Consider the following 142,309-nt stretch of genomic DNA (forward strand, 5'->3'; position numbering starts at 1 on the left):
GCTGGCAAGTTGACTACGCCAAAGAAATCAGACTGTTGACTCCAAATAAAAGATCCCATCGTCCATGCTCGGACTAATTTTTTATTATTATTTATTATTTTTTTATTTTTTTAATATTATTTATAAAATATTTAAAATCACTATATTATCCAAATCGTAACCTTAACCACGTCTAAACACCTTTAGGCTTAGTTTAGATTTTTAACTCTTTTTAATTTATCTCAACTCATCATTATAATTTTTTTAAATTTTAATATAAAATATAATAAATAATTCAACTTTTTCAAATTAAAAAATAATAATAATATTAAAAAATAATATTTTATTAATATTTTATTAACTCAATTCAACTCACTTTAATATCTAAACGTACTAAGAATACAGGAATTACTTTTGAGATAAGAATGAGAAGAGGGACAATCCAAATCACATACACTACAAAGGTTGTCACGGGACCACTACCGGTTGGCATTGGCAATTCCTTATCAAAAATGGCAAATTGATTCAATTCACCAACTTTAATGATTTGCATAGAAGAAACCCAACTCGCTTAGTTAAATGAATGTTAAGATGAAATCACGACATTAATCGTAATTTTTGTCGCAACTCGTGAATTTAATATAAACACGATACGAAATTAACGGATTAAAATTAAAAGAACATGATTCATTTAATTAAATTGATAAGATATAAATGACGGACACCACTTCAATCTATCACCATATGAATGGCCAGCCAGCCATAATAATAGTTTAAAAAATCAAATAACCTTTTTTTTAAAAGTCATTATACTCCTCATTTCTATATCGCACATCACACTTTTTTTTTTTTTTAATCATTACTGAACTAAAGAATTTTTTTTACTCATTATCTATACATTACACATTTGATAAAGAAAAAAAAATTATATATAATATATGATGTAGAAATGATGTTTTACTTTTTAAAATGAAAAGTACTTGGAAGAAGGAAAGAATAAAAGGCTTTTTTAGCATGCAATACGAAGTGAAGAAATACAATATATTTTTACAATACATTTCACAACAATATTATAAGATAAGAGCATTATTGTAAAATAATATTATTTTTATAAAATATTTTATAAAATTAATCATTATTTAACACATTATTGTAAAATATATTATAAAAAATATTACATATAAATCATTTTCCAATGTTTATTGTTTTGCATCATGACCAATTGGTGAGATTCCTGGGCCCGCATCCATCAACCCTGATAGTTCCATTTAGTATTAAAAATTGCCTCTAATTATATTCTGATATAAACTGTGCAAACATAGTGTATTTTATGTAAAAAAAATAGTTTATTATGAAAAAAATAATTTTTTTATATAAATTTCATATTTATCTACTTTTTTCAACGAAAATATACGACATTTTCATTCTATGACTATATTTAACATTTTTCTTTAAATCAAATAACTCTCCACCATCGTGACACTCTACCTTGCACAAGGAACTTTTTCAATGCTTCTTTCTTTGTTGCATCTGTATTTTTATAGGGCAAAGGATCGAGCACAAAGCACCTAACTTCTTGAATTTTGATACAGTTTTAGGCTTCGTTTGGAAAGTAAACCCATCTCAATTCATCATTACAATTTTTTTAAATCACAATACAAAATATAATAAACAATTTAACTTTTTCAAATCCTAAAATAATAATAATAAAAAAAATATTCTAACAATATTTTATCATCTCAATTCAACTCAACTCAATTTAGCATCCAAATTAGGATCCTAATTCACTTAATATTATTTCGAAAAATTTATTACAAAAGTTATACGGAAATAATTTTTGAATGATGACAATACTGAATGGAATATAAATAATTAAAAAAAAAAGATCCAAACCCCGAGGCGAACATATATGTATGTATACAGTATATATCTGCATACATAAAACATGGAAAAAAATAATAATGATATGAATACAACTATTTTATAATCCATTCTACATCCAGCCAACCCAATAATGCCACTTTATAAATATATAAATATATATATATATCCTCCATTTCTAAGAAAGTTGTAAAAATGATTGTGTATGGAAAAAGAAGGCATAAAAAGAGAGATGTGGAGATGAGTCACTAAAGTGGATGAAAGGAACCCAGTTATTTAAAAATGCCATTCTAAACAATTGCAGCTACAACCCACTAGATACAACGATTATGTGTGATAAAATCCAATAAGCAGGTGCTGGGGATTGCTAGTGATAACCAGCTAACTTGGATGATTTAAGTAAGCACTAGCTTGTATGATTGGGAATCACCTATACCAGTTGTTAGCTGTAGTGTAACATTCAGATTAGAAAAGGCAGGCTGTGTGTCCTGTTTCGGAAGGCTATAGAGTTCTTTGTATATCTTCTGCAACAGTGAGGAATTTCTTGCAGTCTTGAAATCCACCAGATCAAACTTTTTCGGCCCTCTTCTGATGACCTTAAGCTGATACATTAGCTTCTTCCATGTGCCTGCTAAACCCTCCACTAGCAGGCCTAAAACATTTTCACACAATCTATGGTTAGAAGAAAGAACACAATATACTGGGATCAGTAAAAGCCAGCAATCTTCAACTCTAATGAACTTTAAAGGTCTCAGATGTTTGAAGTTCCTCGTCCCGGACCCAACACATTCGGATCAGCAATCAAATTAAAATGAACCAAAAATACAGAACCAAGTTATGTTCATTTTTCTGATATAAACTCTAGGAAATAAATAAATAATTGCACTTACAGTCCACTAAGCACTTTAATGGTGTCATAGAAGAACCACTGTAAAGTCACAACAGGGCCAACGAGTGTAATCCGAACAGGAAGACTTCTAGTAAAAAGATTAACAAGCCCAATTTTCTTCACTGCCTGAAGTACAAATATAGAAAGTTATACAACAAGTCCTTTTAAGTCAACATACAAATAAACCAAAAGAAGCTTAGTTCACAGATGCGACCTGCATCACATTTTCAGCCTGTTTGTTGTAAAGAGAGGCAACAATGTTGTCAGCTGGGTTCGAGATGACAGTACCAACTGCTCCAGCTGCGTAGCCAGCTAAACATGTAACACCAAGTTGTTGGGCTCTTGAGCAATCTTCCTTTCTCCTCTGGATAATATCGTGATATATAAATTCCACGGAATGCTCAAATGTTGAGAACATTATCATGGAGACTGCAAAAGACAAAATGCACATTTAAAGGAGTTAATTGTGTGTCAGAAGTTACAACACATACACACAGGTTTATGCTTAATATATGCTTGATAAGAACAGCTAAGAGATATCGGTAACTTTTGTCAAGCCAATAAGCAAAGTCAAACATGTAGTTAAATTGCTTATGAACCGTGCTTTGTGGTTTGAGGCAGTACCACAATGGAAAGGTTTATATTATATTCTAGAGGGTTAAGCCCTAAAAACCTGGTATGTCCTCTTTCACACAACTGCAAAAACTACCTCTTCTTTCAAATTTCCACACTTAAGATTTAAGATGGATTGTCCTGGTTGGAAATTCTCATTAACAGTATAACATTACACAATATTGTAGAAGAGATTTTTTATTTTTTTTTGGATCGGTAAACAAGATTTTATTGATCAAAAGAAGTAAGAAGATAAATTAAAGAAATCAACTTCTACCAATGTCGTACATCAAAGTGGCAGTCTGTTCAGTTTCCTATGTTATTAAGTATCTATCAGCGAAGAATATTGAGTTAAAATTGTAATTGTTCCCTTGTTTAAACACCTCTAAAGATCCAACAAAATGACACTGCATGGAAGAAAACAAAATCACAATTTTTTTTAATGCCACCGAGTGTCCGAGAACAAAGTCCCGATTAATCCTGGGGGTGCATAGACCCTCGGCAAGGAGTTTCTTACAAATGCAACTTGAGTAATTCAAGGGCAAGTTCCTCCAGTCTGATGGCCCCTAGAAATTGTTTGCGCCCAAGAGGAATCGAACCTTAGATCTGCACGGAGCATACCACCAAGACCAAGGCCTTTACCACTTGAGCCAATCCCTAGGGGTTAACAAAATCACAAATTAATGGAAACAAACTTATTATTATTTTTTTTTGGCACTAGGTGTCTTGAACAAAATTTGCACTAATCCCGGAAGTGCACACGCTCTCAACAAGAAGTTTCCCACAAGTGCATCTTAGGTAATTCAATAGAAAATTCCCCAGTCCGATGACCGCAGAAATTGTTTGCACCCAAGAGTTCAAACCTTAGACTTAGAGAGAGCACACCACCAATACCAAGACTCTTATCACTCGAACCAACTTATAAATTAGACAGCAAAACACGAGTGAACCAGTTAAATTAGCATAAGCAAACACCACACTGTCCATAACAGCATTATTAACCAAGCAGTATCGTCTTTCAAAGTGGTATCTAAAGGGCAACATAAACCGGGTTCTGCGGTCACCAACTGGCTCTGGCTAAAAATGGGCTGAACCATTATTTAAATGATGAGACGACTTAGAATTCAAAAATGAACACGAGATTAGTGAATAAATCAAAGATTAATACCATTCTTCCAAACTAATGCCATTCCTTGGAGAAAAATCTACTAAATTTAAAAGTTAGATTCTAGCCAAGCAAGATCATAGAGCTATTACATTTTAAGAATGCAGTGAAGTAGAAGTATTACATGGAAGATTTCGACCCCAAAGTGGAAAGAGTCCTTTGTAAAAGCTGCAGTCAACATAAATTTATGATTATAATTACCAAAGGGCAAGAAAAAAAGATTATAAAGTGTTGGGGAAACTTACCCAGTGAGTCCTTCGGTTCTATATAATTTTGGAACCCCATCAAGCAGGCCCTTTGCAAAATTGGGCTGAGTTTGAACACGAACTTTCACAGCTTCGAAAGGACAGAGAGCCACATCAGCAAAAACTTGAGCAGATGCACTGCTGAGAAAGAATATGAAACTCCTGCTACGATCTACCAATGCATCAGAGTAAAGCTTCTTAAAGTATTCATAGAGACCAAATTTGCAGCCGCCTTGAATGCCATATCCAAATAGCTTTCCTGACCAACCTCTCCAAAGTGAAGAAGGACCTTGTTCTCTCCAAAGGGTTGAAAACCCGGAAGAAATGCCATTATATTTGATCGGATTCACCTAAAGAAAAAATTAAGAAGTTAGGCAAGCAGCCTATCAAAGAGAAGCTAAGATCACACAGTAAAAACCATAAAACACATCAAAGATTACATAAGCAGTAGAATTACTTCCTCCCAATTTATCAAGACACAGTGATGTCACCATATGCAGGAATCAGTACAATTTCAATTAACTAACATATTTAGGTTACGTTTGGATGTTGAGAGATAAGTTGAGTTGAGTTATAAATAGTAGTATTTTGTGGGTCTCATTGATATGTGTTTAACTTTTTTTAGATTGAGATGGTTTAACTTTTTAGATTGAAATGTATGAAATAAGTTGAGATAGTTAAATTTTTTATGGAAAGTTAAAAAGGTAGTGGGTCCATCAACAACCAAACACAACCTTAATCTACAGTTTGTCGCATTTGGTTTCTTGCTGGCATACCATCATCAGCTATTATGATTGTCTATAAACCCTACGGCTATGCTTTATGCAAGCCAAGTGGGGGAACTACCATAACCTTAATGAAATATCCAAAATGTAGCCCCCTTCTTTTCGCAACAACTTTTCCTTTTCTTGTTTTTCTCGGAAACTCTCGTTCAAAAAACAGACCCTATGGAAGACCGAAAGTAAAACATGCCGTTTTAAAGGGATAAGAGATTAAAAAAAAAAAAAAAAAACAAGTTGCAGGCACAACGATAATTCATTCCGACTCTTCATGACAGTGTAGCCTATGTGCAAAAAAAATGAATACTCGAACAGCCAGATCGAGATATCTCTTATCAAACTCAAGTCAAGTACACTCGTGCCAAATCATCCAACTTTCGGAAAATTGTTTGCGACCCATGAACATAATTATAAGAACCTAAGACAAAAGGAACAACAAGGAATTGACTATTGAAATAATCATAAAGAACAGAATCACATTTACACGTGCATACAAACAAACATCTCAACGACCAGAAAATATAAGTAAACAAACGTGTCGACCACATTACAAAAATGTAATAGCCACAAAATTTTGCCACGGAGAGGCCCTATATATTTCATGATCACTCATAACTAAGATCATAAAACAACCCCTGAAGTAGAAGCCTCAACTACTTTCAGCCTTCCCCACAGGAAAAAAAAAAGAAAGTAAAACACGCAATCGAGCCAAACATTGATCATTCAGAAGAAAACCCAGAATGAATGAAATAACAACTCACCTGCATATTCACTTTCAAGACATCGAGGGGCGTGATAGCAAGATGGGTAGTCCCAGCACTGAGCATTCCTCCAACAGAGCAAAGCCCGTAATACCCAGGTGAAAATTCCTCACATAGCCTCCTTTCAACTCCTCCACTCATCTCTCTCTGATTCACTCTCTCCAGCCCCCTCGCTATCATACTATTCGATTCAAAAGTCCATCTTTCTCGGAAACCCAAAAATGAGACAAGAAATATAAGAACACCCTTTAACGGACTTTTTTAATATGTGCCGAGTATCTGCGCGGATCTAAGCAGCATACCAGAGAGTCTCTGCAGCCTCCGATGCCTGGTGGGTTGTGCTGCTTTGGACGTTGGACAGGGAAAGAAAGTTATTGCTGTTGTTGTCACGCTTCATTGTGGGTTTTGAACGAGTTGGATGCCATGTCTGACTTCGCTTGCTAGCAATGCGGCCACGTTTTCAGCTGCGAATATATGGCCAAAAACACAGAGGAGACGAATTACTTTTTTTGCAAGTTAGTAGACACCCGGCCGCTTCATAGACCAGAACATAAACAACCTGAACCCGGGAAAGTGGGAAACCTAATTCACCGCTTTTAATTACTAAAATGACCTTCTTTTTTCAGAATTTTTTTGGCCATGTTGGTCCGTTGGATGAGGAATTTTGGCCAGTTGATATCATTAAGGTTTTTCTTTTTTATTTAACTCAGATCAAAACTTGGCAACTTGGTTTAAATAGAATATTTTTATATAAAGTTAAAATGATTTTTAATAAAATGAGACAATTATATTAATAGATTGTAAAATAAGTTATAAATTAATTATAAAAGAATTTTAAGTGTATCGTTATCCAAAAAATATATTCACAAACAATTTATATATTTTATAGAAAAAGAAATTAGAAATAAGAATAACAAAAGTTAGGGAATATTAGTGTCACTGGCCACCCATGGATCGAGGGTGATCTGGCCACCCTAGTCATGAGTACGTACGTACGTACGTAGCCACTCCTAGACTGGTGGTCGAAGTCGAATCAGTACAGCTTTAAAGAGTTGTTGATTTTTTTTTTTTTCCTTTCTCAATTTTAAATTTAATTGCTTTTAATTATTTTCAGGAATGATTTGGTGTATGCAATATGTTACTTTATGTAAATGAGCCGACGACGTCCTACTAATATGTATATAATGGCTTTAATAATGAGCCAAAATCCAAGTTATGACATGACATGCACCTAGTTTATAAAGACATGCCAAACAGATATACTGAGACATTTTATCTAAACGGATCTCTCCATCAAGTTCCCTATTCATGAGAAATTAACTTTGGTGTTGCATGTGTTGATGTCGTGTTTTGCACATCCTTGAGCTAGGTTTCAACAACTTAGATATTCACAACAGGCTCTGTAAAGAGAAGAACATATGCTACTTTAAGAGGGTGGCCTAGGGGCCGGGAGTCTCTGATGCCAAAGTCAATAAGTGTTCTTGAAGTGTAATAAATAAGTAAGAAAGTTTAATGGTCACAGAGGGTTTTCTCATACATGGGATTAGCTATTTATACTAGAAGTTAGGTGAGCAGATCAAGCCTGTCACTATAAGATCTGGAGTCCTCATACTGTTCATTTTATTAAAATCTTTAAATGCGGCGTGGTCCTGTGACGATTCCATTAATGTGGCGTATCGCCCAGGCGGAAGGGGCATTAAATGCGGCATGGTTCTCCAGTCTTCTCCCCTTGGTTTGCTTTTTCTCTAGTTCATTCATGCTTTCCTTGTCAGCAGATCGACAATCCTCCGTATGTCGCGCTTGTTATGTGGGTGGACACTCGATGACTGGACATTATCTGAGGAACCTTAGACCAACGAGTTCCAATGAGTCTCATCCTCTGCTGCACCGTTCCTCCCATAGGTCATGTACAGAGGATCTTCTTAATGGGCCGGATCTATGTCCTTTCGTCCTGGGCCGAACCTGGCTAGGCCTTGGGTAGGGGGGAAATCCCCCCCACAGCATGCATGGAACTTTAATCAATAGGTTAAGACTCGGACAGATTATGACCATTCCTTAACTTTGCCAAATAGTAGTACATCATGTGCTGCAAGATATGTGAGAATATAATTTTCATGTGGAGAATTGCCTACATGCAGAACTCTATACCTTATCCGTTATAAACTATTTTGGCTAAATTCATGCCAGTTTTAGTAGGCGAGCAGTTGCAAATCAATGCCCCTATATGTGAAGCTGGGGATATTATCATTTGACGTGAGTGCTAATCATGTGATATCACGTTTTGAGATAACGAAAGAATGAGGATTAAAAAGATTGATAAATAACATTTTTCTTGTGACTATAAAAGGGTTAATTATATGGTCCAAATATAGATATTCAAAATGGCCATATATATATATATATATATATATGCATTTGATATATGTTTTCTATACTTGATTTGTATAGGGGATCATGGGATTAAAATTGTGTGATGCCCCCATGAATAATATCTCAACAGTACTGAGAATGTTTTGTTGAATTTGAATGGGGGTTGTTTGGCAGTGTACATGTATATTTTTCTAAAGTTTGTGATTGAATTGGCTCTCTAGCTAGCTTCCATATTTCTTCTTTGTATAATAAAAATAAAAATAAAAAATTGGAAAGCTTGAGGAAGCTGGGCCATGCGACTGAAGTAGGATTGGTCATCTCATGAGAGGTAAATGGGACCTAGATAGGCTCGTTCATCTATCATGGGGTTGTCATGAAACATTTTAGGAAGTTAGAAATCGTGTCGAAGGCATTAGAAATTCAAACTAAGTAGCCTAAAAATTGCAAGCTAGAATATACAGGTGCAACACATGAGGGCCATGTGTGTAAGCGGCGGCAAATAGTACCACACAGGGCGGGGGAGATTAAAAAACACAAGGAAGAAAAATAGAGAAAAGGGTATATACGTGTAACTAGCGAGAGTTCGATTAATCGATAGAAAACAAATGCGAGTGTATGGCATCTGCAATGGTGGTGCATTCAAATGATCACATGCCAATTAAAGAGATGGCGACCCAAGACATGATATGAGATCAATAGTAGAGCAAGTAAAGGCCAATGGTGCGTGACCGGATAGAGTTAGTGAGAGTCCGATTAATGGAAAACAAACGGGAGAGTGTGGCACAAGAAAATACATGTGCATGCTTGCAAATTACATATATACTAAGAAGAGCACAAGAAAAAGACATGTAGGATAGTAGAGCGGAGTCATGTATGCATGCCACATGATGAAACGCATGCATGCACACAACAATAGTGCATGCAAATCACATGCCATGCCAGAGTTAGTGGAAATGAAGTTTAGCAGAGCTCTAACTTAGCAAGAGGAAAAGGCAGGATAAGCAGGAATACGCAAGGAGTAAAATATGTTGGTGAATTTCATCAAAATTAGATATCTTCTTTGTATGTTGTACAGTGTGCTATTTATACAAAATAATGGAATATTCTATACAAGAATGGTTATACTAAATTGCCCCTAATTAACCATATACATCACAGACTGCTATTAGAAAGTTTGTTACGAATTCTAGTGCATGCATTATGCTTGATTCTTCTATTTAGCTCCTTGTGCATGAGATGTCGTGGTAGCTGAGTTATCAATCGGTAATATCTTCCACAAGATGGAGAATAGATAAATTCTATTCCCATCTTGGATAGAAGAGATAAAAACTGGGAAGAAGGTAGGACCTTTGTGAAAACATCTGCAAGCTGGAGAGAAGAACGAACGTGGCAGGTGCGGAGAAAATCAGCTTGAATTTTGTCTCGGATGAGGTGGCAGTCCATCTTGACATGTTTCACATTCGTGGAATACCAGATTTGCAGCAATATGCAGAGCGGCTTGGTTGTCGCAGTATAAGTCAACTGGAAGCAAGAGAGAGATGTACAAATCCTTGAGAATGTAAGAAGGCCACTGTAACTCACAAGAAGTTGTCGCCATGGCCCTATACTTGGCCTCAGCAGAGGAGCGAGATACCACAGATTGTTTCTTCAATCACCATGATATGAGTAAAGTGCCGAGGAAGATGCAAAAGCCTATTACTAAGCGTCAAGAATTAGGGTAGGATGCCTAGTCTGAGTTTGACTAAGCACAGAGAAGTGGAGGAAAATAAGAGACCTTGGCCAGGGGCGTTCTTAATGTAGCGAAGAGCCTGCTGGGCTACGTGAAGATGGGAAGAAGAAGGTGTTGTCATAAACTGGCTTAGAGTATGTACAAAGTAGCTGATGTCAGGTTGAGTGATTGTGTGGTAGAGGAGTTGACCAACCATTCGTCGATAAGGAAGTGGTCAGAGAGAGGTTGGCTATCATCCTTGTGGAGCCTCAGATTTTGATCCATTGGCAACTTAAGGGGACAAGTACCAAGGGAACCAGCATCGGCCAAGATGTCTAAAACATATTTCCTTTGGCATATAAAGAAACCCTTGGAGGAACAAGTGACTTCGATGTCGAGGAAGTAGTGGAGGTCTCCAAGACACTTGATGCAGAAGTGGTCATTGAGGAAAGTCTGGAGGACAGCAATGGACTCTAAGTGAGAGTTGGCAACGATTATGTCATCAACGTACACGAGGAGAGTAGTAAAGGAACCATTGTCCAGGCGAGTGAATAGGTTGTAGTTAGCCTTGGACTGTTGAAAACCAAAAGCAAGTAAAGCATTAGAAAACTTCGAATGTCATTGTCTTGAGGCTTGTTTCAAGTCATAGAGACTTTTGTTCAATCGACAAACTTGAGTTGGAGAGCCTTTTAAATAGCCAAGAGGCTTGTGCATGAAAACTTCCTCCTTTAAATTCTCGTAGAGGAAAGCATTTTGAACATCAAATTGTTGTAGGAACCAGCCTTGAATAGAAGCAACAACCAACAAAGTGCGAATGGTGACCAATTTGGCCACATGTGAAAAAGTTTCATTTTAGTCGAGGCCCTCCTGATGTATGAAGCCTTTGGTGACCAACCGCGCCTTGTAGCACTCTATACTACCATCGGAGTGATGCTTAACTTTGAAGACCCACTTGCAGCCGATAATATGTTTACCAGGAGGCAACTCAACTAGAGTTCAAGTATTGTTGAGTTATAGAGTAGATATTTCAGAGGGCATAGCCTTGCACCAAATAGAATTCTTAATAGCTTCACCATAAGAGGTTGGTTCATTTGTGGAAAAAATAACAAATGCAAACGAATGGTAAGATGGGGATAGTTTATGGAAAGAAAGAGTAGAAGCAAGTAGGAATGCTTTACCTGAGGTGCAGGGCATTACTGTAGACAAGGAGGGAGAATAAGTAGATAGATCACGGGTAACCTGCAAGGGGGAAGATTGCATAGTTTGGGAAGGTGGTGGAGTAAGTGGGAAGGGACATATATAATTGTTTAGATAAGTAGGAGGGTGACGGGAACAAGTGGATCGTCGAAGTAGTGGAGGGGAGATGGGTAAAGGTTCTACTATAGGAGTTGAGGAGGCAGAGAGGTCAGATTGTGTTTCGGTGGAAGTGGGAGGACAAATATTTGAGGGGTAGGAAGGAAATTAGGGTTAGGGGAAGATGGAGATAGGACGAGAAGTAGGTTGGGAGTATGAAATGGGAAAATGGACTCATGAAAAATAACGTTTCAAGAAAGAAATATGTTGTAAGTGTCAAGGTCAAGTAATTTATAACCTTTAACGCCAAATGAGTATACGAGAAAAGCACATCTTCTACTGCGAGGATCAAATTTGTGGCAGTGTTGAGAGATTGTAGAGGCAAAATTGAGACACCCAAATACTCGGAGATGAGAGTATGAGGGAGGTTTATAAAAAATTATTTCGTATGGAGTCTTGTTTTGTAAGAGAGGAGTGGGTATTCGATTTATTAAATATGTCGTAGTGAGCACACAATCTGACCAAAATTGTAGTGGTATACTAGATTGGAATCGAAGGGCACGAGCCACCGGAAGAAAGTGCCTATGTTTGCGCTCCACCAGACCGTTCTGCTAGGGGGTCTTTACACAAGATTTTTGGTAGATGATGCCATGGTCAGAACAGAAATCAGTCATATAAAAGTCAAGTCCATTGTCATTAAGCAAAATTTTTACTTGAGTATTAAATTGATTGGTTACTAGGTGACAAAATGACTTGATACAAGTGCATGCATCATATTTCTTTTTCAAAAGCTAGAACCAGGTACAACATGATAAGTCGTCAAAATGGTAAGAAAAATACAAGAGCCGTCGTGAGCTATAATAGAATGTGGCCCCCATAGATCACAATTCACTAACTTAAAACAAGCACTAGTAGCGTAAGCGTGTTTGTTTGGTGAGAAGACAAACTAAGCAAGGCAACATTTTCTTGGTATTCATTTGTGTGATTACATGAGTGTCATGTATAAGTTGCATGCGGGAAAGTGAGGGATGACCTAATCGACAATGTCATAAATCAAAAGTACTGTCAGGGGATCGTACAAAAGCATAAATAAAATTTTGATGATGAAAATTTTGAGATAAGGTATGAACTAAAGCTTGAGGTGAGACAGTGTCTAAGAGTAAATGGTAGAGTCTGTGTGCCATGCTACCCTTCCCAATCGTTGTCTAGGGAGAAAGGTCCTGTATAAAGCACGAGTCAGAAAGAAATTTTTGACAACAATTAAGCTGTTTGGCAAGTTCGCCAACAGATAACAAATGAAAAGTAAATTTAGGTACGCGTATGACAATATGAAGGAGAATAGTTGCTGTCACTTACACTGTACTAATGTGAGTAACATGAGCTAATTCTCCATTTGGAAGTTTGACAGAATAAGAAGTCGTGGCAGTAATGTGAGTGAAGAAGGAGGAGCTACAAATTAAATGATAGGTAGCACCCATGTCAATGATTCAAGGGGAAAATGTGTTAGAAAAAGATGACAAACAATATGAAATACCAAAAGCGGAAGAAGTGTGAGGATGAGAAGATAGAACTGTCTGGAGTTGGTTGGCGGATGGAGAAGCAGTGGAATTCTTGCTATGCAACAAGGTCATAAGCTCTTGGTACTGCTCCTTGGTCAATGACATATTTGGCTCATAATGATCTTCAGAATTAGAGGACCCAAGCGAAACTACATTATCTCAAGATTTGTGGAACATGTGACCGGGAAGATAACCATGGAACTTGTAGCAACGATCGATTGTGTGGCCAGTCATCTTGTAGTGAGTACAAACGGGAGTTTCGACATTTCCAGATTTTAAACAATGAGCCAAGGTGTGGTCTGTAATCTTGCAGTGAGAACAATATGGCTTGTCCTTCTTGCCAGAAGAATTAGAAGATGTAGGAGGAAACTTCCGAGTTGCCAGAGCAACGAAATCAAGATTAGGAGTAGAGGAAGTCATCAGCCGATGGTGCTCTTATTGCTGAATGTAGGAGAACATTTTGTTGACTAGGGGTAAAGGGTCTATGAGCATGATTTGGTCACAAACATTGGTGAATGAGTCATGTAGACCCATGAGGAATTGGATCACACAGTCCCTTTGGTAGCGGTCAGAGAGGATCTTCGTTGAGTCAGAAGAACAAGCAGGTAATGGGTCATAAACAAATAATTCATCCCAAAGAGATTTGAGTTTACCATTGTAGATATTGACGGTATCGTCGTCTTGGGACAGATTGGCAAGTGTTTTTTTTTTTCAGTTCGTATATGCGAGGTCCATTTTGCGGTGAGAAGCGCTCCTGTAATTAAACCCATATTTCATGGGCATCATCAACAAAAACAACAGAAGGGCAGAGAAGGAGGCTGATGGAATTTTGGATCCATGACACAATCATGTCGTTGCATAGTTCCCAGAGGTCAAAAGGAGGGTCATTGGTCAAGGAAGGTTTGTAGAGGGTTCCATTTAGGAATCCCAGCTTGTTTTTGGCTTGAAGAGCACGTTGAATGGAATGGGACCAGGTGGAATAATTATCGGTGGTGAGGAGGTCTTGACAAGCATGATACCTGGGTTGTTTGAGGTTTCAAGTCTGTAGGGATTGGTTAGGTCACTAAGGTTGGTAAAATTGGTGGTGGAAAGATCGATGGTGGCCATTTTCATCTCTCTGATACTATGTTAGAGTTAGTAAAAATGGAGTCTATCAGAGCTCCTACTCAGCGAGAGGAAGAGGTAGGGTAAGTAGGAAGACGCAAGGAGTAAAATATGTTGGTGAATTTCATCAAAAGTATTTATCTTCTTTGTATGCTATACAGTGTGCTATTTATACAAAAGAATGAAATATTCTATACAAGAATGGTTGTACTAAATTGGTCCTAAATAACCATATACATCACAGTCTGCTATTGGAAAGCTTGTTGAGAATTCTAGTGCATGCATTCTTCTTGATTCTTCTATTTAGCTCCTTGTGCATAAGACTTCGTGGCAGCTGAATTATCAATCGGTAATATGCCAAGGAAAAACCATGCAAGTTGGAAGGGAAATATAATGGAACGAATTAAGGCTAATGGAGAGGTTGGACCATCACATGGTGGTGGTCGAAGATGGCCCAAAAGCACAGATCAAGACAACTAGAAGAAGTCAGAGAAAGGCCGGAGGATAAACTTAAAAGAAAACATAAAAGAAGAGAGAAAAGATATCGGAAGGGATAGAAAGAGGAATAGCATCTAGGAGGGTACGTACGTACTAGAGGAAAGGCTCCCCTCACCCTCATAGGCAACGCTTGATTGAGAAAAACTCACAAATTAAGGAGGTGGATCGAGCAACCATTTTTCATGAGGCTCTCGTGGAAGTCCAGTCAAAAAGGGTATCAACTTTGGAACTTTAACTCTAGTCTCTAGATGTGATTTAATAACTAATACTGATTGATGATGAACACCATGAGCATCATGAATCACCACCCACACCACACCACACCACACCCTTTTTCTTCTGTCTCTTTCTTTGTTGTCTTTTCGTGTCCTACTTGGTTGCATTTGCATATCCTTTTTACCTTTGTTTTTTTCACTCGTTGAGTTTTCGTGGCATTCAAAATTAGGGTACGAGATGCGAAAGAGAAAGAGGACGACTCTCTTTTGCAGTCCTTTAGGACGAACAATGGTTGTTTACTCGTTCTTGTCTTCACCTTACTATCAGGTACTAGAATTTTTCTACTTTCTATTAATGTCCGCACAAAACAAATTAATCAGTTTTAACAATGCAATTTTATTATTATTATTATTATTATTTCTTTACAATTTAATCTGGGAAACAGTCATACGGGTCAAAATGCCTTCACCTATTCCCTTCCATATCCTCCTCCTATTTTTTTATTTTTAAATTTTATTTTAGATTACATTTGAATAGTGAGATGATTTCAAATATTCAAATAATAGTAAAAAAAATAATGATATAATATTAAATAATAATGAATAATGGTAAAAAGTAAGTATAAAGTAATAATAAAATAATAAATAGTAATAAAATATTCTAAGTATTAGGTTTGAATAGTGAGATTGAAAATTTTTTTATTTTTGATAAAAGTTTAAAATATTATTTTTTAATATTATTATTGTTTTTAAAATTTAAAAAAATTGAATTGAGATTTGAAAATTTTAAATTATTTATTATATTTTATGTTAAAATTTAAAAAAATTATAATGATAAGATGAAATAAAATAAAAAATTTATATCTTATCCTACTGTTCAAACTAGTGGAAATTTTAATCATTCAACATGACCTCAGAAATTTAAAAAAATTACAAAATTATTTGGTTATGATTCTTCTCCTTTAATTTTTATTTTAATCATAAGAATTCTATAGAGAGAGAGAGAAAAACTGATAGATTAAACTAGCGGGCTGACTTGGTACCTAAAGGTGCAGCAGTCGATTCCTCGTTGGGAGGTTGTCGGGACTACCGTACTATGCTCTTTGTTCGCAACTCGCAAGTGTATATTCAATTCCCTTTTTCTTTTCTTTTTTTCTTTTACCGGTTGCACAGTTCACACTTCACAGAGATTGCATCATTGCGCTGCTGGTGCTGGGTTTCTATAATATTTCTCGTCAGGTTGGTACTAAATATACATCCACGGAACAATCATTTCCCATTACGACAAAAGTTTTGATGTGAGGTGTGCATGCCAAATTCACGCAAAACCCTGCTCATGCAATAGATTGAAAACGCGGAAAAATCTGTCCTTTTTGGCGAATGAATGAAACACATCTAAATGTATAACTGAAAATCCCAGGAGGCAGGAGAGAGCTTACGTGCAGGGCAGGGAGAGATCCATAAAAAGGGCAGGTGTCCCTGTCGTTATTCACCTGGCCTTTTTTTCTCTTTACTTTCCTCTCCGGCGAATTGGATCACACAACCTTTTCTTTTCGTTTTTTGCTATTTACATTTCCTTGTCTCGGTATTAAAAAGTCACTTTGCCCGTTGTCCTTTTCTGCATCCCACGACTCCCGAAGGTGTATATGACCGGCACTTTGTTCTCGTAGTGGATTTGGACGATTGGGTATGATCTATCTGCATCTCGCGTCTCTCTCTCTCTCTCACACACACACTCGGCTTTGTTTATTAGGTGTTAATGACTCGGTGATCCAATGGTCTAATACCAATAACCAGGATACCCTGATCCATACAGGTCTAGAGACTCTTGACACTCAAGGGATCGGTTTGTTTGAACTGGGTTAGTGTGCAAAAGGTTTTATTTTTTTCATCAGCGATCTGGGTTTCTCTCTTTCAGGTTGGTTTATAAGCGAGTGGGAGGATTGCTTTCAAATTTCTGGAAAATATGAGTGGAGCTGTGCTTGTGGCTGTTGCTGCTGCGTTTGGTAACTTATTGCAAGGATGGGATAATGCGACAATCGCAGGTAATTTAAAGTTTCAGGCGCGTTTTGAAGGCGCGAAATGCTTTTTGTAGTTCATATATCAGTAGAAGTCGATTCTTCAGATTGAGAATTCTGCTGTTTTGGCTTCAGGGGCTGTTTTATACATAAAGAGGGAATTCAAATTAGAGAGTGAACCCACTGTTGAAGGGCTAATTGTGGCGATGTCACTTATTGGAGCCACTTTGATTACAACATGCTCTGGAGCCCTAGCAGACTGGCTGGGACGCCGTCCTCTTCTGATAACCTCATCTGTCCTTTATTTTGTTAGTGGTCTTGTAATGTTTTGGTCTCCCAATGTTTATGTCCTATTATTTGCTAGGCTTTTAGATGGATTTGGAATTGGTCTGTCTGTTACTATAGTTCCGGTTTATATATCTGAGACAGCGCCACCGGAAATAAGGGGATCGCTGAATACCCTTCCCCAGTTCGCTGGTTCCGGGGGAATGTTTATGTCGTATTGCATGGTGTTTGGGATGTCGCTGATGAAATCACCGAGCTGGAGGTTGATGCTGGGGATTCTTTCCGTTCCTTCCATTGTTTATATTGTATTGACCGTATTATTCTTGCCCGAGTCTCCACGTTGGCTTGTTAGTAAAGGGCGGATGCTAGAGGCCAAGCAGGTTTTGCAGAGGCTGAGTGGCAGAGAAGATGTCTCTGGTTAGTAGTTCTTGTGCCACATTCCATTGAAATTTTTGGTTGTTGTCCCGAATTACAAACTGATTTTTTTTTTTTTTTTTTTTTAATGTGGAACTTCGATGTTCCAGTGGACTTTATATTGATACATGCTAGGGTATCACGCTTTTTCATTTTGCATCCGGAAAGAATCTGAATAGTCACTTCAGTGCAGCCTGTTCTGCATGTTTCTGACGGCGGAATGAGATAAATAGTGAGAATAGAAGATCCACTAATTTCAAATCAAAAACCATATTCTTCTGTCTTATGATCTCTGACCATTCAGAGTTCTTTTGTTCTTTTCTGGGTGGTTATTTTCAAACGTACTGTTGCTCACAGATATTAGGTATATTAAAGGTTCCGAGACTCTTGGACTCAAGGTCCTCCTTCCCTTTACAGCATCTATTAGTGTCTGCTACTGCCTATAGTGTGTCTCTGAGTGTTCCTGAAGATGTGTGCATTATAATATTCTTGCCAGAATTTATAATGAGATGGTTGCAACCATATTCATTTGAAAGTGCGGAAAAAATCCCAAACAACCATCTACATTGTACTTATAAGAATTTGAGCAATGGACTCGAGAACATAATTGGGTTTTTAATAATTGTCATCTCTTTCCTTCCACATTCTGATTTCTGTTTTTTAACAAGAACAACGCCTAAGCTTGCTTAGTTTAGAGATTTAAGGGATTCATGAAATGACTAGCCATGAAATTCAATTACAATCGACCAATGGAGTAAAGTAAAAATAGATTTCTAAGCTTATCCATTGACCGCACTTGATCTAACTTGTTTTGTTCTTCTCCCTCCAAGTACACCACCATAAACATATTGGAACCATCTTCCAAATTGAGGCAATCTAAGAGTTACCCTAATTGGCTTTCCAAGAAGCTAGGAGGTCCACTATCCATCTTGGCATCACCCAAGCTAATCTCACCTGAGCAAAAACTTCATTCCACAATGTTCTGGCAATCTCATAATGAAGAAGTAGATTGTCAACCGACTCTCCACTCTTTTTGCACATACAATGTCCTGTCTGTTTCTTAACTTTGCTCCTTTGTTTACAAATTCTGATAATGCGTTTTGATGAGTAATGATGAATCATAAATGCACAGGTGATATGGCTTTACTGGTTGAGGGTCTTGGAGTTGGAGGTGAAACATCTTTAGAGGAATACATAATTGGCCCAGACAATGAGCTCACAGATAACCAGGATCCATCTGGTGAAGATCAAATTAAATTATATGCCCCTGAAGATGGTCTCTCCTGGATTGCCAGACCTGTCACTGGGCAGAGTACTCTTGAGCTTGTATCCCGGCATGGAAGCATGGCAAGTCGGAGTGGGCTAGTAGATCCTCTTGTCACCCTCTTTGGCAGTGTCCATGAGAAGCTCCCTGAAACTGGAAGCATGCGAAGCATGCTTTTTCCAAACTTTGGCAGTATGTTCAGTGTGGGAGGAAATCAACATAGACAAGAAGAGTGGGATGAGGAAAGTCTTGCCAGAGAGGGTGAGGAGTATGCATCTGATGCTGATGCCAATGATTCCGACGATAATTTGCAGAGTCCATTGATCTCCCGTCAGACAACGAGCCTGGACAAGGACTTGGGCCCACCCCCCCATGGCAGCCTGTCAAGCATGAGGCATGGCAGTCTCGTGCAAGGAAACACTGGGGAACCAGTCGGTAGCATGGGAATTGGTGGCGGCTGGCAGCTGGCATGGAAATGGTCTGAGAGAGAAGGGAAAGATGGCAAGAAGGAAGGAGGTTTTAAAAGAATTTATTTGCACCAAGAGGGTGTAACTGGATCTCAGCGTGGGTCTCTAGTTTCTATTCCTGGTGGTGAAGCACCAACAGACGGTGAGTTTATCCATGCTGCTGCTTTAGTGAGTCAACCTGCTCTTTATTCCACTGAGCTTATGCATCAGCAGCCAATTGGACCAGCTATGGTTCATCCATCAGAAACTGCTGCAAAAGGACCAAGTTGGAGTGATCTCTTTGAACCAGGAGTGAAACACGCACTGGTTGTTGGCGTGGGAATTCAACTACTTCAGCAGGTGTATATAGTCTCTACAGCGAACATCTATTCATAAATTTCCTCTATATAAACTCTAAACAGAATCTTTCTTTATTTCTTTATTTTTTTTGACTGATAAACAATGTCTTTCAGTTGGTCTTTTGGTAAATGTGCTTGCAGTACGGTGGAGCATCTCCTGCTATCCTCTCCTTGCAGATTTTTATTTTTCTGTTTTCCTGTTATAAGCTGTTTCTATTTTTACCACTAAGTAACAATGACCTCAGTTTATTTCATTCCTCCAAGCTGTGAAAAGAATAATAAGTTGATGAAGTTTAATTACGTGTGGATTCACTGAATTGCATGCTTGGATAAGATATCCTGCATGTGAATTAGGAACCATTACCCATCAAAACTCATCATTTTGATGGATTTAAAATCCTTTTTGTCAAGCTGTTACCAATCCGAATACAGGAAGAATATTGCAAAGGTTTACATGCTAGTAGGAATAAGCTGGAGTTTATCTTGAGGATGATCCAAGGTTGTGTAGGAATGATTCAGGGAAGGGTGAATTGTCTTTTAAATCCAACTATTCGAGTTCTATGTACCATTTGTTCATAATCATTATATTGAAGCCTCTTCTCTTTTTGATTAGTTAGAAAATTCTAAGCAATTGTTTTTCTTTTTTCTTTGTGATAAATTAGGATTTTGCAATTTATTAATAGATTACCCATCCAAGGGGGATTATTTACCTTTTACACTACCAAATTATTCAGATCTTATAGGATGCTACATATTGAAACCTATTAATTGTCTCAATGCACGTTGTAACTTTGTGTAGTTTAGGGTGCACATTTCAGAAGGAATGGTAGTTTAGGAGTGCGATAGGTAATTATCCTAAACCAAAATTTCCTTTTTTTTTCTAATATCGAGTATCCAGGATTCTGTAGGAGTTTGTGATTGACTAACTTGTCAGTGGGGAAAAATCTTGCCTAAATGCTACTTTCAGTTTCATGTTTTCACTACTTGCTGCTTATATTACTTGTTATATATGCAGTTCTCAGGAATAAATGGGGTTCTCTACTACACACCTCAAATTCTTGAGCAGGCAGGCGTTGGAGTTCTTCTTTCCAACGTAGGCATTAGTTCAGCTTCTGCATCTCTGCTTATTAGTGGACTGACCACTTTGTTGATGCTTCCTTGTATAGCTGTTGCCATGAGGCTCATGGATGTATCGGGCAGGAGGTAATTTTCTTCTTCTTCCTCTATATATATTTTTTAAAATCCATAATCATTATCTTCATTGAATGGTCAAAATGTCTATTGCCATAATGATTAGAAATTTAATGTTTAGAAATTATTTTTAAGGCAGGTATATACATAATGATTTATTCTTTGTACTACTATGCTGCATAATTGCAACTCATTTGTGATGCACAAGAAATGTTCCTTAGTTGGTACCCATATTAAGATGTGAAAAGGTTAATGCAGTGGATACACATTTGTTTTGGATTAGATGGCTCACATTTCCCATATACATGCGAATTAGATTTTTATGATAGTAATGCATGGACATACACTTGGAGAACAGATCAATATTCATGACTAATCAGTTTAATTAAGTCGGTCCTACTTAGAAAAAAGAAAAGAAAAAGTTTGATTAAGTTGCTCCTGCTTGAACTGCCACACCCCTAGTTAAGTAAATTGGGGTTTACGTAGCGAGATTCTATGTGTGGTCTACTCTGGTGTGGAAAGTCAAAAGAAGGGTATCCATTTCAAATGAATCAAGATATGCTCATAACTACTAAGCTTCCCTCTTTATCTAACTGCTAATGAAATAGTAGCTGGGCTGCTGGGCACACATCATGAACTTATAGCAGGATTGTCCCAGTTTGGGTTGAGTTAAGGGTGGTCATTTGTCAAAATGTCTGTCCAGTTACTGTCCCTATTGTGGGATAGATAATATATCAAATTCGTAAGAATTTCTTGCATTTCAGCTACAATGTGGACAAAATGTGAACCAAATTGTAACGTGCTTCAGTTTTGACCATTGTGCAGTACGGTTATGTTTATGGTTTAATATTCTGTCTATCATTTTTTATGTATATTAAAATTCCTAAACGATGGTGAGAGGCTGTTTGAAAAGGCTTGAAACCTGACCATTGGAGTTCAGCTCTATCATGGAAATGTGAACTATTTTTCTGTAACTGGAGCATGCAGATGTGTAGACATGTCTTAAATAACTGCTCATTTTTCCATACAACTTCACTTTGGTTTAAGTTATCAGGCCAGAAAGGTAAAGAAACATAAGAAAGTCTTTGTTTTGAAGTGCTCGCATGGTCCATATAGATCAGTATAGCCTGGAGAGCAATTTAATTATAGTCTTGAAGTGCTCGCATGGTCCATATAGATCAGTATAGCCTGGAGAGCAATTTAATTATAGTCTTTTCTAATGACTAGCTAAGGAGACTTTGGACTTTGAGAGAGCAATAATCGCTTTTATTTTTTCCTCTGATTTCCAGTTGAACTTTGTTTAGACTCTTGAAATGTCATTAAAATAAAAAATAGCTGGAATCTTACACAGAATTAAGTTTCCATTTTCTGTGTCATTGTTTTTCTCTAGGAAGAAAATCTTAGTGTATACTGGAATTGGCGACCTTTTTTTTTAAATAGTTTTTTTCTATAACATTTTGCTTGGATCAAAGAAGTTTTAACTGTTGTACATGATTAGGGGTAACATTTGAGGTCCGTTGTCCCTGACATTCCTATTGTTGTAAGGATGCCTGCAATAATATATCCATGAATATTGACATAAAATCAACATATCAAAGTCTGCTAATTTGATTTTTTTAAGGAGGACGATATCCCATAGTTTTATTAATCACCCTCACTTGTGTTAAAGGAAATGTAAAAGCCTACTTTATCCTGTATATATCTGTACTTTCTATTAAAGACAAACAAAACACATTTACTGCGCATTTTTGGTATTCCGAATTTATCCAGTCTCAGTATTCCTTTAACCTCTTTTGGTATAGATCAAAGATCATAAAAGCTTGTCGCAATTCCATGTGCTCCTTGTTTAGCCATCCAGTCCTCAACTTTACTCACCCACAGTTAAGCTAATGGAAGATGATAAACGTTGAATCTGATACCAAAACTCCTTGACCTTCCAGTTTAACTCGCCACTCCTAGACCTCCAATTCACAATTAGTTGACTCTGTTTCTACCTCTACCTTGTGTTATGTAATCTTTTCACAAAGTAAAAGTCCCAAGTAAAATTCGAACTTCAGCCATGTTAGTGTCATAGCCTAGGAGGCAGAAAATGCGGCCAGAAGGTTCCCTTGTGCTAATATGTGTTTGCTATGGAGTTTGCTATATGTTTTTCTTCAACTGCTTTTTTTTCGTTTCAATTTTCGTTCATCTTGCTTTTTGTTTGTTGGTTAACCCGTTGCAGGAGTTTGCTGCTCAGCACAATCCCTATCTTGATATTATCTCTCCTAGTCCTAGTCGTTGGAAGTGTCGTGGATATGGGCAGTGTCGTGAATGCATCAATCTCAACTGTTAGTGTTGTGCTTTACTTCTGTTTCTTTGTCATGGGGTTTGGGCCAATCCCCAACATACTCTGTGCAGAGATCTTCCCCACCCGAGTTCGTGGCCTCTGCATTGCCATATGTGCACTCACATTTTGGATAGGTGACATCATTGTCACCTACACACTCCCGGTGATGCTCAAATCCGTTGGTCTTGCCGGTGTTTTTGGCATGTATGCAGTTGTTTGCCTCATATCATGGGTGTTTGTTTTCATGAAAGTCCCAGAGACCAAGGGCATGCCCCTTGAAGTGATTTCCGAATTCTTCTCTCTGGGTTCAAAGCAGGCTGCAGTTAACAAGAACAACTGATGTGGTCACTGATGGATCGAAAATTTTGATTTTGATTGATCTTTCTCGTTTGAACTGGGTTCTTATTTCATCTACTTCTTGCTTCATCTATTTCTGTACAGAATAAAGATCATTTTTTTTTATTCATTTGTTGGTGTGTACTTAATATGAACGACTTCAGAGTTTTTGTCTGTGTTCAAAATTGAGATTGCTGAAATTCCTTCTTGTAGTGCTCTCTGGCCGATCTTTGGGGTATGTCGCAAATACATAGCTTGCTAATCCCAGAACCCATCTCGTGTAATGTACATTGTACAGTGCAAGTTGCAATTGTTTCGGATGACCTTTTTAGATGTTCAAAGTGATGAGTATTAAAAAGCATGAGATTTACAATCAACGATTACAGTTTGAAATGTTCCCAAAAAATAAAACAAAGATGCAGAAATGCCGAGAATCTTCTTCCCGTTGAAGCCTTTGCGCGCTGAAAGGGGCTGCGGTGTAAAACGGCTAGGCTGGTTCAGCAGCTGTGTAAACAGCGACTCTACGATGGCCATAGGCCCACGCTGGGACTTATGGGAATAAAGGAAACCACAGCGGACGTAAGATTCAGAAGGCCGAGGAAGAATCAACAATTCTATCTGCACTTTTTCGTACTTTATTAATATGATTTGCAGCGTCAATTTTTTTAATTATTTTAGAACTGTTCTCCCTTTTGTTGTGATAGACACGCATCATCCATCTTCGAGCCTTTCAATACAACACATGCCACCTCATTAGATTCCTGGGGTCTACTATCAAGTCTTTCAATGCAACACACCACCTCGTTAGATCCTTGGGCCTACTACCAACTCCTCTCCACAGATACAGATTTGCTTGTTTCTTAGGCATCAACGAAGTTCAATTCGATCACTCATTCATATCTACAGATCTTACCATCTTTTTTACATCGAAAACTAGAATCTAGATACCCCATCACAATAAACAAATCACAATATCCATAGGCAGATATGGATAGTTGAGAAAAATAGGGAATTAAACATTCATCAGTCTATATTTTTTAATTTTGTTTATCGATTTTTCCTGTAGTCATTACTGAGATATTTGTTAAGACACTATACACAAGAATGAGAAAACGCTGCCTCCCTTGTGAAAGTCTTTTCTAAGTAGACTCCCAAAGGCATGAGTTCATACACATCACCAAGTTCCTCATGTGCTGCTCTGCAACACTTTTGTCAAACGCAGACCATGAAAAGAATAGCAGTCCATTCTCAGCATTATGACATGCTGCAATAGTTGTTTGTGAAAGAGCACCAACCCTGACAACCTGCAACATTCTTCCCCTCTTATGTTGTGGGTTTATAAGATTAAGCTCCCAATCGATTTCACATGCAGGAGCATTCATCATGATCATGGCGTCAAAGAACACTTGTTAGAACTTGTGGGTGATTTTAATCAAATATTATCGAAACAGCAGCACAAACTCCGCACAACAATATATCACTGTTTCAATAGTCAGTCATTGGCCATCATATACTCCAATTTGCTGCTTGCAACACAAAATCAAACACCAAAACCAAAACCAAAACCAAAACCAAAATCAAGTCACCAAAAAGCAGAAACATTATCCTATAAAAAAATTGCAGTGATCATGAAACAAGCCTGGCACCAACCCTGTCAAGCCTCTTCACTGCCTTCACCGCCTTCAAATTCCCCTCTTTCCAGAACGCCTCCACCATGCTCTCCCCAATCTCCTCCCCCTTCTCCTCACTATTTATCACCGCCACCGCCGTCGGCCCCGCCCCACTAATCGTACAGCCAAAAGCCCCGGCCTCAATGGCCGCCTTCTTCACGGCTTCCATTCCGGGAATCAAAGGCGCCCTCCTCGGCTCCACGATCTTATCCGCTGACAAGGCCTTCCCCAATCCCACCAGGTCCCCCTGCAAGATAGATGCAACCAGCGCCCCGGCCTGGCTACAGTTCCAAACGTGGTGCGCCATCCCGATCTCAACAGGCAAAGCCGCCCGCATTTTCTTGGTGGGTGCCTCGAATTCCGGGCTCACGAGCACAAAGAAGAGATCCTTCTCGGCAGGAAAGCTGAGTCTCATCAACTCCAGAGGCTCATAGTTGCGGATCAGAACGAAGCCACCCATGATCGCCGGGGCCACGTTATCGGCGTGGTAACCTGAGACTCTCTCTTCCGACTTCAACCCGGCAAGGACGAGCTCCTCAGGCCCCAGTTTCCCACCGAAGATCTCGTTGACGGCCACGGCGGCGGCGGCAGCACTGGCGGCGCTGGAGCCGAGACCGCTCCCCAAGGGGAGCCCTTTCTCGAGGGAGAGCGATAGGCCGACCGATCGGATGCCGAGCATCTTCATGACCTCGATGGCAGCGATGCCAGCGCAATTCCAGTTGGGGTTCTTGCTGAGCCTGGAGGAGGAGTCGCCAGAGACGTGTGAAATGGATATCTGTCCTGGGTGGACGTTGGGGTCGACGGAGAGTGACACGAAGTCACCGAGGCCGTCCACGGCACAACCGAGAAAGTCGAATCCGGGGCCGAGGTTGGCCACGGTAGCCGGTGCGAAGGCCTTGACGGAGGCCAATAATGGTTCAGGTTCGCGTATTTGGGTTGTGAAGGGAAGAGAGAGGTTGCAGCGCAAAGACGGGGGTTTGGGAGTGGAGGAGAAAGTAGTTGAGGTTCGAACGCTTATGGTATTCAACGGAGGCTGGTAGCAAATGGCCATTGTGCATGAGACTAAGAGAGCGGAGCAGAGAAGAGAAGACAAGCATGCCAGAGTCAAATGCCATTAATAGTTAAATTAAAATATCTTTAATTCCAAATCCAAACAATATTTAATTCCAAAATAAGATATACAAACCTCTTGTTGTTCACATTTATAAATAAAAAATAATTTTCCAAAACATAATAAATAAATAAAAATTAATTGACCCACCAAAATCTTGCACATACTAGAAATATGGAGGAAATTTTAGACAGTATAAAAATTAATCCACTGGCAATAACATGTGCTATTTTTTTCTTTTTCTTTTTCCTATTAAAAAAAAAATTTATATTAACATAAAAAATATATATATTTACAGTTGTAGAGTGTACTAATTTTACGGACTTTTTTTAAAAAAATAAATAAATTTAAAATGTTTTAAAAAATTAATTTTAATAATAGATTCCATCTTTTTTAAAAAAAAAATATGCATAACTTGCAAACGTTAAGATTGTATAAAAAAAAATGTTTTTTGTTAATGTGTATACAAACATGGAGTAGCTAAAGAGAAAAACAAAACTATAGTTCTAACTGAGTTGAGATTTTTGAATTATTTTTGTACATATTTTCTATAATTAGGAGAGATAAATACAATATTATAAACTTTAATATAATATAGATAATATAAATCTTAATATGAAATATAATACAATTTAAGTGCATTGTTATCTCTCAAAACTGTAGAAAGGTTCAAGGGAGAGAGAGAGAGAGAGATAATGAAGCTGAGTCTCATCGGTACTTGACTCGAGTCTTTCACGGGAAGGGTGCATTTCAATTCTCTTCATTCCAATAACCATTTGGTGACCCGTCCGTGCGTTTTCTCTTTGACTTGCTCTTCCACACACCTTCCTTCTCGTCTGCAAATGATAAGAATGTCTGGAGGCGCCCAGAACGTGTGCTGGTACCACCGGCGGTTTGAGGATCAGTTTCTTCAGGGATATGACGGGTGAACTGGCGCATCATCAAGCAGAAGTTAAGTAGCAGAGCAAGAAAACAGGATATCCCACAGATGAGAAATAGCCCCAAGAAGCTTTGTAAATGAAACTGATCTGATACAAGCCCTGTTGCCTGTGAAGCACAAGCCTTTCTCAATAGCCACTTGTCATGGATCTTCTGAAGATCACCATTCTCAGATAGAGCCAGTATGGCGGTAGACATGTCGACTACTATAGGGGAGCCTCTTGGAAACGCCTTCTCCCCCATCACCCCCCACCAAAAAAATAAGCAACAACAACAAAGAAAGAGTTGCTGAGAACATTTCCTTGAGCATGGATCAGTTAACTATATCTTGGGAAGATTGAGTCCAATGCCAATAAACGTGAGTTTTTTAATGCTCTATTTCTAATGTTTTCTACAGAAACAACAGTCACGGGAGGATATGGTCCACCTTTCTCGCTAGATACAATTATAAGTTATGCAAGCACTGCGCACTCCTTTTAAGAAAGAGTGAAGTCCACCATTAAAAAATTAATTTTTTTACGTGAGTTTCATATTTACTCACTTTTTTCAAAAGAATGCACGGTACTTGCTCTATAACTGCAAATATTATTTCTCATAATAGAATACATCTTATACCCAAAATGATCATTCACTAGCTTCTCTTGAAGAGAAGAATGACACCATTTTTCTACACCAGCTCCAAGTGTAATTGCTTGTAAGATTACGGTCCATACTCCTTAACCTTACTGTTCACTAAACACACTGCGTTATTTTAACTTTAATTCACCCATTTGCAAAACATCAGCCTGCAAGCACTTATGTCCCTGCTGAAATATTCCCACGGTTTTTCAAGGACATGTAAATTTGAAAAAAACGAACAAGTTTGATTAGCAGGTGGGGAAATGAAAACATTAACTGCAGGTTGATATACTCACAAATCCCCAGCCGCTTTTGGTGAACTCTTGGCCTCTAATTGAGAACCTGCAATGGTCTGACAGGAAGAGTTCTATATATGGCCGTTCATCAACCACAGCAGCAACAATTCGTCGCTCGAGTGCATCAGCATATTCTTCTGGTGAGCCAAGAGCAATTAGTCTAGATCTTGGGATGTTGAGTTCATCGGACAAATAATTTTCTACAAAAGATCCTTCCTGGAATCCTATAGGCTCATTGCTGGTCACCAAGGTATCAATTCCCATGATGGGGGAAGAAAGCTGTTGCACTGTGAGGATTGATGTCAGGCTTGCTGTATAGCTTGAGTTGACTATCAGAACTACAAAAAACCAGATGATAAGCACAAACCGACCTAGTGTACTCACTGTATTTTCTCCTGCAATGTCAAGAAATCAGAGTTGACATTATTGGCTAAGCTACTAACAAGATCCAGGAAAAGATAAATAATAGACTGTCAAAATGGAGAGACTTACTAGGTGAAAAAAACATAGTAGAGAAGCTAAACCTGCAAAGACAAGAAAATAAAGGCAGAGAGGAGTTACAGAAAGAATCAATGGGAAGTTGCAAGTCGGACAGAAATGATGCAAAAATAAGTGACATGATTGCTAACTGGATGAATCATGACATCTGATCTTAAAAGGGCTCAATCTTTAGGAACATTTAGTTGTGTTGAATCACATTAGGTTTCAATGGTTTAGTTCCCTGATACAACTATCCATCATCTGATATATTATGATTATTCCATAAAGTGGAAAATTTGTGCATAAGAGAGAGATGGAGAGGGAGAGAAAAATGCTCGCCTAAGAAAACTGTCTCCCATATAACTTCCAGAAACCCTCCGAGGAATGAAGGCCTCTGGTTGGGACATGATAAGCATGCAAGAAAACAAAGATGATAGGCTGTACTGGAACTAGGAGGGAAAGGGCCGTGGATGATATAATTCTGCAGGAATAAGAGGGTTGCTGAATTTTGTGTATCCTATCACTTCTAAGATCGGCTGGTTTCATTCATGTAAGCAAGTCAAGCTTCATTTATTTGTTGTATACATTCAACAGAAGTCAAATGCTGGTTTTTCCTTCAAATAAGAAAGCCACACGACACAAAAAACCTGAGTCATATGTCCACTGTACTAAGCACTCACCACAAAATTGTGATAAGCTGTTTTTTAGGAGGCCCTCGGAATTCATCGTTTATTCTATGTTCAAGAATCCAAACAACAGTTCCAACAAGAAGGAAAAAAGCTGCTGTGACAGCCCACATGAAAGGAGTAAACGGTCGTAAGAATGCCCAAGCTCTTGACTTTAACTTCTTGACTGGGACCACCACAACTAGTCCCGACTCTATATATGGCTGAGTAAAATCTACAATCTTTGTTCTGTTTGTGACAATTGTAATATCTCCTACAGCAGCATCAAAAACCTACAAATGAAGTTTCAGGATCAGATGGATTAACAAACTCAACATTTAGTCCATAAGAAAAATAAATTCAGTTTACATTTCCACTAAGTTATACTCACATTGGCTGTGACCATATTTACAAGCTCATTATAGCTGGGATTCTTATGCCCATCTCCGAATGGAATGAACTTATGTGGAACTTCATAAGGAAGCAGGTTTATGGCAGCAAGGAATATGTCTATGCAATATCCTTGAACTTTATCAGTACCATTTACTCCCGATCGCGACACAAAGTCCCGGTAACTAACTCGGTTTGGAATTCCAATTCTCAATTGCCTTCCATTATTTGGAATAACCCACCCACGAGGCTTCTTTGTTGCTCCTCCAGGCCATACCACACTGCTTAACTGCTGGCTTGAACTTGAACGGTTGGGTGGTCTTGCATAAAGCGTCTCCGGGGTCACAACAGATAACCCCGAATAATTAGACCAGTATCCAATAGTTCTATAACCAGTTTTAATCACGTTAAGGATATCATATGAAGGACGAAAAGGAGATCTATCAGGATTAAATTGGATAGTTCCTGTCACCCCTGTCACATTGAGCTGCAATATGTTGTTAAGCAATTGCTTGCCCCCATCAAAAATGCTCAATGCACTAAGATTCAAAGCCCCTCTCCCAAAATGACTTAAACGTGCACTGTTAGAGAATGACATGTTACCCCCTTGATCAAGAAACAACTTCATTGCACGAGTAAGCATCCAAACAGTATCATAGGCATATAGACCATAAGGATTCAACCCGATAGAACCATTACTCAGCTTGTGCCACCGTGACATAAAAGCCCTTTTCCTTTCTGAATCAGGGGTGTGTGGACGAAGTGTCAGGGCTCCTTGGATAGAGTCTGCAGTTTTGGAAGAAAGTGGTAAAGTTGAGTCCAAAACAGTGGATAACCAAGTAGTAGCTATCCAAACATACCCAGTGTCCATCATTCCAAGATTCCGGGCCTCATCAACAACCAAGAGACCCGTTTTGGAGAAGGTATGTAGAATAATTACTCGAGCTTCCATCATTTGTAGCTTCACTAGTTGATCCTTAACCTCACTTCGTGTTGCTGTGGGGTCAGGGGGAAGTGCAGCTTTGTAAGAAATTTTGCAGCGTCTTTCTGCAAGTTTATCACCTAAAGCAATAACCCCATTTCGGCTCTGATCATCATCACTATAAACTGCAATAACCTCTCCCCAACCAAAATAACTGATCATATCTGCAATCGCATTCATCTGGAATTGATCATTGGGTGCTGTTTGAACAAAGTAAGGGTATTGCAGAGGCGATAGGGTAGGGTCCAATGCTGTGAATGACAACAACGGGACATGGAGTTCATTTGCAATATGTGAGAGTACATGAGCCATTACAGCATTTTGTGGACCGATTATAGCTACAGTATCAGTCTCCATGTACTTTAATGCTGCGATCAATGAAGAAAATTGAATCATGAATGTCATCATCCCACCAAGGATAAAACTCATCATGAAAAAGAAACTAAACTAATGTAAGCTAAAATAAGAACAGGCAATAAATATTTATGAGAAGAAAAAACAGAGAGAAAAGTTTACCTCCAATGATGCTAAGAAATCCGCTGAAGTTGGAATCATGCATGATTATAGACAATTTACTTCCACCTAGATTGGTCGGATCAGAATTTACATCCTCCTCGGCAGCCTTCATGGCAATCCTTGCTACCTTCCCATTGATAGTGCTAAATGTGAAAATAGCTCCAACTTTCACGACATTAGGTCTCAAAGCCCCTGCTGTGAATGCTCCAATACAAAGAACGAAAACTGACACACGCCAAACCAGATTCATGGTGATACTAAATGATGAACCCACCACTGAAACAGAACACACACCAAATGAAAAAAAAATGAGCCAAAGGAAGTACTAAAAAAAAAAATACAAAACAAACATGCTGAATGTCTCACACCTGGGCAATAAGAGTTCTGCTCCTTACGAGCCAATACATAAACACACTACTTATTGCGCATTTAAAAAATAATAATAATCAAAACACATACTTTTTTTTCCTAGCTGATGTGTTGGGCTTTCAAATCAGTGGTGTGTTTAGTATGTCAAAACGGGCTTGTAAATATATTTTTTCAGATCAAAAATAGCAACTTGAACTAGAACAGTAGGATCTTTAATCAAAAGAATATTAGAGAACGACACCTTACGGTCCCTATCCAAGGCAAGTGGAACTTTAACATACTCAAACCGCAGAGAATTTGAGAAGTATCAAGAAATCCAATTTGTCAAGGAAGTCCCGAAAAAGTAGAAGACTTACCCATTCCAATGTCTGACATACGCGAACAAAGGCAATTAAATAATCGATTATGATTTGTTATACTTTAAATCCAAAAGCAACAGGCAGAGAACAAAGAACAAACACAATTCTGTCTTAATAAAGCAGCAACTTCAATATAAGAAATACGCATCATGTGCTTAGCGTAAGGAAAAAAGAAAAAGAAAAATACCAGGTGATAGCAAAACTTCACAAGGAAGACGTTCTCACCTCAAACTTCAAGAGAGATCAGAAAGGAATAGGAGGCAGAGCTGTGAGGCAAACCACCATCAATACCAATTCCAAAAAGAAGGAAAGATAGACCACGACTTTCGGTCTCATTGAGCTTTCGGCTCTCATATTCAACTGGGTTAGTGCTAGAAAAATTGGATTTAAAGAAAACTCTACGCGCGAGCACACACAACAGACCCTAAAGAGAACACTCACAAGGGAAAAACTTGAGCGTCCCAAGAATGTTGGGAGGGAACAGTCAACTTAGCTCATGACATCACTTTAAAAATGACAACAGAAACTCCACATGTTGTGCGTATGATATTGATAGGAGCCCCGGTGCCAGTGAGGACTACGAATCAGCAGGAGCATGCTTGTATGATGTGGGAATAATTTGGAGAACAAGGGCAGTGGTAGAACCCCTCGATAATGATGGTGAATGAATGCACAAATAACCATGAATGAAGGTCCGCATCGCGCAAATCCCACGTTTCTGTTGAAATAATATCTGATACTACTTATAATATCTGATACTATTCAAATCACATAGCATATATTTTAAAAAGATTAGTTAATTATATAATTAGAGTCCAATTAAATCTTACAAAGAATAAAAACTTCTCTTTTTTTAAATAATGTAGAATCTTATATACCACCTATCTTTATTCATATTATATATAGGATAACAATGTTTTCGTTGTGGGATCTCTTCATTGTGGCTGTAATGCTCAAATTTATCGTTCGGATGATCATGATGGCATTGAATTTGATGGTGGTGATGAAAGAGGTAGGTAATGGTATTGATCATGGACCGTATTGTTTGGTGGATATTGCTCCCTTGTATTGCTTGAGAATGACCTCTTGCCCACAGTGGACAAAAATAGACTGGAAACTTTGGTGGCGCTCGTGCTTCTCCTGCTTTGGAGTTTCCATTCTCTCATGATCTCAACCCTTTTTTTGTTTTTTCCCCCTTTACTCTGAAGTTGAAAAAAAAAAGCTTTTGTGCTTGTCTTGTCCATATGAATTTTAAGGGCTCGAGCATGCATAGTTTTTTCCCTGGAGTCCAAATATTATACAGCTTGTAACTTACATCTTTTGTAAAGGAGGGAGGTAGTTCTCATTTGATAATTAATATATGAGAATTCCTTAGGACCTTTCGGGCTAGTTATAGTCAAATAACAGCATGCCAATCACATACCAACACTTAAGACTTCCATCACATTTATGTTGGATCAGCACTACATCAGAAACGGGCTCACTCTTTGCCATTTTAGGCTTCATAAAGCAGAATCCTCGCACCCCTGCAATCTCGTCTTCCCGATTTCTCCAAGCTAATTTCTGCCCCACGAATCGCACCCAAACAATATTGTCGATTTTGCTAGGTTGTGCTATTTCTTGGCTTTTGGCAGGTTTTGTGAAGAGTTTGAGGTTTTTGGAACTTTCTATGGTAGATTTGTGGCCTTTGATTTTGCTAGACTGTGTTTTTTCTTGGCTTTCGGCAAGTTTCATGAAGGGATTGAGGTTTTCCGAACTTTCTGTGGTGGATTTGTAGCTTTTTGGCAGTTTCTGTGAGTTGTTTTGGTTCCCGACGTTTTTTTTTTTTTTTCGGTTCACAGTAGTTCTCTTTTTTGGTTCTTGGCATTTCAATTTCTGGTGTATTCTTCTTGGCTATATTTTTATGAGCATCATGTCTTCAGACTCTTTTCATGTAAAAATCCTTGTGGACAACTGATTGCGTCAGCGTTGGACTGAGATTGGGGCGGTGCAAATGAGGAGGAGAGGGGCAGTGAGGAAGAGAAATATGTGATTTGAGGGGGTGTTTTTGAGCTACATTTTTATCGGCGTCGGACTGAGATGGTTGAGTCGGCATCGGACTGAGATGCTTGTGTCAGAGTTGACGTTGGCATTGGCGTTGGCGTCGGACTGAGGGCAGAGAGACCAACAAGGAAGAGAAGGTAGAAGACGGTGTTGAGGAAGAGAAGGCTAGCATGCACGAGGTGATTGTCTCTAGTGGGATGTATTTCTCTTAGAGTGTTTTATCCTACATGACTTGAGATGAATAGAGGGTTATCTTTGTGGAAAAATCAGTCCAACCGGTGTGAAGCGGCTCTCTTAATATATTATTGCTAATATCTCACAAAATCTAGGCAAGATTCCTGAAGAATATCGATCCGAGCAATAGCAACTTCAGAATTTTGGGATGAGAGAGAGGTAGTTGTCACGTGGTTGAAGGCAGGCGATCTGATGCTTTGAGGGGCAGTTATTGGATAGTTAAAGCCAAATTAATATATTGGGAGGTGGGGTATTGTTATTGAATTTTCATTATTTTAGAATGACAGAAGCCCAGTGGTAGTAATGGATGATGGATCAATGGAAGCTCCACCTTTTGGATGCTTTTCCAGTTCCATGTTCTTTGAGTATGTCCCCACTGCCCTCAACCATGTCCATGTTATTTATTTCATCCACCAGTTTTCTTTCACAAAGCACGTGGGATATTTAATGAAAATATCCTGAAACCACCACTTGTAAGGTGTTCGTATCACGTCTTTCAGCTCAGCCACCCCCACCAATCTCAAAGATCCAAATAGATCGCACGTTTGTCGCTCATCTTAGTTCACAATGCAAGATGCTAAACAAAAATTATATTTCATGTATTCTAAACTGATGCTAAAATGAATTTTTTTATTGAAAAGAAAAACAAAACAAAAAACATTTTGAGAGGAGAAAAAATCTTGTCTCATGAAAATCATTTGTCTTCAATTCGTACCATTTCATTAAATAGATGCCTTACATGCCAACATTAGTATACGATTTGGTACGGGAACTCGCTTGCGCTTGCGCTTGCAAGAAGACTTTTCCATTCTCTTCTCAAAAGATTTGACATAGTACAAGTAAGTTTTTTATCATCAATTTGGCTGTAATCACACTTCATCTCAAGGAAATTGCTGATTACACAGATATGGAACAGATATTGGCAAAATGGCAGGTCAAAACTGGCTGCTGTATACAGCTAAAAAAATTAGACTTTAACCAAATTCCCAACCCCATGCAGAGAAAGACAAGCCTATCCCAAAGAGGAAAATGGTAACTCAAACAAAATGAACTTTGGTACACATGCCCAGCAAGAGAGACTGCACTTGGTTCAGGAACTCTCTACTTGTCGTTTTGCAGAACGACCATGTTCATTGGTAATCTCATGCTCATCACTGCCATCATTCTTTTCCTTGCCATCTTCACGATTAAAAGTCCAACCAGAAAAATCAGACTCTGTGAATAAAGATGTAGGAGTAACTTTGTGGAATGCTAGTGGAACCTGTTTTACCCTTCGCCTCATCTGCAATAAATAAAGAGATCAGCTTTGAGAAAACTTAAAAAATGCAATCCGAAAAGGCGTATTAAAGTTTTCCATTGTGTTGACAGAATCTCAGAAATGAGCATGTCACCTCATCCCCAAAAATTGTTGCATATGAGCCCGAGCTGAAATCTTTTACCGTCATTTCAGTTGTTTTAGCTCTGACTGTCAAATCATTTTCAAGTGACAAAACAAACCTAACACCAAAAGAAAAAAGCCATTACAAAACTACAATCGCCTATGAAGTACATGCACATGTATCACATATATGTAGTATGATGACCAGGATTGGAGCATGCACCTTGAAACTGGAGGGCAGTAGTGGTGACGGAGGGTATCAATCTCCCAAAGTGAACTTCCTGATCCAAAAATATTTTTCAACATGTGAGGATGCTCTAAAAAGTAATCCCACTCTCTCAGACATGCACTTATATTCATGTGTTTATCAATTGGGTGCAAGTACTTTTAACGAACAAAATCATGCAATGGAAACTGGAGAGGAGAATTAGGAGATATTAATGTGCATAGAAAAACATATCCATGTGATGTTCACTTATATGATACACGGGATCGCTCAACATTTACCTCTATTACAATTGATTGTCTCCTAACTCCTTAGGTCATCAAACAATCAAAGTTCAAACCTGACAGTACTAAGTTGGTTTTTTTTTTTTTTTTTTTTTTTTGTGATCAAAAACCTTTTTTGATTGGCACCTGCTGTCAGGGAACAATGTCCTGGCTAATCCAGGGGTGCACAGAAAAGTTTTTGGTACCGTACCGTACCGGCCGCTACCAGTAATATACCCCTTCCGTACCGGCCGAAATACCGGGTGTACCGGCCAGTACATCCCTATACCGGCCGGTATTTGATATTTCTGCCTAAACACATATTTCGGCTGGTACAAAATTCATCAGCTGGTTTTGATGGCAGTTTCGTAATTTTGGTAAACTCTTAGGGGCAATTTCGTAATTGGCTTTGGAGTTTGGACTTTTAGGTTTTGCTTCTGTTTTCGGTTTCCACTTTTTCATTTTCACTTCAGCCTCTTTGTTTCCTGTTTCCAGACGATTTCCTTCAGCCCAGCGCTGCACACCCCTGCGTCCCAGACGGCCAGCCAGCAGTCCGCGTCATCTCCTCCGTCTAGTCGCACGTCACCGTCCGCCCGCCGCCGTCCACCCCGGTATTTTTTCGTAAATTTGATTATTTTTTTGTTACTTTTTTTTTTGATAAATAAATCATAAATGTATTTTTGTTTTAATTTTTTATAGATGTTTTAGATTATATTTTTATAATGTTTGTTTGTATTTTTATAGATGTTTTAGATTATATTTTTATAGATATTTTAGATTATATTGTTATAGTGTTTGTTTGTATTTTTATAGATGTTTTAGATTATATTTTTATATATTTTTAAAGATAATCATATTTGGATTTGATGAGTTTCTTCTTAGTGGCTAACTTATTAAGTGTTAATTTTTTATATTTTAATAGTTAAAAATGTCTAGTTGTCAATCAACCGGTGGTACGACTTCAACTCCAACACTTGCTCTTGTAAGTTCAGAAGATCCAGCATGGGCCCATGCACGTGCAGTGCCAGGGGCAAGAAATAATACTGAATGTTTATATTGTAATAAAGTAATTAGAGGTGGCGGGATCACTCGGTTGAAGTATCATCTAGCTGGAATTCCAGGCGATGTAGAAGCATGTAAAAAGGTCTCTGAAGATGTAAAATGGCAAATGAAGGAGTTGCTTGATGAAATGAAAAAAAGTAAAGAAAAGAAAAGAAAAATAAGTTCAGAGATTGGAGGCGATATAGATTTAACATCTAATGATATTGATGATAGTAATAGTATGGAGGGACAGTCTCAGCTTTCAAAAGGTAAGGGGAAGTCGAAAGAATCTGGAACTGGAAAGTCAGTGGGGGGATTGAGTAGATTTTTTGCTCCAAGAACAATTCCTAGGGCCCAACCTTCAATTAAGAGTTCTATGTGTTCAAATGAGATGATTGTAAAAGCAAAGATGGCTGTAGCACACTGGTGGTATAATGCTAATCTGCCTTTCAATGCGGCTCAATCCAAGTTTTATCAACCAGCTATCGATGCCATGACTGCCATCGGGTCAGGATTCAAGGGCCCATCTTTATATGAGTTGAGAGGAAATTTGTTAAAGATGGTTATGAATGAGGTTCAAGATTATTTGCAACAAATTAAGAAGGTTTGGATGAGACCGGTTGTTCACTAATGGCAGATGGTTGGACAAACCAGAAGCAACAATCAATAATCAACTTTCTAGTTTATTGTCCGAGAGGTACAATGTTCTTGAAGTCTGTTGATACATCTAGCCTTAGAAAAGATGCTAAAACATTGTTTAATATCTTTAATGAGGTTGTTCAAGAAATTGGAGCTGAGAATCTTGTGCAGTTCATAACGAACAATGATGCAAGTTATAAAGCTGCAGGAAAAAAGTTACAACAGAAGTATGGCTCTTTCTACTGGTCCCCAAGTGTAGCTCATTGCATAGACTTAATGTTGGAGAATTTTTCCGATCCAAGATATTTTTCCCTTATTGATGATACTATAAAAAAGGCAAAAAAGATAACAAAGTTCATCTATAACCATGGTTGGGTTTTGGCATTGATGAGAAAAGACTTTACCAAAGGTCATGATTTGTGTCGTCCTGCAATTACAAGGTTTGCAACAAATTTTTTAAGTATCCAATGCTTGCTCTTGTTTAAGAAAAAACTTAGACAAATGTTTACTTGTGATAAATGGATTACATCAAGTCATTCTAAGAGCAATATAGGGAAGGAGATAGCTGAGATCGTTTTAGACGATAAGAGAGTTTTGGGCTCAATGTCAATTTATTGTCAAAGTTAGTGAGCCTTTAGTTCGTGTTCTACGACTTGTTGACAAGGATGAGAAGCCTGCAATGGGATACTTGTATGATGCAATGGAAAGAATCAAAGAGAACATAAAAACAAGATGCAATAACAAAGTTAGTTTATTCAGTCCATTCACCAGGATCATTGATTCTAGATGGGATAGGCAGCTTCACAGTCTATTACATGCGGCGGATTGTTTTCTTAACCCTGGAATTTACTATAGCCCCAATTTTAAAAATAAAAATGACGTTATAAGAGGCTTCAACAGTTGTGTTATGAAGATGAAACTTGATCCCGATAATCAAGACAAAATCATTGCAAAACTTGACTTGTATAAGAATGCAGTAGGTGAGTTTGGACATTCTTTAGCAATCCGTCAGCGTGATAAGATTAATCCAGACATTATCATTTATCAATATAATTTGTTAAATAGTGTGACTTTGTACTTTAAATTTTATCTTATTTTATTTTGATTTGTATTTAATTAATAATTTATAATTGCATTATTGTTATAGTTGCATGATGGACCCAATTTGGTTGCAAGGTTCCAACGCTTCAAAGGTTTGCTATTCGAGTACTAAGTCAATGTTGTAGTGCAACTGGATGTGAGAGAAACTAGAGCACATTTGATTTTATTCATTCGAAGAAGAGAAATAGATTAGTGCATAAACGTTTGAATGACTTAGTATTTGTTCGTTATAACTTGAAGCTGTGAGAGAGGTAAATTTTTTTAATACTAATGTTTACACTGTTGAAAAGTATATAACATTTTTACTTATGTTTGATTTTATTTTGACAGGAGCATAAAAAATGGAAGAGATGCTTTAGATCCAATCAATCTTGAAAACATTGATTTGATGGAAGAATGGGTGGGTGAAAAATCTGAGCTTCTTGATGGAGAAAATTTGGATTGGGCAAGTATTGAGGAGCCATTAGCCTTACTAAATGAGGAAGACAATGATAATGTTGGTGTTGATATTGATAACGGTGATAACGTTGATGAAAATATTTTGATTAACATGTCGAATCCTGATCCTTATTATCTTTTTTATGAGAATGAATATGTTTGATGACGTGGTGACGTTAATGATTTTATCATGATAATGTTGGTGTTTATAACTTTATGTTAGTTGTAACTTAAAACTTAAGACTTGTATTAAGAAGTATTGAGTTTATGACTTATTTTGTTGTTATTTTGGAATACAGTTAATGCTTGTATATATATATTTTATCCAGGTATAAATTATTCCGAAACGGTACACAAACCGGTACCGGTACCGAAACGGTATCGGTACTGAAATATTATCCCGAAACGGTACACAAAACGGTACTAGTATCGAAATATTTCGTTCAATGCCTTGACCGGTACGGCTTTCGGTACGGTATTCAAAACATTGGTGCATAGGCCCTCAACAAGGAGTTTCCCAGAAGTGCACCTCAGTTAATTCAAAGGAAAAATCCCCCAGTCCAATGACCCCTAGAGATTGTTTGCAGTGAGATTCGAACCTTGGACCTTGGAGGGAGCATACCACCAAGACCAAGACCTTTATCACTTGAGCCAACCCCTAGGAGTTTTTTTTTTTTTTTTTTTTTTTTGATAAAAAACCTGACAGTACCTTTTTTTTTTTTTTTTTTTTTATGACAGTACTAAGTAGATTAGAAAGAAAGAGGTTTAAGCCTTGAAAGCAAAACAAAGGAAACAGTAGTTTCATATAGTTCTATTTTATGAGGCCACAATTTGGTAGCATCCAGAAGTATATTTAATGTGGAATGTATAGACAGACATTCAGGTGAAAGCTCAATAGTTCAGCTCGTAAAAGAGCCTAGATTAATTTAGCAAAAATAAAGAGCCTAGATTAAGGAACAAACTTAAAGCAGCCACAACTTCTGATCTGAGGAGATTGACAGGGCACATGACCTGTCAAAACGAAATTACTATAGCGTCCTCAAAGACGAACCCATTTGGGCTCTTTTATAGACAAAACTCCCCTGCTATTGCATTTTTTTAGCCCTTATTCATTCCAACGACATTTTTATGCATTTTATGTTTAAGTCCTTCTCACCTATCCGTATTTAAGTCTTTTTTTTTACCAGTAAAATGAATAGCCTTATTTAAGTATTTACATTCGTTTTAGAACGTCTTATTTAATTTTCTTTATTTCCAATCTTTGAAATTTTCTATTTTTGGTTGGTTAGGAAATTCAAATCCCTATGACCCAAATATATCTGATCAGATTTATCAATTTAATGGAAACTACATGTGGGGTTTGGCTGATGGCAGTAAATGGGCCAGAGAGTTGAAAAAGAGATACTTACTCATGGCATTGGACTTTATAGGATTACTTTCCTCGCTGTTAAAGCAATCCATGCCTGGCTTCCTACTGGAAATATCTGATCCAGTTCCAGAGTCACCTTCTGCATTATCTTTTGCAGTTTCATCACCATCCTCCTGCACAGACTTAACTAATTCAGTTTTTTTCCTATGGAGCACGAAAAAATTATAGAAACCATTGGCAAGCGTGATAAGAGATAAGATTAGTGGAACTTGTAATCAAGATGCTATTTAAAGAGTCAGAAGAAACAGGGTCAAATCATCCAATTAGTCACCAAATTTTAGAAAGTGAAAATCAGAGTAGCCAAATCCAATTTGGTCAAATTATTTTAGGCTTTCGCCATTGAAAAAGTACAGGGGGATAAAAAAAAAAAAAAAGGAACTAGTCTAATTCTATTGTAACATGTTTAGTACATGTTCCACCTGTGAATTTTCTTTGCATCAGTAATCAATCAAATCAGATACGGAAATTTTTTATATCTAAGCAAAAATCCTTTGTGTACTGAAACCATGATATTGTTCCCCAATAAGCCCAATCTAATACCTTCTATTAATCATTAATTACCAGGAGACCTATCTTCTTCTGTTTAGATCTTTCCATCAAAATTCTATTAATAAAACAGTACTTACAGGCAACTCCTGAAGACTATCCAGTCTATTAATAATTTTCATGCAGACATGGTATATTTAGGTATCTGTGCATTAAGCAACAATCATGGGAAAAAACAATTCACAAAACAAGCAAAGAAGTTGCAAATCTATGTCATTCACAAACATAAAATCATATCTACAAGTCCACTCATTATAGAGCCTTCCAATCCCCACTTGCACCAAGATCAAATGGATAATGGATACATTGAAGCAAGAAACAATGATGGGAAGATTGTAATTGCTACCCAGTGCACCAAACAGTTGATTGAAGGATGTCTCCGTAAAAGATTGTGAACCAGAGCTATAATAACCAACGCTCCTGAAGGAGGAACTGAAAGAGACAGCCGACTCAGTTTCTTAGCAAAAGCAGCTGCCAAATATGCTGGGAGAAGTGGAGATTTTAGGCAAGAATCGAGAAGCTGCAGAAGATACATAGTATTCACTTAGAAAATAACCAATGGCTCAAGATAAAACATACACCGATCTTTTTTTTCCCAAACAATTTTCAACCACCTTAAAGTATATCTTCTTTTATCTTCAATATTTGCTTAAAAGATTTCTGTGCATTTGTTTAGTAAAAAATTTCCATGAAGTCTGACTGTATTTACTCTACTTCCAAAGCAGCTAAGCCCCCAAAATTGATGTATAGAAATTCAACCCCAATGATAGGAAGCTTAGTAGAATCGATGACAAATGTCAAATATCCACTTAAGGTTCAAAGAAAAGAAAATAAAATCAGATGTGCTAAAGTTTTCAACTCAAAAAATAAATATTCCTGAAGGACATGTACGAAGAGTTTTAATAAAATTTGGTTATTAATTTTAAGAGTTGTTATTTTGTTTTGAAGAGTTCAATTAAGATTAGACAGCCAAAGTTCAACTAGGAATGGAATTTTATTTTTTTAGGAGTTTAAAAAGCTCTACTTATATCTATTTTTAAGTCTATTTAAGGGCCTTTTGTACTCTTAAGAGTCAACAAGTTATTGAATGAATTAAAATATTGATGAAGTGATTTTCTATCTCCCCCTCCCCCTTTCTTTCTCCAGGGTTTTCTTTTTCCTATCTTGGCTCTTTTTTTCCTCTCTAATCTTTCTTATTTCTCTTTTCCTTCCTAATTTCTTCTCAATTCTGTTTGTCCTGCATAAAGACAGCTGCTACCATGGCACCAAATCAAGAAATCTATAAATCATATCAAACTCAACCTAATTCCCCAGTATCACATAAGTGGCCAAGTTTATGATATCATGTATTCAAATTCATTTTTTCACTTTTTTACTCCATTTTTTTTCAAAAAAAATCCTTGGCTGGTAAAAAATTGTTTACTTCAAGCTCAATGATGAACACTTTGCATTACCTGAAAAAACTTTGCCCGATGCTTGGCCATAAAGATAGAAGGGACCAATAAAGCATAAAGCTTTTCGTAAAAGTTAGGGTACTCCAATCCATATTGTGTCATGAGGATGAAGAGGCCACTAAGAGCCATGACACTGACAACACCACCAATGTCATATGATCTCGTCAAAAAATCACTGCACGATGTCAGGTAGTAAATCAGACTCAAGCTCACCATTCAGAAGAGAGAGACTGAAGAAGTAAAGTACGAAACAATATTATACAAATCAGTATGTAAGTTTACCATAACATGATAGGATTAGACAAATAAGGAATGACAACCTGATGAAGACTAACAAGAACCTGAACATCAAAAGGTAAGCAGTTCAGAAAATATGGAAGCAAATTTGAAAAGAAAGAAATAAGAAGGTGGGAATAAACACAGATAGAGAGGGTGGGAGAAATAGCAATTACCAGAAACCAAGTATATTATCATAACTCAAACTCATAAATTATATTCCATATGTAAAAGCACCCCGTGAATCCATATATTAAAACCTAGACCTTAGCCTCCACCACTAATAGAGGAGAACACATCATTTTGTCAAAAGACTATTGCCATGAGAAATGAAATTATATCCAATCATAAAAATTGTGCAAAAGTAAACATTTTTGCTTAGATTTTCATTGGGGGAAAGAAAAGGTTACAACCGCAATCTTCATTGGTGGGCTCAATCAATGAAATGAAAACCTATTAGGATTTGAGCATCCAAATTTGCATGGCAAGGATTTTTGGCTGGAGCCTGACCTCAAGACCAGCCAGAAACAGCATATTTTCCTGTATTTTGAAGACAACCAAAATATAATGCAATGAGTGGTTTGAGTCTTACATCTTTGTACACATCAAGTGGAAGCGGTAACCTAAGAAAGGAAATCCAGGCTTTTGTAAATTTTAGTTTCATCCTTTTTGCAATTTTGGCTGCAGCCAACACCTAAACAGTGTTGTAAAAGAATTATTAAGAGATAATTAATAGAGCAATTAGGATTATTTTAGAAGTAAAATATTCAAGAGCCTGCACGGGTGAATACATGATCACATACATCATTGTTAGACTTCTCAGTCAGGAGCTTTTTATCTTCTGCTTTTGAATTCCCAGATAGCTCCTTACCATCGTTTCCTTTAGAAAAGAATCTTAATCAGTAAGGAACTAACAAACTCAAAACTTAATTGAGCAAAAAGTTTCAAAGGAAAATTATCAATAAGTACTTTCATCTTCTCAAGTCCATCCAGGTTGTTACAACAAAATGCTGGACATTTCTCGGAATGCGCCTTTAGCATTTTACATAATAAAATGATTATTACTTACATAAAAAAGGAACAGAATGTCGACAGTGCTTATGTACTGCAACTGATTATAAGTCATAATCAAGGATTGGCTAGACACATAATGATTGGAGAAATACATCATTTAATTGAAGAAAACTAAAACCACAAGAAGAAGCTCCTAGGGTAACCAGCAAGAAATCACCTGATCTGCTCCACATCTCGTAATCAGATTTTTCATCTAAGCCTTCCATATGAGGCACACGTGAGATAATATAATGTATGTTCTGAAGGAAAACCTCCATGCTGCAAGAAAAGTATACTTTTATCCAATAAATTCAATAGTTATACAACGGAAACATTGGTGTACTAGAAAGAGAGATATTTTGTACAAAAAAACACTAGAATTTAGTCTCATATCCATATGTTTCTATTTCTAAAACATGCCCAGTAGGAAAATTTAACAGAAAATGGCATAGACGATGAACCCATGGTGAGTGCAAGAAGAATATCAAATTCCAAAAGAACTTCACACAAAAGCAAATTAATCTGTGGTTAGTCATGGTTTTATGGCTGGTTTTTCAGTGGGTGATCCACAGAGGGGGCTCACCTCGGTCTCCAACTTATTATTTGCAGATGACACTTTAATTTTCTGTGATGCAAAGCAAGACCAACTTAGGGCACTGAAGGCGCTTCTTTTTTGTTTCGAAGCAGCGTCAAGTTTGAGAGTTAACTTCGATAAATCAAAGTTAGTGCCTGTGGAGAACGTCAGCATCTCTCGGCAGTTGGCTAACACTCTTGGGTGTAAGGTCGCTTCTCTCCCTATGACATATTTGGGGTTACCATTGGGGGCTGCTTCACTGGCTTTGTCTATTTGGAACACAGTTATTGAGAAAATAGAACGAAGATTGGCTGGGTGGAAGAGACTGTATTTGTCAAAAGGAGGATGGGTGACTCTTATCAAGAGTACTCTCTCTAACTTGCCAACTTACTTTCTATCTTTATTTCCAATTCCAACTAGTGTGGCGGCACGAATCGAAAAACTTTATCGGAATTTCTTATGGAGTGGGATGGGAAATGAATTCAAGTTTCACCTAGTCAGTTGGGATAGGTGTGCAGACCAATTCCTTCAGGTGGGTTGGGGATAAAGATTTTAAGAACTTTTAATCGGGCATTGCTTGGGAAATGGCTTTGGAGATACAACTTGGAACCAGAAGCTCTATGAGGGAATGGGTCCTATGGGGTGGGGGTTTGGAAGCACATACGACGTGGTTGGGGGGTGTTTTCTTGTCATACTAAATTCTTGGTGGGGGAGGGCACTCGTATAAAATTTTGGAGGGACATTTGGTGTGGGGAGGAGGCTCTAGCGGAAGTCTTTCCTTCCGTTTTTCGTTTGGCATGTGATCAAGAGGCTTCAGTGGCAGATCTCATGGTTCGTTCAGGGGATCAACTCCATTGGAATGTCACCTTTAGTAAAGCAGCTCAAGACTGGGAACTAAACAGTTTTGAGGCGTTTTTCAGTCGTGTGTACTCTACGATAATGTCTGGATTGAGAGAAGATAAACTGTGGTGGAATCCGGCAAGTAAGGGTGTTTTTTCAGTTCGCTCCTTCTATAAGTCCCTTACTTTGCTTCCAAACACGTATTTTCCTTGGAGAGGATTGTGGAGGAATAAGGCACCTCCAAAAGCAGTATTTTTCACTTGGACAGCGGCTTTGGGTAAGATTTTGACCACTGATAATCCGCGGAAGCGCCGGGTATTTATTCCATAATGGTGTTGTATGTGCAAGAAAGCTGACGAGACAGTGGATCATCTTTTGCTACACTGTGAGACAGCTAGAGCACTGTGGAGCAAAGTGTTCATTCGATTAGGGTTAAATTGGGTGATGTCTACTACAGTGGTAGAGTTTTGGCTAGCTGGGTATTGCCGGGTGGTGCTCCACAAATCAAAGCTGCGTGGAAAATGGTTCCTATTTGTATTATGTGGTGTATATGGTAGGAGCGTAGTGAGTGGACATTTGAAGATAAGGAGCGGACAATAGAGGATCTTAGAATTTTATTTTTCCGTGCCTTACTTCTTTGGGCTATTGCTATAGATTTTAATAGCCTAAATGTACATGATTTTCTTTTTTTCTTTTTTAGCAACTAGATAGGTTTTATCTCTTGTATACCACCTTTTATACCTGGGCTTTGCCTATTCTTATTTATTCTACCATTTACTTATCAAAAAAAAAAAAAGCAAATTAATCTGCATGAAAGAATTCGGATTGTAAACAAGATTATACCATCCAAAATAACTCATAAAAGAAAAGAAAATATATATATATATATATATATATACCTTTTGTTGAAGGTAAAAATATTTTTTTGGGATTAGTAGTGAAGGGTTTTATTGATGAAAATAATAGGCATAGCCCAGAGACACCTATACTTGATTGGCAGTTGCTACAAGAAACTGTACATAGTAAATCCTGACCTTGATCTTGAATGACTCTCATCAATACTATCTTCATTCACATCTGTCATTTAGAAAGGAAGACAATTAATAAAGTGACAGGCAAAACTGCGCCCCCAACCTCCCACCAAAAAAAAAAAAAAAAAAAAAAAAAAGAACAGAGTTAGATGAAGTTAGCAGAATAATTTCCAAACCAGGAGCATGGCAGGAGAAGTACCAGAGATTTCTTTTGCCTCCAGAGTTCTAGAAATTTTTCCCAGGCTAATGTACGTAAAATAACTGCAAGCAGAAATAATAACCACAATTTAGAAAAATCACAATCAACCATAACATGTTTTTGCATTTCATTCATGCCTATCCCAAACAAAAACACACTAAAAAAACAGAAGATAAGAATTATGATTACTTTTATGTAATACTAGAAACAGCCTGTCTAAGAAGTCAGAACAGAACTGATCACATAGACACAATCAAGATCATATCAAATCCCATGTGTTGCTGAGATTTAAATCATGGCATCATATCTCTAAAAACGAAATTAACAAGCAGTCGCAGAAAGGGGTCATACCGTACATCGATATACTTGAAGTAGTTCGACACCAGCAAGTCTATCAAGAAATAAATAGAAATTGAAGAATAGACCTGCAAGAAACGATACAGACGCATACATTAACTAATCTAACACAATAAAGACAACTTAAAACCTCAGAAAACACATGCAAGGCCACAGAGACAATGCAGCGTACAATTTATGCTGCCGGAAAAGTGGTAAAACAACTTACAATAGCATGCAATAACTTGTGGTATATAGCTGAATGAAACCTCCCACAGTTTCCCACCTTCACAAACTCCATTATCGTATCCAACACAACCTCCTATATTCACAAAGATCCCAAAAAATTATAAAACACAGACACACACCCTGATTTAGACAATCAAGCAACAAAACAAAATTACAACAAAAACCCAAAAGTTAACGGAATAAGTTGGCGAATAAAATACTGACTTTAAGAGTTTCATCGGAGTCCGGCGAGACAGCGAGATCAATTAGAGAACGGACGAAATGGTCGAACTTGGAGCGGAGCCAGGTGCGGTAGATGAAGTCAGGATCGTCCTGGAGATCGGGTGCGGAGGGCTTGGAAGAAGAAGAAGAAGAGGGGGGAGGGAAGGAAGGAGAGGGGTGAAGAATGATTGGAGGGAGAGGAGGGATTCGAGGGCGTAGGGAGGAGGGGAGGTGGGGGAGACGTAGGATAGAAGGAGAGGGAGATTGTTGATATGGGCCCGGGAGGAGAGAAGCTGGTGGCCTAGGGTTTTCAGGTCTGACAGAGAGACGCTGTGCTTAGCTTTCTTCTTCTTTTGCTTAATGGTTGACACAACGGAAGCCATTGCCGGTTGCTTCACCGTACTGAGAGAGAGAAAGAGAGAGAGGCAGGCAATATGTTAGGTTTTAACTATCAACATTTCGGAGAGCAACGAACTCGAGGGTTTAAGGGGACGGACTGTTTGGGTGTACGTGTTTTAGTTCTCTTGTCCTTGGAAGAGGATTTGCCTGATCAGGTATGGCCTGATCATTGGTTGACCCCTCTTTAGTTTTGATTCCCCAAGGCCGACATCTCTATAAACAGCTGACAAATTTTATTTCAAACGTCTACATAAATGACATAGAAAAATTTTATTTGGAAGCCAACGCACCCTTCTTACTACTCATATGGTAAGTTTTGATTTATAAAAAAATTTTAAATTTTTAAATTTCTTACGTATCAAGACTTATCATGTTGATAGTATGAACGAAATGCTTTTTACACCAATTTACAAGTAGAAAAAACTCGATTACAAACGTTTGTTAAACATATCCTAAGCATATAATTTTTTAAAAGTTTAATTTGAAATATCTTTTTCACTCCTCCGTTTAAAATATAAGTGATTTTCACTTGCTTTAAGAATACATGTCAATTTTTTAAAAAGTAATGTTACATACAGTTGTAGAATACACAAGCGGCATGCAGTCATTTTGAAAAATAGTAGAGTTTATTATAAAAAAATTAATTTTTTTTAGTGTAGGTCTCGTAGTTATTCACTTTTTTTAAAGTGATTATATGACGTTTATGCACTCATGACTGCAGCTATCATTTTTCTTTTTTAAATGGGTTAGGTGAAAACTTTGTTGGTCTGAGTATTATAGGTCTCTCCAATAAGATGCACCTCACTTGTTGCTACCATGACCTATCATACTTTGTTAAGATATAATTGGAATAATTAAATTTATCTCTTTATATCAAAGCTAAATTCTAACTTTAAACTTAGACTCTACATTTCACTCAAACTTATTAGAGACAATTTGTGCAATCCTCTCGTTGCACTTCCAACATGCGGCTTGTTTGAGAGTAAAATGAGATAAGAATTTTGTGAATAGTAGTAAAATAATTTGAGTTGAGTATTTTTTAAGTTTTGAAAAATGAGAGAGAAAATATTGGATAAAAAATATTACAAAATTAAAATATTGTAATAATATAGTTTTATAATATTATTATTTGAGGATTTGAAAAAGTTAAAATTATTTTTTATTTGAAAGTTTGAAAAAATTGTAATAATTAGTTTAAAAAAAGTTATAATGATTAATTTACAAATTTTATATTTGAATTATATTTGTAAATAAAATGAGATGAGATGAAATAAGACCATATAAAAATTTTGTGTCTCATTTAAAGCGCACTTGCGAGATGGTCCTCTCATTGGCCAATATAACAATCTATTAACTAAGAAAATATGGGATCGAGACCACACCGTTGGTCACAATTTTTCCTCCCTTGTATTTATTTTTACCTTACTTAGATTTTGCAATATAATTTAGATATTCTGGCATAACTACATGGGTCCTCAGCCCACACCTCTTATTCTTCTGTTTGCTAGTGATTTCTTAACCATATTGGGTTTGCGTTGGTGATTTATGGACCCAGAAACCATCCATTTATTCTATTTTATAGTCAATCGATTCAGTGTTGATTAGTGATTAAAGATGATTTTATATTATCTTTAAGTCGATTTTATGAATTTGAGATCATATTATGTGTTGAAGCCATGATGGTCCTAGTAGATTTTTATTTTATTTTCCTGTTGATTTCAATAGCGTTCCGCCAAAAGACAGCCCGACATATGCCATAAAAGCCTCTCGGTGATGAAGTAACATGCAGGGCGAAGGTGGCTGCCATGTCCGGTGAACTCAAAGTAGAAAGGAAAGAATATGGTCATCTTCTTGCTTTGTCAATCTACTCGCCACCACCGGCAATGTTCCAGAGCCAATAAAACAAAAGGGCAACATTTAAAAGCATTAAGGTATAACCAAATCATAACCACCCTTAATTCCATTACCTCATGTAAAGAGATTTTGTTGGATTATCCTCTTTCAAGCCTCACCCCTCCTACTATATTGGCTTGATTCCTTTACTGAATCTATCATGCTGAGATCCATTTGCAGTATCAAAAGAGTAATTTGAGATCTGCCGAATAGTAACTCTATTTACACAAGACACGTCAAATATTAGAGTTACACACTCTTGCAGTGGCTATTCTTCCAAGAAAACAAAAGCAGTAATAAAAACTGAAGAGTTAACAAAATCCATGGGCCCATAGCATCAACTTGCCAAAATTAGGACCATCTGTATATGTTTACACTAGGGAGAATACCACCTTGACGAGCACATAAGTTTGGTGTATGCTACATTAAGTTAAGTGTGACAATTATAGATATAGCTGTTAGAAACTCAGCCTGTGAACTCGGGGCCAGAACCTTTAGCGTAAATGATATTGATTATCTAATTGTATGAGTGGACCGTCTGCTTCAAAATCAATCCTTTTGCCTGAACCTCAGAGCTTGCCAGTGTAAACCATACTTCCCTCATAAACTCTGTTCATTAAAATATGAGAAATTATTCATGCAAATAATCAATCAGAACTTTCTGTTATTTTGCTCTAAAATGAAATCGAAGCAAATTTACTCATCATTACCTTCCATTCCACTCTATTTTGTTAAAAAGTTTCAAGTGACAAAGTTGATGGTAGTCCAGTACAAACAATAGTATACAGCATGGTCATTACACGAACCTGTTTTTGCATCAAGCACCTTCAATCCCAAGCTGTTTGAGGGAATCTGGACCAATGAGGAATACACGCCTTGAGGTTTGGTATCGGAAAACAACTATTCCTTTATATGCAGCCCTTGGTACACCATCCTGGAAAATTCGGAAAAGCAAGAACGGTTTTTTTTTACATGAAATGCTGGATAAAACGGTTTCAAACAAAGATATTACAAGCACATTTACAATAACAAAACGACGCCTGATCATTGAATAATTCAGATTGTATCTTGTAGCTGTTAATGTGCTATAATACAAGTATCACATTTGTATGTGTGTCTGCGTGTGTAGAGAGATCATGCAACTTTATCATTATTTTCTTATGTCAACCTGAGTTTTTTCCCCTTAGATTATATGTGATGTAAGTTTCTAGTTTCACAACATTGCAAATTCTGTGATTCTAGCTTTACATGGCAACTGGGTGAAATTTATGTGCTCAATTATATAATAATGATCATGCGCAATTATTTATCCAGCCAGATAACCGAGCCATTTCCTACTGTTATAACTGAAAGCTCTACCACTTGCATGAGTGTTGAAGAAACATGAGTTATCCAAATATCACCCACTGCATTCATATAAAACAAAACATTTTATTCCTAGTAATAGTGCAAAAGAAAGGTAAGGTATACAATAACAGTGAGGAACGACCTTCCACTCTTCAAAAATTCCAAATTGGCGGGCGATGCGTTCAAACGCGAACTGGTCTTTGTATTCTATACGTACATCACCATCTATATTATATGCCTTCAGAACAACATCAGTTCCTTGAATCGGTTTAGCTTTTTTCACAGTGTCAGCAAAATGTTTTGTGAACTTGTCCTGAAGGTTGAAAGAAATTTTTTGACCATGAGTGTAATGAAGGACACAGCCACTTCAAAAAGAACTAAGATATTTTTTACCTCCATCAGGTAGCTCAAATCCATTGACTTCCAATCAATCTTTTGGAAAGAAAAGGCAGAAGCAAAGGTCAAATTGAAGACGTAAAAACATGCACAGAATCAAACAAGGCATCACAGTCAGAGAGAAATTGACACTTACCTGGACATCATTCATCTTAATTGGCTCAAGATATTGTTTAAAGAACTGCCCCAAACTAGAACCCTGAAAGAAATCACGTAAAGACTTCACAAATCCACAGTTGTAAAAGATGGATGCATGCACTCAGAAGTTGAATCACTAAGTGAAGTCATCAATATTCATTGGTGAACCAACGAAAGCTTCATAACATTTAGCATCAACCATAAAGTGGCACTTTGAAATTCTGAAAATAGGTCACTTTCAAACAAAGCTTCCAAATCAGCAAACAAATCCAATAGTATATAGGACATAAAATACTTGCTGGCAGTGGTTGATAGAATGGGAGCTTGCATATGGCTACCTTTTTCTAATGGTGCAAACAAGTATTGCATATGGCGGCTACCTGGAATTACGGTTTCCAATCAATTTGTAAAAATAATTTGTTTTCCTCTTGGGGTAAACACAAACATATGCTTCATTTCTCCGTACTATTGGTGTTGCAAGGAAAATGTTTTTAACATTGGAAGATTTGGTGGCATAACTACCTAGTTTCAAGAATTTCAATGCATAAACATGCATGCAAAAATATCACTAAATGTTTGCCAAGTAAATAAATCAATCTATGCTTGCATAAGAAGTACACCTGAGGTTAAAGGATGACAACAACCAAAATAACATGTAAATCATTATACTTACATGCTCCCCAAAATTATATGTTCTGCAAATTTCTGGACGAATAAATTGTCGACCTTTGCGATTATCTTTCAACCTCAACCAGTCATCCCAGTAAGTAAGGTTTTGTTAAAGAAGATGTTAAAAAGTGATGGATCAATATAAATGGATAGTCAAATCCAAGCATAAAAATATACTAAACCAACAAGGATATGCCTTCGGCCATTTTGGAGATAGCTCATCCCAAGTAGATCTGGCTAGCATCCAGCCAAGTCCAGGAAAGAAATCAGAACGATAGAGTGCATCTACAGAGACATCAGATGTTAGATCAGGGAGGGAAAGGTACAGAAAAATTCTGGTTCATATAATCATCGAAATCTTTGAAAAATCATATAATGCACGAATGATACTAAAAGGGGAGAAATTCTGAAAAGAACTCACATGGATCATGCACAAACTGTTTTTGTCCGTTGTCATTCCATGAGGAAACAGCCATTATGGACCTACCACGTTTTGATAAAAAAAACAAAAATCAAAGCTATGGAATTTGGAACTATAACTCCTAATTAATATCCTACACACGAGAGGTTGAGTTCACCCAGAATGCATACTTATCCTTTTCAAGTAGAGCTGCTGTAGCCTCAAAGTAATCAAAAAAGTCGGGGGCAATTTCCATATCATCTGTATCCAGGTACATTTCTTTATCAGTATATACTTTTTTTGCAAACTAAGAGGTGATAGAATTAAAAAAGAAAAAACTAAGTATGATTAAAAGCAAGACAATCAATTGACCTTCAAGTATGATTACTCGATTGAATTTATGCTTGTAGAACAATTCATCCAATGCCCATTTGTAATGACCTGGAAAAAGCAAGTACATAAGCAGTGAAGTTTTCATGAGTTATAAACGAAGGAAAATATACTTACTAGCAATTTTGTAGTATGCAATCAACTCTCCAGGCCTTTCAGTTTGCACTGGTTTATAATCCAAGTGCTACAATAAAGTTGAGTCAGTGTTCAAGAATATAACTAATGATTGAACATTCTACTCACTCTGTAATGAGAGCATTTTAAATAAATCCAACTCTTTATATGACATATAAGCCCATGTCAAACTCATTTACAAGCACCCAAGAAATTATTGAAATAATATATTAGATAGTATGATTCAAAACATCTGCATGTTAAACAGTTGCAGGAAATGCTTCCTGTCCACGTGAACTGAACTCCAACTTGAACCAGCACAAACAAGTTCACCTTATTTTACCTCATAAAAATGCAACATCAAAATCATACATTACCTGCATATATGTTAGCTGATCATAACTCAAAGCCTTACTTTTAACATCTGGATTTGATCCGTCCTGGGAAAAAGTGAAAACCATCGTGTTGAGCTGTTTAGTCTCGTCTAAATCATAGCTAGAGTAAGATTTATGCAGTAACTATTCCCATAAGACAAACCTAAATTTGTGTCAAAGCAAAAAGAATGGTACAAATGTACCTGGGATACAAAAAGAGGATACTTCGAAGCAACAGAACTTTGATATCTGGGAAAAGGAGAATTAAGCCAGAGGGTCAGCTGGAGATGTGTAAAATTATGTTTAGAAAAAATGCAAGAACCTGGAACACATGCTGTAAGTGTGAAACATACTTTAAGACGGACTTAATTGTCCTCTCCAGATAATCAGCACGATTGCATGCCATAATCACAACAGCTGCCACTGGCACCTAATAAGTTTGGCAAAACAACTTGTTAGAAGGATTATAAGTGATAACTTGAGAAAAAGAAACAAAGTTATGAGGCACACTAACCTGTACTTTGTCAGTCAATCTCTGTAGGCCTTTCCCTGAAAAATTAACAAAGAGAGTATGCTAAGTGCCTTGGATCATGTCAAAAGGGCACTTACATATTATCATAATGACATAAAAAAGAAATGTGTTAGACTACAGCAGCAAATTTAATCAATCATTTTGGAGAAAATATAAGTACCAGATGACCAATCAAAAAGAAAAGAGCCAAGATCAATTGACCGTAGAGCAGCAAAGGCTATAAATGTGTACAATCCATACAAGATAAACATGTATAGAGAGTTACCCGGCATCTTTCAAGGATGAAAAACACAAAACCAAGCCTATCTCTCTCCCATCATAACACAATGGAAGCAATCTTAAATGACACAATAAAACATGAAAGCAACCTTTCAAGATTATCTTCCACACTCATTCCCTGTTCTGCAGATATCCAGCTATAATTCTATTACTAAAAATTTTCAATAATGGGCTTTTCCCCAGTGTATGGTTCAAATGAGAAGGGAAATCTTGTTGCACCAGTCGCTGGTCTCTGAAGCCCTTGTAATTCCAAATGAGCTATTTGACTTTATAATATATTGCCAGCAATTAAAGCTTCAGCTAAACCTGAGAAATTTTGGAAAATATAAACATCTAAAAAATGTTACTAATTGGGTTCGATTTGTCCAGGAAGGATTTGCTTGGTTACATATTCTTTTGAAAAAAAACAAACATAGAACCTGAAGATCAATACATGCTTGCTATACAGCATCTTCAAATTGTTTAAAAAATAAAAAGAGCCCCTTGGTGATAGGCTCATTATACCACTTGCTCGATCAATATCCAATGAGACGAAATTTTCCAAACAGAAATGGTTATCAGATGTTATGCATAGCAAATGAAATATTATGAGATAAAACGAGGGTAAAAAGAGAGTTTATTACAGTATTGATAAAGACATACTTTCAAGTTCTTCAACAAGGGCCTTCAGTTGTCCACACTCTAGTTCTCGGCGTTTACTTTCTTCTGAAATAGTAGCAGTCTTACAAGAGTAAGTAACATACTTATAAAAAAAAAAAAAAAAGAGTAAGTAACAATAATTCTTTGAATTTTAAGCCACCAGTTAAAGAGAGAGAAAGGAATTGAGGTAAAGGAACATACTCTTTCCTGGACTACAACCTAGGAAAGAAGCTTCTTCATTTTTAGAAAAAGTAACAACGTTGAGGATTAGACCATACTTCTCCAGATAGATACTGACAACAGTTATCATTTGTCATTACTAGAAAACTTGGGAACTCATTCAATGATTTAGACAACCGATTGCATATATCAAATTTTCCATTGATATGTCAAGCTATTATGCAAAATCGACCCCGACAATCATAGCAACACAACAGCACAAATTACAACTTGGGAACTCATCCAATGATCTAGACTTACTAATTACTCGATAAAGCTTTGTAAAAATTTAACCATGCAATTTAAGTTTTTTTTTTTTTTTTTTAAATCTTGGTAATTCACACTTCAGCCATCAAATTACTTTACTTACAGCTACCTCTGTCGATTACTAGAAGAGACTGAACCAAATCAACCCAACCCACCTTCAAGGACCACAATTCGACCTTGTTGCATGCTTATTTGATCAATTAGCAATCGCATTTGACTCGTACAATGGCTCTCTGATTCAACCTGTCCAAAACAAATGAAGTGAAAGAAATGCCCAAAAAATAACCTGTAAGAATCACATAATACACAGTTTGAAATGAAACACGGTTAGACACGCACCGCGGCAGCAAGGCGGTCGGCATATTCCGATTGCATACCGAACAGCCGCATCTACTCGAAGCACGGGAAAAAAACAGCAACAACAACAAAACCATGTGACTTATTAGAAAATTATTACTTAACGTAAACTTTCCGAAACCGAAATTTTGCATCCAATAAAAATAATCTGAGAAAAAAAAAATAGTTCACCAACAACCTTCCTATTCAGCGTTCAGCAAATCCGTTTGATCAACAAAGAAAAATTAGTGATAACAAAGCGACAAAGCGATGGACTTTGGGCGTGAAATTTCGTCTAAATTGGGAATGCGTCTTTGAAATTGAAAGGGTACCTGGATGTAGATGAAGGCCAAGGCAGCAAGGAGGAGGAGGAACCGATAATCGCAGACTACGGTTGCCATTCTCGATTACAAAATGATACGTGCGCTGCGTATAGCTGAGGGTTTTGGATCTAAAGGATGAATTCAAATTTCTACTCCGGATTTTAGAATCTATGATTACAATATTTTATAATCATCCCCAAAAATTGATAAGAATAATAATTATAAATAATATAAGATCTATCGTAAATATCTGTCTCTCTCATTTTAAATCACAATTCAGACAAACAAAATTTTAAGAAAGTTTGAAAGCTAATTTCCAGTTCCATGGTTTCGTTACCGTTTAGTTTACTCCGAGTCAACACACATGACCTGCTAACGTGCGCCAGTCTTTTGACTTTAATATTTGACGTGATATATCAAAATATTGTTATTTGAGTTTCAATTTGAAATGTTTTGAGTGTGCAATAAATCTTGTCTAGGCATTTGCTATTGTGAATTGAGTGGTGTTATATGTTAAAATTCATCATTTTCACGCTACATATAATTTTTTTAATTTTTAATTTTTTTCTATTACTAAATATGTAGTGTATGGATGTGGATAGAATAACTCAATTAGCTTAGAAAGAATAAAATAAAAAAATTTAAAATAATTTTAAAAAAAATAAGTATGGTGTCATAGTGTGTACGTAGAGATTATGAGTTGCAAAACTCTCTTATAATTTTATTTATAATTTTATATATAAGATTTATTTTATCAATTTTGTTTAAATTTAATTTTTAAATTTTATATTTTTCAACATATCAATAACTGATGCGCAGAAAAATAATTTTTTTATAAAATTTTCTTAAGTCTTCTGAATTACTATATGCTCGAATGTGGGCCATTAAAGTTCACCCTTATCCTTTTTGTTTACCATTGTAAAACTACACTTTCTTGATTCATCTTATTCCAATAAATTACTTTTAAATTTTTTAAAATAAAAAACGAGCTTAGGATGATGAAAATTGACATAACGTGTTTAATAAATAAATCGTGTTGGATTAGACTAAATACGACATGTACAAACAATTTTAACCTATTTTACAGAAATCTATTGAGATGATCCAAATATTTATCTAACCTAATTAACAAAGAAAAAAAATCTATTCATCATTCATTTTCTCATCATAATCTCATCGTCTCATGATATAATATTAGATAATTGGAGACTATTTATTATATTTCACTTGTGAACCTATCATCTAATGTTACATCATGAGATGATGAGAATTGAGATGATGAATAACATTATTCTCATAATTTACAGTCATAAATTACTATATCTCATAAGCATTAAGTTATATGAATTACGAATTAAAAAAAAAAAGTTATATGAATTACACATCCATAGTTATACTATAACAAGATAGATTTACAGTTTTTCTACAGGCAGTCGACGTGTGTAACCATCGTGCAGTCAGCTTTATTTTATTTATTTATTTAAAAAAAAAACAAGTAAGACAAAGGAAATGAGAAAATAAACAGATTTGAACCTCTCGCAGACGGCTTCACAAAGCTTCTCACAAACGGCTTCACAGAGCTTCCTTCTCCCCGAACAGGGCTTCTCGCAGACAAACTGTTATGGTTCTAATAGAATAATAGTGTAATTGATAAGGATGTAAAGATGAATGTAAATGAATAAAAAATTAGTGAAGAAGAAGATGGATGAGAATCACGGCAATTTCATAAACTTGGATTTTCGAGAAATCCAAAACCTCCCAAGAAGAAAGATCACAAATATTCAAGATTCTCCAATGATCCTTTCCTCCCCTTTCTTGCCCACATAATCTACATGATCCTAACAAACTTAACATAAAATGACTAAAAACACCCTTACAACAGACTGTTATTAAACAAAGCGTTTTAATTGAAAGCTGTAACAAAAACTACACAGTTTAAAACCATCATTTTGCCTTCTAAATCAAATGACGCCGTAGCCTTCCCCTTACAAACTGCACCGTTTCATGACCCTAAAATCCCCCTTTTAGCTTTCGCAGACTTCATTTTGCCCTAACCCTCTCTCTCCGTCTTCAACCTCAAAGCCAAGGTCCTTCCTTTCTCTTTTGTCATGCCTTAATCTCCTTCCTTGAGCAACCTAACAGTCTCTCCCTCTTATAAGTCCTTGCCCACAATGTGTGGGTACACAGTCCTAAGCCTCCACAAGATCTCCCAGGTGCTGTCCTCCATGGGAGCCCCAACCCATTTGACCAAAACTTCAGTCACAGCATGGTGGTCTTACTACTTCATGCGGCGCTCCAAGATCATCTCTAGCTCAGGTAGGGGTGAAACCGATCCGGTCCGGTCCGGTTTTGGACAAAATCTAGGACCGAACCGGTATATACTGGTTTTACATTTTTCAAAACCAATTATGTCCCGGTTACCCTCCTAAACCGGTACCTCCGGTCAGGTCCGGTCTGGTTTTTCAGTTTTTTTAAAATGTAAAAAACATATAATAAAGTGTTACTTCTTATGATAAAATGTTATTAATAATTTAATATATATATATATATATATATTATGTTTAAAGCATATGATCAATTAAATTTTCATCTTTAAAATTAAACTTTTATTTTATAAATTATAATAACATTATCTTATATATAATTATATTAATAATATATGAGCAAACAAATTATAAATGTTCATATTTAAGATTAATATTTTATGTTATAATTTGTAAATTATAATATGAAATTATTTCATATATGATATATAATTATATATATTATATATAAAAATTTAATATATAATTATATATTATATATAAAACTTATAATATATAAATATTTTGTATAATATATAAAATTAATTTATATATATTTTTTCCAACTAGTCCGGTTCGGTCCGGTCCAGTCCCGAAAACTACGGAACCAAAACTGGACCGAATCTGGCCAGTTTTCATAATATAGAAACCGGTTTCAGACCGGACCGGTTCAAAACTGGACCAACCGGTCCTGTTCGGTCCGGTCCAGACCGGTTTTACCGATTTAAATTTACACCCCTAAGCTCATGTATGATTTCTCCTAACTCATTTGTGGGCGACAAAATAGGAATGGGTTGAATACTCTCACCGATCTTCTTCTTTAAGCAGGAGACATGAAAAATGGGATGGATCTTAGACATGGGTGGAAGATCCACCTTGACTGGTCCATAGAAATGGGGAGCCAATTTCAAGTTATAGTGCACAGCCACTGACTTCTGTCTGTACAACTGAAGTCATAGGTAAACCTAGTCTCCTTCATTAAACTATCTTTCTGTTCTCTTCCTGTCTGCATACATTTTCATTCAGTTTTGAGCTGCCTTGAGATTGTTCTTCAAAAGCTCCAAAATCTGGCTTTTGTTTCTCATTATTTGATCAACTGTGTCATTGTTTGAAGTGACGGGTTTGTAAGTAATTAGCCTTGGGAGTGGATACTCGTATAAAGCCTTGAAAGGCGATAGCTTTGTAAAGTTGTGATAGCTGTTGTCATACCACCACTCTGCGAGTGGTAACCACTGTCCCCATGTCTTAGACTTCTGACCTGCATAGCTTATCAAGTAACCCTCTAGACTTTTATTCAAGGCCTCGGTATGACCATCACTCTGAGGATGGTAGGCCGAGCTAAAATTTAGTGTAATTTCCTGGAGAGTAAACAGACGTTTCCAAAATGAGCTAAGGAACACAAGGTCACGATCCGACACAATAGTTCTTGGGAACCCATGTAATTTAAACACTAAGGATAGAAACATATGAGCCACATCCTGGGTTGTGTAAGGGTGGGATAGAGCCATAAAATGACCATATTTTATGAACCTGTGCACCACCACAAAGATCACAGTAGCTCATTTGGAATTTGGAAGACCCTCTGTGAAATCCATAGAGATGTCAACCCATGCTTGTTTGGGTGCGGTTAGTAGTTGGAGTAGACCAGTTGGAGGGATAGCATTGTATTTAACAGCTTCACACACTTCACATTCTTGCACCCACCTTATAATGTCTTTTTCCATTTTGGACTAGTAAAAGTCCATTTTGGCTCTCTGATAAGTCTTAAGGTAACCTGAATGACCAGCTATCGGATCAGTGTATGTAATGGAGCATCTTTTTAATAAAAGGAGACCTCAGTACTAACATCAAGCTTCCATTTTTCACAAGCAGCCCTTGCACAACAGAGATTCCCTTAGGAACTTCTTGCGGTTTCCCTGCCTTAGCCAACCAATCTGAAAACTCTTTCGACAACTGGTAACTCATCTTTAATTCCTCCACCCAATCAGATTTTGGAAAGGTGATCTGTGTTAAGACCCATTCCTTGAAGTAATCTCCTTCCCCTTTCCGAGAAAGAGCATCAACAACTCTATTATCCTGCCCTTTCTTATATTCTATCTTAAACTCATACCCCATCAATTTAGTGAACTATTTTTGTTATGCTTCCATGCCTATCCTCTACTCTAACAAAAACTTCAAGGTTTGCTAATCTATTTTCACCCCAATAATAAGGGCGCCACTTCTGGATAACTGTCACCAAGGCTAGCAATTCTCTCTCATAAGTGGAAAGGAGAAGCGCATTACCTTATAACATTTTGCTTAGAAAGGCTACAGGTTGCCTGGACTGCATCAATACAGCCCGATGCCCTTCTCGCTAGCGTCACACTCAATGGTAAATGGACATGTAAAATTCGGAGTTTCAGTACGGAGGGCTGGGTAACCACTTCCTTCAGCTTCACAAAAGCTTGCTCAACTTCTTTGCTCCTTCAGAACCCATTTTTCTTCAAAAGACTTGTTCGTGGGGCTGCCAGCATACCATACCCTTTAATGAACTTCTTGTAATAGCCCGTTAGGCATAGGAACCCTTTCAAGGCCTTGGTTTTTTTAGGAGTTGGTCATTCCAGCATCGAAACAATCTTGTTAGGAACTGCATTTACTCTCTTAGCATAAATAATGTGACCGTGATAATCCACTTTGTAACACCCCGTATTTTAGTGTATTTTTACTGAAGGAATTATTTTTATGTAATTAAAATAATTTCTCTTATTTTAAATTGGTTGGATTTTTAGTGAGTTTATTTCTATGATTTTTATTTGGTGGAAATTATTTTTATATGCTTTCTTAATATTTATTTATTGTTATGCATTTAAATTGCTTTTAATATTTAAATTAATTACTGTGGAATTTAATTATTTCAATTTGACTTTACCATTACGTTTAAATTATTTTATTTAACTTGTGGTTTTAAAATCGTTTCCGTTGGATCATTTTTGTGACCCAAGTTATGAGGATTGGACCTCATTTCTTTTCCCTCTATTTTTTCTTTTCCTTTTCTTTTTTTTCTTTTCTTTTTCTTTTTCCTTATTTTTTCTTTCTTCCCGTGCGGACGTTTCTCTCTCCTCTTCTCTCTCTCCCCGCGTCCGTTTCTCCCCCCACCAGCTGCGCCGCCGTCCGCCGGCGGTGGTCGACACCGCCCGGCTCCACCGCTTCCCCAGCCGCCGGCCGTCCTACCCCACCAATATCACCGCCGTTCGTGCCGCCGTTAGCCTCCACGAAACCCACGAAACCCACGACGCCGCGGCACATTTTCCTCCATTGCGCCGCCGTCGCGCCACCTCTGGCCACCATCTTCCTACCACTTCATCCCCGGCCTCTTGGCAACCCATTGGACCCAACCCCAGCTCCGATCCGTCACCGGTGAAGCCCCACCAAGTCCATCTCCGATTTGCACTTTTTGGCCTAAAACCACCCCTTGCGCCGCCACCCACGGCAAACCACCACCACCACTAGCTTCACCGACCTCCCTAGGCCCTACCCTATCAATCTTGGGTCTTCGTTTGTCCTCGTTGAAAAATGGGTATCTGTGACCCACGGCCACAGTGTATTTTACACTGTGGTGTTGCTCAAACGTCGCCTTTTTCTACTTTGCGATCCTCGGAAAATTATTATATTGCACTGTAAGTATTTCTCCAAAGAACTTTCGTAATTTAAATGTATTTTTGCACTAACCCATTTCACTGTGTTTTTGGCATGCCGGACTGAGTCCGAGGAGTTCGGGGGTCGGATGGATTTGTGATTGGAGTTGTTTGGTTGATTTGGTTGATTGGATATTTGTTGTTGATGGGTTGTTTGGATTTGTTGGTTTGGATATTGTGTTGGTACATGTGCATTTCATCATTTCATGCATGATCATGTTTGTAAAAGAAAACTGGGTTTTCGTGTATTGCATTCATGTTCATGTGCTTTGAAAAGCTATGATTTTATGTGATGATATTTTTGGTGCGTGTGTATCACGACCCCAAGCCGAGATGGGCATTAACTCGGTGGAGCTCCTCTGGTTACTCGGGAGCGGAATATACTGAGTAACGTCCCCTGGATTGTCGCCGGGCGACAATGGGATCGGACGAGATGGTCTCGTGCCGACTCCGTGGTCCTTCTGCTGGCGGGGACTAGAGGATGTCTGGCCACGTACGCGCTGGGCGCGGAACTGGGTATCGCTCGTTGCGTAGTGTGAGTGCTTGGCCACGTACGCGCTGGGCCCGGAACTGAGCACCGCTGCGAAGCCAGGACGTGCGGATGGTCCATAGGGGAGACCATGGTGCATATGGAAATAATGCATGGTGCATTTGGGATTAATGCACTATTTTCTGGGAAAATAGTGCGAGTTGATTTTTTGGGTAAATCATTTTCTGGGAAAATGATTTACGGATAATTGGACCAAAATGAGATTTTGGTGTGTGTTGGAAATTTATCATTTTCGGGGAAAATGATGTTTTGTGGAAAAATGCATGTTTTCATGTGCATGCATGTTAGTTGCATTTAATGCATTTTGTATTACGTTGTTGTTTGGGTTATACTTACCTGCGAGACCATTTTGTGGTGTCGCAGATTTGATGCTGATGAGGAGGAGGAGGGCGAGCCTGAGGAGACGGCTCCGCGAGTGATCTGGGATCACTCGTTTGTACATTTTAAAACTATTGTAAATTATTTTATGAATGACTGTATAACTGCTATTTAAATCTTTACTGATGTTTGATTGTAATTAAATTCTGGTACTTAGTTGACTATCCGCTGCGTTATTTTATTTGAACACTGTTGCATGTACACACACTGGCACTTCGTTGGGATGTGTGACCGTGTTGTCACCATCCTGGCGTCTCGATCCCTGTGTATTTATATAAGGGGGATTGGGGGCGCCACACACTTCCTCCAGTTACACTTGGATAGCTTTGCGTAAAGCTTGTAATCTTGCAACAAGTCCAGCACCTATTTCAGGTGAACTAGGTGTCCCTTCCTTCTACCAATGTATATTAAAATATCATTGAAAAACACCAATGCAAATTTACGCCAATATGACTTAAAAAACATGGTTTATCAACCCTTGAAAAATGGAAGGAACATTAGTGAGCCCAATGGACATCACTAAGAACTCATAATGCCCTTCATGAGTTCTAAATGCAGTCTTTGCTACATCCTCTAGTACCATTCTTATCTGACGATACCCTAACCTCAAATCTAGTTTTGAAAATATTGTTGCACCACACAACTCATCTAGTAACTCATCTATTACTGGAATAGAAAATTTATCTTTCATTGTTTGTTGGTTTAGCATGCAATAGTCAACACATATTCACCAACTCCCATCCGCCTTGCACACTAACAATACCAGTGAGGAGAAAGGGTTGGAGCTAGGTTTAGTTACCCCAAATTTTAGTAAGTTAGCCACTATCCTCTCAATTTCAGATTTCTGATAATAGGGATAACGATAGGGTTGGTTAGAAATGGGCATGGTGCCCTCCTTTAGGATTATTTATGGTCATGGCTCCTTGGAGGGAGTAATCCTTGAGGTTCCTCAAAATTTCTTTAAATTGCCCTAATAACTCTTTAATTTCTGCGTTGCCCATAGCACTATTTTCCTATTTTTTCACCAATTGAATTTGTGAAAAAAACCCATTTCCTTTGGTCACCGAGGCCAACATGGCCATACTACTCCCCTAAAGGGACAAGGGCTAAGGTTTCAGCCCTTTAAGTTCCACACGTCTACCTGCATTCATAAATTGCATAGATAGTTTGGAGAAATCTCAAAAAATGGGCCCAAGGGTCTCTAACCAATTCACCCCAACACAACATCACATCTACCCAACTCAAGAACATAAAGAGATTGAGAAAACTGAGTACCTTGCACTTTAAGGAGAACTGAATCACAATATCTCTCACTCTGAATTACTGTTCCATTTGCAGCCCTTACGGCCAATTTTGTAGACTAGTTTACCTTTAACCTGACCCTTTTTGCTACTGTCGGGTCCAAGAAGCTATGAGAGCTCTCTGAGTCCACGAGAATCACCACTCGTTCCCCACTAATTTTCTCCAAAAGTCTCATCATACTCGGTTGGGGGTTCCAACTATTGCATTCAGGCACCACCTCCACCTTGGGTTTCATTACCACTTCTTCCAGCACCTTATTTTCTTTCTTTTCATTATCCATTTGTTCAGCTCCAGCCTCCTCATAACAGTGCAACAAATATAATTTTGGAGACTTACACACATGCGTCTGGTGCCACTTTTCGTCACAATGGTAGCATAGTCCTTTTCAATGCTTTTCATCCATTTGAGTGGGAAATATTTTCTTTGCAAATACCATGGGCTTGGACCACTTACTACTCCCTTTAATAGACTGCCCACCATATGAAGTGTTATTGGCAGCGGCAGGACCCCCTTTTTCACTCCCCATTCTTTTGACTTTTTCTTGTGCTGATAAGATACTTCTCTTGTATTTTGACCAATCTGAATGCCGCATTTAAACGGACTGGATTAAACATCTTCAATGGCAGGCGAATTTCATCCCTTAACCCGCTAATGAAGCAGTTGAGTTTGTGCACATCTAAAAGGCCTTTAAGCCTATTAGATAGTGCTTCAAACTGTGTTTTGTAAGCAGCCATTGTCGAGGTCTGTTTCAGCCTAGTCAAGGTCTCCATTGGATCATCGTAAACAGTAAGTCTCACATTGCTTAAGAATGACTATTGTATTGCATTGGCCTCCTATATATTGGTTGCCTAGGAGGCCAAGGCAATCCATTAACTTGAATTCAAGTTTTTAACAAATTGTATATATTTATATACAATATATATTTATATAAATTATTTATATAAATATAAAAATATATATTTTTTATTATTATTTGGACGGTGCGGAGCGGGGTGGGGCCCCGCTGGGGTCAGCTCGCCCCCCGCCCCAGCATCTGCGGTGCGGGGTAGCCCGCCCGCCCATGCGGGGTGGGCCCCTGCTACCCACTCCTAGTTTCAAATCGTGAATTCTTCCACAGATCGACAAAAAGGGATATCTACATTTATTGAAAAATGTTCGAAGAATTTGCGTTTAAGTTGGTTTCAAATCTGATCATGACCGTTTGATTTTTGTGTTTGTGTTGGAGCTTCTCATTGTGGGTTTGAGTTTGTGTTTGTGTTAGCTTCATCTCAGCTTAATAAAAAAAAATTGAAGGATCTTTTGTGCAAATCAACATTTTCACTTCTTGTTTGTGTTTGTGTTTGTGTTTGTGAGACTTGCTGTGAATTCGACTAATCTATTGTGTTTATATATATAAGGTCTGTGTTCCAGATTCATGATCAATTATCCAACTCATGAGCCGAGCTCTCCATATTATGAATCTAGCTCTAAATTGGATGCAATTCCCAAAAAAAAAAAAAAATCATATTTCCTCTCATATATAGTCCATTGCATGCATGTATCAATTCTGGATCAATATCCCTTTTACATGGCCAATATATCAAGCGCCCAATCTGATTTAGATGTTTTGAAACTTCAATTTAGGACGTTTCTAACTGGGCACTGACCATGCATGCATCGTGAGCAATTTATTATAGTTATATGTAACAGATTTGCATTCATATAGTGATCTTATAATCCAATCCGAAATTCTTCCAAATTCACACCTTATTTAGTTTGAGAAGGGATGTAAATAACATTTATGCATATTAAGACTTGCTAGAACTTGTCTCAATATTTGGGTTAGAAATCTCGCCTGTATTAAACTGGCTTCGTAGCTCTACAAATTATACTCCAATCCAACTCAGGTATGTTATATTGTTTAAAAATTATTTTGGAATGTGTTGAATTGATGTTTATTACCAGAATGCATCAACCTTGGGTTAATTACCATGATTGTTTATATGTTAGGACATACCAATAACTTGGCTGGATGAAACACAACCGGAGAGTATGGATACACAACCACATTGGGAAATATAATACTTTTACCACTTGTTCAGTTGGTTGAGAATCATTAGCTCGATTCTTATGTTTTGGAGTGCTTGTGTTCAGTTGTTCAGTTGATTCTTTACTGAAAGTTTATGATGATGATCAAGAATTTGTATGATTTGACCTTGGTATACCGAATAGGTGAATAGGGAGCTGGAAGATTGCTGTGAGCCATAACTTACTCAAATATATTAATGTGATTATGTATCATGTGTATGACAATCACAATTTCTAAATTGAATGTCTCATGAATACATTACTTTTGGCAAGAGTTCACCAGCTTGGATATTGGACTTGTAGTCAATTTGTTGTTATTTTTATCGATATTATTTTCCTAGTCAATTTGTTATTATTTTTATTGATATTATTTTCCCCTTTTGTGCATGATCAATGTCAACACTGGACCTTTGTCCCAAAGGTTGGAACTTTAAAATCTCTTTTGACTCTATAAGCAGGTGGATGGAAGCATGTGGATGTATAATGCATTTGTTAGATGTATAAGCAGGTGAATGCATTCACAATTGTTTTTGCCAACACGGGTTGTGGATTAATGTCTCAACTGAGAATGCACAGTATTGGATAAAGAATAATGCAAGTTCTGTGTTTAACTTTGAATTCAAAAGCAAATACCTCAACAAAAGTATATTCAATTAAGAGTACAAGTACAACAACTACAACTAAATGACCAAAGTAATATTATAGACTAAGTAAGTATTACATATATTACATATATTACATCTAACATGTATGACAAGGCTCCAGACATCTCCATAACACAGTATTTCTTCATTCCAACAGACTAACAATATATTACAACCAACAATGGTCTCAACAGTAACCAACTGACTTAACTATATATTACAGACCATAACCTGAAATATCTTACAAACGTGGACAGTTAAAAGATATGTCACTTAGATCCTATTAAAAAACATGAAACAACTATCGCAAAAGTCCAATACACCCAGAGTAGTGTGCATGAACACCACACTTTAGCTTGTTGCTCGACAAGTACCAACTCTTTCTTCAAAATCTCTTCATTTATATTGGATAGCACAATCTCTCTCTTCTCGATCTCTTCTTCTCTCTTTCGGAGCTCAATCTCCATTTTTACAATCCCATCAAGTATCTTGTGGGCTCTTCCTTCTTTCTCTAACAATTCATTTTTTCTTTTTATAAGTTCTTACTCTATATCTTGATTACTATCTGTCCACTTAAAATATTTACAATATAGTAATTTTTAATCATTTTATACATACAAGAAAAATGTTAGATGTACATAATATTAAGAGTGAGACTATGAACACATATATTAAATGTTACATGTCACCTTTGTGTTGTATTTTGGACTCTCCAAGAAGGGCCGTCCCAAATACTTACAATATTTGAATATTTGAGTGTGACTTTAACATCACAGAAGCACACTAATTGACTCAAAGTACATTTAACGAAAGACGAAGAAGACATTGATGATGATGATGATGATGATACATTCTAACCAAAACAAGATTCACAATGCAAGAATCTAAACAACAAAAGAAAAAAAAATTACTCATATTCCAAGAATCTAAACATAAGAATTTGTACGGGACTGTTTACTCACAATCCAATAAACTAAACATAGTATATAAAACAGAACAATACTAAAAAACCAGATTCACAATCCTCACAATCTAGGAATATACACATCTATCTAAGAATATAAACACAAGAATTTGTACAGGACTATTTACTCACAATCCAAAAAACTAAACATAGTATATAAAACAAAACAACACTAAAAAACCAGATTCACAATCGTCACAATCTAGAAATTTACACATCAATCCAAGAATATAAACACAAAAATCTGTACGAGACTGTTTACTCACAATCCAAGAAACTAAACAGTAAAAAATGTAAAACAGAACAATACTAAGAAACCATATTCACAATCCATAAATTTACACATATCAATCCATAAATATAAACACAAGAATCTGTACAGGACTGTTGACTCATAATCCAAGAAAATAAGCATAGTATATAAAACAGAACAATACTAAAAAACTAGATTCACAATGCTCACAATCTAGAAATTTACACATATCAATCCAAGAATATAAACACAAGAATTTGTATGGACTGCTTACTCACAATACCTCGTAATATCTCACTATTATTCATTATTTTATTATTACTTTTCATTATTATTTAATATTCTATCATTATTTTTCACTATTATTCACAGAATATCTAAAAATACCCCACTATCCAAATCATAAAAAATATAAAATAGAACAATATTAAAAAACCAGATTCACAATCCTCACAATCCTCAAAGATCTTGGACATTCAAACCTACAAATGAAACAATGAATCATTAGATGAGCTGGGCAACTTTTAAGAGTGGTCATATAAATAAGAGAGCTTACTTTTCAGAGTTGAGTGAGCGAGCTTACCAAGCTTTCAACTTCTCGATCAATCATTTGCCCAGTGCCTACTCTCAATGAAGGAGAAGGGATTGGAAACGAGAATGAGACGATGTAGTTCAGTGATGGTTAGGGTTTTAGGATTAAGAGAAAGAGGCTAGATCTGGTTGGGTTAGGTTTCAGGATGAAGGGAAATGTTAGGGTTAGGGTTAGGAATGAGCTCGAAGATGGAAAACACGAAGGGGAACATGAAGATGGAGATGAGCCTTGGAAAACACAAAATAGGAGATGAGGCCAAGATCTCGAAGATAGAAAACACGCTTCTCGCAGATTGAAAGAGGAGATGAGGCCTTATAGAGGAAAGAGATCATGAAAAGCAGTCGGTTCACAAAGGGAGGAGAACGAATGGGAGAAAGAGATGGGGAAAATGAGAGAGAGGGTGGGGAGAATATAAGGCTGCGTTTGGATGTTAAAATAAGTTGAATTGAATTGAATTGAGATGATAAAATATTGTTAGAATATTATTTTTAATATTATTAATATTTTAGAATTTTAAAAAGTTGAATTGTTTATTATATTTTGTGTTGGAATTTGAAAAAGTTGTAATTATGAGTTGAGATGAGTTGAGTTGTGTTTAGGTTCCAAACGTCTAGGTTGTCCATTCGAAATTGGCATTTTGTCCATTTGAATGAAACTATTCATTTCATTTTTTGTCCACATGGACATCGACTACAAGGCGATTCCCCCACCCGACTGCAATAAGACTTTTTCATACACTTAATGATCAATAATCAATATCTAATGTCCATAACTTCAATTAGTGCATATTTAGAATTGCGGTGAGAAATATAACTTATACCTTTAAAGCTTATAACTTAAGTAACAAGTTCTACTATTAAAAAGTTATTACTATTAGTAATCATATATTTAAAATACTTTCAAATACGTTACGTTTGTTTATAAACAAATTAAAAAAATGATTTCTATGTCAGAAATAACGATTATTTGAATTTTTAAAAATTATAACTATATCATCAAAAGTTTGAAAATTGTAAATATCTTAAAATTATATGAATATTTTTGTCCATTGATAATTTTTTTAAAATTTGAATTAGATTCCGCATTATCTGGAAAAGCACGATTGTGGAAAAACATCATTTTCCTCAAACATACTTTTTAACTTATTTGAAAGTTAAAATATTTTAGTATGTAGCACTTAAATAATTTAATTTTTTTATTAAATAGTTTTTAAAACTATTTAAATACTTTTTAAAACTTTTACCACGTCACCAAAAGACCCTTAATCAAGATAATCCGAATTCCTAGTATATATCAAAATAAAATAATAAAAAATTGTGTAAAAGATGTGAATTTCGTGAGTACAATTAACCCCTTTACCAGTTGCATGCCCGAAATCGTTAATATTGAACACGAAACCCTTAAATTTCGTATTGAGTTTACGTCTGGTTCACAAATGGTACACTGCAATCTCTTATCCAGCGTTGCCTCAGAAAATCCTGCATAAAAACTAGAAAACTCCAGAAATTTAGGACCGCTCTCCATCCTCTGCACGTGCCAAAACTCTGGGTAAATTTACATTTTTTTTTTCTGGGCACAATTCTCAATACAAAAAAGATCTAGACCAAGTGCTTCTTGCTAATCGAAACTCTTATATCCAGTACCTGAAATATCCATTACAAAACCTCTCATCAATCAATTCTGAAAAAACAGATTAGAAGAAGAAGAGAAGTCGCAGATTTGAAAAAAGAGAGAAGACGAAGAAGAAAAGGTGCAGATTTTAATCTTACGCACATTGCTTAATGGGTTAGAAAAAGGGTCGTCCTCTAATGCTTTAAGAGCGCCGCCACCACCAGCCAGGAGGATACACCGCTTCTGGGTGGACCACGAGCATTGTCCTCGCAATCCAAGACCTTTGCCAATGTTTTCATTGCTATTGTGGAGCTGGCGTATTAGCCTCCCCTACTCTTTCAAGCGCACCGGCTGGGTCATGAGCCTCCTCATGATCTTCGCCGTGGCCGTTCTCACTCACCACTGCATGATGCTTCTGGTGTACACTCGCCGCAAGCTCGAATCCCTAAAAGAGCTCTCCAAGATTGCGTCGTTTGGCGATTTGGGTTTTACAGTTTGTGCCCTGTCGGGAGATTCCTTGTTGACATTCTGATTATTTTATCCCAGACTGGTTTTTGTATTGGTTATTTAATTTCATTGGCAATACTTTAGCCGATCTTATGGATTCGAACCCCCAAATCCTGGGATTGCGCCCAAGAGCTTTTACATATGGGGATGTTTACCGTTTCAGCTGGGGTTGAGTTCGATAGCAACGTTGACCCATTTGGCCCCTTTGAGTATTTTGCTGATGTGGTTGATCTTGGGGCTATGGGGTGGTGATGACTGAGGACGTGTTGGTTTTTCTGAAACAAATGCCTGCTCTGAAGCATTTGGAGGTCTTTCTGTGTTCTTTTATGGTATGGTGTGGCCGTTTATTCCTTTGAAGGGATTGGGATGGTGTTGCCATTAGAATCAGAGATGAAAGATAAGGACAAGTTTGGTAGAATTCTGGCCTTGACAATGGCTTTCATTTTCTTGCTGTATGGGGATTTGGAGCTTTGGGTTACTTTGCTTTTGGTGAAGAAACACAGGACATGATCACAGCTAACTTGGGCGCAGGCTTGGTGAGCACGCTGGTTAAACTCGGTTTGTGTGTGAATCTGTTCTTCACCTTGCCTATAATGATGAACCCGGTTTATGAGATAGTGGAGAGGAGGTTTGGGATGGCGCCTACTGCCTGTGCTCAGGTGGTTGCTGGTTTTCTTGTGAGTTTGGTGGCTTTGTTGGTCCCAAATTTTGCTGATTTCTTGTCTTTGGTGGGAGTGGGGTTTGCTGTGCTTTGGGATTTGTTTTGCCTGCCTGGTTTCACCTGCTGGTGTTTAAGGAGGAGATGGGTGGAAAGGATGGTGTTGGATGTGGGGATTGTGGTATTAGGAATTGTTCTTGGAGTTTCAGGAACTTGGTATGCTCTGCAAGCAATTCTCTCCTCAAAAATGTATTAACGTCAAACCAGTAATCAACTGTGAATGGTAGTGTAGAGTCGATTATGATCTGTCCTACCAATGTTGTGGGAAATGATCTTTCTATTATGATCTGTCTTACCAATGTTGGTAGGAAATGGTCTTTATTAAAAGCACGCCCAAGTACAAGGGGTTGTATGTTTACAAGAGAAATTGCAATCTCTAAGAAATTGCAATTTGTGATGTTTCAGTGGGGTTCGATTACAATTTCCATGACTGGCATTTAGATTTTATTCTAGAATAATAATATCATGTGATGGAATTGGAAAGCAATTTTTTTCTATTTCTTGTGGTCTTTAACCTGTAATAAACGTCTCAAGTATGAAATGTCTTACAAGGATATTTTTCTCTCTTGCCTGTTTCTTTCTTCATGTGCTAGAACAACCAGGGCTTCCAACTGTCAGTATTGACGTTTGACACAAGCCAATGGCAAATAAGAATCTACGGATTCCAAATTTTCTCAACTTTTCATTTTGATTGATATCTGAAAGAATAGGAAACCATTGACAATTGTGGTAGAAGAAAACATAAACGGCTATTTTTACATATTCCTCACCCACCACAAAACAGGAAGTTCATTATGTCTGGAAGCATTAAAAAAAGGAATCAGACCAACCCAAAGTGAGCACATTGCTTGCTCAAACCCCTTCCTTGCCCGAAAGATCCCCAAACAGAAATAGGTTTATCATTGGACTCGATTTGGAAAAACAGGACATTACAGCAGTGAAAAAGGCTGTAGTTAACCTTGCAATAAGCGATTGCTTATTTATTTCTCCGTTCACAACAAAATATTACATTTACGACCACAAAAATATTTATATTTATTTTTGTGAAGTTTTGATCGGTATTAGCTTGGTCGAGTTGTTTATGAAGTCCAATGACAAATCAGAAACCAAAAATTAATTCAAGATTGCATAGAATACAGATAGCTCCACATACTCATCAAGTCGTGTAAAATTCTTGGGATATTAATCCTTTCAACACAACTTAAGACTACCAAAGAAAAATATACATCATCCCAACAAGCTAAGAAAAACAAAAGAAGAAAGAATTTGAAGGAATAAAACCCGGGGATACACTAGGAGAAATACAAAAAAGGACAAAAATACAAGCACTTGTGGTTGCAAACTAAAAACATACTAATACAAACCACTCCCAAGCTAGCATCGTATGAATAAAGAGCACTCGGAGAAGATTTTAATGCAGAAAAGCACAAGCGGATAAGGTGCATAACCACCCAGCTAAAATGCACTCCAATTATCTGAGCTTCTCCTAGGAGTTTGACTCTCCAGTGACGTTCTAAATGCCCAGATCCAAAAGGGTCTGAGTCGTCAAAGGATGGTAATCCATGACCCTGATCAGAGTCTCTACTGCTGTGAACTGAATCAAATCGTGCCAGTGTTTCCCGCGGAGCGAAAAACCCGCTGTCATGTGTGTTGAAAGAATCAAATCTTGAGAAACTGTCAAAAGAGGGTCCTAATCCATCGTAATTGTGTGGTGAATTGCTTGAATTGAAGAGTGGTGTGCTAGGAACAGAATCGTCAAAACTAAATGCACTCTTCTTCTGGAAAAAACCACCAGCCTGTGGTGAGTCCGTTCTGATAGGATTTAGACCAAACTCCCCAGATCCAAAGAAATAGTTATCTCCATTTCTTTCAAGATCCATCCCCTACGCAATCAATGATTCATGTTAGACGGAAAATTTTTACAAGGCCCATTAAATGGGAACCCAGCATGTAATGAAAACATAAAAGTTCAAAAAGCCAACATATATAGCTGTAGAATAAAATCTTTTTCGGCCACCTATTGAAAAACCACATTGAGGATGTGGTTTTGGTCGAGTTGGTGCCAATCATAAAGGAAAATAATGTGAAATTACATCAAGCTATGATATTTTTAAGGCATACATGCTTGTATGATGAGAGATTCTGAATGTCGTTTCCATCCCTTCTTTTGGTTATTTTTTCCTTCCCCATATGTTTTCTTATTTTATTAACAATTCATTCACAAAAATATGAAAATAAGAATGATAATCGCATTTGCTAGCATGATAATTGCATGGTGTATAATTTGCATACCTTGGAAGTACTGATTGGAGGAAGGCCCCAGACTGAGTCAACATCATCATTAGTGTCAAATCCCCAAGTTGGTTCATCAAAACTCTTATCACCAGAAAACACAGACCCAGCACCACGATGATCACTGTACAAAATGGTTACATAGTTAGATATATCTTATAATAATTAAATAAAATGGAGGGTAAACCAGGAGAAAATGTTTGAATTCGGCCAGGATAGGAAATGGCACATTACTAGTAATAAACGTAAAGCACAGAAGCAGTAGAGAACAGAGTAACAACCCATCAAGTAACCAAGTACTACCGATTGTCATGAACATGACATATAATATGAGAATTTTTCCATTCATGTAGAAACGAACATCATCACATGTAAATGTTCTTCATGCACGTATGTTTCTAGATCTTACGACTTTTTTTTTTTTTTTTTTTTTAATTAATAAGAATTTTATTACCAAAAATAGGCACAACCCAAATACACAGGAAGTATACAAAGGACTCCGTACACATGCACACTTTTCTTCTCGTTTTGCTTCCTGCAACATTTTTCATCATCAATGTTGCGTTGATTGAGTTTTTCTGAAGTGGTGGTGGTTATGATGGGTCGTTTTATAGAAGTTGGCAAAATGTGGAGGTGTGGTTTGAGAGTCACTGAGAGAAGCTGGAAAACAGAGAACTCGGTGATGCTGGGGTATTCTTCAATTCAGTGGCTTGGAAGGTGATAGAGGAGAGCCTAAGCAGGGGAAAAAGGAGGTGTACTCGGCAACACGAGATGGTTTTTGTAGTATTATTGCTCAACGATGTGCAAATAGGAGAGGAGATATATTGAAATTTCAGAGTATAATCAAGGGGGAGAAGGAATATTTTATGTATTCCAGAAGGTGAGAATGGATGGGGTTGGAGGAAGATGAGGGAGCACTGTTAGAGCAAGGAAAAGAGGATACTAAAGTCGGTGGATTGCCTAGAGGAGGTCAACCGAGTGATGGAAGAGGAGACCGAAGCACCATGCGCGGTCGTATAAGGAGGTTCTCTCTTCGTCGCTACCGAAAACTGTGAAGGAGAAGGTGGCTGGTGCGAAGGTTTTTGACAGAGGTCAGGGGCCTTGGCGTCGTGATGTACGTTGAGCCATACCCATGGCAGGCCTCTGTGGCGTGTCAGGATACATGGAAGGTGCAACGGCAGCTGCTGGAAATGCAGGGCAGTTGCGTGCCTTGCAGAGGGATATGGCTGCAATTGTAGACTTTGTTGGTTCATAAAAGCCATGAAATGGGAAATGGGCCAAGTAAAGTCCATAAAGGGGCCCAACAGAAAAATAAAATGGGAAAGGCTGGAATGTCTGGCGTCAGCCCAAGTCACAAGACCCGTTTGGTGGGGCTGGGCCGTCTCAACCCAGGGCCCAAAGCAGCAGTCTCAACCCAGGCCCAAAGCTGCGGTCTAGACCTGAGCCGAACGATGTCGAGAACCCGAGCCCTAGCCCGATACCCTCCACCGAGCTCCACAGCCTCGGATTCGTGCCGACAGCTTACCGACGGTGAGGGGTCAGGCTGCGGGGATACAGACGTCGCCAATGAAGGCAGTGGGGTCGCCGGTGAGGTCTCGCCGGAGTTCTGTGCTCAACAGGTCCTGGTAGGCTTCGAATCTCGGGTTTCTTCGACTATGGAATCCAAAGTTCGCCGATGAGTGGTGCTAGGTGTTTCTAGCCCCGGCAACAGTGTCTGTGAAACCAGTTGAGGAGTTCGAGTTGACTGAGGTTGAGGATGACTCGGATGATTTTATGCATTCCGTGGAAGACGAACTTTTCATCCCCGAGGCCTGTGGGTTGGAGGAGTTTTCGGTGGGAGTGAGTTTAAGAAATTTTAGAACAATAAGATGGGGAATCCTATCCCATTAAATTACTATTTTCCAGATCAAGCATCAGATTAGGTTATACATAAAGCTAAAGAAATTCAACACGTTGTGGGAATTGAATGTAATGGTATGAGGAGCAGTTTATAGCCTTGTTAACTGCTATGGAAGCTGGACACCACCAAAAAAAGAGGGGGAACACAAAGAAAAGTCGGGAATTAAAAAGATTGATGTGGTCGATGAACTCGGAAGCTAGTTCCAGCAGGAATAAGGCAAAAGGAAGGGGCTAAATGTTCCCCAATGAAGCCCAAGATTGTATCTTGGAATGTCCGGGGTCTAAACGAGGTAGAGAAGCGTCTTTGGATTCAACGTCTACTCCGTGAGTGGAAAGCGGACATTGTATGTTTACAGGAGACGAAGCTAAAGATGATCAGTAGGAGGACTATTCGGAGTTTATGGAGCAATATTTATGTGGAATGGGTATATTTGGCCTCTTCAGGGCTTTGGAGGAGTTGGGGTAATGTGGGATAGACGGGTGATAGTGAAAGTGGAGGAGTACATAGGGAGATATATGTAGCTTATTCTTTTAAGTGTGTGTCAGATGATTTCTTGTGGGCATTTACAGGTGTGTATGGGCCTAACCTAGACGTCGACAGAAGTTTATTGTGGGATGAGCTTGCAGGGGTACAGAGTTGGTGGAGCTCCCTTGGTGTATTGGGGGGATTTCAATGTGGTTCGTTTCCAGAGTGAAAGTCTTGGAAGCAGAAGATTGAGGCCAGCAAGCCTGGAGTTCTCAGAGTGTATCTTTGATTTGAACTTGATAGACCTTCCACTAGCAGGGGTCCAGCCACTTGGTCAAATAATCAGACTTGGTCCCACTTGGATCGTTTTTTGATTTCTCCTGAGTTTGAAAGCCATTTTCCGGATGCATGCAAAAGCGTTTGGTACGTATAACCTCGGACCATTGGCCTATTTTGCTGGATTGTAGAGGTATTCATAACGGTAGAAGGTATTTTAAGTTTGAAAACATGTGGTTGAAGTCAGAAGGTTTTGTGAAAAGGGTCAAACAATGGTGGACTTCGTATCATTTTGAAGGTACACCCAATTTCATTTTTGCAAACAAACTGAAAGCCTTAAAAAGGGATTTAAAGGTGTGGAATAAACAATCTTTTGGTAATGTGGAGGAGAACAAAAATACCAAGTGGAGGGAAATTCAGGATTCAGAAAGACTGCAAGAAGGGAGGCCACTTAATGAGGAGGAACAAGCACAGAAAACTTTGCTGGTTGCTGATCTTGAGAGAATAATCTTACAGGAAGAAATCTCATGGCGCCAAAAATCAAGAGCTCTTTGGTTGAAGGAAGGGGGCCGGAGTACGAAGTTCTCTCATAGAATTGCAAACTCACATAGAAGAAATAACAACATTGAAGTGTTGAGAATTGAGGGGCCGAGAGTAGAGAAGAAGAAGTTATTCAAGACCACGTGGTCGTTTCCTTTGAAAAGCTTCTCACTGAGCAGGTGGGTTGGAGGCCTACTTTAGATGGATTGGCTTTTGACACTATTGAACCAAGGGATGTTACCAGGTTGAGAGGGCTTTTGAGGAGGAAGAGGTTTTTGAAGTAGTAAGAAAGATGGCAAAAGATAAGGCTCCCAGACCGGATGGTTTCTCTATAGGTTTTTCCAAGAATGTTGAGAGGTGATTAAAGAGGATCTTTTGAAGGTATTTCAAGAGTTCTTCTTGGTAGGAAAATTTGAGAAAAGTCTCAACACTACTTTTCTTGCATTGATCCCTAAAAAGGTAGGTGCCATTGAGATCACAGATTTTCGGCCCATTAATTTAGTGAATGGTGCTTATAAGATCATTGCAAAAGTGCTTGCCAATCGATTAAGTGGGGTATTGGGGAAGATTGTTACTAAACCACATAATGCTTTTGTTAAGGGCAGACAAATCCTTGATGCGACTTTAATAGCCAATGAATGCTTCGACAGTAGATTGAAGGCTGGCAACTTAGGGATTATGTGCAAACTAGATATGGAAAAGGTGTATGATCATGTTAATTGGGATTTCCTTCTTTATTTACTAGGTAGGTGTGGTTTGGAGAGAGGTGGAGTCTTGGATCAGATGGTGTATATCTACGGTACGGTTCTCGGTGTTGATCAATGGCAGTCCAGAGGGTTTCTTCCCAAGCTCTCGTAGTTTGAGACAAGGGGATCCTTATCTCCTTTACTTTTTGTTATTATTATGGAGGCACTAAGTAGAATGATTTCAGCCTTAGTGACTAATGGTTTCCAGATTGGTTCACCGAGTAGGGTAATACAACTATTTCTCATTTGTTGTTTGCAGATGACACGCTCATCATGTGTGAGGCTGATCAAGCCCAGTTGAGGGCTGTGAAGGCATTGCTGCTGTGTTTTGAAGCAGTGTCTGGTTTAAAAGTGAATTATGATAAATCCGAGTTGGTACCGATTGGAGAAGTTCAGGATATAAGGGCTGGCTGGCATACTGGGTTGTAAGATAGCGTCTCTACCTATTACTTATCTAGGATTGCCGCTGGGTATAGCACCAAGGGCATGCACGATTTGGGATACAGTGATTGAAAAAGTAGAGAGGAGACTAGCAGGGTGGAAGAGAATGTATTTGTCGAAAGGGGGCCGGACTACATTAATCAAAAGTACACTTTCTAACCTACTCACCTACTTTCTATCATTATTCCCTTTACCGGCAAGTGTGGCTGGTCGACTTGAGAAGTTACAGAGAGATTTTCTGTGGGGGGCTTAGGAAATGAGTTTAAATTCCACTTAGTCAAGTGGGAGATGGTATGTCGTCCTATCTCCAATGGCGGTTTGGGTGTCAGAAATTTGAGATTGTTTAATCGGGCTTTACTTGGCAAATGGTTGTGGCGATATACCAAGGAACTAGAGGCCTTATAGAAGACTGTGATCGAGAGCAAATACTGTGATTTAGGGGAGGGGTGGTGTACTAGAGAAGTTAGAGGAGCATCTGGAATGGGGCTATGGAAACATATTAGAAGAGGATGGGAGGCATCGTTACACTAGATTGCAATTGGGGACAGGTTCCAAGATCAAATTTTGGAAGGACGCTTGGTGTAGTAACAGTGTTCTACAAGATCTGTTTCCGTCTCTTTTCTTGATTGCAAGCACCAAAGATGCCACAGTGGCGGAGGTTATGGAAGTCTCAAGTATGAACATTCATTGGAACATCAATTTCAACCGAGCAGCATGGGACTGGGAGATGGAGAGTTTTGTAGATTTTTATAGTCTCTTATATTCTGTTCGTCCAAATATCCAGCAGAAAGATGAGTTGTGGTGGCGTCCTGCAGGGAAAGGGGTGTTCTCTGTTCGCTCTTTCTATAAGGTTCTCACACAAGTTCCAGAGATACAGTTTCCCTGGAGAAGGCTTTGGCGTCATAAGGCTCCTCCCAAAGCCTTTTCTTTGTGTGGGCAGCGTCTTTGGGTAAGATTCTCACTACGAATAATCTAAGAAAGAGGAGGATAATTATTGTAGATTGGTGTTGTATGTGTAAAAGCGATGGTGAGTCGGTGAATCATTTACTTTTACACTGTGAGTTAGCCAGGACTCTTTAGGACGAGGTGTTTAAAAGAATGGATTTAACGTGGGTTTTGCCGGAAACAGTTTTGGATGTATTGGCTTGCTGGACTTCAATTTGAGGGTGAGACAGATCAGAGCAGTTTGGAAGATGATCCCTATCTGTATTATGTGGTGTTTATGGCAGGAACGCAATGAGATAACTTTTGAAGACAGAGAGATCGTTGGAGGAGCTAAAACTGTTATTCTTTAGGACTCTTTGTACTTGGGCCATTGTTGTAGACTTAAATGGCATGGACATTCATGTCTTCCTAGTTTCTAATATGCCTTCATAATTAGGGCATTTTTCTTTGTATTTTGACACTTGGCGATTTAATAAATTCTTGTTTTACTTATAAAAATAAAAGTATACAAAGGAAATACCTACTGCACACTAAAAAGCAGGAAACTACGACAGAAAAAGATTCCGTACATTATCATCATTCCTTACAAAGATCCTAGCCCACAAACTCAAAGTAGAAAAGAAAAAACAACAAAGATCTTCAAAAGAATGCTCTGTCTTCAAAACATCTCTCATTCCTTTCCAACCATAAACACCACATTAAACACAGAAGAATCATTCTCCATCTGGTAGCAACACATTTCCTTGCCTCAAAACCACGCCAACATACAAGGAGATCCACAACTTCCTTAGGCATCACCCAATATAAACCTATCCGACCAATAACCTCATTCAACAAAGACTTTGCCACCTCACAATGTAAAAAAAGATGATTTACAGATTCACCATCATCCTTCTTGCACATGACACACCAATCAGCTATACACAAACCACGTTTTTTAAGGTTCTCCATAGTCAATACTTTCCCCAGAGCAACCACCCAACTAAAGAACGTCACCTTTGAGGTACCTTCACCCTCCAAATGCTTTTCTAGGGAAAAACACAACCAAAATGACGATTAAGCACCTTATAAAAAGAACTGACTAAAAACCTAAAATTTCCAGCATGATTTCACAATAACCTGTCCTCTCTTCCCTGCATCACTTTAGAGTTATAAATTCTTCCTAGAAAATCTGAAACAACATTCACTTCCCAGTCATTTACATCTCTAATAAAGTAACATTCCATATACTATTATTATCCGTACATTGAAGATAATCTGCCACAACAACATTTTGATCCCTTGCAATCATGTAAAGAGATGGAAAATCTGATTTAAGAGCTGATTCCCCACACCAAATGCCATGCCAAAAGAGAATCTTCTTCCCTTCCCCCACCTTAAATTTAATATGTTTAGAAAACTCCCCCAACCTTTCCTAATGCCCTTCCATAAACTCACCCCATACGCTTCTCTAACTTCATTAGAACACCAATCCCCCCACCCACTCCCATATTTAACAACAACATTCTTCCATAAAGCATCTCTCTCTTCATGATATCTCCAAATCCATTTTCCAATGAGTGCTTTATTAAACAACCTCAAATTTCTCAGCCCCAATCCTCCACAAGAAACCGGTTTACACAACATATTCCAACTAACCAAATGAAACTTTTTTTCCTCTCCTATTCCTCCCCATAATAAATTATGATAAATTTTCTCAATTCTACTAGCAACCCTAGATGACAAAGGGAAAAGAGAAAGAAAATATGTAGGAAGATTAGATAGCGTACTCTTTATCAAAGTAATTCTTCCCCCCTTAGACAAATATAACTTTTTCCATCCAACCAACCTTCTCTCAATCTTCTCCATAACCTCATCCCATATCAAAACAGATTTGTTAGAAGCCCCCAAGGGGAGACCAAGATGCTTAACCCCAAGGGTTGGCTCAAGTGGTGAAGGCCTTGGTCTTGGGGTATCACTCCCTTCAAGGTCCAAGGTTCAACACATCATGGGTGCAAACAATCCTTTGGGGCTACACCTCCTGGTGACAAGCCAACGATTTAACCAGTTTCGTGCAGGGAAACTTCCGAGAGTGCGGTGCACAGGACCCGGGTTTACTCTGCAGCCCTGGAGAGGTTCCTGGACATTAAAAAAAAAAAAAAAATGAAGACCAAGATACTTCAGCGAGAGTGAAGCAATCTTACACTCCAAAATATTAGCCAAAATTGAAATATTACCTCCGGCACCCACCAGAACAATTTCAGACTTATTTAGGTTAATCCTAATACCCGATACAGCTTCAAAACATAACAACAATGCTCTCAAAGATCGAATATGTTCTTGATCAGGCTCGCTGAAAATCAACGTATCATCAGCAAAAAGATGAGATAATTTCATACTATTCCATTCCTCATTGCCCACCTCAAAACCTGACAAGTACCTACCTTCTACCGCCGCTTCCAGCATTCTACTCAAAGCATCCATGACAAGGACGAAAAGAAAAGGAGATAGCGAATCTTCTTGTCTCAAACCATGTGAACTATTAAAAAACCTAACTGGAGTGCCATTCACCAAAATGGAAAATCTCGACATCGAAATGCAATGTTTGATCCACATACACCATTTCTCTCCAAAACCATATCGCCCAAGCAAATACAAGAGAAAATCACAACTAACATGGTCATACACTTTTTCCATGTCCAATTTAATCAAAATTCCAGATTCATTTGATTTAATTCTGTTGTCCACAAACTCATTAGCAACTAATACCGAGTCAAGGATTTGTCTCCCTCTTACAAAGGCATTTTGAGATTTCGATATACTATTTCCCAACACCCCACTCATATGATTAGCTAACACCTTAGAGATTATCTTGTAAACCCCATTCACCAAACTAATAGGCCAAAAATCATTCATCCCCACAACCCCTATCTTTTTGGGAATAAGTGCTATAAATATAGCATTGCGACTTTTCTCAAATTTCATAAATGAAAAAACTTCACGAAAAACCTTCATAATATCCTCCTGCACAATATCCCAACAAGATTGAAAAAAAGCCATTGAAAAACCATCCGGACCCAGAGCCGTATCCCTTGCCATTCCTCTAACCACATCGAGAACTTCATCCTTTTCAAAAGCTCTCTCCAACCATTCTACACTTGCCTGATCAATGAAGTCAAAAAACAGTCCATCAAGCTTTGGTCTACATGAGTATTCTTCGCTGAACAACTTCTCATAAAAATTGACACTGTGATCCTTAATGACCTCTTAATCTGAAATGATGTTTTCACCATTATGAAGAACCTCAATTGCATTATTTCTTCGATGAAAGTTCGCCATACAGTGAAAAATCTCGTGCACACCTTCCTTCAGCCAAAGAACCCGGAATTTCTGTCTCCAAGAGATTTCCTCCATTAAAGTGATCTTCTCTAGTCCCCCAACAGCTCCCTTTCCTCCAAAATTTGCAACTGTTGCATCAAAAGTTTCCTTTTTATTTTCTATGTTCCCAAACTCTTCAACATTCCACTTCTTCAAATCGGTTTTTAATGCCTTAAGTTTACCCGCCAGTACAAAACTTGAAGTACCAGAAAAAGAGTACGAAGACCACCACATTCTCACCCTATCCACAAAACCCTCAACCTCCAACAACATATTTTCAAATTTAAAATACCTTAGTGATGCAAGGGGATCGGAGTCCGAATCCGAGGCATTTGAGGCTCAGTTGACAGATGTGACGTTAAAAGCACCGGACTACTTATAGAAGGTAGACCAACGCAAAGTAGGCGAGAAGAGATAAAGATTTGGGTGAGGAGCGGTAGATTTGGGCGAGAAGACCTCTCTCTGATGGGCGAGGAGACTTATCCCTCGGTTGGGCGAGCAGAAGTGTCAACATCCGTATTTTAGCTATAACTTTGGCTACAAGTATCAAAACTGCGCATATGACCCCAATCCGGAAAGCTCTCTTCGGTGCGCACGTCGTGGTCACCACGCTTCGCCTGGTGAGTCTCTTGTCGACCCCAAAGTCAGCCGTTTTTACCTCCAAATCGTCAATTTTAGTCAACTCTTTTATTTGTTGTTAATTTTCTTTTATGGTAATGTTTATCTTTAGCAACAATTTTATTCCGGATTCTTAGGCTAGATTTTAGTCATAGTTATATTATTCCGAATTCTATTGTTTGGCCTTAACTACAGTTTTGCCATTTTTCGTTAACTATTTAAGTCCAACTTGTGAGTTTCAGAAGGGAGGATTGATTTGTTAAAACCTTAATCTCAGAGTTTATCTAAGAGTTTCTCTCTGTTTGCGATTTTTTCTCATTCTCAATCTCAATTTCTAGCTTCCGTTGTTTAACTAGCCATTAGAATAATCTTTCATTCTATCTGGCGTCACTTAGTCCTCTAAAAGTGCCCTCACTCACCAACATAATAGGATAATGGTCAGAACACAATCTCGGTAACCTTTTCTGCCTCACATCAGAAAAATGAACCTCCCAAGAAGCTGAAACCAGAAATCTGTCCAGCCTAGACCATGCCCTTCCATTGGAACACGTAAAATCCCCATCCACCATCGGAAGATCGATCAAAGCAAGCTCAAAAATCAGATCAGAAAAAGTATTCATGGCATGAGAGAAATAATTATCCCCACTCGCTCGCTAGGGAATTGAGTAATGTCAAAATCCCCTCCAAAATACCAAGGAACATCCCAACAGCAGTAAACACCCGCCATTTCATCCCATAAAATACTACTACTATTATCCACATTAGGACCATAAATCCCCGCAAAAGCCCATTCAAATCAGTCATCCACACATTTGAACAACCATAAACTCTCCCACATAATGATCTACCATCTCCACTAACCTCCTACACCACATAACAATCCATCCCACACATTGACAGCTCCATGAACTGTTCACAATTGTTTGATTAACCAACTTCAGCTTGGTTTCTTGGAAACAAATAACATCAGCACTCCACTTTCGAATCATGTTCTTTACCTGAAGACGTTTTCTATAATCGTTCAGCCCCCTCACATTCCAAGAGATGATTGTTGGTTTCATTGATGACTATAAACAACCCTCCTTGCCTTTAACTCTAAAGGCGCTTCCTCCCTTTGCGTTATAATTAATAGGGCACGATAACCTCTTCAATTCCCTCTCCTTCTTAAGAGCGGATCTAGCCAATGAAGGTTGACTAGCTCTATAGCTATTAGAAGTGCTCTAAATTGTTCCTCAAATCCGGCACAAGAGAGTCCCACACAATCCTTAATTTCATCCACTTTCCGCATCACCCAATCAGATGAGGAATTGGGCCAATCAATTTCAAGAAGGATAGCGCACAACGGATCAAGGTCCATTTCTTCATCAGACTCCCTTAGCTCTCCTGACTCACTTGCCTCTGCCTCCTCCTCCCTTCCAAGAACCATCTGCATCTCAGAGTTTAAGCTCTGGTGCAAGGGACCCCAAAAACAAACTCCTCAATGGACCTAGTGACATCACCATCTTACGACTTATAGCTATCATTTGAAAAAAAAATAACTGTATACCAGCATTGATGATGAGATGCACAAATCACAAGGTTAATGTGATAACTTACAAGTATCACCATTTAATGATAAAGGATACATAAGGAATTATGGTTGAACAATTTCAATCAATATTTAAACTAGACCATCAGAAGGCAATACATGAGGATGAACAGATGTCAAAAAGAATACAGGGGAAGATTCTCAGATCAGACAGCATGGTATCTTTCTTTTCTTTTCTTTTCTTTTCCTTCTCTCTAAATACCATAGAAATCTTTAAAAGAATACCTTTGATAATCTTTATCACGGGGTGAGGCATCTGCATCTATTGCCTTGTCAAAGTTAAAATCTGGAAATTCTCGAGGTGGACTTGCCATAGCACTCCTCGCTGCTGGACTGTTGGGAGCACTTTTTGCTGAGTCATCTTCACTTATATTATGTGCTGATCCATTTTCAACAGCCTGTTCATCCATAATCGGAGGTTTTTCTGGCTTGATATCAGCATCGGGCAAAGAAGCGGCTGTTGGGCTATCAATTGTGGAGGCCTTTTCATTCCTAGCTGATTTAAATTTCTCCCTTGGAGGTGCTATAACATTTTGGACATCCAATGTGAGCTCCTTGACAGAAGTGAACCCTGAACATAGGAGATTATTAAAAGCCAACACAAATATTACACCCTGGTTCCAAAATTTTAGGTACAAAAACCACCACATGCAAAACATATAAAACCATTATCACATCAGGTATATAAGCATCAAACCACAATCAGAGTGCACCAAATCATTGACAAATGGAAAGTACCAAAATATTCATGTAATTATAATTGAATATAAACTGAAATATCTATTCTCAAGTATTATCATGTAACAGAGCATGATAATACATACCTTCATCTTCAAACTTATCCCAATCTTCATCCCAGTCAGCAGCACCCTGTTGGACGCCAGGTTGCCAGCCTAAAATTGATAATAAAAAGAAAAATATAACACTTCCAGTCAGTGCTATATAACAGAAAAGGCAAACCCAGGACAACACTAACAGAGTACACTGGATTAAATCAAATGAAGCCCAGAATAAAGGAAAGAGATGCAAATAATATGGGCAGCAACACCCAACACAACACAATAGCATTCTTCTCAATAATCAAAACCCAGCCTTGGTACATACTTTACTATTTCACAAGCAAAATGGGGATACGGTAATAATAATAAACTATTTCTATTTGTTGTTAATGGAAAATACAAAGCAATTTAAGTTCTACCTGTAGGAAGTGTCATGGGCAAGTGAACATGCTTTCTCCAACCATAGTTTCAAAGAGAAATAAGAATTGACAACTTAAAGGAACCGACCTAAAAGCCTAAAAGGTCACACTCAAACTTATTCCAGTGCTCTATAAAAGGTTTTGGAAAGCCAAAGAAAGATTTTAAAAATGCTAGGGAGGCTCATGAGAAACACATTTATCGTGAGTCTTAAATCTTTCCGGTTTTGACAAAGTTTCCAGTTGAAGTTACACAATAGCATCCTTTTTTATTGGGTTTTATTTTTGTTGCTGAAGTTACACATTAGTATCCTATTAAAGTCAAAAAGCCTTTGCCACCTGCTGTTACTTATATTGGGATATGCTTCCACTGATCATACACTGTGAGTTATGGCGTATAAGGACATGACCAGTGGACCCAATGACCCACTAGAATTAACATATGGACAACTACAACCCTGAGCAATCTTCATCTTAAAAAATGAAAGACAGACATGGAGAATATGTCGTGTGGATGCCACATAACACGGTAAAAAATATGGAGGATGACTGGAGACTGCCTAACTGGTTAAATGGAATAAAAAATACATGGAAAGTATCACAGAAATGTACCGAATGGAAGCTCAGTTAATGTTGTTGGTTTTGCACGTAACCCATATGTCTTACAACGCTCATTTAGAGCTTTCACTAGCTTATCAAGATCTGATTGGATACGATCAGCATGGACCTGAAAGTTTCAGAAAATGAACTTTAAACTTTTCTCAAAATGCCTACATGGGACTATATTAGTTACGACATACCTGGAGAACACCATCAGCACTACCATTCTGTTCCATCTTGACAATTGCCTGATATAGATCCATTTTCTTGTCCTGTAAATGAATAGCACAAGACTTTTAAACATAAATATAACAGTAAGCAATGTTTAATGTCACACTTTTAATACTTGAATGAGCAATGGAAGGCTCCTTATATTTCATTCATGAAAAAAAGTAACAGATACCTGTAAATCACGAAATGTAGCTTCTTCAATGGTTAACTTGGAGGCTACATCACCGACTTGCTTGTATTTCTCTTCATACTTCTTGGCCAGGGACTCAACCTGAAGCACGGATGCTGTTCGATGGGCAAATACTTATAAAAGAAGGATGAATGTACAAAAGCTCTGCATCCAAAAAATACCTCACGTTTATCGGCAGATGTCCTTTCTGTGATCTCATTAAGGCGATTGTCACATCTGCTCTTGTATAGAACCTAGTACCGAAATGAAAAAGACATTTAGGTAACATAAAGAAAAATAATGATGCATTATTGCTTCTAATACCACGTACAAAGTGTGCAAAACTGCAAGGGTAATGGTACGACACATTTAGTTCCCAGACAAGGAAACGTGATGTTTTTGCATGGTTGTTCCAGCTTAACATACAGTGCAATCAAGGAATCTTTCCAGGGAAAGAGGAAAGGTCTACAAACAAGATGATGATGTTGTCAAGTAGAATTGTTATGGAGAAAAATAACAGAATTATACAACCAATACATGTCCTTACTGCTAGTATCAGAATGTTTTTATTTTAATTATCAGGACTGGAGTACATGGGTATGAAGAGAATTGCATATTAGGAAGCTCTTTGCCTTTTGTCCTTAACGCCTATATGCCTAATGCTCACATAATATGCATCCACAATCAACGTCAATTTCTTGCACATATGCAAAAAGTATATAATGTGACGAGTCGCCCTCTTCGGTGATTAATCATATGCAACCAATATTTCTGACTTAGAAGTCTTTAACTTACCAAAAGCAGCTACTAGATCTCCAACAACAATAACAAGTGCACACATCAGATGGCATATAATCTTCAAAAAGAAAGAAAGAAAGAAAGAACATTAAGTACTCACAAGTTCCTGCATTTTAACACGGCAAAACTCAATTTTCTGTCTAGATTCCAGCATTTCCTTCTCCAGTTCTCCTACCTACCATGGACAAAAAGAGTCAGGTCCAGAGGATCAACAGCAATCTTAAAGGGAAGAACTTAATAAAATATAAGCTATATAAATCTAGAAAAGCTAAAGAGACTTTTTTTTTTTTTTTTTTTTATAACTTTGGTTGCTATATAAAGAGGTTGTGGAGAAGCATAGGCTTCGAATTGAAAATAATGCATGAAGAAAAGAACATGAATTTAACAATGATGTGGATCCATTTGGAGGGGAGGACAGAATGATGCTAGCAAGTGGCACAATGCGATTGAAAACCTGTTTCTCTAGCAGCTTGATCATGAAATCGTTACTTGTTCACCTTTCATCATTAGTCACATCCAAAACATGGTATTGTAAGGAGTAGTGTACAATTGTAGTCAAATGGAGAACCAACCAAAGTAACCAACTGCTTGCTATTTAAAAACCGGATGCATTGTGGAGAGGGGTGATTGGGTGCAAATATGGCGACAAATTGGGGGGGGGGGGGGGGGGGGGGGGGGGGGGGTTGGAGCACTAAAGAAGTTAGAGGAACTTATGGTGTGGGTTTGTGGAAAGAAGAGGTTGGAGGGTTTTTCTTTGACACACTTGTATTCAGTTGGGCGATGGCTCCAGGATTAAATTCTTGAAAGATATTTGGTGTGGCGATAATGCTTTACAAGACCGTTTTCCTTCACTATTCCAAATTGCTAGAGTCAAAGAGGCTTCAGTGGCGGATGTTATAGGGATGTCGAGTGGACAAATTCACTGGAATATTAGCTTTAGTAAGGCAGCACAAGATTGGGAGATGGGCAATTTTGCTGATTTTTACAGCCTCTTGTATTCTGTGAAGCCAAGCAATCAACAAGAAGATGGTTTGTGGTGGTTACCCACCGAGAAAGGTGCATTTTCAGTTCGTTCATTTTATAAGGCTCCCACCCAAGAGCCCAACATTCAATTTCCGTGGAGATGGCTTTGGAGACACAAGGCACCCCCCCAAAGCTGCTTTCTTCGTGTGGACAGCATCATTGGGCAAGATACTCACTATTGACAATTCGAGGAAGCGGAGGGTTATCATAGTAGATAGGTGTTGTATGTGTAGGGGAGGGGGAGAGTCGGTAGATCATCTTCTATTGCATTGTGAGACAGCAAGGGCTTTATGGAATGAGGTGCTTAGTAGAGTAGAGTTGGCTTGGGCCATAACGGAGAATGTGGTGGCAGCGTTGGCCAGCTGGCCAAACATTGGAGGTATGCATCAGATTAAAGCGGTCTGGAAGATGATTCCAATGTATATCATGTGGTGCCTATGGCAGGAACGTAATGCGCGGACGTTTGAAGACAAAGAGAGATCGTTAGAGGAACTGTTAGCATCATTTTATAGCACTCTTTGTACTTGGGCCATTGCTGTTGATTTCAATGGCCTAGCCCTTCATGATTTTCTTGTCTCTCTTGCACCCTTTTAGCCAGGGCTCCCTATTGTATATACTGCACTAGGCCTATTCTTTGAGCAATAAAGTTTTTTTACTTGTCAAAAAAAAAAAAAAAAAAATTGTAGTCAAATGGAGAACCAACCAAAGTAACCAACTGCTATTTAAAAACCTATTTTTATTGCTATATACAAAGATATAGCAAATTATGAGAATACAGGAAATTTTCTAAAAGATAAAATAGCTCAAAAAGGGAAATACAAGAAATGGAGTTAGAATAAGTGCCTTTTTATCAGCCTCTGTCGCTTCTTGGAACCTTGAGTTGAGCGAGTTCTGCTCCTCTGTACTGAGCTGATTTACAAGGTGCTTCTCCAACACTGGAACTTTAGACTTCTGCTGATTGACCTGTGACCCTTCAGCCTGGGGAACTGGAACTGGCCTTGGAGGCTTTGCTGCTGCAGCAGTTGTTATGTGCCGAGCACCAGAACTAGGCATCCCTTGCTGTTGTTGAAAACCTTTGAACAAAAAAAGTACATATAGGAGCTAATTGTCATTCAATTATACACGTTAATATAAACTAAATGATTCATAGTGGAGAAGAGTACCGGATGGAGGTCGCCATGCTGCATTGGTGTAGTTGGTTATAGGTTGCCCAGGGGTCGGTAAATCAAACATAATGTTGCTTGGAAGCACCGGTGGAGGAGGACGTCCTTCTCTATACCGCTCCATCAAATACAGAGCAATACAGAACTCCCCGAGAGAAAGCATGCTATCATTATCCTGATCGGATAAGTCCCACACCTGCTTTAAAACATCTGGAAAGTATAAAACATATACTACAGTGAGAACAATGTGATTGTGTGATTAAAATATTCTAGGAAGAATATGATGAAACATTTCAGAGAAATCAAACAAAAAAAAAACGACATAGCCTTATTAAAAAGAACCATTGGCAAAGGAACAAAAGAAATGCACTCAACGAGAATTATAATTTAAACAAATATCAAGGCTCACATTTTCCAGACCTAAGCCAATCTTTGGAATCCAACTAACTTAGAAACTTGTGTAAAACACACATAGGTGATCCAGCAGCCAAGTTCCGACAATAAGTCTGACATCATCTGGGCTGTTCAACTGGAAAATTTAGCACTTGAAGCCATAAACTAAATAATATGAACCACTGTACCAGTAAGAAGTTCCACAGGAAGAAACAAAATAGCAATCCAACCACCTGATTGGGATAAGGGAAGCTTTAAACTGATTTTACTTATTACGTATTTAAACTAACAATATACAAAGACGAACCACATTGGAAGTTTAGTAATAGGTAAAAAATCACGGATAAAATTCAATGATGAAAAAATAGTTCTACCTCTGGGCAGTCGCCAACTAAGAAATAAATTGCGGGCTTCTTCACCAGTGATTCTCCCATCTCTGTCTTTGTCTACTTCCATGAATACTTTGGTATACTTCTGAACATCAGTCTGAGTCATCCTAGGCCATGCCAGCTGGGACGGACTGGAAGCAGAACTCTCAGCTCCAAATGATATTCCAGCTGAACTAGATGCAGCAGTCTGTGTTGAAAGCTTCTGGTTCTGATTCTCAAGTGACTGGGCCCGTGGAAGCTGGCCACCAACAGGTTGCATTAGTGGACTCTGCAAAGAATCATAAGTGTTTGGCCTAGCAGGAGGCTGGGTCCCGGCAGATACTGGGACAAAAGTTGATGAGACCTGCAAATTGCCTGCAGAAACCATAGGTGCAGAAGAACCTTGCTTTGGTTGAGATGGGGTAGCCAAAAAAGCATCACCTCCGAAAACTGAATGAGAAGAAAACCCATTTCCAGATGTATTCATTCCAGATGTAGCCTGTGGTCTAGGTGGCAATGCAGCAGTTGACCCAGATGTTGCCAGCCCAAATCCGTCATGAGTTCTTGAGGGACCCATTCCACTGGCTGGGACTTGTGAGGCACTTCCTGATGAAGCTGCACCGGCCCTTCCACCTACCCAATCACTTGAAATGCTTGAGTTTGGAGGGCGAGGCCCGGTCACGGCACCTCCGGTGGGTAATACTTGTGGAGGCCTCATCAACTGACTTCCTTCTGAAGGAAAATGCTGCTGGTGTACACCCGCGTTTGGAGGTACTTGTGGTCCCCTGAACCCGAGATTGGGGGAGGGCATTGGAGTAACAGCACCAACCTGAGGGGTAGTTGCTGCTGCAGAAAAATTGACCTGAGGTGCAGGCATGGCAGTGAAATGGATCTGGGGTGCGGGTATTTTAGCTGAAGCCGGCCCATATAATGCTGCCTTTACTATTTCGGGGGTTAGGTCTCGCTTACTCTGTGCCACAGTAACAAGTTTAAGGGCATTATAGAACTCTGCCCGACCAAGGAAACCACTCTGGCTCTGGTTAGCAATCGCCCATACCTGAAGATAATAAGATAAGACACCAATATAAAGTGAAACTGATTAAATCAGATATAATCTTGAGTTTAGTACTTCCATAATTTTGTCCTTTTCCTTTGCAAAAGAAAGTTAAGCCCCAAAGGGAGGCAGCCATGTACACAAAAAAGTATACGGAGGAGACCAACCCTAAAAAATTGGCAAACAATAAGGTTTATGGTAAATAAAATCTAAAAAATAAAGAAATAAAGTGGAATAAGGAAACATCACGCAGAAAAAGAACAAGAACGTTCCTCAAAAAAGAAGAAATGCCATAATGCGTGGGCTATCCTCTCCCATGGCCAACTCTCTTACCGATCTCACTCGATGAGAAAGTTACCCACTAAAACCGAGAAGAGAAAAAAATATATGAAATTGCAAACATCTCTAACAATTGTCAAGGCAATAAAAGAACCCAAAAACTCTCCATCTCTCTTGAGCGTATACACCAATTCACCATGAGAGATCTCTTTTAAGCAAATTTTCCTGCACGAGAGCTTTCAGAAGAGAGAGAAAAAAACACTACCTCAGTAGGAGCACAAGTAATCCAAATCCAAGGAAGGTCATCTTGCTCTATCCCAGAAGAACCTAATGAAATAGTTGAACCTCAGGTTTTTTACCGATAGCTTGCCACCACGCTCGCATATCCTCTCCAACCCCAAACAAGGCTCCTTTAAAAAAGAAGTAAGACAAATTAACATAGAGCTTCTTCCCAATCCAAAATTTAGAACTCCAACATAAGAAACCTATAGAAGGAACTGTATAGTCAGCTCATTTCGCATTTTTAGCCTCCTAAAGAAAAAAAATGAATCTCGCAACACTATACCGCAAATCAAACATGAAATGCATCCCCAGAGAAATGAATTAACAACCTTCATCTTCCTACTCCTATCTTTCCTACAAGACTAACCCCATGGGATCTCCTCATTTCCAAAGCACAATCATCCCAACCAACCGCATGCTCTAAGGCCACCACCTTTCAAGTTTCACACAGCCATTCCTTTCCAAAATAAACCTCAAAAGCCAATAACCCACAAATGGCTAAGTGATCACCCAAGCATGTTCTTAGGCAATTCCCAAATTTTTACTTCCACTACCAACAATATTTACTTAAAAGTACATAGATATAAGTATCAATATAAAAAACAATTGGAATAAGCTACCATAGTTCTTTAATTCTAATTCTCTCTATCCTTCCAAATCTTCTAACCAAAAAGAGAGCAACACGATTTTTTTTTAATGATGTGGAGTCTCAGCAAGGCAAGGCCCTTCAAACCTGCCCCTAAGGAGTGAGAACTCCAGACACATGAGCACATCCACCAAAACCGTGTAACAGGTAATTTAGGAGAACTACGAGTGTTGAATCGTACCTAGGATGTCTGAGTCTACAGCTCAGGCGAACTCTGCCCTTTGACCACTATCTTGCACCCTGACGGGTAGGGCAACAAGATTTAAATTGGTCCTATTATACAAAGTATTTTTTTTTCTTTATAAGTCTTTTATATGAGTTATAAGTGACACATTATTCCAATGTTCACATCCTAGAAATGATTGATTGAAAGTTATAAAGAAAATAAATAGTTGTGATTCTATTTCACTGACAATTCACAAACCTTATACATCCAATCTCAAAAAAGGATATATTTAGGCCTCGTTTGGATACTAAGAATATCTCAGAATATCTGTAAATAGTAGTGAAATAGTTTGAATAAGATGTTTTATTGGGTTTTGAAAAAAGAGAGAGAAAAAGTTGAATACAAATATTATAAAGTTAAGAAATTGTTTGAATATTATTTTTTAATATTATTTTTGTTTGGAAGTTTGAAAAAGTTGTATAGGATTTTGTGTTTTGTTTGGGAGTTTGGAAAAGTTGTGAAGATTAGGTAATGATTAGATGAAAAAGTTAAAGATTTAAAATTGAAAAGTGTTTTATTGGAATGATGATTGGAAAGGAAATATTTTGAGAATATCTGAGAACAGTTGTGTTCCAAACGGGCCCTACCCTCACCAACTATCCTGCTCAGCTATAACTTGCACTATTAAGTTACCGGACTACAAGGAACCAAAAGTATATCAGTTCATACCAATAAAATTGACTGTAAAGCTTGTTAACAATCATCAAAGGAACTTATGCCTCGAGTACGTAGCTTTGCCCCTAAAGCAGATATTCTAAAACATTTAGATGATCAGATCGTTCTGAAACAACCATCTTCCATTTAATTATGGTCAAATTGTTCATGGGTACGGTGATTTACAAATTAAGTCTTGTATGCACTACTAAATTGTATTACCATAATCAAATTCTCAAAGACCAGAAGCAAATAACATTTATTGGCCCCTTGCTGTCACAATCTGCCTCACAATTTGGGTTCGAGAAAGCACACTGAATAATGCACCAAAATATGTACCAAAATGGAGTAACAGCTAAGCACAACACAGGCGTACTAAAACCTTTTCATGCCAAAACAAAGTCATACGAATTCGAGAATTGAATTATGCTTCAAAAAACCAGTATCAATCAGAGAACTATGAAATTGTAAGTTAACGTCAACAGCATAAACCACTCACGGACTAATTTATAATCAATCCGATCCATGGTACAGACAATACGAATTAAATTACACGCAAAGATACAGACAGACACACACACATATCTATATGTACAGAGACACAGGCAGGGAAGAGAGGGTGACCTGCGCAAGAACCTGCTTGGGCAAACCGGAGCCTTGGAAGAAGGACACGGCTTCGGTGCCACTGATTCTGCCATCGCGGTCCAAATCGGCTCGGCGGAAATACGCATCAAATAGATCCACATTCGGCGCTTGATTCTGCACCGACGCCATCTGCGTGGATGCAGCAGCAGCAGCACCGGGGGATTATCTTCTAACTCTTCCAACTCTCGCAGATCAGAACATGGAATCAAAGCCAATCGGAGTCCGCGTGCATGAGGAGCGGAAACCGAGACCAAAATTCGAGGCCCTAAATCGGGTAAATTAATTGCTTTGGCGTCTGCTTCTATGAAGTTTTTTTGATTCAGACAAAGATGAAAGAAAGATGGAGGCGGCAACAAGGAGTCGGAAGCTTTTCTTTTCTTTTTCTTTTTTTCCCTTTTTCTATAATTAAAATAAAAATCGTTGTTATTTAATTACCTGAGGACAAAAGTACCTCCGTTTTTATTGCTATATTTCAATAATACCGTTGGCCCAGTCACCAAGTACGGCCCATTGTAAGAAAAAATTTAACACGTTGAGATTTTACGAAACCAAATTCGATATGTATTTATGTGATATATTGAATCTATTTTATAATAAAGAGAAATGTTATATTTACGTACAATGTTATATATATAATTATATGTATTAAGTAGCAGTCTTATTTTATAAGTATTTTATTTTTTAATTCAAATTTAAAATTTAAAATTTTTATCCTTTTCAAATTTAACATACCATATCAAACTATATCATTTTGTGAATTTATTTTTGTAAAACTTTTTTTTTAGCCAAAGCATGTCTCAAAATTGAAATGATGGACAGGCTGTTAGGTTTGGAAAAAAAAGTATTTCATTTCATTTCATCTAATAATTATAATTTTTTTAAATTCTCACATAAAATACAATAAATAATTCAATTTTTTCAAATCTCAAAACAAAAATAATATTAAAAAATAATATTATAACAATATTTTATTCAAAATAAATATGCTCATCAGTCGGCTATCAAACTCTAGGGCCAACACCCTACATGTCAAACCAGGTTCACTAAAGTGAACCAATTCTCTCAGTCCACCTCTCGAAGCACGAAAGCACGATCTCCCCCTCCTTTTAGAAATTATACCCTAGGTGGAGGAGCTGAGCTAGTCAGCGATAGCTCTCAATGGTGCAAGGAACAAAGGTAGCAGCTGACTGGGCTTCACAGTCTACTATCGTGTGGTGGCTCACAACGATTGTGGGGGTGGTCAAGGAGTGACGTTGACCGAGAGAAAAAGACAGGGTGAGACTCGAGGAGGAGGGCTAAGTGAGGGATGGCGTCATGGTGTGGAGTGGTGGCTCGAGGTGGCCTTGCGGTGGTGCTACGCTGTGAAGGAAGGCGACGCACGGTGGAGGTACACGAATCTACTGGGATTGGAAAGGGTGAGAGAGAGTGTGTGTCGATGAGAGGGTGAGGGCTAAAGGGGGAAAAACCCACGGTGGCTCGACGACAATGGGAGCTGTTTGCAATGGCGCAACTGGCGGTGCTAGACAGTTTCGTGGAAAGAAACCGAGGAAAAGGGTGAGAGAAGCTTCGAGCATTGGCTGGAAGGAGCCGCAGGAGGAAGGGGATCGGAGGTGGAAGGGGTCGGCCACGTCGGGAGGGTGGTGTCGGTGGGTAGTGGCAGCAACAGTGACTGGGACATTGGGAAGAGAAAAAGAGTCGGCTAGAGAGAGAGAGAGAGAATATAGAGAATGAAGGGATTTGGGAGAAAAAAAATCCAAAATAGAAAAAATGAAGGGATTTGAGGGGAAAAAAATCCAAGTCAAGTGTGGGGTGTAGGATGAATAGTGGTTGATCTATAACAAAATTATTTTATTCAACTTTAAACTTTTATCTCAACTCATCTCATCTCACTATCCAAACATACCAAAATGGTTCAAAATCTTTGAGTTTGAAGATCTTAACTTATATCAAATGGGTTATATAACATATATATTATTTATTGTCTATTTAATGTTGTCGGAAAATACTGATAATATTAAATATTTTAATATTCACTTGACTAATCTATCCATCTTCAGGTCTCGTTTATTTTTGTAGATTAGATGAGATGAGATGAGATTTTTTCAGATATATGTGAACAATGTTGAGATATGTGAGTTGAGCTAAAATGAGATAGTTTTATTAAAATGTGTGTGTTTGTTTATAGAGATGAGATGAAAAGGTTTTGACTTTTTTTGTAATATTTGATAGAGAAGAAAAACTGGGACCACCAATTATTGTGTGTTTTTTGGGTAATATTTTTAGAGTGTGTTTGAAAAAGATGAGAAGCAGACAGTCAATTCAACCAATGAGAGACGACCCGCATGAGACAAGCAGACGGTCAATGAATTGAGATAAAATACTTTCGTTGAACAGTCAATGAAGTAGACAGAAAACGAGAGAGATAAAGAAGAGGGTTGGATGTAGCTTTTTGTGTATAGTATAATCAATGAACAATGATAAAATAATGAGAGATGAATTGAGATTACAAAAAAAATGATAAAAAATGGGTGTTTATTTTCAGAGAGTGTCTAACTGTACAAAACTTAAGAAAAGTTTTCAAAGTTTTGTGTTTTATATCTAAAAGCAAACGAGGATCCTTAAATTCAAATAACAACTTGTGAGTATTCCATTTATCTCTTTAGTTATCAAAAAAAAAAAAAAAAGTATTCCATTTATCTCTCTTTCACTCTCTTTGATGCACTTGCTTTTTTTACTGGATTTTGATAGGGGGTATTTGGAAAAAAAATTTCATCTCATTTCATCTTATCTATTTCTCAAATATTATTTAAATACAAATACTTTCAAACTAATTATTATAATTTTTTCAAATTTTCAAATAAAAAAAAACAAAAAATAATTCAATTTTTTTAAATCGTAAAATAAAATAATATTAAAAATTATATTCTAACAATATTTTTACTTTATAATATTTTTTATTCAACTTTTTCTCTCTTATTTTTTAAAATCTAATAAATACTTAATTGAGAATTGGGGAAAAATAAATGAGAAAGAAAAGCGTGGTTGATATCGGGTGTTTTCGTGGGAATAAAATTAGGAAAAGAAAGGTTCTGATCATAAAAATATTCTATAACAATAAACGTATAAATTGACGTAATTTGATGTAGTATATTAAATTATAAAATTATTTTATTATAAAATATATTAACGACATATATATATTTATGAGTTTACTTTTATAAAATATTTCTGTAGCCTTTCGAAATTGCACTGGTAGTTAGATAGAAACGGTGATGCAAAACACCACACGAGAAATAAAAACCAAAACCATTTCATACAAGATTAGAAACTTAATACCAGTCACCATTTAACAATAAGAAAATGGGGGCAAATACATTTAGGCTGCGTTTAGATATTGAATTGAGTTGAATTGAATTGAATTCTCTATAAATAGTAATAGATTTAGATGGTTGAGTGAGTTATGTAGGATCCACTTAAGATGAATTTAAATGTATTAATGAAAAATTGAAAAAGATTGTAAGTCTTACGTGTAAAGAGGTGTTAAGTTGAAAAAGGTCATGGATCTCACGTGTAAAAAGATTTTGAATTTAGATGAGTTTAGTAATCTGAGAGTTGAATGTTTGTATATTAGAAGAGATCTAAATCCAAACCAAATTCAGCTGAACTGACTGCAGTTAAAGAACCAATCGAGCCCTTAATGTTGCTTTTGTTGGTTACTTTTAGTGTTTATTACATTTTTTTTTTAAATTTAAAGCACATCCATGGAAATGACACATTACCTTATTATTAAGAGTAATGCTATATACAGTTATAGAGTATGCAAAGACGTGTAGTTGCTTTGAAAAAAAATGAATTTACTATTAAAAAATAATTTTTTTTTCATATGAGTCTCATATTTACTTACTTTTTTTAAAGAGATTGCGCGATACTTGCGCATATCACAACTGCAAAAATCATTTTTCTATTGTTGGTCAAACAAAATCTTGTGTTACACAGATTAAAGTCCGGTTTGGATAGCAAAGTACTCCCTAGTCATCTCATCTCAATATCCAAATACCGCAAACACAAATAGTTTTTAATTTTAAATATTCAATCTTTTCATCTAATCATTAGAACTTTGTTAAACTTCCAAACAAAATAGAAAAAAACAATTCAATTTTTTTCAAATTTCAAAATAAAAATAATATTAAAAAATAATATTATAATAATATTATAATTTTATATTATTTTTATTGGACCTTTGTTATCTCATTTTTCAAAATGACATGAAAATATTAATTCAAATCATTTTACTATTATTCATAAATTATTTTACTGTTATTTATATCTTATCTCATCTCACTATCAAAACGACACGTGAAAGAATATCTCAACGAGTATAAATCAAGAAATGGTGTAACCCTACTCTTTTATCCTTCATGTATTATACGTATTGAATATATTACATGGGATGCTAACGTACTTTGTGTTGCCCCCAAACTGTCAAAATAGTCTTATTTGGACGTTCAATAATTTATTGCGAGATAGAAGAGTATTAAATATAAGTTTAGAATGTGCAAGCATTTAAAAAATAAATCTATTATTAAAAATATGAACATTTTTGTATGGGCCACACATTTCTTAAAAGATGAAACGTCTTGCATACCCTAAACTTGTAAATTATTTTTCAGATGTCTTCTTATTCAGAGTCTCTATTGCCGCAGAGATATCACTTAAATCATGCATTCGAAGATATACAAAAAAATTAAAAAATCACAAAGAGGGTGACAGTATAATTTGAAGTTTGAACCTTATCTTCCTTAGCTAGCTACCAACTTCCATGAAAAATTACCGGATGCTTGTCCTGACTCGTGACCTTTGTCACAAAGTAACAAAACAAACAACAGCCAGACAGCTCACTACCAATCCTCTTCATCTCTCCAATCAATCTGGTTTGTAATGGGCACCCAAAGTGTCTTTCTTGCATAAATCTTGGCAACAAAAAGGTCCATCTCGATCAATTGGATGTGGGCATCCCATAAAATTCCAATTCCAATTCCAATTCCAGTGTTAGGGTCCTCTGGCCACTGCCAGTCATGATGACCACGAGTAATTACACAATATTTTTTACAGCACTTTTCACAATTCATGATGTAAAATAATATTACTTTAATATGATATTTTACAATAATATTTCACATTTTAAAGTATGATTATAAAATATATTGTGAAAAGTATTGTGTGTTTATCATTTTTTATTAGATAATTAGTGTGAAAAAACTATTTGCAGGTTTTTTTTTATTTATTTATTTATGGATTTAGAGTATTATCGAAGATCTCACCATAATGAAATAGTATTATTGTTTTAATTTTTTTAGCATTGATGCCAAATTTAGGATTAGCAAAACTCAATAGATCATCACCATGGACAATCTTGATTCTTTACATATATATGACTCCACATCTTTAGAATTATCAAAGGGAAAGGTCCTCCCTTGTCATAAAATACTACAAGTTACTAAGAACATTTGAAAATTTTGGGAGGAGACGAGAAAACGTCAGTCGATTAGAGTGCTATTCACTTTTTTAAAAAATGTGAGTAAATCTGAGATCCAGATAAAAAAAAATTATATTTTTAACCATAAATCTTATATTTTAAAAAAACAAATATAGAAAATTTGTACACCTTACAACTTTTAAGTAACATTACTCTCTATCAAAGCTTTGGTAATTAAGAAAAGTTGATACTCCCAACACCACCACATCATTGAATAAACAAATCGTGTGTAAAATGCTAACTAATGATCATACAGTGAACTAAAAGCATGAAAGTAAAGGAAATGTCAGTTTATTTTACAAGAGATAGGGTCACTGTCAGCTCGTATGCCACCCCTTTTTATCCTAAATAATTTTATGAACATAAAAAATATCAAAATCTACAATAAGAGAATGATGTTTCCTCGCAAACACCGCATTCCAATAAATACAACTCGATAAAGAAACAGATTAGGGAACCAAAACTTTATCCTCATTTTATACTTTTGAATGTTTTTACGAATATTTAAAAAGTAACGACATATATGCGTATAGGGTAAGTGTGCATTCTCGTTAAAAAAATTGAGATTTATTATTAAAAAATTAATTTTTTTATATAGATTTTATGATTATCATTTTTTAAAGAGAATGCGTATGACTTGTATACTCTAAAATTATAAATATTATTTCTCATATTTAAATGGATATAAGTTGACTTGGTATGTCAAATATTTTGTATTCTAGTTAGAATAATTCTGTTTGAATATCTTTATACTGTATAGTATTTACGTGATATAATTTGATTTGTAACATTCTAGTTAGAATAATTTTATTTGAATATCTTTATACTACATAGTATTTAGGTGATATAACTTGATTTGTAACAATTCAAATTTTAAAATTTATCTTATAAATCAAATTATACTACATAGATGTGCAATGTAAAATAATGGTTATCATTTGGTGAATATTTAGGTTGCGTTTAGATGTTGAGCTGAGTTGAGATAAGTTGAGTTTTTTATGAATAATAGAGAGTTGAGATGATGGAGTGAGTTTTGTGCGACCACCTAAGATGAGTTTAGATGTATTTATGGAGAGTTAAAAAAATTATGAATCCTACGTATAAAAAAATATTGAGTTGAAATATGTTATGAGTCTTACGTATAAAAAATCTTGAGTTGAGTGATGTTTAGTAATTTAAAAGTTGTATATTTAGATGTTGGACTAAATTTAAATTCAAACTCAACTTAAATAAATTCAACTTCTTCTATGTTCCAAATGTAACTTAAGAGTATTAGTAGTGGACTTAACAAAGTTTGGCCAGAATTTGGCTAGAGGATTCACTTTTATAAATTTAGTTAGATACTTTTCAATAATATCAAATAACAGACTCTTCAAATCTATCATTATTCTATTAAAATATTGATTTTGATATTTTTATTTATTTTAATTATAATTTGTAATTTGAATATCTATTTATTATTAAAAAAAGTACACATTAATTTTTTAACGTTGATATTAGATTTTAAAATAAAAAATTAGCATCAACTAATCATAATATTGCAGAATTAGAACTTGAAACACTCCAGTAAGATGATGCCACGTCATTGAAATGATGACTGATGGAAACTGGCCGCCTTCTGTGATTGAGTTTGGGATTTGGTCGTTTTGTACTTTTGAGATGAAGATGAATTTTATGGAGTTGAGAGCTCGCGTGAAACGAATAGCACGCGGGAGAGGAAATTTTTTATATCAAAATAATATTTGGCTAGTAACTTGAACTCAACAGATTTGGCTAGTGAAAATTATCAAAGTTAAAAATACTGTAATTTTGTTGAGTCCACTACAATAAATTTTTATACAATTTAGTTAAATTTTTACCAAAAATATAGTTTTATTGAATTTACTAATAATGCTCTAACAGTTTCAAACTCTCACCCTATCCAGTTGTAGGCAACAGGATAAGAGTTTGAAGGTTGATTTTGAGGGTCTGTTTGGATTAAAGGTAGTTTCATTCTATTTTATTATTATATTTTTTTAAAATTTTTAAATAAAATATAACAAATAATTTAATTTTTTAAAATTTTAAAATAATAATAATATTTTATTTAAATCATTTAAAATTATCTCATTTTACTGTACAAACCAGCCGAATCTTGGTACTCCTTAAGGCTGACAACACATTGGCCGTAGGACGCTGGCCACTGCAATCGCAATTCCTCCCCCTCTGTGCTATATATAACCCGTCCCTCTCCTTAATTTCTCACTCACCATCTCCACTGAAAATGTTGTCATCACCACCACCACCTCATTTTTTCTTTGTTGCAGCTTTGCTGTTCGTTTCTCACTTCACCACCACCGCCTCCTCCTCCTCCTCCTCCTCTTCATCGCAGACCCTAAACACGCACGCTGAATACATGATCAACCCCAAACTCCCACCAAGAGCGCTCTCTTCCTCGAAGAAATTCGAGGGCTCCTCCAACCTCGTCCACCTCCGCTACCATATGGGTCCCGTCCTCTCTTCCTCCCCCATCAACATCTACCTCGTCTGGTACGGCCTCTGGTCTCGTTCCCACAAGCTACTTATCAAAGACTTCATCCTCTCACTCTCCCCCTCCACTCCCGCCGCCCCATCACCGTCGGTCTCGGAATGGTGGCGGACAGTCTCGCTCTACACCGACCAGACTGGCGCCAATGTATCCCGAACAGTCCTCATCGCAGGCGAGTATTGCGATCTCAAATACTCCCACGGGACCCAACTGACCCGTCTCAGCATCCAGCAAGTCATCGCTACCGCCGTCAAGTCCGCGCCTTTCCCCGTGGATCACCAGAATGGCGTTTACCTCGTTCTCACTGCCCAAGATGTCGTCGTCCAGGACTTCTGCCGCGCCGTCTGCGGCTTCCACTATTTCACATTCCCGTCCATGGTCGGCTCCACGATTCCCTACGCCTGGGTCGGAAACTCCGCCAAGCAGTGCCCCGAGGTGTGCGCATACCCCTTCGCTTTACCGGGTTACATGGCGGGCGGTGGTCCCGGGGCTCTTCGACCGCCAAACAAGAACGTCGGCGTGGACGGCATGATCAGCGTGATCGGACACGAGCTGGCCGAACTGTCGTCGAATCCATTGGTCAACGCGTGGTACGCCGGGGAAGATCCCACGGCACCGACGGAGATCGGGGACTTGTGCGAAGGTTTGTACGGTACGGGAGGCGGTGGTGGGTATATAGGACAGGTAATGAGGGATAGGGTGGGGAGGACATTTAATCTGAATGGGAGGAATGGAAGGAGGTTTCTGGTGCAGTGGATCTGGAGCCCTGCTTTGCAGGCTTGTGCTGGTCCTAATGCTTTGGATTAGCCACTTCTTTCTTGATCGGCTATGCTTTAGCTTACCTTAATTTTTTTTTTTATTTTCCCTTGTGGGGTTTTCTAGATTTCAGTTGTTTAAGAGTTCATCTTCATGAATGGGGTTTTAGATTTTTTGTTGTTTTTTTCTGAGTTTTGGTACAAAGATTGATACATTGCTTGAACTTATGCATAATCAAAGATTGATACAAATCGTTGGGACAGAAATTACAATGACAAAAGGGTTGAATGCTACTGTGCAGATGAAATTGGAGATACGAAACCCTTTCTGCTCCCTGCATTAGCATTGTCTACGCCATTGTTATTGGTCTTCCACTGCAAATGCCAGTTCAAATGAATGGTAGATTGATTGCATTTGCATATTGCCATTTTGATGGAAAACACCAAGTAGGAGAGACTGTCAAAATAGTGAGATGAACAAAGTGATTTGATAAGCCTGCCCACTACTAATGATTACCATCGAAGTCAAATAGAGCAAAAAGGTTTACCCAAAACCTCGATCTCCACTTAGATGGAAATGATCATGAGATCAGCAGTGATCTATGTAACTGTTTTTCCTGTTGTTTTATTACTTTTTCCCTCCCTTTGGCAAAAGGGTTTTGGCTTGTGTCTTAAAGACTTTGAAAGAACAAAAGCCAGGCAGATCGTGACACTCTTTAATTCAAGCCTATTCGAGCGGGCCAGTAGAGATTGTAGAATCGCAGATTTAGGAGTGGTTTGATTAGTTGAAGATATAGTTGGTAAATAGTAGGAAAAAATATTATTTTTTAATATTATTAATTTTTTAAAATGTTAAAAAATTAAATTGTTTATTATATTTTATATAAAAATTTAATAAAATTATAATAATAGATGAGTTTTTAATCGGTTTTGAATAGTAAGATTAATTGATTTTATATGAAAATTAAAAGTTGAATAAAATATTATTAAAATATTATTTTTTTAAGAATAATATTATTTATTATCTTAATTTTTATTTTTTTATTATTATTTTATAATGTGATATTAGATAATTAGATATTATTTATTATATTTTATTTATAAAATTATTATTTAATATTACATCGTTATAAGAAAATAAATAATAAATAAATTTTTTAAAATTATTAGGATATGATAAGATATTTTTCGTATGGAGACGAGTTGAATGCGGTAGACAGATGTGATTCACAGCTAAGATTGGGATCCACAAAAGTACACAAATAAAGGTTGATATTATTATGACTCATGGGATAGATATTTCGGACCATGATGCCACAGGCCGGTAATAGTGGCCCACTTGTTGGGCGGTGGGAAAGTCTGTTGTTGTAGGGTTACAGCTGGTTTCAACGACGTCAGCGATGAGACAAAATGGCTTCATAGTTTCATTTACTCAATTCTGCAGAACTCTGTCGGTGCTGTTCAGAAACAAAAAAATGCATACTCAGCAGACATCCATTTTAATAATATCGAATATCGTTGTTGGTTTTTGTTTTATTTTTGTTGAATCTTTGTCAAAAGTGAAGTTGAGAATATGAATGATGGGACTTTGAGACGCGAAGTCTGAATTATGATTTTTTTTTTTTTTAAATCTGAATTATGATTCTTTTGTTGTTACAATATACAATAAATTGTTTAATTGTTATTAAGGAATAGAGAAATGGTTTATCACTAAAATAATTTTATAAAAATAAATTTATAAATTAACGTGATTTGATTTGATATATTAAATTATAAAATTATTTTTATTATAAAATAAATTAAACATTTCACATAAAATTATATCAATTTATAAATTTATTTTTATAAAATTAATGTGACTTAGGCTCTGTTTGGATGCAGAAATATTCTCAATCTATCTCATCTCATCATTATAATTTTTTTAAATTTTTATACAAATATAATAAATAATTCAACTTTTTCAAATCTCAAAACAATAATAATATTTAAAAATAATATTTTAACAATATTTTATTCAACTCATCTAAAACTATCTCATCTCGTCTCATCTCTCAATCCAAAAGAGCCCTTAATGTGATATGTTAAATTATAAAACTACTTTTATTATAAAATAGATTGAACGTATCACATGAAGTTATATTAATTTGTTTCACAAACCAAGATTAGGCATTAAACATGTAATATCTCATACTGTGACTTTTAATCCATTACAAATGTTCTATTCTATCTATCATCTGTCAAAGTAAAGTGTCTCTTGAATCTTGATTATCCATCAAGATGCCTTTTCTCGATCACTTGGGTTAATGTTAAAAAAATCGCACATGTTAGAAAGAGAGAAAGAAGAGTCATTCTTGGTCCACTGAGTTGATTGGGCCTTGATCGGTGTTGCTTGGAGCCCTCGGTAGTATTCTGGTACGACTGTACAGTGACGGTACGTATGTCCATGGCAGATAAATGTAGAGAAAATAAAGTGAGAAAGATACAAAGATTTACATGGTTCGACACTGAACCTACGTCTATGAAGTTTTAAGGAGGTGAGTTTCTACTATAATGTATTTGTTTATAGTCATTCATGGTCCCTTATATCTCACTGTACAAAGATAGTTGGAAATCTATTTGTTAAAGAAAAAATCCCTCTAGAGCGCTCCTTTTCAGGGTTGAAGAAGAAGAGGAAGCTGAAGAAGTCGAGAGCTCCCTTGGTTATTTGGTTGAAGGCTTTTTATACATTTTCTTGTTGTGTGTGTCAGTTTACAATGATAGAATCGTACCTATTTGCGTGTGTCAGCTTCCTTTCTTTTCTCCCTTTCCCTCTAATCTGCTCTGAAATCCCTTGCCACCTGCATGCTCCATGTCCTTCCTTATCCCCCACTCCTATCTCTTTTATCTTGTCCTCTAATATAGCCTAGTGATTGGATCTGAGAATAACATTTTATCCATTCACAACTTAGAGGAGAATGTCGCTCCATACATTAAGTGTGTAGATCATATGATGCATCAGAAAGAGTTACACGGCTCGATAGAAAGGTCTATTTTTTGGGATTAAACAAAGGAAAATACATAAAAGAATATTAATATTTTACTTTTTCTCAAACTCCAAGTGAGAAGTACTCAAATGGAAATAGGCATGAGGCTAATTCCAATAGGCTCTTTACCAATCGGATATGTTTAGTTTGCTCCAAAGTTGGTGACCTTAATGAGCGCAATAAATCTAGTAAATTAAATATTTATGTCCAGATTATATCCTCCACCGGACCACCACACAAATTTAAAATAGAAAAATGTTAGAGGCAATCGGTTGGTGTAAGCGTTGGGTAAACAGTATTGATGTAGACAAAACAAAACGACACCGTTCTTATTTCTTTTCGTTTGCCCCATTTTCCTAGCTCTACCTCATTCTCTATGTGTTTCGACTCCTCTCTATTTTTTGAACACCTCGAGACTTCTTTGTGTTTCTTCGATCTCTCTCCCCCTTTTCTCTCCCCAACTGTCCCGTCCATTCTCACTGTGTTTCGAATCGTTTTTTTTTTTTTAGTTTGCCCCCATTTCCCAGCTCTCCCTCCTTCTCTCTGTGTTTTGACCTCTTTCTATTTTTCGAAGACCCATAGACTTCTATGTGTTTCTTCAACCCCTCTCCCCCTTTCTCTACCCATCTACCTCGTCTGTCCTCACTGTGTTTCGAAGACCCTAAAGAAATTTCTCTCTGGCTGCCCTATCCATTCTTACATTTCCCAAATATTATTTCTCTCACTCGAAACCCTTCCGTTTCTTTAAATCAACTTCTAAATGTAGAAAACACCATGAATCCTGCTCCAAAGTCTCCATTTTTTCACTGCTAGGTATAAAAGGTTTATTCCTATGATCATCTTGGAATATTCAAACTAGAAAATTCATTAACCTTAAGAGAACCAATCTCTTTTCGATTTCAACCAATTCTTCTATTTTATTAATTGAAATCTCAACAATGGAAAAATTTCAAGATTTATTCATATCAAACAAAAAAGAAAATCCATAATTCTCAAGCTCAAATCAAACATCTAAGAATAACAAAATCCATGATTCTTACCTCAAATAGCAAGCTTTCCAGACTAAAAATGAACTCAAAAGTCCCAAAATTTCTTTGCAATCAAATCCAGATTCACGCTCTTAAAAAAAAAAAAACCTAATATAAAAAATTTGTGACCAGTTGAGAGCAATTCCAAGACGAAAGAAACTGAAAAGGCAGATGGGAATAAGATGGAGAGGAGATGGGCACCCAACGTAGTTGGATCAAGGTAGAAAGGGTTTCAATCTGCAGATGGGTTTCAATTGGCGAATAAAGCTTGACAAATGGGTTCAATTGGCTTTGGTCTTGCACGTAAAGCCAAAGCGGGAAATGCAAAATGAAATGGGTTTAATATGCATTCAGGTTTGTTTTCTCTCGTTTTCAATTTTTTTTTTTAATATCAATTGTCAACTGACTGCACAATGTCTATATGTAGAGATTGTGTATAAAAGAACTGTTTAAAATAAATAAACAAATTGGAAACTCTTGGCATCTTAGGAACTATAACATAAAAGTTGCTTAACACTTGTAAAAAAAAAAAAAAAAAACATAGAAGTTGCTTATCTTTACGTACCATTTAGAATTTAGATGCGCTATGCATGATGGAAGAAGAAATAAAAAAAAAAAAACATTAAAAGATACACAACAGCAGCGCGAAAGAGGGGATGATAAATAGAGCACGTCTGTCAGTCATTCGATCATACACCCATCCCTCTCAATGCTATCATTCATCGAACTCTTTTGTTGGCCATCACAACTTTAGGACCTCGATCAGCTATAAACATGATTGCATGTAGCACGTTTTTCAATATATTTAATAAAAAGTTCAGCGCATGATAACCACATTTCTACCATTTCCCCACATGAATGCCTAAAAAATATTAATAAATTATAAGTAGTTGGGCAATCAATTTGCCACTAGGCTCATGCATGTCATTGATTTTTGTTGTCGTGATAGGAATTGGGTCTCAATTGCACTTGAGCGTTATGAACATGACTTTGGTACTGCATTGACACTAGCTACATTGTATGGCCGAGTATGAACTGGACTTTGAACTTGAAAGTCCAAGAATGGGCATGAATGAAGATAATTAAATGTGAACTCAGGAGAAATAAAGGTATTTCATGTAAGATTTTTTTTTAATTTTATTTTTATGTCGGAAATCTCTCCAAGGCAATGATTTCGGATCCATCCCTGCAGAGTAAATTCTGGTTCCGTACACCACACATTCGAAAGTTTTTCTACACGAAACTAGTTAAATCACTGACTTTTCATCAATGAATGTGATCCCAAAAGATTGTTTACATCCATGAGGCGTTGAACCTTAGATCTTGAAGGGAGTGATACCCCAAGACCAAGACTTTCACCACTTGACAGGTTGAGTATCAAATACTCTCGCTAATTCCTAATCACCAAGTCCTAAAAATGCTCTAATCTAAATTAAAAATATATAATACATCAGATGATGTAATTGGGGGTAAAAAGAATTCACTTGTTTACTAACTTAAAAAGAATCCAAGTTTGACACCTCGTATAATTAATAAATATTTAAGTTTGATAGTTGGATCATTCTCAGTTACTATAAAATCTGTAATGTAACGTGATGAACAAGTGCACAACCAAACGCAACATGTTCATGTGGCGAGCACTGCAGCTGCAACCCTTGTACATGTCCTAAGAGAGCTGGGACAACTGGGAATGGCAGCGAGTCCTACTTCTTACAATGTGCTGTGCTGTTGCTTGCACGTGTTCAACTTGCCGTACCTTAGGAGAGAGTAAAAGACCATACTATACGTATAAGTACATATGCAGTGTGTTCTCTATCAGCTCGGACAACTAAATGAGTGCTTAACTAATGTAGAGTGGAAAATCTACATTATAATCAAAAGAGGAAAAAAAAGAGGTTATAATGTATATGAAAAATTGTGTGCAATGTGTACGGCAAAGGTACGACCAAAAAACTCATGTGTCAACTGCAATGTGTACGATAAAACTTATGTGTCAACTGAAAAACTATCCATTTGTACTCTCATCAGACAATGTTGGCCACGTGAATTTGTGGAATCAATTATGTTCTTACCAGTCACTTGTATGGATCTTTTGGACGGATTCTCACGTGGATAATTTGAGAAAATGTGATCTTATCATAGTAGATTAGTGCTTCTTGTACAAGAGTGATGAAGAATCAATGAATCATTTTTTATTACATTGTGAGGTGACAATGTGTTTGTAGAATGAGATCCTCAATAAGACAGGATTGGCTTGGGCTATACCTAAAAAAGTTAGAGATATTTTGAAGTGTTGGACAAGAATTAGGAGAATTCACGTATAGCTGTTGAATGATCTCTCATTACATTGTGTGATGCTTGTGGCTAAAGAGAAATAAGAGGTTCTTTGAAGACATTGAGCGTTCTTTGAAAGATCTGAAGTGATTCTTCTACAATACTTTATTTTTTTGGGCTTTGGTTATTATTTATAATATAAACAATTTTCATGACCTGTTTGTATCTCTCACTAGTACTTAGATGTAATTAGGTTTCATGTGCTGTTTGTATACTTCTATACTTTACTATATTTATTTCAATAAAATATACTTTTACCTATATATATATATAAAAGTTATAGACTCTGTCTTCTATTTCCAGAATTCATTCTCCATATGCCTTTCATAAAAATCTACTTAGCTCGTTGCTTTCACAAACAAATGCAGAAGTACTGCTTCTAGTGCCATAACGTCCCTATGCAACATAGAGAGAAGCTTTATGCCGTCCATAGTTGACTGCTATGTGTACCGTTGAGATAATTTTTTTTTTTATTGATATATTGATATATTTTTTAAATATATTGATATATTTTTTATTTTTTAAAAATATTTAAATATATTAAAAAATATGAAAAAAATTGACTAGCGGTATAAAACGAGTGGCAGAGTAGCACTGCTCATGCAACATATAAATAAAGAGTGGTGCTACTCTGCTGTCCGAGTAACACTGTTCGGTGTTACTGCTAGTTGTAAAAGTAATTTATTTATTTATTTTTCTATTCATATTTTTTTAATTAATTTAAATATTTTTAAAAAATAAAAAAAATATACTAATACACTTAAAATTATTTCTATCATCTTTTAATAAGAAAAATAAATAAAAAATTTACCGAGCGGTTAAACTAAGGTTGAAACGTCCCCGAAGTGCATGAGAACTAAAGTACTTAGCATCTCACATCAATCATCACAATCGATATGCAAATCAAATAATCTAAGCAACAAGGAAAGGGGTATAATGATAGACTTTGCATGGCCTTGAAATGAAAATGAGATCAGTTCTCTATGGTTGACATTGTTTTTGATAAGTTCTCTATGGATAACGATTTACAGATTGTAGATCATAAATGACTTCTTACGAAACCAAACGACTTCCTGCAACGACAACGCTACTCTATATTGTATAAAATATTATACTATCTTGCTGGGAGTAATATATATAAATGATTATGGGGGCGATTAAAAAAGCTCATGACCAGTGTTTTTGGGTATCGTGAGGCTAGCGCGTCTTTGTCCACTGAAGTACACGGCAAAACCCATATGTTCGAATCAACATGCATGTCTCTAGAACCCTTTAAATCATTCACACAGAGAACAGATCAAACAGGGGGAGTGGGTGCCAAAATTTGATCAAACCAATCGCATTCAAGAACCGGGCTGGGAGATTCCCTCTACTCTTGGCCTCTGGAAGCTTCTGAACTTCCCTGACATTTGTGAGGAAAGCCACCCGTCCATCCCTGCTACAAGCGAGCCATGTCCCACCAGCAACCTCATCTCTCCCTCCCAAAATGTCACCACCTAATTCCCACCATTCCAATGGTCTTGTAGGCCTTCAAAAGCCAAAAACCAAAACATATATACCAGAAATATTAGCACTTCGTCAACCTCGGAAACCATATCAGACAGAAAAAGTAAATAAAAAACAAAAACATTCCCAGAAGAGGAATCGGGCTTCAAATGCCAAACCAAAACAAACCAAAAATTTAGCGCCTCGTCAACCTCGGTAACCTTATCAAGCAAACCAAGATCAATCCAAGTAAAAGAAAGGCCCAAAAGAAGGATCCGGCTCACCGAATGTGAAATTCGTCCCTATTAAGCAAGATAAGGAATTAGTATACTGGGTGAGCTTGCCATAGAGACGCTGCAATACATGGCTAATTCAGTGGCATAAAGATCATAATTTTTCTTTGACCTAATAAATTTTGGTTCTTTTTCTTCTGCGCCACGCGACTGTCCTCTTCATTCGCTTTCTGACGGTCAAGGTAGATATTGTCAACTTGTTGACCGAACATTTTGATCTTGTCCGTGGTTTCTGTCCATGTTTACTCCGACTGAACAAGAACAAGCCAGCAGAACTTGAGCTCGAAATAAAAGAACACGTGGCAAAGGCAGGGAAACTCGTGCCAACATCACGTGCTTGGAATGCCACCATCCTACCAGTCACAGAACAAACCCCACCCTTTCCGAAGTAAAATAAAAATTAAATAAATAAATGAAGACAAAACAAAACAATTTTCTTAATTAAAAAATAAATAAAAAAAACTAACACCCTGTTTGTCTGTCCCTCTCTCGCCACAGAGGGGGGAGAGACAGAGAGTCTGTGACAGAGAGAGAGAGATGGGTAAGATAGTGGAGAGGATGAAGAAGAAGAAAGGACGGCCTTCTCTATTAGATCTCCAGAAGCGTACGCTCAAGGAACAAGAACAGCAGCATCAGCAACAGAAGCGGAACCACGACTCTGACCGTCATTCCACCCCCAATCATCCAACTCTCCCCGCCGCCTCTCCTTCCCCTCTCCGGCGTTCCACTCGCCGTAACCCTAACTCCCACGACGATGACGATGACGAAGACGAAGAATTGGCCGGGAAGCGCCGCGAGAAGAAGCTGAAGCTGGTGCTCCGATTGCCCTCCCAGAAATCGCCCCTCAATTCCGGCGCCTCTCCCGATTCGTGCGGTTCTGATTCCAACGCCGAGGAAGTGAACGAGAGCAACGCCACCTCGAATATCAACAAGAAGAGGAAGATCAATGCGATCGGGAATGGATCTGGGTTCCTGGACCACTCCAAGGTATCGAATTTCTTGTTGCTTTGCCTGAATAAAAAAAAACAAAAATAGTTTTGCGGCCATAGCCGCCAAATTGGCTTTTTAATCTGGACAACTATTCTTTTCTTCGGCGGACTCATGCGTTGACATAATTTGAAAACTCCTTGAATTTCGCACCCTTTAGACTTTGCCTTTTATTGAGCTTCTAGAATTTCAGGCGGAAAAAGGGTTTGACTTGGCCCCGGCTTTGCTCTAGGAAATTGAGTCTCTTTGTAACCCTACAATTCTCGTACGAGTTTTTATTGGGATTGTTATCCGTCTTTATTTACTGAACCTCTCTTATAATGAGTTGACTGTCAAATCTGATGAAAAGCTTTAATTTGTCTTTTCTTTTTTCTTTATAATAATTAGTTTTCACAGTTTGTAGCTGTATTTGCCCTTTTTGGACGTTTTGAATGCCAGCGTACTTTGCTTTTTCACAGCCACTTTGGTTCTTCTTCCATACCCATAATGGAAAATATATGTTCCTTCTATTTTTTTGCAGGGCGATAAGTCCGTTTCTGGTGCAAACCCCACAGACGCCCACCAAGGTTTGCGAATAGCCTGACGCCCATTTGCTTAAATAAGAAAAAAATGAGCCTTTTGCTTCTGGTCGGTGCTTATGTGCATGATGATGTGCAGGGAGTCAGTTGGATTCGGGACCCTCGACGCCTTTACCTGATAAAAAGCTGTTACTGTTCATTCTCGACAGGCTTCAAAAGTTTGTCTTTCATTTTCCCAGATCGTATTTTGATTACTTTGATGTAGCTTTAGGTTTTCAGTTTGCTGATGTGTTTTTGTTTTTTGATTTTAATACCAGGAAGGACACTTATGGTGTGTTCTCTGAGCCAGTGGACCCGAATGAGGTTAGTTCTTCAAAATTAAAGGTGACGCATTAATTTCTAAGGCTTGTATGCATTTGTTTCTTACTTTTGTATTGTTATTTCTTTGTTTAAGCAGCTTCCTGACTACCATGAGGTGATAGAGCACCCAATGGATTTTGGAACCGTGAGGAATAAACTTACTAGTGGAGCTTATGCCATCTTGGAACAGTTTGAGGTAGGGTTGTGCTTGTGCGGTTTCAACTTCATTTGACACCTTTTCCTGTTTCCTAATTTGAATTTTGTAGTTTTTTAATTTCCTGTAGAAGTTCCAGTTGGCATTTGGTTTTCTAGGGACTAGAGATAAATTTCATCTTCAGCTGTCCTGACTGACATCATATAAAAGTCTTGCAATTTGCACTTAGATTTGCTCTCTGTTGGCTGTGTTTTGTATGAAACATCTTATTGTTTAGATTGGCTGGCCAATTAACCTCCCATACATGTTGCATTTGTGTGGTTTCAGGACCATTGAACTCATCTTTGAAGGATTTCGATTTCCTCTCTGCTTTATTCAATTAAAATGCCTTGTTCTAAGACGCTAAGATTACAGATCTTGTCGTAGCTGGTAGGTTTTATACCTTCTATAAAAGGAAGTCTTGCCTCCTTTCCCCTTCCTCCTATGTGTAATTTGCGCACTGGATGCATTCAAATATATCCTAGATGTGATAGATAAAGGGAACATGACCTAGCATTTAGTTAGTTTCCATATGGGCGTTTTTGTTGTTGAACATTGTGGTATCAAGCCTATGAGCTCGAGTATGCTAAACTGGGGTTTTCATGCTAATTGACTACATATTTCAGTTGTGTATAAAGTTCTCAGTCTATCCATGAGAACAGGAGCTCTTTTAACACCAAGCGAGTTTTTCCTTTTGAAGATCTGATTTTCGTGTTTGTACCACTTGTTGGAACTGTTAAGTTTTAGAAACTTAAGGTACCTCTTGTAATACCCCAATTCAGTATGAGAGAGGTGAATTCTATATTGCCTGCGAGGGAGTTCTTATGGTCTATAATAATTCCAAGGAGCTCTAATTGTAACGTTGTTAATTCTTTTGGAGTTAACTGTTAATTGGTATTGTAATATCCTGGATTTAGTATGAGAAGATGTGAATGTGATCCTCCATTACTTGAGACTGAGAAGTTCTTGCATCTTATAATAATGATCCAATGGTAACATGGATTAATTCTTTTGGAGTACAAGTCCACGTGGATAGGGTAAGGTCGTGGTGGTCTTCGTACTTTTTTTCTGGTACTCCGAGCTTTGTATTGACTGGTAAACTCAAAACATTAAAACAAGATTTGAAGAAATGGAATGTGGAGGAGCTTGGGATCACGGAAAATAAGAGGAAGCTTTTGCTGCAAAAACTGCAGTGCTTGGAGGATAGGGAGCTGTTGGGGACATATCCGGTGAGGAATTGGAGAGAAAAAAATAGGTGATGGCTGAATTAGAGAAGATCACTTTAATGGAGGAAATCTCTTGGAGGCAGAAATCTCGGGTCCTTTGGTTGAAGGAAGGTGACAAGTGTACAAATTTTTTTCACCAAATGGTGAACTCTCATCAAAGAAATAATGCTATTGAGGTACTTCATGACTGCATCCTTTCAGATCAAGAGGCCATCGAGGAACATATTGTCAATTTCTATGAGAAGCTGTTCAGGGAAGAATTTTCGTGGAGACCTAAGCTTGATAGGCTGATTTTTTATTCCATTGACCTGGTAAGTGCAGAATGGTTAGAGAGAGCTTTTGAAGATGATGAAGTTCTTGATGTGGTTAGAGGAATGGTGAGGGATAAGGCTTCAGGCCCGGATGGTTTTTCAATGGCTTTCTTCCAATCTTGTTGCGACATAGTGCGGGAAGATATTATGAAGTGTTTTCTTGAATTTTATTCATTAATGAAATTCGAGAAAAGTCTCAATTCTACTTTTATTGCACTAATTCCTAAAAAGGTGGGGGCTGTGGAAATGTGGGACTTTCGGCCTATTAGTTTGCTAAATGGGGTGTAGAAGATCATTTCCAATGTGCTGTTGGATAAAATTGTTTCGGAATCTCAAAATGCCTTTGTGAGGGGAGACAAATTCTTGATTCGGTCTTAATTGCTAATGAATGTTTGGATAGTAGAATTAGATTGGATGAATCTGAAATTTTGATCAAATTGGACATGGAAAAGGCATACGACCATGTTAGTTTGGATTTCCTTTCGTACTTACTTGGGAGATATGGTTTTCGAGAGAAGTGGTGTATGTGGATCAAGCATTGCATTTCGACTCCGAGATTCTCTGTTTTGGTGAATAGCACCCCGGTTGGGTTTTTTAATAGTTCACCTAGCTTGAGACAAGGAGATCCGTTATCTCTTTTTCTTTTTGTTCTAGTCATAGATGCTATGAGTAGAATGATTGAAGTGGCGGTAGAAGGAAGTTTCTTGTTGGGTTTTGTGGAGGGAGATGAGTCTCGGAATAGCTTAAAAGTATCACATCTTCTTTTTGCCGATGACACTTTAATTTTTAGTGAGACCAATCAAGAACATCTTCGTTCTTTGAGAGCCTTGTTGCTATGTTTTGAAGCGGTTTTGAGTCTTAGAATTAACTTAACCAAGCCTGAAATTGAAGTATCTTGGTCTTCCCTTGGCTTCTTAGAATTAACTTAACCAAGGCTAATATTTTGGAGTGTAAGAAATCTTCGCTGCCTTTGAAGTATCTTGGTCTTCCCTTGGGTGCTCCTCACAAATATGTTTTGATATGGGATGGGGCGATCGAGAAGATTGTGAGAAAGTTGGCTGGTTGGAAAAAGTTATATTTGTCTAAAAGGGGACGAATTACTATGATAAAGAGTATGCTGTCTAATCTTCCCACTTATTTCCTTTCTCTTCTCCTTATGCCGGCAGGGGTGACAAATAGAATTGAGGGGTTTTTTTGGAATTTCTTTTGGGGAGGTAAAGGGGAGGAAAGAAAGTTTCACTTGGTAAGTTGGAATAAGGTGTGTCAACCAATTTCGTGTGGAGGTTTGGGGGTGCGTAATTTAAGGCTCTTTAACAAAACTCTTTTTGGAAGATGGTTATGGAGATCATTGTGAGAGGGATGCATTATGGAAAAATGTAGTTGATGTTAAATATGGGAGAATGTGGGGAGTTGGTGCTCTAATGAAGTAAGAGAAGCATATGGTATGGGTTTGTGGAAGTCCATTAGGATGGGTTGGGGGGAGTTTGTCAATCATATTAAATTTAAGGTGGGGGATGGGACAAGGATACATTTTTGGCATGATATTTGGTGTGGGATACAGCTCTCAAGAATGTTTTCCCTTCCCTTTTTAGAATTGCTAGGGATCAACATGCTGCAGTGGCTGATTTCCTTTCTTTCTTGAATAATAATCCTCAATGGAGTGTTGAATTTGTGAGAGATGTGCATGATTGGGAAGTGAATGTAGTCTCATATTCTTTTGGAAGATTATACGATGTAAAGATTGTTCAGGGAAGGAAGGACAGCTGTGGGTTCATGCAGGAAATTCTAGATTTTTGGTTAGTTCCTTTTATAAGGTGCTGACCTGCCATTGTGTTTGTGATTACCCCTGGAAATGCATTTGGAAAGTTAAGGTGCCTGGTAAGGTGGCATTTTTCTGTTGGTTGGTGTCTCGTTGAAAAATTCTGACCATGGATAACTTAAGAAAGCGTGGACTTTATGTAGTAGATTGGTGCTTTATGTGTAAAAAAGATGGTGAATCTGTTAACCATCTTTTTCTTCATTGTGAGGTGGCCAAGATTTTGTGGAATGAGATTTTTGCTAGGATGGGAATGGCTTGGGTGATGCCTAAGCAAGTGGTGGATTTTCTTGCTTGGTGGAAAGGTTTTGAGGGATGACAACATGTTGCTGCCATTTGGAAGATGATCGGCTTGTGTTTGATGTCGTGCTTATGGTTGGAGAGGAATGGGAGGTGTTTTGAAGACAGAGAATGCTCGATGGGAGAACTTTGGGAGTTTTTCTTTAATACTTTGAGTTTGTGGGCTAGGGCTCTTGTATTGAATAGAGATGATTTTCTTGATTTGCTTTAGTCTTTTTCAGTTTCTTGAGTGTATGTAGGTATTTTCTTTTGTATACATCCTGTCTACTTGGGATATGCCTATTCTTGGTAATAGAATCTCTTATTAATTAAAAAAAAAAAAAAACAAGTCCACATGTGACTTGTGCTTTCCTTGGGTTTTTACATCTCTCTGGCTTTAACTCATATTGTAAAAGGGTTTGGTGGGCTTGATCAACTTTACCAATTTGAGAATGAAATAAAAGATTTTAGATTTAAGATTTCTTGGTGAACACAATCTAGTTAAAAATGCCAAGCTGTGATGCACTGCTTAATACTTTAGTTTGTTTACATATAATTCTGTGATAATTATTTTAACAGCTAATGCATTGGAATGGCTATAGCCTAGAATAACTTTTTTACACACTGTGCATGCCTCCTATTGGGTAATTGGAGTTAATGAATTTAAGAAGCACGCAAAATAATTGGTTTCTCTCATTATTCCCACAGGGAGTTGACTTGGCTGCTTATGTGCCACCATATCTGCACAATCTGGGCTCTGATACCAGATGATAACAATTTTTAGCTGAAAGAAAGAAAAAACTTGTTTTTCTAGTGGAACAAAACAAAAGATGTCAAGCCAGGAGTAATATGGTTGTGAAACTGGTTGTAGGAAGTAAAAGCTCTTTGCTTTGTATATTTGCTTGCATTTATTTGCATTAAATTTAGAGCATACAGGAGGTGTTTTTTCTTTTAAGTTACATGCGACGGGAGCTTCACAGGGTCATATTAGTGTTTCAATACAAAGAGACATCAGGCTTAACACTTGATGCTTGGTGTAGCCCAATGTGTCGTTGAGGATGATAAACACGAGGGCCATTCTGCCGTTGTAGTTAGATTATTTAGTGGTTCCCTTCCGTGTTTACAATCATCTTTTAGTTGTCTAAGGCAAGGTCGAGTGAACTTCTGCTCATGTTTTTCTTATATCCTAGGATTTATGATGTATTCTTGTGTCGTGATGTTCTGTTAAGAAATTGGCTCAAATTCATATCGAGGAAATGATTCATTACAGTATATTATAAAAATCTTTAAATCTGCATCATCTTCCAATGATAGTGACTGCATTTCCTGAGAATGAAAATTTCATTTTATTATCATGCAGAAAGATGTTTCCTTAATCTGTTCGAACGCAATGCAGTATAATGCACCTGATACCATATATTTTCGACAGGTATGGTCTGTTTTAAACTTCTATCTTGCATTGTTTCAATATCTTTTGTGTTGTCTAAAACTTGTTTCTTCTTTCAGGCACGATCCATACATGAGCTGGCAAGAAAGAACTTTGAAAATTTGAGGCAAGATAGTGATGATAAAGACCCAGAACCAAAAATAGTTAGAAGAGGTAGACCACCGACCAAAAATTTTAAAAAATCACTGGGCAGGCCTTCCTTGGAGCTTGCTGGTCCAGAATTTTCCACTGATGCCACTCTTGCTACCGGGGGAGAAAACACCAACTGGTCCAATTATGATCTGAGAAAGGGAACTCATCTTTTGGACAAGTCTGCTTTAGCAGATTCATCTGGACGACTTCATGGTTCTCGCGATAATGATGTTTATACTAGTTGGTTGGGTGATAACAAATTTGACAGGAATGATGAATCTACAGGTTTGGAACTAGATTATTAACTCGCTTTTTGGTTGTCCATCATCTTCAATTATCCTGCTTGATTTGAGCTTCTGTCACTTATTTTACAGTTTCCATGATGAAGGGTAATCAAATGAAGCATGGGAAGAAACAAATTGTACTTGATGAGAACAGACGAAATACATATAAACACTCCCAGCCATTGTCTGGTGGACAAGAGATGTCCTTGCTGACTACTATTGTTGGAGAGCGGAAGCAGCTAATGGCTGTATGTATTACGTTGTTGTTTAATTTTCTATATAATTCTTTGATTCTGAAAAAGTGATACACTCAAGATCGTATGAAATTCCAGTGAATCGACGGTGGATCTGTTAGCTTAAAATTCTTCAACGATCTGGCTAAATCATTGTCAGCTGGCAATGATCTATAGTGTATTGCAGTTTTAAGTTACATAAAGCGACGGAAACTATAAACGATGTGATAATTAGATAGAACTTGTGCACCTTTAAACTACATTTAAGTTGTCAATGGCCTCTAATATTTCCCCATGAGGAATCATTTTTAATTAGATATAACTTGGATTTTTTTTGTGTTTTTAGTTGACAAATTATTCGGTTATCTTATCGGGTCCTGACTTTTGTTGGTTAGTTGACTTGGCTTTTTTATATGAATCAGGTAGGGCTTCTTTCAGAATTTGGTTATGCGAGGAGCCTGGCTCGTTTTGCTGCAAATCTTGGACCTGGTGCTTGGAAAGTTGCTTCTAAGAAGATCGAGAGATCTTTGCCTGCTGGCCTCAAGTTTGGCCCTGGATGGGTTGGAGAAAATGATGTCACACCTCCAAGGCCACTGCTACTACCTTCTTCATTACTTGGTCGACTGTCACCACCACGGACATTTCCTCTTGTTGAAAATTCATACTCTTTTGCAATTCGCACTGTTGAATCGAAGGGAGAAACCTTATCAGAGACACCTGAAGGAAATAATTTGTCCGAAAAACAAGTACCTTCTACTCACTCAGCTTTGGATGGGCATCTAAGCAAGCATCTCCTTCCATCTGCCACCACATCCTCATCCCCCATTTATGTGCATAAATCGCCTGAACCCCTGAAAGTTAAACCAGAAGTTGCTGAAGGATTTAATTCTCATACTGGGGTTAACATATTGAATAGTAGTACTGTTGCAAACAGGCCAAGGCCTCCTTTTCAGATTCATCAGAGCAGTATACTTCAACCTGGTATGAATGGATTTAACGCTTCATTTGGGTTTAACGTTGCAGCTCAAATGGGGAAACTAATTGGAGCAGCCAGGCCTCCTGGGTTTAGCTTACCGTCACCTCGGATGCTTGACACAATATCTAGGACTAATACTAACCTTGCCCATTTGGCAACTGCAAACAGCCGTAATTTGGAAGACCCCAAGATTATGGAAAGTTCAACTTCAACTAATTCTGGTGGCTCATTGCCAAACTCTGGTAGTGAGGCATTGGCAGCCCAAGTAAGAGGGCTTCATCCGCGGCCATCTCGGCAAGGGCTGTCACCACAACAGAAAACTGATTCCAGAGTGTCACCGCAACAGAAACCAGATTCAGTTCCTCCAGACCTGAATGTCAGATTTCAGTCTCCAGGGTCCCCTAGTTCTAGCAGAGTTGATGCAGCACAACCAGATTTAGCATTGCAGTTATGAGAATAATTGAGTTATTCCCTTCTTTTACTTAAGTTAACCATAGAAATGTTGGTTTATGATTTGTTACTCCTGGTTATGAGACCAACCGAGGGACTCTTTGATGTGGAGTTAGATTAGAGCTACACCTAACTGTATTGTAGAAGAATAGACTAGGCTTTCCTTGTACAGATTAATGCATTCTGATTCTTAGGCCCACATGCAAAAAGGTTTCATTTGTAAGATTGGAAGCCATCATCTAGCAAGAATATATTTCTATCTTATATCATGTCTTAATTATTTTTTTCAATGCACAAAAAGAATTTGCTTCGGATGTGATAAATTGTGGACTCAAATATGTATGATCATTGGACAAACAGGACTGTCTCACTTGGGATTAATGTTTGTTACCACTGAAGACCAAGTCCACTTGGAAAGTTCCCAACTCCTGAAATTAGTTTGTCAGCAACCTTTGAGAAAATAGCAGAGCTGTCAAAGAAAGGTACTCCGGATTTGACAAAGCAATCGGATGGCTAGGAAACGGGGTTGTGAGTATCTCACCACAAAGGGATTCTGCAACTACACGTCTGTCTTATTGTGGTTATCCATTACCAATCACCCAGAAAATAATAGAAAATAGTGGATTTGTCATTAGGAAAATGCTAGTATGCCGCCTGAGTTTGCCCCTCACTTTGACTGTTCATGTATTTTAATTTTTTTATAATTTGTGTTTTACTTAATGATTAAGGAAGTGGTTTTTAATAAATTGATGTATTTTTTTAAATATTTAAATATGTTAAAAAAATATGAAAAGAAAAAAAAAAATAAATAAATTTGTGCTAGGCAGCACGCCCAGCCGTCATTGCTGGGCAGCAACTAGCATGACTCTTTGTCATTATGAGTTTATTTATTATCTTTTGTCAATTAGAGACTTGTTAGATGAAAAAATAAAAAATTATTTGAATCTCTCTCTTTTCCTTAAATTGAGTTTTGTTTGGGTTCGAGTTGGACGATGACCTATTAATTGGAATTAGACCTGCTGGCAGGTAATTCTAATAATTTTTATTTTATTTTTTCTTTTGAGAAGAATATATATGGTATGTTACATAAATGTGTTTCAGATTCGGTTGATCCTCATCATCATCATCATCATCATCTAATAAGCACTTTTATTGTGCTTATTATCATCATTTTTAGTTTTATTTTGGAATGTGGTGTTCCTCTTTGGAGCTTTTAGTAGGCAAAACAAACTATGCCCTCTTCTGGGTATCTATTTGACACAATTATAAAAAGATCAAGAAAAAGGTGATTGCATTGGAATGTTAATTGAAAATATCAACCTCAATTCATTTTTTGTTTATGTAAAGTTCTTACTCATTACCTTTCATCTTTCTTGCATAATATCATTAGCTAGCTGTGTAAAGAATCATATATATATATATATATATATATATATATATATTTAAGGAAATTGCTACAGTGAATTGGAACTTGTGATTCAACCTACTTGAAATGCTGCAGCTTCCTCTTTGCTACTCATCAGCCTGAGTTGTAAATTGGCCGTCTGGTTTGATTCTCTAAACCACAGTGTAATTCTCTCTCTCCCTCCCTCTCTCTAAGCAAACTGATTCAGTACTTAAGAGTTTGGTTAGATGTTTCACTAATTTACTTCTTAAACATTAAGTTCAGATCATTCTGACTATGTATGCTTATATGGTGCTACTTAATTGGTGCATTCCCATCCTAACATTGTCAAGCTGTTGGGATACTGTTGGGCTTGAGAGGATAAAGAGTTACTCCTTGTTTATGAATTCATGCAAAAAGGCAGCCTAGAAAGACATCTCTTCAGCAGTAAGAGCTTACAAATGGAAATAAATTCAAATATCACCGTCCATACGTGCAAGCAATGTGCCCTAGCTGCACGAGTTTGATTGACCCATGTAAAACAAGTTTATTTGGTTCACCATATACCACACATCTTTTTATTTATGTAAGTCGAGCCGATACGAGTTTTGTTTATGAGTTTAGACTGAATTGAACCCAGTTTATACGAGTTTTGCTCGTTTAATATTCGAACTAATATTAGTGTTTACGAATATTTCATTTATTAAATGAACTGAGAATATACGAGCCGAGCTCGAACTGTTCACGAATTGCTCTGTTCATTTACAACCCTTGTATAATATTGCAGTGGTGACCAATATCAATTGAGTGAGAGTGTTAGCAGTAAAACAGTAACCATGTATGATGTATGTAGTAGGTTCAGTGACTCGTGCAATTAACCATACATGATTGCCCATGGAATAATATTATAGAAGGAAAATTGATAATGCATTGCTTATCAGAATAACAAGTTCTCAGCTCTCTCCGTTTGTAAAAAGTATTCATCCGTGGTTGTCAATAAAATTAGGGGTTGAGTCTCTCTTATTACAAAAAATAATAAAGTCTCTTTAGATTATAAAATGGTTGTTTAAATGAAAAAATAGTGCATTTAATAGGTAATTCACAATTATTAATTTTTAGAGGCTATGCAATAAAGAAAGAGGTGCCTGAAATTGACTTGCTATGACGAAAAAAGTCGTCTCTAAAGCTCGTACACTTTGCCTTTTTATGACCCTCTCGGTTAAAACGCGTTACCAATAAGGTGATTCAAAGCGAGCCTTGTCACTGAAACGGGTTTCTATATAAACTCCGTCCCCTGATTCCCGCTGAAACAGTCTCGCTCTCTCTCTAATGGAAGCTGGCGAAAGAACATTCTCAAGATCTCATTCCCTCCAACTAATCTGCATCTTATTGGTAATTGTCTTCTATTTTGTAGGGTTTGCACGACACGGATCGACGCCGATCCTTAGATCCTTCTATACTTGTGTTTAATTATCTCCAATGGTTAGCGACAGTTGTAATCAGTCCTCTGGTTTGATTCTTCAAATTTCAATGCACCTAATAAAGAAGAAATCTCTCACATTTATGGATTTGATTAATGAAAACCGTCAGTTGAATCAGTACTAAGTTTTATAATTATGCATTCTCAAAGTCTTTTCCATTTATGCATCAGTTTCTGTTAGATTATTGTTAATTTTTTAATCTTTCAATTAGGTTGTGTGCCATATCGCTCTTGTTGGATCAGATGTATTGGATACTTCAACTATGTAAGATTAGTCTTTGACATGTATATTTTTTTAGTAGTAGACTATACTTCATTTTGGGTCTTATTTTTTTTTTCTTCTGATTGATAGTGGTCTTTATTGCAATGTCTGTTATTTATTTCAGTCAAAGAGAATTCAAAGAGTTCCGACCCTTGTATGACTGTGAGCAATGCCGTTTGAGGAAGGTCTTGATCTCTTCTTTCTTATTTCAGTTTTATAATTACGATATCCCTTCCTATAGCTATTGATAATTTGATAGTCACATAGCTACTTGGAGGTGTTTCATATCTTTGTAACTCTATTGCCATAATTGTGTACCGCGTGGTATAATTAACAATTTCCTATAATTGGCAACGTCCTAGAGGATGCTTGGTTTGGAAACCCTAGAAAACATAAAGGAAACAAGATGAAATGTAGTTTCTCCGTTCTTAAAACCTCAGATTTGGTTAAATAGTTAAGTATTCAAACCATCATAGAAGTTGGAGTTTTGGAATTTCTTGGAGAAGTTCCATTTTAGTTCTTGATGTGATACAAATTTTACGAGGAATTGGGGTAATATGTTTTGTTAAAACGTATGGATGTTTTCAATGAAATGCAATGATAAGGGTTTGTTAGGTTGTCCTGTGAATCTCATATGATTCCATCTAAAATTTTATAACATCTTAACACGAACTTTACTTATAAAAAAAAAAACATCTTAACACAAACTCATGACCTCACTTTGAGCCTTTTATGGGACAGCCAAATAGGCCTCTGAGGTTTTAGCTGCTACATGAGAGAGATCTGGAAAAGAGAACCAGTGTCTGTCGTAGTGGAATTAGAGTTTCTATCAAGTGTAAATGTTACTGCATTGATAAGGAATTTCTTGAAAAAAATATTGACTATCGACAAGCTGAGAAAGTGCGGCCTCTACATAACATATTGTTGCTTCATGTGCAAACACAATAGTGAATAAGTGGATCACCTCCTCCTTCACTGTGAAGTAGTTAAGGTTTTATGGGATGAAATATTCACTAGGCTTAATCCCTAGGGGTTGGCTCAAGTGGTAAAGGCCTTGGGCTTGGGGGTATGCTTCCCCCAGGTCCAAGGTTCAAATTCCCTTGGGTGCAAACAATCTCTAGGGGCCACATCTCCTGGTGAAAAACCAGCGATTTAACTATTTCCGTGTAGGGAAACTTCCGAGGGTGCGGTACACGGGACCGGGGTTTACTCTGCAAGGGTGGGTCTGAAGGGCCCTGCCTTGGAGAGGTTTCCCGACATCAAAAAGGGCAATCGTCACATCGCGGCTGTTTGGAAGATGGTGCCTCTATACTTAATGTGGTGCACATGGAACGAGAGGAATGGTCGTTGTTTCGACAATAGGGAGTGCTCACTGGAAGGGTTTAGGACTTTTTCTTTCATACATTGTTGCTTTGGGCATCATCTACTGTATTGAATGGAACGAGTTTTAATGACTTTTATGTTGCTTTTCGCAGTGCTTAGCTTGTAATTAGGCTCATTTCTTATATACTTCCTGTGTACCTAGGCCATGCCTAATTACATGGATTAATAAAATTTCTTTTTACTTATAAAAAAAAAAATTTATTGAAGGAAGGTGAATAAGGGTGGGGAAGATAGTATTATGTAGCTGAAAAATATGATTCTGAGAGCTGAAGTATGGCTAAAACCGATTAATGTGGCTGGTGTACACTCGAGTTTTAGAAGTGCAACAGACAGATATTATGTTTTACATGCACAACCCTTCTTCACCTGCGCACTCACCATTATTCTGATTTTATTTTTGATCAGTAACAAAACACTACCTTTATGCAGAAGTTATTACATTATACAAACTGTTGCATTTTATTGACCATATGGCCAAATGCTGGCTTAGCAGGAACAAGTTAATAATTCTGCTACGGGAGTTGGCAATCATCCAGATGAAAAGGTAATTTGTAGAGTTTTTCTTTTCTCAGTAGAAATAGTGGTTCTTATATTTGTACATTACACACAGGATATTGACATCATAGCAACATACACTGACACTTCTGGTGCCGTTAGAGTTAGTAGTGTGAAAATGAGGGATCTATCTGCTTCCTGGGTCTGGGAAAAACCTATGGATTCTAATCATGGTCAGTCAAAGAGTTCTCAGGTACTGCTATCTCATTTAAACATTGATTCTTTAAAAATGTGTGTGGAATTACTCGATCATACTTAGCTAAAACAGTTTGAACAATTATGAGAACCACATGAATTACACATACAATTTAATACCACGATCTTTTCCAACTAAGAGAAAAAACCATTAACTTCTCCCTTCGTTTCTTTTAAGTGGCTGACATAAAAAATTGAATTATTATCTCCACATTACAGTCTCCGACTGACCATTTCCTTCTGATCCTTAATTTCAGAAAATGGAATATTCGTTTCAATCTGAGATGGGATCTGGAGAGAATGTGGAGCATTCTACTGATGAACATCAAGAAGGTGGAAGCCCATATCCTCAGATGTCATCAATGAGCCCAGTGAAGCTCATGCGACGGGTGAACTCAAAGTGCTTCTGTTTTGTGTTCCCTAAATATATTTTGTGCAATCGATGTTGGTTTGTAACATGTCCTAGCCCTTCAGAAAATGCGGCAGGAAAGGAGGGATCTTCGAACTGCTCAGTTAATTCAACAAAATAAAGAAACTGACTACCAGATGGCAGCAGCAGCAGTTGAACGGTCAAAAAGCCTCGACACCACTGTCAAGGGAAAGTACAGTATATGGAGGCGAGATTATGATAATCCAAATTCTGATTCAACCTTGAAACTCATGCGTGACCAGATTGTAATGGCCAAAGCATATGCATACATTGCCAAGTCTAAAAATGAAAGTAACCTTTACAATTCTCTCACGCAACACTCCAGAGAAAGTCAGCGTGCTATTGGAGAAGCCAATTCTGATACTGAGCTTCACCCAAGGTATTTCTACTCTCTTTCCACTATTCTGGATACCAGGTGTACGTGCTTGCTCTTGGTTTTCATGCAGTTTTTCTTACTGTTCCTATTTTAGTGCACTTGATCAAGCAAAAGCAATGGGCCATGTTCTCTCCATAGCTAAAGACCAACTATATGACTGTGCCATGATTGCAAGGAAGTTTAGAGCCATGCTTCAGTCAACAGAAGCGAATGTAAATGCCCTGAAAAAAAAGAGTGCATTCTTGATTCAGCTAGCTGCGAAAACAGTCCCTAAAGGACTGCACTGCCTTCCTCTGCAGCTTGCAGCAGAGTATTACCTGCGGGGTTATCATAAGAAACAGGATCTTGACAAAGAAAAGCTTGAAGATCCATCATTATACCACTATGCCATCTTTTCTGACAATGTCCTAGCAACATCTGTGGTTGTCAATTCTACTGTGCTGCATGCAAAGGAACCTGAGAAACATGTTTTCCATGTAGTCACGGATAAACTGAATTTTGCTGCAATGAGAATGTGGTTTCTTGTCAACCCTCCTCCAAAAGCAACTATACAAGTTGAGAACATTGATGATTTCAGGTGGTTGAATTCCTCGTACTGTTCCGTTTTACGTCAACTTGAATCTGCGAGAATTAAAGAATATTATTTCAAGGCAAATCATCCTTCTTCCATCTCTGCTGGGGCTGACAATCTTAAATATAGGAATCCAAAATATTTGTCCATGCTGAATCATCTTAGATTCTACCTTCCTGAAGTCTACCCAAATTTAGACAAGATCCTATTTTTAGATGATGATATTGTAGTTCAGAAGGATCTCACACCTCTCTGGTCCATTGATCTGCAAGGGATGGTAAATGGTGCCGTGGAGACATGCAAGGAGAGCTTCCACAGATTTGATAAGTATTTGAACTTCTCTAATCCAAAGATTTCTGAGAATTTCGATCAAAATGCTTGTGGTTGGGCATTTGGCATGAATATTTTTGACTTGAAGGAGTGGAAAAGGCGAAATATCACCGGAATATACCATCATTGGCAGGATATGGTAAAGCTTCGTCTCTCTTCTTCCTTCATGTCTCAAACCAGATTCCTCTTCCTCTTTTCATGTTATTGTCATTCGGTCTCCATGTTTACTTATTCTATGCATTTCATTTGTGATAATAACTTTTAGTCTTGAAGTCGTGTATACAAATATCATGGTGATGGTAGCCAAAAGTGTGCAATATGCTTGTAATGCATTGGTATCTTTCACGACTAAGGCTTGCAACTGATGTAGAAGATTTTTTTTTGCAGAATGAGGATAGAACTCTTTGGAAACTTGGCACCTTGCCGCCTGGACTAATCACTTTCTACAACTTGACCTATCCGCTTGACCGGGGTTGGCATGTCTTGGGACTTGGCTATGACCCAGCTCTTAATCAAACAGCGATAGACAATGCAGCTGTCGTCCATTACAATGGAAACTACAAACCATGGTTGGACTTGGCTGTTTCCAAGTACAAGTCTTACTGGTCGAAATATGTAATGTATGATAACCCCTATCTTCGATTGTGCAACATTAATGAATAGCATTTTTTTCTTTTGTCCTGCTCACGCCTTTTCACTCACTTACACGTGTAATATTTGATCTAAACAAGAAAATAAATGCAAAATGCCTTATTGCTCCCATAGAATTCATCGATGTTCTCTTTTGTGCTATTTGTTTCAGAAGTTACAGTGCAGTTTGCCTGAGCCATCTCATAAACATATATATATATATATATATATATATATATATATATATATATTGGCTACATGTAACGCCTTCCTCTCTGTTGTTTCCCAATTTCCTCTTAAACAGTATACAGGTGTTAAGAATAATGTAAAAGGGTTTGAAAATGGCTAATGAGAGGAAATTGATCCTCAAGCATCTGGTTCTCAAGTTCCACGTGTCGTGTCGGGTCCATGAAATAGCAAAGCAAACCTATACTCTGCTTACTATATGCTTTTGCAGCTATCCAGTGATGAAGAAATCTCATTTCGACTATCCACAACAATGCTTAGTGCTCACTGCGTTTAGATATACTGACTTCGTTGGAATATTCACTCTTTTTACTGTCAGGTCCATGAAATGCCAAACCTCTACACTGCGATGGTTTGAAAAAGTCCCCTAACGGCTAAACCTACACCCCAATACTTGAGAAATTATATTTGCCACATTACAGTAAAACAGCAACTGTTTATGTTTACATGTCTATTCGTAATTAGTGTCGAACTCTCATTAATACAAATATAAGGAAGTGCTAGATTCATAAAAGAATCTATTTATGATAAAATGAATTTTACAATCTGACGTGCTATATTAAATTACGTCAATTTATTTCTTTAAAAGTAATACTACTCCTAATACTGCTAAAATAATAATCATGCAACAATCCTAGTGTGGCAAACATGTATTTGATGTTATGATTCGAAATTGGAATTTTTAGTTTTTTTTTTAAAGACTAATACATGTGTACTAGATTAGCGTGTTACAGGATTTCATGCTGAGGAAATTGTAAGGGGTAACACTCAATATGTAAATTATTTAATTAAAAACAATTAAGAATCTAAATTATTTGGAGGATTTTATGCGCCTCAGACTAAAAGTAAAAAAGATGTACAGAAATTGGATAGGCTCCACTAGCAAAGTACAAGAAAAGTTCTGGAGATGATATTCTCGTCAAGAGACTAAAATCCATCCCGGCCTGAGTTGCGCCCTTTCAGTGGGCCCAGGGACTATCACTATGATCGGGCCACGAGCTGCACAAGAAGAATGAAGGTATTCTAGCACAAAAAACTTGTCGAGGGGGATAGACAAGATTCGCCGACAGTGACACCCCTACGACATCTCGCATTTAAAAATCATAGCCGGTAAATAAATGGAGATGGCAGACAACCTCCATTCCCTGATGAAGGGAAGGGGAAGTGATCGGGCTGTTCACCTGCAGTCAAGATGCCACCCAGGGAGTCATGCTATATCGGGAGTCATGCTGTATCGGGAGTCATGCTGTATCGATGACGCCACTACTTAAGAAGCCAAGTCTCGTTAAAGACCATGACCTGACAACTGTGCGTAGGAGTCTAGGATATTGACTCCCGACGTAGAGTACACAGTGCTCTCCCGATACCTAGGACACCTAGTAAGAATACAGACTTGAACTCGGACTCTAAGAAAAATTTCCTAAAAAAATAACACTAGCTTTGACATCAAAGTTTCTCAGTAACAGCCCCGAGCCGATTTCTTCTGCCTTGCATGTGACTGAACCAAGTGCCCGGTTTCCAAAACACGTCATCAACAAATTCGTCGGCTACTAAATAGTAAACGATTATGAGAATCCTTAGCGACCGTTACATGGAACAAACGAACGGAAGCAAGCTCACCAAAGCTCTTCTCAAGAACACTAACAATCCCAAACTAGCATGGCACCTCTTCAAGCGCATTCTCTCCTCTCCCTCTTTCTCCAACTATTGTCTTCGATCCATACCCGTCATCGCTCGTATCCTTGTTCGTGAACAAATGCACCGCGAAATCGATAGCCTTCCCAAACTCCTTGACTCGCAACCCGTCGAAACGTCTCACCCTTGTCTCCTTTCCCTCGTGCGAGTCTTGGCCCAATCGGGTCTCGTTGATGAGGCTGTTTCCCAATTCAAATCGCTTCGAACCCGGTTCCCGGAAAAGCCTCCTCCCATATCTTTGTATAATTTGCTTCTTCAGTCCTCCTTGAAGGGAGACCGTGCGGATTTTGTGTCATGGTTGTACAGGGATATGATTGTCGCTGGGATTAACCCGGAAACATATACTTTTAATCTTTTGATATGTGCACTGTGTGACTTGGGTCTTATGGAAGTGGCTCGGGAGGTATTTGATAGAATGTCTGAGAAGGGTTGTCATCCAAATGAGTTCACTGTTGGGATTTTAGTTCGTGGGTATTGTAGAACCGGGCTTGCTACACAAGGCTTGGAGCTTTTAAATAAGCTGAGGAATTCTAATGTTTTTCCCAACAGGGTTGTGTACAATACTTTGATATCTAATTTTTGCAGAGAAGGTAGGACTGATGAAGCTGAGAAATTAGTGGAGAAAATGAGAGAGGATGGTATCCTTCCAGATGTTGTTACTTTTAATTCTAGGATTTCAGCCCTTTGTGGGGCAGGGAAAATCCTAGAGGCTTCTAGAATTTTTAGAGATATGCAAATTGATGAAGAATTGGGGTTGCCTCGGCCAAATATCGTAACTTATAACTTAATGCTCGAGGGGTTTTGCAAGGAAGGGATGTTGGAGGAAGCAAAGACCTTGTTTGAGTCTATGCAAAATGTTGGTGATTTTATAAGTTTGGAGAGTTATAATATATGGTTGTTGGGTTTGGTTAGGAATGGGAAGCTGTTAGAGGCACGATTGGTTCTAAAAGGGATGGTGGATAAGGGCATTGAACCCAATATCTACTCATACAACATTGTGATGGATGGGCTATGCAAAAATGGGATGCTCTCTGATGCAAGGATGGTTATGGGCTTGATGAAATGTAGTGGTATTCCCCCAGATACAGTAACTTATGGTACTTTACTACACGGGTACTGCAAGAAGGGGAAGATATCTGAAGCCAATAATATTCTTCATGAGATGATGAGTTGTAGTTGTTTCCCAAATACCTATACTTGCAACATTTTGCTGCACAGCCTATGGAAAGAGGGGAGAACATCGGAAGCAGAGGAATTACTAAAAATGATGAACGAGAGAGGTTATGGCTTAGATACTGTGACATGCAATATCGTGATTGATGGTCTGTGTAATATTAAGAAATTGGACGAAGCAATTGAAATTGTGAATGGGATGTGGACTCATGGAAGTGCTGCTCTTGGTAACCTGGGGAACTCATTTATCGGCCTAGTTGATGATAGTGGTAATGGGAAGAAATGCATGCCTGATTTGGTCACCTACTCAACAATAATTAGTGAGTTATGCAAGGCTGGGAGGCTTGATGAAGCTAAAAAGAAGTTCACTGAGATGGTGAGGAAAAACTTGCTTCCTGATTCTGCGGTTTACGATATTTTTATATATACTTTCTGCAAACAAGGAAAGCTGTCATCCGCATTTCGAGTTCTGAAAGACATGGAGATAAATGGCTGCAACAGGACCCTTCAAACTTATAACTCATTGATCCTGGGCTTAGGAAGTAAAAATCAAATATTCGAAATATATGGGCTGATGGATGAGATGAGAGAAAGAGGAGTTTCTCCAAACGTTTGTACTTACAATAATATAATCAGCTGTCTCTGTGAAGGAGGGAGAGTCCATGATGCCACCTCTCTTTTAGATGAAATGATGCAAAAGGGCATCTCCCCTAATATATCTTCATTCAGAATATTAATCAAAGCTTTCTGCAAGCTGTGTGATTTTGCAGTAGCAAAGGAGATATTTGAGATTGCTCTGAGTATATGCGGCCACAAGGAAGCCTTATATAGTTTGATGTTTAATGAGTTACTTGCTGGAGGTGAAGTTTCCGAAGCTAAAGAGCTGTTTCAAGCTTCTTTGGATAAGACCTTTGATGTGGGAAACTTCTTGTTTAAGGATCTTATTGACAAACTCTGCAAGGATGAGAAATTAGAGGATGCTAGTGCAATTCTTCGTAGGATGATTGATATAGGATATGGATTTGATCCTGCATCTTTCATGCCAGTGATTGATGGCCTGGGTATAAGGGGAAACAAGCACGAAGCTGATGAACTTGCTGAGAGGATGATGGAAATGGCTTCAGCAGGTAGGGTGGAAAATAAGGTCTATCGAAATCAGTGGCAGAGAGTCCGAGGAAAACCCAAGAAACATGGGGCAAGTGATTGGCAGACCATACTTCACAGGTAAATGATTGGATAAGACTCATTTGTAATTTATTTCTTCTTTCTTTTCTTCTTTGATCTCATTGATCTTGTGATTTATTTGCACTAAACTTGGGCCATGTTCAGTTCATTTATTCATTTGTTAAGAATAAGCTTTAAAAACTGCTTTCTGCACTAATTTACCAGATTTCCTGTATTAAGGAATCCATATTATCTACTCATATAAAAACTTATCCATATTCGTATAAACAAGTACATCAGGGCAGTGTGATGGTCCGTGTAGCTCCTATTTTGCAAAGACTGCATGATGGTGTTTATCACCAGCTTGCATCAACATGTGGTACATTTGATTCCTTGGTTACTGATTATCAACATGTGCTCCAATTAGATGATCCTGCAATTCCAAGCTATGAACACACTTTAAAAAAAAAAAAATCCAAGTTACGAACGTTACGGGGAACTTAACACCCACACATGAATTCTGAATATACTGATTCTAGCGAACCAAAAAAAATATCATTATCTTAAAATTTCAATCTTGTTGTGATGGAACTAGGTTTAACTTACCCTCTCTTATCTTAAAACTACCTTTGAATTCATTGAGCTTGCTGACTTTGTATCTGCTTTGTATTCTTTCACAGAGATGATGGCAGTGCAATTACATTGAAAGCTCTTAAGCGGGTACAGAAAGGCTTGGGTCAGGGTAGTATATCAAGTTTGCAGCCCCATAAAAATCAAGTTCTTGATTATTAGGATGCTGATGATTGACTTTAACTCTTGGGGGTCAATGGTGCAGATTTTAAACTAGATTATAGGAGGTCTTTTCTAGACACACTGGACTCAAGGTGGGGGGGGGGGGGGGGGGGGGGGGGGGGGGGGGGGGGGATGGTTCCTTCATTAAATTTTGGCATGACATATGGTGTGGAAATATAACTTCGAGGAAGCTTTTCTAAAAGCGTATAAGATTGCATGTGTGCAGAAGACTTCAGTGGCCTATCTATTGGGATCCTTTAGTTGCTCCCCCCTCAGTGGAACTTCAATTTCTTCAAAGTGGCTTATCATTGGGAAGTTGACTCCTTCACAGAATTTGTTAATATATTGTTCTGTGCTAGATTAAGTGATGGAAGTGTAGATAAGACCCTTTCGAGGCCTTCTAAGAAAGGAAGCTCACTGTCTGCTCATTTTATCCAGTCCTCACAACTCATGATTGTAATTCCTTTCCTTGGAAGAGTATTTGGAGGACTAAGGTGCTAAAAGCATCTTTTTTGGCCTGCCAGCTTATTTAAAGAAGATTCTCACCTTGAATAATCTAAGGAAATGCCAGATTATTGTAGCTGAATGGTGTTCTCTGTGTAAAAGTGGTGGGCAATTTGTAGATAACTTGCTACTGTATTGCGAGATTGCTAGAACTCTGTCGAATGATCTTTTTGGTAGAGTTGGGTTAGCTTGGGTTATGCCTAGAAGCTTGGTAGACCTTCTTGCAAACTAGAGACGATTATATGACAGTTCACAACTTGTAATAGAGTGGAAGATGTCACCAATATGCTCACTGTGGTGCATTTTGAGGAAAAGGAATGATAGAATAAACATTAATGGACTAAGTTTCCATGATGTCCTTATATATGTTTTTAAATTTTGAAATTACATATTCCCAGATTCTATATAATTTTGAGGCTGGCAAGTATTTCTTATAAATAATGGATGTTCTCATAATGGGTGATCGTATAAATAATGGATGTTCTCATAATGGGTGATCGTATAAATAATGGATGTTCTCATAATGGGTGATCAGGCACTGTAAGCTGTGTTATTTAAAAACTTCAAGGGATAATGGAAGCAAGTGATAGTAGTTCATGGATGGAATTGTATTCTGGCATGATACGATTCATGCTAAGCCCCAAGCAAGTGCTTAAAATGGTCCTAATAATTTCATAGCTCATAATTTATTCCATCTAGAATACCCATAGATCTTAAAAAATAAGATCCAATATTGGTTTAAAAACTAAACAAAGAAGTGAACAGATTAATGTGATCATCATCAACAATCTCCAATTGATAAGCCGCTGTTCTAACAACTTAATTAGAACCCAGAATCCCTGAATAACCTCTTATATATGTTCCTGAAAAACGACATAATTAAGTAGCTAAACGGATCGAAACTGGTGATTGTGTTCAAGACAGATCACTGCTACCAAAGGGAGTTCCGAGATATGGATTAGAAGCATGCTGAAGGGAGAGTCTGAGTGTGTGACTTTGAGATGCTCTGAATATGTGTATGCACTCCTGAAGATCAGCATCGCATGCCAAAAGAACCCAGTACTCACGATCATCGTCCAAATATCTGAGATCCACTCTACTGATATCATCTAGATTGAGTCTCCTTGCAATCTCTAGCTGCAAATCTCCAAAAGTCCAATTTGTTTGGAATCTAAACCGAATTTTTTCATCACCAAAAGTAACTTTAACTCTAAAAGGACCAGTACCGCCATCTCGAGAATTATGGCTGCTGCTTTCTAGTAAAATGGGCAGAGTCTCAAGATCAGGAAGCCCGCCAAAAGATTTGAGGCAGTCGGCCACGGGGAGAAGGTTCTGTTCGTGTCGATTCAAGGTATGTAAGTCTCCATCACTGCAAGCCATAGGCAGTAATCCACCAGGCTTCTCTCTCATTAATGTATCTGCATTACTCAAAGCATTGATGGGTGTGCTATGTTGCTGTGCTGCAGTACTAGCACAAAAGCTACTGGGACCAAAGTTCTGGCTGCATGAAGAAGGCAGGGATTTTGAGTGAGTACCGGACCCATGGTTAAGTAAACTACTCTCTGGTATAGGGTTTGATTGCTTTGAGTTGTCACTGATCATATTCATTGACGAGAAAGAGCCATTTCCAGGGGAGTTAAATTCTGGGAAGTTAGTGTAGAAAGACCCGATTTGAATTGCACCCTCAGCTCCTGGAACCGAGTCGATTACACTCTGGAGTTTCCTCAGAGAGTGGCCTACCTTCTTGATCTTTCGAGATGGCCATCGTGTAATCCCATGTTGCCTGCATATCCTTTTCAGGGTAGTCGGGCACACTGCAACCCAAAGAAAATGCAATATATGAGCAACATGCAGTATACTTAAACTGGCAGATACATATTGAGTTGATCAAGGATTTGAGTTCTTTCGTGTCACAGCTTAAATTCTAGTACTGAAGACAGCTTAAGAAAATTCTATAGAAAACTGGATCACTCCAAATGTTTTTTCATTAGAAATTCAAGTAATTTCAGTTCCATTAATTACATCACATAAATTAGAAATAAAACAATTACTTCTGACTTTACTAGTGATGGATATTTTCCTACCACCAATACTTTTAGCAGCATCTTTTAGGCTTCCTGCAAAGTATTGCCGGAGAACTGACAAGCTTATAGTCTTCTTTGTCTTGGTCCTCCTCTTCTCGCCTGTTTTTCTACCACTTGATGAACGCCGCCAGCCATAAGAATAAGAACCTCCACCACCATCAACGCTACCTTTGGACCCAGAAATTTGCTGAAGTTGCCCAGATTCTGACAAGCTCTGACCATTGAGTGAGGCCCCCTGAGTGTTATCCCACTGAGTTGTCACCTTGAATTCCTCCTTGGGTTCTTCTTCTTGGTACTCCAAGGAGATAGAGACGCCTTTGACTTTCTGCTGGACCTCCGACGTCATGTGGGCAATCCGTGATGACTCTTTCGAACAGACTTCTTTCAGAGGGGAAGATACTGATTTCTGAGGTTTTTCTTTCTTAATTCTAACATCATCTGAAGCAATAACCACTTCCTCAACTGAGTATATGACTTCTTCCTCATCGAGTACTTTCTCTATTACAGCATGCAAACTCCGGCAAGCCTGTTGTAGCACAATGGACAATGAGTTGAGCATCTGATTTTGTTCTTCAGTATCATAGCAATCCTTAGGTAAGAAAAACTCCAACACAAAATCGGCTGAGCCGGTATAGAGGTTGCGGAAGGGGATTGCTACAGCAGCACGCAATCCAAACATTCTAGCATGGTGAGAGAGAGGATATTCTGTCTTGCTAAAGGCAGACATATCAGTTGCAAAACATGGTTTGGTTGTGGTGAATGCAGTCCCGACAGTTCCTTGACCTCGAAACAGGTGGTACTCGGAGCAGGCTTCATGGAAGCCCAAAACTTCTGCATCAGACACAAAACAAGCCGAATCCACAGTTGAAAGACAATGAGCATAATTCTCATCAGAATGCCGGCATCCACCTTTACCTTGTTGGAGACATGGAGCCCAAGTTAGAGCTAAAGGCAATCTATGTGTCTTGCAAACAGTTGCTAAAACCTCTACTATCTCAGCCAATGCAACTTGGTACAACTCGTCATAAGCCTGTTGAAGATTTATATAAGATCATGGATTCTGGGAATAATTCACAAAGTTGAAATACTCTACAAATGCTGTTCATGTTAATCGATACCGCGCGTATTCTTACCTTTACACTTGGAGGGCTGAAGGATTGATAACTCCGAAGATCAACATGTGCCTGCAAAATGAAAATATATAGTAGTACTACTTGTAAGAAAACAAAATGAAAGACATGCATTTGCATTAATTAATTGCAGTTACTCATCATCATGTATTAAATATTGCTCGACTTGTAGGTAGAAGGAATAGAAAACATTAATTATAAATGGAAGGGTGGTGCTACGTATCCAGTACCGATGGTAGCACCAAATGGCTATTTTTTTTTTTTTGGTTTTTTTAAATGTTTTTTTAAACCCCTTGAACATTTTAAAAAAATAAAAAATAAAAAATTCATTATAAAAAATACTTTCTTAACTATTAATTAGTAAAATAAATTAAAAAAAAAAGATTTATCTGTAGGTTTTGTAGGTGGGAGTAGTACTGTTTTCTAAATGGAAAGAGATAATAAATATATCAATCGTCAAAATTGTCTTGTACTATCCAACAACGTACGTACATGATAACTTATATTCAAGATGATCAGATAGCATAAACGTTCTTGAAAGATATTATTTTAAGTTATATATTAAATACATGATAACTTATGTTCACAGAATGACAGAAGATCATAATTATAACCATTAATCATGTGGAACAAAAACCACGTACAGTTGGAAGCTGCTGATCATGCATGTGCAATCAATGCAAGGATGCATGGCTTCCATGCAAGGGCATCTTCAAACAGGAAAAGCTAGGAATTAAAATCATTTATTTATATATAATTATTGTAGATATATGGTGCAGTACTAGTACTCTTGGTTGGACATTAATAATCCAACCAACTGATCTTAAATCATTTGAATTAAGCTAGAATTAATGTTTAATATAACAGGGACGTACGTGCGTGGCTTAATATATATAATTTTGTTTCACTTAGTGCTACTTATAAATTAATAATGGATATATATATATATATTAAAAAAAGAATGAGGATATATATATATATATATATATATATATATATATTAAAAAAAGAATGAAGAAGAAGATGAAGAACCTGATCAAGAGCTTGGCAGACATTTTCAAGTTCTGGGCGATGGACGTTGATCTTTTGATCAGCAGTTCTTGTGACAATCTCAACAACACCCAAGCAAGTTCCACTCCCTCGTTCGAAAACAGGAAAGCCTCGAACGCCGCAGTACTGCTTATGTGCGTAGTTAATAATTATATCATGTGGGTATTCGTCTCTTTTGAAGAAACGAACAATATCAGGAGTCCAATATTCAGGAAACTTTTCCCAGAATACCTCTATATCTTCCTCAACTGCAAACTCATGATCATATGCCCTAGAAATATCTCTGTAATTCGCTAGTCTCTTGCAGTTAGCTCCAAAGGAGTATGGCTGATCCTGAGTGGTGAGGAAATATCTGCCTCCCGATGATCTCCAGCTTATTGGCACCCATATCTGAATAAGCACATTCATGTTCTTTTTATATTCTGTCAAGTATCCAACGGCCATCATTAGTCTCTCTTTCACTGATGAACAAGGTCCCGGCGGATTAGCCCAGCTTGGCCCAATCCACCATCTCCTGATCATCATCCCAAGTTCAGTGCCTTCTACTAGAATGCCTTCAGATTCGGGAAAAGTTCCTTCGGTGGATTCTTGGTAGATTTGCTGGCTGTAGTACTGGTTGATGCTGAGATGACTGATAGAGTTTGTTTCCAAAGGAGGCAAATAATGATGTGAAGGCCGGTTTTCATGATTGAAAGCTCGGGCGGAAACTGGTAGGGGGCCTGGAGGGAATAGGTTTAAGCCTAGTCCAGTGGTCTCCAACCAGCATCCTTCAATCAAAAGTTCATCCATGAAACCCAATTCTGTGTTACTGATCATATTATTCTCAGAGAAGTTCCCGTATGTGGGGGAGTTGGACGTAAAGGCACCATATTCCATGTTAAATTCCCGTTCGATTAACATATCCGACTGTACGTACTTGGTTTGAAAAGATTCACGACCCGATCAATACACGTAAAGATAAAATACAGAAAGATCAGGAGCTTCCAGGAAATTAATGTTACTTTTGCCAGCTGAGTCCCAGAAACATCTAGCTTTTTCTTAAATGGAAATGATAAACCAGATGCAGAGAAGGCTTCAAGTTTCAAAAACCAATTAATCAAGACCCAACTTAATTAATGATCATCATGATCTCATGTTCTTGTGATGACTAAAAATTAAGTATATCTTATGAACAATCAAGACACAAAAAGAAACATGAAAGAAAGTTCCTCATTCTTATTATATATATATATATATATATATATATATTTATATGAAGAAGATAATAGAAATAAAAAATACAAAAAGTGACGAAACAGAAAAAAAAAAGCAACTCACAATATTACTTTGTCGAACTTCCTTCAATTCTTGTAAACCTCGATCGGTCTAATTTGATCATCAAGCTAGCGGCATGCATAGAATTATGTGTCAGGCCGCCACTATTTCTACTATATATGCGCGCCCCGTCGAGTCAGAAGAATCTAGCTAGCTAGCTAGCTAGCAACACGTACATGTGATGATGATCAACAACGAAGATTTTGGTAGACTCATCATCAGGAAATTAATTAAGATCAGTACTACGTACGTACGTAGTAGTACTTGTTGCATGCCTTTGTGGAAAAGGAAATATGCATGCAAGCTGTTCTCCTGCTCGATCTAGTTTTGGTATCGATCAACTACTAATAATGCCTCAAGCTAAGTGATGATCAGTGCGTGTCTTGAGAATCTCCTACCAGAAATTAGACATTAATTAAAAGAATTTCCTGTGCTGTTTACTTTTTGGATGGTTCAAAAACTTTGTCGCGATGAATTTCTGTTAATGACAATTATATATATATATATTTATGAATCAAATATAATATTTTATGGACTTAAAAAAAAAAGGACTTATATATAAATATATATTATATTGCAAATCAAGACTAATAGTGCTCGATCGGATTTCGTAAATATAATAACAACGTGGATCGTTAGTTATTGTATTCATATTAATGTGGAGATTTGTCAGGTACAAGCGGTTTGGTATACGCGTATCAATACTCATATAATTTTTTTATTAAAAAAATAAATAAAAGAATGCTTTACATTTAATATTGGTGTGCGATTTGATACGCAAAATTACTTACAAGAAGATTTTTCTTAATAATTAATCCGTGCTTTGATCATCATAAACGTAAAATATCAGGAAATTCATAATTTTTTTGAGTTGTGTATTACTCAAAATCTTTCATCTTCAATAATGGTCTATTATATCAAGTTAATGCAGTTTGAAAGGGATATATATATATATATATAATTATTATAGTAATTAAGCAATTAATTTGATTAGTCATTGAAAATGACATCCAAATTATATATATTATTCAAATAAAAGGTATCATGACTAAACTAATTATATATATATTTAATTAAGTCCCCATTAATTCATGAAACTTGCTAATTAGAAAGTGTTAAATTCTCTTTACTGATCATCCCGGCCACCACTTTCGTGCATATATGCATCATTCATCATGTCATTGATCGTCATGTAATATAAGCGGCGAATTGTTATCACAAATCAACCTAAATTATAGACCCACTTGCGTCCGTCCTCGATTACACACAAAAAGTGACGTTAATATATATATATATATATTATTTTATTGTCTAATTATATATATATAATGAATATATATGTTGAGGCTGACCCTGCATCCACTTTCATCCTCCATATTATATATGTTTGATGATGAACCAGTTTATAATGATTTCACCTCTGATCTGACGTTGGTGTCTAGTCAGATACGATGAATTATTTGCAGCTAATTGACATTAATATGCCGGGTCTTGTGTGCCAGAGGGAATTGTTTTTGTTTCTTGGTTTTGTTTTTCAATGTTTTCGAGGATAATTTGTTCCCAGCCTTGATGTTTTTGAAACCAGATCGATGCAGAAGGCTTCAAGTTTCAAAAACCAATTCAAGACGTACCCAACTTGATCATCTGTTGTGATGTCTGCAGTCCGGACTCTAAACCACGACTAAGATAAAGTATATTTTATGAACAATCATGACACAAAAATAAATATGAAAGAAAGTTTCTCATTCTTTTATATATATATATATATATATATATATGAAGAAGAAAGATATAGAAACAACAGATACAAGAAGTGACGAAATGGAGTTGGAAGAAAAAACATCTCACAATTTTACTGGAGAGACTCTTTTATCTTCACCAGAAGGTCCAATTATACCAAGTAAGGTCTATACGGGAGGCCTAGCGAGTTAAAAGACTGCGGGCATACCATACGATTGCCACCATGAGATCGCATCGCCTAATGGGATTAATATGGTAACCATCGCCAATCAAAGATATCTACTCTTGAGGAAACATTGAAATATTTGTGATATTTGCCATTGATATGTTAATCCTTCCATTATTCTCAAAGTAAATCCTGGAAATTTGATAATCGAGTCCCTGAAATTTGTGGAAAGAATTGAACTATCCTTATTAGCAATAAACCACGTCCATTATATAGAGTCAGTATTAACAATCCAAGGTAACTTTTGATCCCTTATTACAAGGCAATATGTATATATTTCTAACTTAGACATTAGAGGTGCACTAGACACACCAGGCCACCATCTTTTCTTGTCACATATTAGCGGTCGAGATCAGTTGACGGTGAAACACGTACGTTTGAAACAATTACTTTATCGAACTTTCTTAATTGTAAATCTCAATCGGTGTTTTTTTATTAGTTATTTTTTATTTTTAAGAAGAGGACAGTACCTCAATTTTATTAATAACTCAGGACGTTGATCAGTCTTTGATGAAGCATATAGTACTTATATGTCAGCTAGGTCACTACTTGATCTACTATATATGTATGTATGTATGTATGTATAT

General features: G+C 37.4%; 12 protein-coding genes, 1 long non-coding RNA gene and 1 pseudogene across 20 annotated transcripts; 6 read left to right on the forward strand and 8 right to left on the reverse strand.

Annotated features, from left to right (window-relative positions):
- Positions 1-2,114: 2,114 nt before the first annotated feature.
- On the reverse strand, positions 2,115-6,850 carry LOC121257478 (mitochondrial phosphate carrier protein 1, mitochondrial). Its single transcript, XM_041158486.1, has 7 exons — positions 6,618-6,850; positions 6,312-6,565; positions 4,772-5,121; positions 4,651-4,694; positions 2,964-3,178; positions 2,751-2,875; positions 2,115-2,512 (listed from the first exon to the last, which is right to left on the reverse strand). The coding sequence occupies exons 1-7, from the start codon at positions 6,706-6,708 to the stop codon at positions 2,458-2,460; spliced, it is 1,134 nt and encodes a 377-aa protein (XP_041014420.1). The 5' UTR covers positions 6,709-6,850; the 3' UTR covers positions 2,115-2,457.
- Positions 6,851-16,069: 9,219 nt separating this feature from the next.
- Positions 16,070-23,897, forward strand: LOC121257479 (monosaccharide-sensing protein 2-like). 3 transcript variants are annotated; one of them, XM_041158489.1, is made up of 7 exons: positions 16,338-16,745; positions 16,812-16,874; positions 16,977-17,103; positions 17,212-17,778; positions 18,908-19,845; positions 20,860-21,047; positions 23,257-23,897. In XM_041158489.1, exons 3-7 carry the CDS (start codon positions 17,025-17,027, stop codon positions 23,699-23,701), a joined length of 2,217 nt encoding a protein of 738 aa, XP_041014423.1. In that variant the 5' UTR covers positions 16,338-16,745; positions 16,812-16,874; positions 16,977-17,024; the 3' UTR covers positions 23,702-23,897. The 3 variants fall into 3 exon arrangements, with proteins under 3 accessions (XP_041014424.1, XP_041014423.1, XP_041014422.1); XM_041158490.1 differs by lacking the exons at positions 16,338-16,745; positions 16,812-16,874 and adding an exon at positions 16,070-16,180 and having other exon boundaries at positions 16,976-17,103; XM_041158488.1 differs by lacking the exon at positions 16,812-16,874.
- Positions 23,898-25,178: 1,281 nt separating this feature from the next.
- Positions 25,179-26,509, reverse strand: LOC121257480 (homoserine kinase). Its single transcript, XM_041158491.1, has one exon. The coding sequence runs from the start codon at positions 26,416-26,418 to the stop codon at positions 25,324-25,326; it is 1,095 nt and encodes a 364-aa protein (XP_041014425.1). The 5' UTR covers positions 26,419-26,509; the 3' UTR covers positions 25,179-25,323.
- Positions 26,510-26,965: 456 nt separating this feature from the next.
- Positions 26,966-32,781, reverse strand: LOC121257481 (glutamate receptor 3.2-like). 3 transcript variants are annotated; one of them, XM_041158493.1, is made up of 8 exons: positions 32,318-32,781; positions 31,365-31,640; positions 29,868-31,216; positions 29,492-29,769; positions 28,824-28,855; positions 28,703-28,726; positions 28,332-28,618; positions 26,966-27,648 (listed from the first exon to the last, which is right to left on the reverse strand). In XM_041158493.1, the coding sequence occupies exons 2-8, from the start codon at positions 31,612-31,614 to the stop codon at positions 27,229-27,231; spliced, it is 2,640 nt and encodes an 879-aa protein (XP_041014427.1). In that variant the 5' UTR covers positions 31,615-31,640; positions 32,318-32,781; the 3' UTR covers positions 26,966-27,228. The 3 variants fall into 3 exon arrangements, with proteins under 3 accessions (XP_041014427.1, XP_041014428.1, XP_041014426.1); XM_041158494.1 differs by having other exon boundaries at positions 28,332-28,726; positions 31,365-31,589; XM_041158492.1 differs by having other exon boundaries at positions 28,332-28,726.
- A 2,422-nt stretch (positions 32,782-35,203) lies between these two features.
- On the reverse strand, positions 35,204-48,246 carry LOC121257482 (protein NUCLEOLAR COMPLEX ASSOCIATED 4). Its single transcript, XM_041158495.1, is given in 16 exon segments — positions 35,204-35,651; positions 35,761-35,866; positions 35,971-36,028; positions 40,865-40,997; positions 41,777-41,950; positions 42,885-43,059; positions 43,167-43,225; positions 43,753-43,854; positions 43,964-44,040; positions 44,392-44,492; positions 46,662-46,704; positions 46,858-46,919; positions 47,209-47,282; positions 47,423-47,515; positions 47,647-47,787; positions 47,790-48,246. Coding segments are annotated over 16 exon segments (1,827 nt in total). The 5' UTR covers positions 48,027-48,246; the 3' UTR covers positions 35,204-35,459.
- Positions 48,247-50,138: 1,892 nt separating this feature from the next.
- On the reverse strand, positions 50,139-56,674 carry LOC121257485 (alpha-1,3-mannosyl-glycoprotein 2-beta-N-acetylglucosaminyltransferase-like). 2 transcript variants are annotated; one of them, XM_041158497.1, is made up of 19 exons: positions 56,368-56,673; positions 56,039-56,089; positions 55,855-55,942; positions 55,217-55,279; positions 54,278-54,312; positions 54,117-54,193; positions 53,967-54,012; positions 53,767-53,829; positions 53,393-53,459; positions 53,258-53,326; positions 53,077-53,146; positions 52,907-52,968; positions 52,680-52,770; positions 52,490-52,583; positions 51,815-51,877; positions 51,676-51,714; positions 51,425-51,595; positions 50,742-50,869; positions 50,139-50,544 (listed from the first exon to the last, which is right to left on the reverse strand). In XM_041158497.1, exons 1-18 carry the CDS (start codon positions 56,434-56,436, stop codon positions 50,753-50,755), a joined length of 1,335 nt encoding a protein of 444 aa, XP_041014431.1. In that variant the 5' UTR covers positions 56,437-56,673; the 3' UTR covers positions 50,139-50,544; positions 50,742-50,752. The 2 variants fall into 2 exon arrangements, with proteins under 2 accessions (XP_041014431.1, XP_041014432.1); XM_041158498.1 differs by lacking the exon at positions 56,039-56,089 and having other exon boundaries at positions 56,368-56,674.
- A 13,785-nt stretch (positions 56,675-70,459) lies between these two features.
- LOC121257486 lies at positions 70,460-72,313 on the forward strand (annotated as a pseudogene).
- Positions 72,314-73,238: 925 nt separating this feature from the next.
- LOC121257483 (actin cytoskeleton-regulatory complex protein PAN1-like) lies at positions 73,239-95,206 on the reverse strand. The gene is given in 14 exon segments (XM_041158496.1): positions 73,239-73,444; positions 73,447-73,804; positions 74,214-74,337; positions 85,315-85,660; positions 85,914-85,982; positions 86,897-87,011; positions 87,085-87,156; positions 87,288-87,386; positions 87,467-87,538; positions 88,183-88,257; positions 89,949-90,178; positions 90,269-90,478; positions 91,036-92,086; positions 94,795-95,206. Coding segments are annotated over 14 exon segments (3,039 nt in total). The 5' UTR covers positions 94,945-95,206; the 3' UTR covers positions 73,239-73,376.
- A 7,305-nt stretch (positions 95,207-102,511) lies between these two features.
- Positions 102,512-103,822, forward strand: LOC121257487 (protein EXORDIUM-like 5). Its single transcript, XM_041158500.1, has one exon. The coding sequence runs from the start codon at positions 102,615-102,617 to the stop codon at positions 103,683-103,685; it is 1,071 nt and encodes a 356-aa protein (XP_041014434.1). The 5' UTR covers positions 102,512-102,614; the 3' UTR covers positions 103,686-103,822.
- A 7,155-nt stretch (positions 103,823-110,977) lies between these two features.
- Positions 110,978-112,172, reverse strand: LOC121257490. The gene is made up of 2 exons (XR_005939224.1): positions 111,788-112,172; positions 110,978-111,546 (listed from the first exon to the last, which is right to left on the reverse strand). It is a non-coding gene; the product is annotated as an uncharacterized LOC121257490 (long non-coding RNA).
- An 83-nt stretch (positions 112,173-112,255) lies between these two features.
- LOC121257488 lies at positions 112,256-121,272 on the forward strand. The gene is made up of 9 exons (XM_041158501.1): positions 112,256-112,783; positions 113,304-113,349; positions 113,441-113,519; positions 113,619-113,664; positions 113,759-113,857; positions 118,847-118,915; positions 118,993-119,350; positions 119,440-119,597; positions 120,005-121,272. The coding sequence occupies exons 1-9, from the start codon at positions 112,334-112,336 to the stop codon at positions 121,010-121,012; spliced, it is 2,313 nt and encodes a 770-aa protein (XP_041014435.1). The 5' UTR covers positions 112,256-112,333; the 3' UTR covers positions 121,013-121,272.
- Positions 121,273-123,616: 2,344 nt separating this feature from the next.
- On the forward strand, positions 123,617-128,741 carry LOC121257489 (probable galacturonosyltransferase 3). 3 transcript variants are annotated; one of them, XM_041158502.1, is made up of 9 exons: positions 123,617-123,784; positions 124,085-124,137; positions 124,259-124,319; positions 126,008-126,061; positions 126,128-126,265; positions 126,525-126,656; positions 126,742-127,076; positions 127,168-128,113; positions 128,362-128,741. In XM_041158502.1, the coding sequence occupies exons 1-9, from the start codon at positions 123,722-123,724 to the stop codon at positions 128,635-128,637; spliced, it is 2,058 nt and encodes a 685-aa protein (XP_041014436.1). In that variant the 5' UTR covers positions 123,617-123,721; the 3' UTR covers positions 128,638-128,741. The 3 variants fall into 3 exon arrangements, with proteins under 3 accessions (XP_041014436.1, XP_041014437.1, XP_041014438.1); XM_041158503.1 differs by having other exon boundaries at positions 123,618-123,784; positions 126,011-126,061; XM_041158504.1 differs by lacking the exon at positions 123,617-123,784 and having other exon boundaries at positions 125,947-126,061.
- A 1,553-nt stretch (positions 128,742-130,294) lies between these two features.
- On the forward strand, positions 130,295-134,522 carry LOC121257491 (pentatricopeptide repeat-containing protein At2g17140). The gene is made up of 3 exons (XM_041158505.1): positions 130,295-132,942; positions 133,563-133,768; positions 133,799-134,522. Exons 1-2 carry the CDS (start codon positions 130,418-130,420, stop codon positions 133,672-133,674), a joined length of 2,637 nt encoding a protein of 878 aa, XP_041014439.1. The 5' UTR covers positions 130,295-130,417; the 3' UTR covers positions 133,675-133,768; positions 133,799-134,522.
- Positions 134,523-134,985: 463 nt separating this feature from the next.
- LOC121258799 (protein NLP2) lies at positions 134,986-139,318 on the reverse strand. The gene is made up of 4 exons (XM_041160335.1): positions 138,425-139,318; positions 137,396-137,446; positions 136,263-137,292; positions 134,986-135,992 (listed from the first exon to the last, which is right to left on the reverse strand). The coding sequence occupies exons 1-4, from the start codon at positions 139,316-139,318 to the stop codon at positions 135,094-135,096; spliced, it is 2,874 nt and encodes a 957-aa protein (XP_041016269.1). The 3' UTR covers positions 134,986-135,093.
- Between the last annotated feature and the right edge of the window lie 2,991 nt (positions 139,319-142,309).

Source organism: Juglans microcarpa x Juglans regia, chromosome 3S, assembly GCF_004785595.1.
Source record: "Juglans microcarpa x Juglans regia isolate MS1-56 chromosome 3S, Jm3101_v1.0, whole genome shotgun sequence".
NCBI lineage: Eukaryota > Viridiplantae > Streptophyta > Magnoliopsida > Fagales > Juglandaceae > Juglans > Juglans microcarpa x Juglans regia.

Bases quoted from the DNA above. Each gene is read 5' to 3' on its own strand.
- LOC121257478 (XM_041158486.1), bottom strand. From the start codon at position 6,708: ATGAAGCGTGACAACAACAGCAATAACTTTCTTTCCCTGTCCAACGTC. The intron at 6,566-6,617 runs TCTGGTATGCTG...ATTAAAAAAGTC, and splicing joins ATCGGAGGCTGCAGAGACTC to CGTTAAAGGGTGTTCTTATA. The intron at 2,513-2,750 runs GTAAGTGCAATT...AAAATGTTTTAG, and splicing joins ATTAAAGTGCTTAGTGGACT to GCCTGCTAGTGGAGGGTTTA.
- LOC121257479 (XM_041158490.1), top strand. From the start codon at position 17,025: ATGAGTGGAGCTGTGCTTGTGGCTGTTGCTGCTGCGTTTGGTAACTTA. The intron at 19,846-20,859 runs GTGTATATAGTC...TTATATATGCAG, and splicing joins GAATTCAACTACTTCAGCAG to TTCTCAGGAATAAATGGGGT. The intron at 21,048-23,256 runs GTAATTTTCTTC...AACCCGTTGCAG, and splicing joins ATGGATGTATCGGGCAGGAG to GAGTTTGCTGCTCAGCACAA.
- LOC121257480 (XM_041158491.1), bottom strand. From the start codon at position 26,418: ATGGCCATTTGCTACCAGCCTCCGTTGAATACCATAAGCGTTCGAACC.
- LOC121257481 (XM_041158492.1), bottom strand. From the start codon at position 31,614: ATGAATCTGGTTTGGCGTGTGTCAGTTTTCGTTCTTTGTATTGGAGCA. The intron at 31,217-31,364 runs GTAAACTTTTCT...CATTGATCGCAG, and splicing joins ATTTCTTAGCATCATTGGAG to CATTAAAGTACATGGAGACT. The intron at 28,856-29,491 runs GTGAGTGCTTAG...TTGTCTTTGCAG, and splicing joins CAGCTTATCACAATTTTGTG to GTTTAGCTTCTCTACTATGT.
- LOC121257485 (XM_041158497.1), bottom strand. From the start codon at position 56,436: ATGGCAACCGTAGTCTGCGATTATCGGTTCCTCCTCCTCCTTGCTGCC. The intron at 53,830-53,966 runs GTACATTTGTAC...ACTTTTTCCCAG, and splicing joins ATCCTCTTTTTGTATCCCAG to GACGGATCAAATCCAGATGT. The intron at 50,870-51,424 runs GTCGTTCCTCAC...CGAATTTTCCAG, and splicing joins GAATTTTTGAAGAGTGGAAG to GATGGTGTACCAAGGGCTGC.
- LOC121257487 (XM_041158500.1), top strand. From the start codon at position 102,615: ATGTTGTCATCACCACCACCACCTCATTTTTTCTTTGTTGCAGCTTTG.
- LOC121257488 (XM_041158501.1), top strand. From the start codon at position 112,334: ATGGGTAAGATAGTGGAGAGGATGAAGAAGAAGAAAGGACGGCCTTCT. The intron at 112,784-113,303 runs GTATCGAATTTC...ATTTTTTTGCAG, and splicing joins GGTTCCTGGACCACTCCAAG to GGCGATAAGTCCGTTTCTGG. The intron at 113,520-113,618 runs GTTTGTCTTTCA...TTTTAATACCAG, and splicing joins ATTCTCGACAGGCTTCAAAA to GAAGGACACTTATGGTGTGT.
- LOC121257489 (XM_041158502.1), top strand. From the start codon at position 123,722: ATGGAAGCTGGCGAAAGAACATTCTCAAGATCTCATTCCCTCCAACTA. The intron at 123,785-124,084 runs GTAATTGTCTTC...TCTTTCAATTAG, and splicing joins AACTAATCTGCATCTTATTG to GTTGTGTGCCATATCGCTCT. The intron at 126,266-126,524 runs GTACTGCTATCT...CCTTAATTTCAG, and splicing joins GTCAGTCAAAGAGTTCTCAG to AAAATGGAATATTCGTTTCA.
- LOC121257491 (XM_041158505.1), top strand. From the start codon at position 130,418: ATGAGAATCCTTAGCGACCGTTACATGGAACAAACGAACGGAAGCAAG. The intron at 132,943-133,562 runs GTAAATGATTGG...ATTCTTTCACAG, and splicing joins TGGCAGACCATACTTCACAG to AGATGATGGCAGTGCAATTA.
- LOC121258799 (XM_041160335.1), bottom strand. From the start codon at position 139,318: ATGGAATATGGTGCCTTTACGTCCAACTCCCCCACATACGGGAACTTC. The intron at 137,293-137,395 runs GTAAGAATACGC...AATCTTCAACAG, and splicing joins TCAGCCCTCCAAGTGTAAAG to GCTTATGACGAGTTGTACCA. The intron at 135,993-136,262 runs GTAGGAAAATAT...TTTGGGTTGCAG, and splicing joins TGCTGCTAAAAGTATTGGTG to TGTGCCCGACTACCCTGAAA.